The sequence below is a fragment of the Amblyomma mixtum genome, chromosome 9 (assembly GCF_055824585.1).
Source record: "Amblyomma mixtum isolate Tamu chromosome 9, ASM5582458v1, whole genome shotgun sequence".
NCBI classification, from domain to species: Eukaryota; Metazoa; Arthropoda; class Arachnida; order Ixodida; family Ixodidae; genus Amblyomma; species Amblyomma mixtum.
In genome coordinates this window covers 60532053-60653948 of record NC_143020.1, presented here as the reverse complement: position 1 = coordinate 60653948, position 121896 = coordinate 60532053, and the positions used below count along the sequence as shown (strand labels likewise).

The 121896-nt window shown below is 44.2% G+C and overlaps 3 protein-coding genes and 3 long non-coding RNA genes across 6 annotated transcripts; 1 reads left to right on the top strand and 5 right to left on the bottom strand.

Moving 5' to 3' along the window:
• Positions 1-2770: 2770 nt before the first annotated feature.
• Positions 2771-33496, bottom strand: LOC149329238 (uncharacterized). Its single transcript, XM_089559212.1, has 8 exons — positions 33436-33496; positions 33080-33085; positions 28852-28905; positions 26616-27161; positions 14543-14693; positions 11953-11969; positions 6187-6240; positions 2771-4920 (listed from the first exon to the last, which is right to left on the bottom strand). Exons 1-8 carry the CDS (start codon positions 33494-33496, stop codon positions 4361-4363), a joined length of 1449 nt encoding a protein of 482 aa, XP_089415338.1. The 3' UTR covers positions 2771-4360.
• A 10541-nt stretch (positions 33497-44037) lies between these two features.
• Positions 44038-49113, bottom strand: LOC149329237 (uncharacterized). The gene is made up of 2 exons (XR_016285555.1): positions 49007-49113; positions 44038-45716 (listed from the first exon to the last, which is right to left on the bottom strand). It is a non-coding gene; the product is annotated as an uncharacterized LOC149329237 (long non-coding RNA).
• A 1282-nt stretch (positions 49114-50395) lies between these two features.
• Positions 50396-58666, bottom strand: LOC149329236 (uncharacterized). Its single transcript, XM_089559210.1, has 3 exons — positions 58552-58666; positions 55920-55973; positions 50396-54433 (listed from the first exon to the last, which is right to left on the bottom strand). Exons 1-3 carry the CDS (start codon positions 58664-58666, stop codon positions 53874-53876), a joined length of 729 nt encoding a protein of 242 aa, XP_089415336.1. The 3' UTR covers positions 50396-53873.
• A 15599-nt stretch (positions 58667-74265) lies between these two features.
• LOC149329235 (uncharacterized) lies at positions 74266-87845 on the bottom strand. The gene is made up of 4 exons (XM_089559209.1): positions 87816-87845; positions 87692-87770; positions 85421-85474; positions 74266-76517 (listed from the first exon to the last, which is right to left on the bottom strand). Exons 1-4 carry the CDS (start codon positions 87843-87845, stop codon positions 75958-75960), a joined length of 723 nt encoding a protein of 240 aa, XP_089415335.1. The 3' UTR covers positions 74266-75957.
• A 48-nt stretch (positions 87846-87893) lies between these two features.
• Positions 87894-94445, top strand: LOC149329234 (uncharacterized). Its single transcript, XR_016285554.1, has 2 exons — positions 87894-88914; positions 94362-94445. It is a non-coding gene; the product is annotated as an uncharacterized LOC149329234 (long non-coding RNA).
• A 12380-nt stretch (positions 94446-106825) lies between these two features.
• On the bottom strand, positions 106826-116972 carry LOC149329233 (uncharacterized). The gene is made up of 3 exons (XR_016285556.1): positions 116868-116972; positions 115561-115685; positions 106826-112299 (listed from the first exon to the last, which is right to left on the bottom strand). It is a non-coding gene; the product is annotated as an uncharacterized LOC149329233 (long non-coding RNA).
• Between the last annotated feature and the right edge of the window lie 4924 nt (positions 116973-121896).

The window sequence follows — 121896 nt, the reverse complement described above, 5'->3', positions numbered from 1 at the left end:
CCCTGGACAGTGAACACCTTACCTAGTCGCGCTTTAATTAAGCTACGACTGCGCGGCGGCAGTCGACAGGTGTGCGCTGCGTGCTTTGGCATTGACAACGTTGTGGCAGAAACGCGGCACTGAAGCTATAGGTCGTTGGCGTTGACAACGTTCTGTATTCCGATGATTTTGAGGAAAGGAAGCGCGCATAACTGTCTTCCTAGGTCAGTGTACGCCTGAATCCCGCTTTGAGGTACGTGGAGGTGGTGAGAGAGAGATGTAGGCTGCTTACGTTAGCGCTGGCAATGTTGCGGCAGACATGCGGCACTGCTGCAATAGGCCGCAGCATTCAATGGGTGAGCAACCTCTATGCGTGTGCCGTAATAATGTCGCTGCACAGCGATTGTACAACTGTACTCGCACGTTCTACTCATAGACTCACCTGCGCCATGTATGTACTTATAGCTAGCGCTTCACAAAAGGTGGTGAGCATTTAACAGAGTGGACTGTTGGTAAGTATTCCTTGAATGCAATATGGGGGAAGAAATCGCTTGCTGCACACAAGGCAGCCACAGTTTAACTGTAGTTTAACTGCCCCGATGTGAAATGATAATGACCGACTTTTGATTAAGATGAAGTTCCTCCGCAGCATGGCAGTGATGTGTGGCCATAGGGCATCATGAATTTCGCCCAGAACCACCACAGCTAAAGCAACCATTTGTTTTAGTCAACTGATGTTGCAGGGAAGTCGGAAGTGAATTTACCAGCCTTCATCCAAGAGTAGTCATCTGCGAGAATATTTATCCCATTACACTCTGAACAAATGCTTTTGTGGACCCTTTTCATGTCATCATAGCAATCTGTTTTAGCCACTAAATGTAACGCACAATTCACATTAATTCACAAAGCTGCACATTGCAACAGTGCTACCTCTACGATTTTTTTTCTTGTGGGAGCTAATGCCGATGCTACAGGCCTCTCATTGTAGGCAAGAGCAGTGTGACTGCCCCATGTGCTTCCCAGTAGCACATTTTGGTGGACCAACTGGTACATGGTTGGAATGTGACTTGGTTGTACAAACTAACTGAACAAGGACACAGAACAAGGAGCAGGCATGAAGGCGTCATGTTTGTTTTACCCATTTCTTCATCTGTACATTTCTTCGGTTTGAATGAAAAAATCATATTCATGCTTCCCTGTCTGGTGCACTGCAAGCAACAAATGCGCCAACCGTGCCACCACACTTTCTACACTGTTTCCAATTGGTGCCAAATCTTTTTTTTTTGTTTATGCATCAAATGTCCATATGTGTATGTCAGGCTGCCATCGTTATACGTTTCTCTTGCGATGGAGTCCTTCAAATGCCTCACCCTTACTGGAAGTGGCATTTGTCCTAACTTTCTAGTTTCAGTTTAATTTTTCATGCAGTGCAGAGAGCGAAATCCCCTGGAAACTGTGTGCTGTTTCCTCAGCCATCTTGATTCTGTCTTCATCTTTTTAATAACGGATAGTTGCGACTGGCGTGGTCAGATGTATTGCAACGGCTGGTGGCTCACCATTTGGTGCATATATCTGCACTGCTTCTGTTGGTGCAAGGCTGGTGCCATTGCAGTTTTTAAGAATTTTTAACATTTTAGACAGCTTATCTTTAGTCTTATTAATTTTGTTGCAGGTTATGTGCTGTATGCTGCCTCTGCACTTCCTTTTTACATGATGCTGATGCTTCAAGAATAATGCTAGGCTGTAATGTCTAGTTTCGCGTGGAAAGATAGAAGTCGGGGAAATGCTGAATTGTGACTAAGTAGTATAATTTCTTGCCTTCAAAAGCAAAGCAACAGTTGTAGAATTTGAACTGGTTTATCATGGTTTCATCAAAATACAATTTATCATAAAATTACATTGTTAGATTCGGCACCCATAGTAATCAAAAGCAATGTACCCACAGATAAATCACTATTAGGCTGTATTTAGGTATACCACTATTCGAAGAAAAGTGTAGGGCAGGTAGTGAACGCTGATCTGAATCATGAGAGGAAGGGAAATAACTAGAAGAATAAGCATGGGGTGGAGCGCATGTGGTAGGTTCTCTCAGATCATGAATGGCAGTTTACCAATATCCCTCTAGAGGAAAGTATAAAACAGCTGTATCTTACCGGTACTCGCCTATAGGACAGAAACATGGATGCTAACAAAGAGGGTTCACCTTAAGTTGAGGACAACGCAGTGAGCTATGGAAAAGAAAATGATAGGTGTAACATTAAGAGATCAGAACTGGGCACAGTGGGTGAGGGAACAAACGCTGGTAATGACATCCTAGTCGAAATCAAGAGGAAGAAGTAGGCTTGGACAGGGCATGTAATGCGAAGCCAAGACAACCGCTGGTCCTTAAGGGTAACGGAGTGGATTCTAAGAGAAGGCAAGCGTAGCAGGGGGTGGTGGAACAGAAAGTTAGGTAGGCGGATGAGATTAAGAAGTTTGTGGGAACACGGTGGGCGCAGCTGGCTAAGGACAGGGTTAACTGGAGAGGCATAGGAGAGGTCTTTGCCCTGCAGTGGGTGTAGTCAGGCCGATGATGATGTCTTTTATGGATTGCCTTTGAGGTTAGGGATGCAAGCCGTGCCAAAATTTATAGTAGAGTCATGAATTAAAGCACTTTGTGGGAGGAATGTCATGAAAACCATACTTGACACTCATTCCCTGCTGGTGTGGGGAAGAGCGAGAAGCACTCACTGCAATGAGTTGTTTTCAGAGCACATTGTTGTCAAGAATGGATTACTAACTAGCCCAAACCCACACTTTATTGAAAACAACTGAGCATTTGTTTTACTTTTTAATGCAAAATATGCAAGAAGACATCAGTTAGTCAATGAAGATTCATGAAACAGGACTAGGAATAAAGGGCTGGCTAGAAAGGGTTTGAAAAAAACAACATTTGATTAATGTTTTGCTACCACTCTCAAGTGGAGGAAGCATCGTGAATGTTACTTTTCTGCCCTTTATTACAGCTAGAATAACCCAGTTTTCAAAATGAAGTGGTGTGCGAGCATTCAATATTTCTTTTGCAGCTTCCACTCATTCAAACTTCTGCAAGAAAAAAATAATTTTCAAAGCAAAACTGCAAATTTTCCTGAGCTCAGCTGATTCTCCAACCTCTGTACAACAAAAGAAAAAAAGGTCTGTGGTATGTTTTAATGAGCGCTGGCACGCTTTACTCTCTTCTTTACTAGTTAACAGTTTACAGTTAGGCTGTTTGAACTGTCACGTGTTTGCTACCAACAACAGCCCTTGTCATGAGCTGTTTGAAAATTCTGACACTTGGAAGCACGAGAATCACATGATGGAATGAGGCATTCGTGCATAAATATCGGTTGTACACTATGTCGTCTCTGAGCGTACGACAAAGAGGGCCTTCCTACAAATGCACATCTCTAAGCTTCCACCTAAGACATAACAAGTGATGGCAGCACGGTCTGAGTGAATGCTCTGAGTTCATTTGGGATATCATTCACCTGCTAAATTCTGATTTGGTTGCATAAGGCAGGCTAGCTGAGGAAGCTAGCTCAAAATGAAACGATAGAAAACCAGCCGATATTTAGAAAATTAAAGCAGACTTAAAATGGTGTGCTAACACTTCAGAAAATAATAAGCCATTATTATTTGGCACAGAGACAATTCACTGAGAAATGGCAATGCATGTAGTTTAACGCAATTTTTTAATAATTGCCACTGAGACATCAGATAACTAGTAAAACCTCCAAAGTAAGCAGCAAATATCAGTAATATTTCAACACAACAAAGACTCTAGCCAAAAATGCAATGACAGAAAAACAGCTGATATACAGAAAATAAAAATCGAACTAAAAAATGGTATGCACATAATTGCATAGTCAATTCTTCCTATTGTCTGTCAAACAACTTCTATATAAATAAATAAATAAATAAAATAACTAAATAACCTCTATTTTTCTGGCTATTCCCCAATCAAGCCAGAGCTCCCATAACCTTAAGGCCATACTTTGTCCGTACTGATAATTTAAAAGTTTTTTTTCCATGCAGAATTGAACAATGAAATCCCTGGAATAAAAAGATCACTCTTGTTGAAGTCATTTCCCAAAAAGAAATTTCCATTTATCTCATGTTACTCCAACTAGATATTTGGCGTTCTTTTCTCGTCCTCTGCCGTATTTCGTGTCATTCCGAGCTTAAGTGTCTCCTCCAATATTTCTTTATCACAAATTCACCAGCATAAAAGAAAGATTACAAACGTAATACAACACTGATACTGCTTAGCAAGCAGCACTAGTCACATGCTGGTTAGCTAGCATAATTCCAACTGGTAGTAAGTAGCAGGACAGCTAGCTAAACATGTTACCAATCGCTTTCAAGGAACACTACCATCCGTTTCATGTTCCAACTCCTTGTGGTGTTTCAAATTGTGCCTCCTACTGAATCTCTTTTGGCACAAGTCACATTGGAAGGGCTTTTCACCCTTATGGGATCTAATATGACTTGCAAGATTTGCACGTACTGTAAAGGCCATGGGGCACAGCTGGCACTGAAACGGCTTTTCACCCGTGTGGGTACGGATGTGTTGCACCAGGTCACTCCTCCTTGCAAAGCTTCTACCACAGTGGTCGCAACGGTAAGGACGCTCGCCAGTGTGAGTGCACTGGTGTCGCATCAGGTTTCCTTTTTTCGTAAAGCTGCTAACGCAGTGGTCACACTGGTATGGGCGGTCGCCAGTATGGATTCGGAGATGCTCCACTAGCCAGCTCCTCTGCAGGAATCTCTTGTTGCAGTGGCTACACTCGTGCAGCTTCTTTTCCACGCCTTTCTCCTTGCTGGCCTGAGTAGATCTCGTGGAAAGACTCGCAGAGCGACTCTGATGGCGTGAGTCTTGCCCGGGCGGTGCACCATGATCGGGCAGTGTGCTGACCGAACCTGCATTTTAAAGGCGGAGTGTATGAAATTAAAATGCAGGAATCAACAACGCACAGTTCAGTTGGGGCTAGTGATAAAAGATGAATGTGGAAGATGCTTCTGTCAACAGCCATGGACGTTTATTGAAAGTTATATTCAGTAAATTGGCCTTAAAGAGAACTCAGGTCTGAAGGAAGGTACAGTGATGCTACTGGCAAACAGCACTTCGGAGATAATATTTGCCACATTAATGCAATAAGCCATTTTTTTTAACAAGAAACCGAAGATAGTGGAGCACAAAGCCTGGACCAGTTGGTGTTGAATGACCCTTATAAGTGGATTTAAATGTTTATTTACATGTTGCAATGGTGGTGCCCAATTTGGAACAATGTGGAGCAGTTTGGTCCAATGTCTGGTTTGGTGCAAGGCTGACATACATTACTAAAGATACCACTACTGCAAATTCTGCATGCTGTTGAAAAAGCATTTGAGCCCGCAGAGAAATGTCCTGACTACCAACAAAAATAGGGCAGCCTCTGTAACCCAGCCAAAGTCACTGCCTTTGACCCGTTTCATGACAGACACTGCCCTCAGTTCTCCCATGCGGGCTTAAAGGAGTATAGACGCCTAAGTTTTGGGTGCGTTTTCTTCTTTGTAATGAGGCGTGAGACATTATTATACACGGTTACCGCGTGGTATCCTCCAATGACTGCTAAATCATTTATAATTGAGTTTTCATGTCATGCTGTTTCAGTTCTGGCGATGGCTGTGACGTTAAAGAGAGGTTATAGGTGACGTGAGGCATGAAAAAGTGCAGTATAATCGGTGCTTCTACATAAATTGTCATTCCAACTCTTGAGGAAGGCTGCTTCAGCACTGTACTGAATTAAAACGATGAAGCAGTGATTATGTCGCAGTTTTTCCATGCCTCACGTGACCTATAACCTCTCTTTGATGCCACAGCCATCGTTGAGCCGTTGAAACCGAAACAGCGTGACAGAAAAATTCGATTATAAATTATTTAGCAGTTGTGGGTGAATACCACATGGTGATTCATGCATAGTAGAGAATTCTGCATCATTATACATAAGAAAACATGACACCAAAATTAGGTGTCTATAGTCCTTTAATATCTAATGAGCGCCAGTCGGCGGAGTTTAGCAACAGAGCACACTGCCATTTACAGCACTTTTCCTGCAAAAACTACAACTTCTGTTACTTCCATCCTGCTCATTGAATGACGACCTTCAGAAAAGCACTCCTGGGAAAAAAACTGCAGAACCTAACCTGTTGAATTCTGTCCAAGAGGTACACAAGGCTTGCAGTCCCCGATGCTCAAGCCTGCATTTGAAAGCCAGAATGCACCACTAAGACACCAGACTCCACTGCCAGAGCACAACTGGTGTTATATGCATGAAGAAGTGAATGTGGAATACAGTCTCATGCAACAGATATGCCAGTTTGTGTAAAGTAGATTCACTAATATGAACTTAACGATAAATCAGCTAGAAAGCCAAAATTTGACTTTTAATTACTAACTGCATTCAGATGAGGACTATGCTTAAGTTCTCAAAAAAACTAACGAATACCTGCAGAAACTGGAAAGCTATCGCAACCAATCAACGCCTGACCATGGCATATGCACAATTACTGGCTTCATAAAAAGGAGTATAAGTCTGTACAAGCATAAGAACTAATGAGTGTTAAGGTGACCGGCACTTCTAGCACCAAAGATGGCAGTGAAGGTGACCATCTCTTGGAACACACTGATGAAGTGAAGTCATCATACATCAACAGAATCAAAAGCTGTGAATGATAATCAATAAAAGTAATTGTAATGTGTCACCAGCTGTTCCATTATTCTGTGCAGAATTTGCAGCAACGCTCAATCGTTTTTAGACACATTTTACGATGCATACGCTTCCAACTCATGCAACCAGACTCGTAGAAAACTCGAAAAAAGAGCAGGTCTTAGACAACTAAATCTGGTAAATCAGAACTGCCTTGTACAACAGAGTTTACCACCAATAGCACACAGAGCTCTAGAGAAACAGTGGACAAGCGTTTTTTTTTCAAAGAAGCTTCACACTAAAATAAAAAACTGCCTAGCCGAAAGATAAATCAGAGTACACACCATGGCACACACAATTACCATGAGTACACAAAATTAAGACATGGTGATATACGTGGTCAATTCCCAATGGGCACTGAAACTCCCTTGAACGTCTTGCGGATGTTTGGGATGTCCTGCGGACGTCCAGTGGCGTTTCAGTGTTCATTGGGTTACGGATATGGAAAAGATGTTTTCAGTATTGTGAAAGGAACAAAAAAAAATTACAAGAGAGTACTTCAACACCTCGTACAATAAAATGTGACCTGCTATAAAGAGGCCCCAAAAAGTAATCAAAGTTGTCAGGGTGCAGGCTAAATGCACACAGCAATGAATACAGTTTTGACAGTGTCAGTAAATGCTATGCTAATGAAAGGTAGGTCACTTGTGACCAACCACAAGAAATCAGCAACACCAAAAAAATGCCCATAAACTAGTCAACAGCAGCAAAAATACTACAAAACAAAATTAATCACACAGTACTGACAGCACTAGATTTGTGGCGCTGCAGTGTTCAGAAAGCCCTAATCATTAAACGAAGCAAATTATAAAAAAATGCTGAGTGCCAAGGTGGTGGAGCCCAATGAATGATTTAAGCAAGCATGAGCATTAGAATCACAATAAAGAAGGATGCATCAAACACAGAGGCACACAAACGAACATAGAGGCACATTCCAATGAATATAGTTTTCTTATTTGGAGGTTTCCGCTTTTTAATTTACACACTTGTACTAAATGATCACAAAATGTCCAGCACACTTGCACGTTCATGCTCTCTCACATGATACCACACATGAAGACTTTCATAATAAACATCACTTCTGTTTCACAGATCTGGCAGTGATCTTTGAACAGGACGAGGTCTGATTCATCCCATTTTGCACTGAACATTGGGCGCATTTCTTATCCCCGCCATTCTTCTTTTTAATTGACAACAATGTTTTGAAAACAACAGTCCTTTGCCTTTAAGGATGAGAACAAGCAGTCTATTTTTTTTTAATTCCTCCAAGTCACAAAGTGCATAGCACAACAAGAGAACACAGGTGGGAGGTTGCCATTTGATCGAAGTGAGAAGTTTGTTGTGCTCCATATGTGCCGCAACTCAAACATTACGTAATCTCGTTCAGTGCTTAATCTCAACCCTTCAAGAGACAGCCCTTTTACCAGAGTAACACATATAGTTTGAGCTCTGCAGCTCTCGAGCTAGAAAGCAAAAGGAACCCGGTTCCTCCCAAGTAATATCAGTGACAGTCAAAGATACTCCTTCGCTGCCACCCTTTATTCCCTCTCTCCCCTTTTCTGACCTCTCCCAGCTTCCAATCGGACTGCCGGTTGTCATCTCTGAGGAAAGAACGCATCCAGTGTTTCTAAAGTGGGTTCAATAAACAAAATTTCGTTTTTATGACAGTGCCCCCTTTCCTTATTAGTAAATCCCTGCAATTTAAGCAATTCCATCAAAACAATTTCCACCCCAATTTGAGCATGAAGTATTGGAGCCATTGAAGGTTGGTGGATGTGGTCTCGGAGCTTTCTTCCTCTGTCAACTTGTGCAGCTTGGCTTATGAATACTGGCCTGCAAAATGACGGAGAGCAAAGAAGCATCACTACAAGAAAAAAAAAGTCGGCAGAGACACTTACGACTGCTTACATGCGAGAAGGTGCAAGCCAGCCCGCTCACTTTGTGAACACAGTCGATATACGCTGCCGCGTGATGCAACCTGATGCCACACTTTTGGCAATTCTACCTCTGCATGGCTCTAGGGGGCTGCTGCCACACCCCTTTTGATTTGCACGCTGATCTGCCCTAAAAGTATGACTTGATAGCTAATGGGTTAACACCCATATATGCAGAAATGGTCGTTCTTTGCTTTACATTCCTAGATCCCTGGGAGTCCTCATACCACTCCTGGCACAGTGGTGCAGCGGTTAAGTGGTGCACCACTGCCCTGGGATGGCAGGTGCTGCCACTGATGGCATTTGCGCAATCCAGGTTGCTCTTAACCAGCAACCTCGCACGACTAACTTAATTTAACCGCCACCTGCCAGGTTGCATTCCGATGTGCCGACTGTGCACGAGGACGCCATCCTTTATGGGTACCACTGAGTGTTATCACGCATATACGGATTTTCGCTTAATGGGGCAAGTAAGACTTACACCTAGAAAACACAATACCACATGCAGCGGGACTTATGTGCCTTTGTATAAATCACCGTGCACAAAGCACAAAAAGTACATCTAACTACACGTCCTAATGCATTCTTTTGCAGGCCCAAAATTTAAAAGAATGTGGACTGGAAAAGAGAGGTGCGACCAACATTGTGCTACTAAATATCAGTACACGTTTTAGAAAAGAATGTTTCCTCCTGGCAGAAATGCAATGTCACTTGTGTATCTTTTACGCTTCTCTTAATTTCAGCTCGGCTACTCTAGCTAGTTCTCTGGGCACAACCAGATGGGTACTCATGCACCTAACTTTGCATATGCAAATCACTGGACATGCTGTTTTAAAAGATATATGCATGAAGGTGACAGTCTCAACAGGCTGCAGCAGTACGTTGCCTTCGAAGACTTTCCCTCAGGCAAGCTGTACTCTTTGTCCTCATAATACTGGTACTCAGAACTGCGAATTGAAACAAAGCATAGTATTTCATCACACTGACGAATATTTCTTTGCACACTTTCGGATTTCCAAGCCGGAGCTCATGCTACGTCGGAAGTGCCAGGCTCGCAGTCCGAGTAGGATCCCCGTGGATCCACTCACACTCACTGCTTTCATATTCATCTAAAAGTTTAGGGTATTTGCAGTCTGCATCCCCCTCACTGCCAGGAAGCAGTGCATGACTTTTAGCGCCCTTGAAATGTCAGTCTTCCCGCGACACCATGGTCTTGTTCAAAAGAAGCAGCGAGAAAAAAAAATTTTTCCTACAACATATTTTCAACACTGGTGAGCAAATGTCATTTGGCATGAAAGCTACTGTTCAAAAATTAGCAGTTCAGCATATTGTGCCATTTGTTGATGCCTACATAAAGCAATTATTTTCAAGTGAGGACGATGAATCGCCTTCTTTGGAAGCGAATCGCTTAAGGTAATGGAGTAGCACCGTAGCAGGGGACATCAGAAAGTCAAGTGGGCAGATGAGATTAGGAAATTTACGGGCATAAGGTGGCTGCAGCTGATACAAGACAGGGTTAACTTAAGGGACACAGGAGGGGCCTTGTTCTGCAGTGGCTGTAGTTAGACCGATGATGATGATTAATGCAGCAGACAACTGCGTGTTTGGAAGGTATCTGGTCGCGCTCACGGCCTAATACATGTGCATACACCAGACAATACCACTAATGTGTATGCAAATTTATAGGCTTTGAACAGCAAGGCATTCGGAAAGTAAAGGTTGGAAGCCGTTTGAAGGGTTCATTCCTGGCAGCTTGCAGTACCTGGCTTACACCAGCCTGCAAAATCAAGTCAAGCAAGACAATAAGTACATAAAAATATCAAATGCTACTAATGAAGGTGCCTATATACGCTCTGTAGATTCAGCAACCATAATCTGGCAGCTCAGTGTTGAGTTCAAGGGCAGATTAGTTAACCTCAAGAGCCTTGGGTAGTAACGGATATGTTTGCAGAGTAGTAGTGCTTATTAAGGTACAGAAATGCATTGAGACTAGATAGGGACGATTCTGTTGCTAGAGCAGCAATATATTTCATCCCAAATATACTGAACTGGGCAAGTTGGAGAGGATACATGTTTGCAAAAACCAGTGCGAAAGAAGAACGCGTTTGTCCGTGTTTCCTCGCTTGCGTCCCGTTCTTCTAGCTGTTTTTTTTCCAAACATGCATATATTTAATCACAGTATAAATTGGTTTTGAGGTCACAGGGAAGATTTCCATGCATGAAAGTCTGTTTTACTGCCTGTATAAAATCCTTTAAGGCAGCACAGTGGATCAAGAATAGCGTGACACATGCCGCAATGGTTGCCTTTTGACTCCTGTCATAGTAGAGGCGCTCCTGGTGGTAGCAAACACCATGACGAGCTCACTACATCACTCTACGTGAGAATAAGATCAGGAGATAATGTATATAGCCAAAAAAACAAAACTCTTAGGCGATCCTCGGAGGATCGTTTGAATGCGTTCGTATTTTCTGTTGCTGCTGATATATGCAGAATTGGTCATTCTTTAATTTACATTCATAAATAGCCGGAAGTCCTCATTCCACTCCTGGCACAGCAGAGCAGCGGTTAAGCAATGCGCCACTGCCCGGACAGGTGGGGCTTGTGACACCAAGGTTGCTCTTCCCGAGCAACATCTCACGACCGTTCATTAGTTTAGCTGCCACCTGCCATGGTGAACAGGTCGTGAAAATGTCACAAGGTTTGCAACGCACGACGTTGGTCACCATTTACATTGCACAGACGCTTCTAATGAGAACGCATTAAAAGCAAACATAAGTTCTGCCAAGCTGAGAAGATCCCCGGGCTAAATGTCTACTGGCACTTGTCGCTGATTAGGCACTTAGGCAATGTGAGAACAATGTGTTTTTCCCAGCCTTGTATTTATGAAACACTGTTTATTGTAGAAGCAGCCGGAACTTGCTGTAGATGTTGACTGCAGAGAACTCTCAGTCCATGAGTTCATGCAGCTTAACAACACGGCCAAAACTGAAAGCAACGAACATGATCACCAAAATACAAGACAAGGTAGTCAACGCAAGCTTCAAATTTCTCTGCAGTCCATACATGGTTGCTGCGAAACCTAGATCTGCCGTGTTATTGACACAACGTGATGGGTTGTGACATGTGTAGCTTGGCACGCTGTCACCAGAAATTCAGAGCAATAGATGCCCCATTTGAAAGGATACAAGCTTGAGGATATCATCTGCATAGACTTGTAATAGTTATTCAAGAAAGCTCCTCCTCAGGCAACTTGTACTCCATCTCCCACCAATGTGCTTGCTCTGCCTGCAAAATGACACACAGGAAAGCAGAATAAGCAGAAGGAAAAAATCATCAATGCCACAAACGCACTGTTCGGCTACTGTTCCAACAACTGTGCTCTTGGGAAGGCGTAGAATACAGCATGATCAATGGTCGCCAGAGCTCCTTGATATCTCAGCAGCGGCTATTAAAATGTGGGAAGACATTACACCTTGCTTCAAAATCATGACAGCACAGAGGGACGATTTCGGTCATTTTTCTCGTCACTCATCGGGACAACGAACCATTCATGCCTCTGGACACTAGGCGGTAGCCTGTGTACATTTAGCGGTATCCTCAGCCTCTTCCCATTTTCCACAGCTCTTGGTTGTTGGAATAGTATTTTGGCACAGCCTTAGCACCATTTCATCAAAGACCACCAATTTGTAGCAGCGTGTAGCAGGTTTAATGCAATGGCACTCCTTGGCGCGATTCGTGTAGCATTCCCATCACTGTGACCGAAGACTATAATGTCAAAGTGCTTCCATGATAAATTTTAATGGCACGAGGGCACCATTGGCCAAAGAGTGCCATTACACAAGGAGTTTTTCCTCTACACAAGGTGGGGTAAAAGATCCATTTTCCAAGCATGTCACCTCAGGTAAGCCAAGCACCGAGTCAGAGAAAAGCTTGAACCAATTGTGTCACCAGTGGGTACTCGGTGGCACTGGGGATCGAACCCTGCACCTCCCACAAGTCAAGTGGAAGCTCAAACCACAAGGCCACTGCTGCAGTCGAACTGCTTCCAAGCCAACTGTCTTTATAAACTATTACTAGAGAACTTCCAACTCACACAAATTGATAAAGAATCATAACGCAGCTCTGCTGTTAGTGATAAAAAGGCCACCACCATCTGGAAGACGTTGAAGTAGCGAGCGTTAGCTGCTTGGTTTACTAGAATTGATATGAATGAGATGCGAGATGTGTTGTTTTCTAGTTGCTGCCACAGATGGCGCTGTGATCGCAGGGTGGTAGCAGACCCCACGAAATCTCGAAATAACATCATTAAGAGCTAACGCTCTTAAAAGCATCAAAGGCTCTGAAGAATAGGTCTCTGTAAGTGCGCATGAAGGTGCATCATGCTGTCGCTAGCCACACAGTGCAGACTGACATTTGGCCGAGCCAGCTTTGCATACAGCACGGTCAATTCTGCACAGAAAGCAAGCAAATTTTCATCGCGAAAGCTTCACCTAAAGTACAGGAACAGAATAATAATATCTCCACATAAGTTTGGAAACGCGCAAATTATCTTGCGGCAGTATCAAAGGCTTGGCAAATGCCATCAATCAACAACTGGAGCCATGAATTTTGACCTGCTTCTTCACTGATACTGTACTGCCCTAGCTGTACAGCACGCCAATGGCTCTAATATCCCAAGGCACCACCATTTAGAACTTGGGCAGGCTACTAAACTGAAGCTACACGCTTCAACACTAGTCAGCTCCCATGTCATAGCAGGATACTTAAATCTGTCCTAGCTCATGTTTTGTCACTGCTGACACACATCAATCAAATGAATGTGCGGCATTGCTCTGAATAAAAGAACTGACCAGGGACCGTATTCCAACTTGCGACTCTTTCGCCAACACCCAACTGGCCGAAACACTCGTGGCTCATTCACTTCCAGTTTTGGCGAATGACACGTTGCCAAAAGGGAGCCCCAAGTTGAAAAACAGGTCCAGGTAACTGATTATACAATTTTGCTGGCAAAAAGTGATAGTTGCACTTTAATACTTTCCCTTCTTATACCACTGCAGACCACACTAGTCGTAAGAGCCTTGTGTTATTGTAAAGAACCAACATAACAGGAAATGAACGTCTCAGAGGAAGCATAGCACATAGTCCATGTTAAAACTTATAACACAAAAGGTAAACTGGAAAACTGCAGCGCAGCAGTAACAAGGACGAGACGAGAAGGACGCAAACACAAGTGCTGTCAAGAACTGGAGCCATGTCACGAAAGGAATTTAAGGGAGCCGCAAAAGGAATTTAAGGAACCCAAACTCAGGGGAACTCGCCTTACACTGTAGCCAGTGCGAGGGCTGCACCCCTGCCCTTGAAAGAACAGTTATTCTTCGCAAGTGTCCGGACACCACCACAAGGTTGATAGCAGAAGCTCTGGCGATATCAAAATGCGTAGATAAGTGTGTCAGCAACCCCTCTGTGCACCTTAGTGAAAAAGAAATGTCATTTCTGAAGGCCAATGATAGGATGAAAGATTGGCAGAAGGGGAGACAATTTTGATAATCGCGCCTCGAATGCGTGAGATGATGTGTTGGTTTCTGTTTTTTTGTTTTGTACCTAGTTCTTATATAGGCTGGCTCAGAGCAATAAAACACAGTTGTTAGTAAACAGCGCTTGTGTTTGCGTCCTTCTCGTCTCGTCCTTGTTACTGCTGCGCTGCAATTTTCCAGTATGCAGAACCAACTAGCCAGTCACTATGTTTTGAACAAAAGGTAAGCTGTCTAAATTCAATAAAAGAATAAACGAAGTGGCACCATGCCTCGTACCGACAAAAACTGTGAAAATATACACACTAGAGCACTGCAGGGGTTTACCCGAAAGCCCGGGCCCGGCCCATGGGCCGGGCTAGGTACAGCAAGTTGTTGCCAGCCCTGGCCCAGGATTCGGGTTTCAGGCTCAGGCTCGGGCCTGTATACTTATGGGCCTGAGCCAGGCTCAGGCTTGTGTAGTGAACAGGTACTTTCACTGAGTGCCAACTTCTTATGTTCTCATGGGGTTAAGAAACGGCAGGTCAAGACAGTTAGAGCCAGTTTCAACTACTTCCAGAGTACGAACTTGTTAATCTTCAGTAACATGCCATGTGATATGTTGAGCGTGCAAAAAAATTAGAAAAATGCAGAAAACACAGAACAATTCTGGCAAAACAGCATATATACCACTCTTTGCAAAGCTCTGAACTTCTGAAGCACTGTAAGTCTTACCAATTAACACAGTACTGTTGCTTGCCGCCACCTTAGCTTCGCAAAATCGTTATGCATGAAGCATAAGTACGGCATCTGCGCACACATAATGAAGAAACATTTTGCTTCAATCATTCGGATGTAGCTGGAGATGAACAGGAACTCTGAGGCTATCTTCGCTGTTTTGGTGCTCGATTTCCAGCTAATCCAAGCAGTAAAAGAGAAATGCTACGGAAAAGAACAGGTGAAAGCCTACCAAGGAGAATACCAAGGGAAAGAAAACCAGGACATGGACAAACCGATAACAAGAGAAGAAGTTATTCAAGCCATAAGGGCAACGACAAAGAACACGGCAGCGGGGGCGGACAAGATCCAGAACTCGTTGATAAGAAATCTCAGCGATGAAGCGGTAGAACAGCTCACAAAATACTTAAACAAACTCTGGGAAGAGGGAACGGTTCCGAAAGAGTGGAAACACGCGGAAGTCGTTATGATACCCAAACCAGGCAAAAAACTGCAGATAGAAAATCTCAGACCTATCTCGCTAACATCGTGTCTGGGCAAGCTTTTCGAAAGAATCATCACTAAAAGAATACAAAGACACCTAGAAGACGGAGGATGGTACCCCAACACCATGTTCGGCTTCAGGGAACATCTATCGACCCAAGACGTGCTGCTTCAGCTCAAAGAAGAAGTACTAGAAACAATGCCAAGCAAAGGGGAAAACGTAGTCATGGCCGTGGACATCAAAGGGGCCTTCGACAACGTATCCCACGCAGCAATCATGGAAGGCATCAACGCCACCAACTGCGGAAAGAAAACACACGACTACGTGAGAAGCTTCCTCACAAACAGAACTGCAACGGTGGGTTTGGGAGACCTACGAAGCGAGGTCTTTCAAACACCATGCAGGGGAACTCCACAGGGCTCAGTGATATCACCAGTGCTCTTCAACATATCAATGATCATCCTAGCCAAAGAGCTCAGCCAGATACAAGGAATCAGACACGCAATGTATGCGGATGACATCACCATATGGACCAGCGAAGGCTCGCTAGGAAGCAAAGAAGAAAGTCTACAAGCGGCAGCCACCTGCATTGAAGGATACATGAAGAAGAGGGGACTAAGGTGTTCCACCGAAAAGTCCGAACTTCTCAGAGTAGGAAGGCACCCTACAGAGGCTAACCTCGAGGTGAAACTAGAAGGGCAGAACATACCGGAACAAAGAATGATAAGAATACTCGGTATGTGGCTGCAAGGTAGCAGGAAATGCAGCCACACACTCAGCCTGCTACGCAAAGCGGCGGAGCAAGTAGGCCGAATGATAAATAGAGTAGCCAGCAAAAGGCATGGCATGAAGGAAGAAGACACAATCAGACTGGTGAACAGCCTGATAGTCAGTCGAATAACATACTCACTACCATACCACGTAACCATCAAAGCTGAAAGAGAGCAAGCAGAAGCTATCCTTCGCAAAGCGTACAAGATAGCCTTACATCTACCAAGGAACACGTCCAACGAGAAGCTAATGCAACTAGGGCTAAACAACACTTTTGAAGAGCTGAGTGAATGCCAAATAAAGGCACAACTTCAAAGACTCAGCGACACAAGAACCGGACGAGCACTTCTGACTAGGTTGGGTCGGGAGACGAAGAACCATCACAACAACAGGGCAAACATACCAGACGCACTAAGAAGAAACATAAGCGTACAACCCATCCCCCGCAACATGGACCCAAACCTCCATGCCAGCAGGAGGAGAGCCAGAGCAGAATACTATGAAAAAACAATAGGGCACAGGGACAGCACGGTATACACCGACGCTTCCCCGTACTATGGTGAACGAGGACATAAAATGGTGGCGGTAGTCGTCAACCACCAGGGAGAACACATAACGAGCCTCACGGCCAGGGCATCAAATGTAGCAGAGGCGGAGGAGATAGCGATAGCCCTAGCAATGAGGGAGGGGGATAGAAAGGGGAGACCCTTGAATATTTTAACAGACTCACAAGAAGCGTGTCGAAACTACACAAAAGGAAGGGTAGGCAAAACGACACTCAGGATCCTCAGCGAGGGGACACCCTCGGGGAGGAGAGAGAAACATAACATAATTTGGATACCAGGCCACGCGGGGGTCTGGGGCAACGAAAGGGCGGACGAACTAGCTCGAGGGCTTACTATCCGAGCTGGGGGGTCACAAGCCCCGGAGGAGCTCTGGACTAGCCTAGGGGCTGGGTACTCTGCAACACTAAGTTTATACAGGGGGCTAAGATACAAATACCCCCCACCACACAAAGAGCTAAGCAAGGAAGAAGCCGCAAAATGGCGGAAGCTACAGACAGGCTCCTTCCCCAACTTATATATACTAAGCAAGATGTTCCCGACACAATACCGCGCCACATGCCCTTGGTGCGAAGCGAGGCCAACACTATACCACATAACATGGGAATGCGACAGAAACATATCGTTCCACAAACACGACACACCAAGTGCGGAGCAATGGGAGAGCTGGCTCACCAGCTGCGAGCTAGAGGCCCAAAGGGCACTCATAGCACACGCAAGCGAGGTGGCCAGACTCAGTGGAGCCCTGGACTAGGGGACCACCCAAGGCTAAGGAGGCAACCTCAAGACTTGAAGAGAAGACTTGAAGAAGACCTCCACCGCAGGCTAAATCTTATAAATCAATAAAGTTTCTACTCACTCACTCACTCCAGCTCTGAGTGCATCACACTTAACTCCTCCCCAGCACACGCCTTGGCTTTCTAATGTTTCGCGCTAGATATTACAGAGTTGAGTATTTCCTCATAATCGTAGCGTTATTTCTTCTGCTTCAAGGTGGCACTCCCCCGGGCTTCCCGTAGCACAGAGGAGGCTGTACGTCCCGGCAAATCTGGGCCTTGGAGGGTGAATCCAATAAACGCTTAGCACATAGAACCCACGTAGTGTAGTTTCTCTCCTTTCACTATGTGTGTTCGTGCTCAGCAATCTTCATAATGTATGGCACAATATTTACGAGATGTTTCTTTTTTGTATGTCAAGCCTCCCCTTCTTTCTTTTTTTTCAATTTTTGTGCCCATTAGTTCTGGTTTGGTTTATGGGGTTTAACGTCCCAAAGCAACTCAGGCTATGAGGGACGCCGTAGTGGAGGTCTCCGGAATAATTTCGACCACCTGGGGTTCTTTAACGTGCACTGACATCGCACAGTACACGGGCCTCCAGAATTTCGCCTTTATTGAAATTCAGCCCCTGCAGCCGGGATCGAACCCGCGTCTTTCGGCCCAGCAGCTGAGTGACATAACCACTGAGCCCCTGCAGCGGGATAACCCCTTAATTCTACAAAAGCTTCCTAAACTAATTGCCCAAGATACGACTGCATTAACACTCAGTTTCAGCGGAGTATGGGACATCTGCCCACACCACGAGCAAACTACTGGAGGGACTGATTATCATACACAGTCCCCTCTTTGTTAAATTGGCTGGAGCAAGAGTCGTTTGATCCTTTTTGTAATCCGAATTCTAAATTGGTTTTAGACTAGTTTTTGAGGAAAGGAAATAGCACAGTATCTGTCTCACATAACTCAGTGGACACCTGAACCGCGCCTAAGGAAAAAAGAGGTCCCGAATTCTAAGATTAAGTTATTTTTGTCGCCTTTACATGTGTGAAGTGTGCAGTATGTTTTAGGTGTTCGCACATAACTTGTTTTCGGTGAAAGCTGTTTACTCATGTCCCCTCACATTCATTTTTGACACCTGCTGTGTCCTCAATAACTGCTTAAAATGTGTGCAATACGTGTGTGTTCTATTTTTTTTTTGACCTGTGAAACACATGTGCCATAGCCATATATCTGTACAAATGCCAGTTCATAAGGGGGCGGGACCCACGTCAAACCGTTGTCACGGCTTTTTGTCCTGCCTCCTCCTCTGAAGAAAGGAAATAAAAGAATTGAGTTGAAATTGATGTAAAAGCTGGCATCTTAATTGCAAAATATGTCCAAGCCTAGTTGATGTTCCTAAGTACTGCTTTTGCTGGGTGGTAAGAGACAAGCGACAGAGGGAGTAGCTGTTGGAACTGACACAAGCGTACACCTCGCGTGACTTCCTGAGTGTTGGTGGTGAACCGATCGCAACGTTAGAGGCTGTTTGATAAAAGCTTGCGAAAATTAAATCCGAAACCAAGAAGCGAAAAATGAGCTGCAGGTGATTACTTTCAGCAGATTGGTATGTGTGGCATTCAAAGCACCACACTTTGTTCTGGGAAAAAAAAAATTAAAAAGTACCAAATCAACCTGAAGCAGAAACTAGAGAATTTTAGACCTCTCTTCTACCAACGATGGACTATTTTTCACTGAAATTCATAGTAACAACAACATTTGAGCTTCTGTAGCATGCTTACAGCTTTTGTGTTTCAGGCCTGAGCTGGGCCGGGTAGATGAGAGCTTCCTCGGCTCGGGCAGGACATTTATTAGAGAAACTGGGCCAGGCTCAGACGGGTACTGGGCCCGGGCCAATAATTACAGCCTGTGCAGTACTCTTATACACACCAAATGCTGCGTCATCAGTCCGTGCAGCAGGCCACGCCGATAACAGCTATCCACCTTTAACAATGTGAAGATGGTATCAAGATGACAAACGTTTACCTCCAGGGCATCCTTGTCTGCACATTCCAGCTAAAAGTAAGGACAGTGGTAATCAGAAAAATGCGACAAACCTCTACTCCCAGAATGGGTAGGACATGTGAAGGATCCTATTGCAAAAGGAAGGAAAAAAAGGTGTAACGATAGCAGCTGCAGCTCGACGCACACACACAGGTGTCTAATGCATAAGCAAGACAACAAAATTGCACCAATCAAAAACAGCAGAAAATCTGTGGGCCTGCCAGTGACTACCAGGCCGTCTTCCTTATAACTTCCTCAAAAGCAAATGAAGCTTTCAAAACAAGACTTCAAGCCAGCCACTGTCCTTCTTAGGAACCAAAAACAAATCTAATGGCCACAGAGGTAGCACTGTAACACATATCTGTGCAGAGTAATGCGTATCATTTATCAAAGACATTTAACCTAAGCGTTAGAACAGACTCAAGAAAAGGAGCTGCTCAGCCCTTAGGAGCTGCTCAGCCTGTAATGGGATGAACATTCCCACAGCCATCTCGTGCACGCATGACTACTCTCAAATGAAAACTGGCAAATTCGCTTCTAAGACCTCACTGCAGCATCAACTGACAATAGCAAATTATTGTTTTCGTTGTGATGGTCTTGGGCGAAATCCAAGCTCTGCTGAGGAGCTTAATCTTAATCAAAAGTAGATCAGTTTCATTTCACATTGGGACAACATACAGTTAAACTGTAGTTCCATCGTGCGCGCAACAGGTTTTTGGCACCGTACTGCAATACTCCGCTAGGATACATATGTATACGAATGGTCCAATTAAACGATCCCACCTATGGAAGCACAAGGTAGGTGCAGGCGAGATGCATGAAGCCGCGAGAACGGCAATAAGGTCCCACAATAAATGTGCAGCAAGATTTTCACGGCACACACCGAAGACAAGAAGAAGTGATTGTTCCTACCAAAACAGAGGTGGTCGTAAGTAGAAGCGTTCAGGGAAAATAAAAGAAAGATGCTTTCGTGCGAGCCGCCGGCGACCGACCGAAGCAGTGGTAGCAATTAACTATGCGCGACTGTGTTTTTCAGGCGCACGGAAACGGGCTCTCCACGGTACTCCGTGGAAGAATTCGCAAAATATACTCACAGGAAGATGCCGCACAAGTAATCGCAACAAACCGCAAGGGGGTGGGAGAGCGGCGCTGAATGCTCGTTTGGAGTAGGCGGACAAGTACGAAATGTCGCCTTGAGTGCACGACGCCGCTTTTTCGCAGTACTTACCACAGTTCGGACAAGACTGCTGCAGGGAGGGGTGCCGTCAAAACATATTTCGTCGAGCCCGTTTCACCAGCTTGCCTCAAAAAACGCGCGTGATGGCGACGTGAAAAAGGAAAAAAACAAAAACTATCCGAGCAGAGCAAGCAACGTCTGGGTACAGTGAACTAGAAGTATTGGGTAATTGAAAATCATGGACGAATGATAACAGCTTTAACCTTTGTACCGGGCAGTAGCTTTCGCCACCTAGCCTATATTCCCCCCATTGTTAATTTATTTTTATTTTCTCTTTCTTTCACTTTCGCTCTTACAATGTCTAGTCTGGCTATCCTTTTCGCCTCCAAATTTACCCCTCCCTTTATTTCCGCCACCAATCCTCCAACCTCCCTTTCGTCAATTTCACGCTTTTCCCATCCACTCGCCTGTCCTCCCCAGTTAAAATCCCAGCGCTATCTCTATGGCTGTTGCTGCCCCCTCTGGGAGGGCTGGGCGGAGTTCTGCGCACCTCAAAACCAAGTGCTCTATGGTCTCCGTTTCCGTTTTACAAGCAGAGCAAAAATATCCACTTCTTCAAATTTGGACCTATACGTTTTAAGGCGAAAGCCTTTAATGCCTCATACTGTCGTTAGCAGACGCGTCGGCAGCCGTGTCCACAGACCCGTCGGCAGATTCGTCCGCCTTTCGGCGTCACTGCTTAAAAGGCTCAAGGTTCCAGCATGAATAAAGGCGCATCTAGTGAATACACGGGCTTCATAAATAAAATAACAGGAGTAAAGTAAACAAAAGGAAAATAAAAATAATAAAAAGAACACACAAAAAAAACAAAACAAATATAAGATGTGAAAATAAAATAAAAACAATAAATTTATGAAAAGGAGAAAGAAATAACTACAAAAATATGAAAAATAAAAAGTAAATAAAAACAAACAGTGGCCAGAAAACGCTTTCGCCTTGCAGCACTTTAGAGAGCCAAAGTGCCCCCTGAATTTTTTGTTCTCAGAGCCCCTGTCCTAGCCTCAAAAAGCGGTGAACGCGAATAATCGCTCTTTTTTGATGTCCTGTTTTCGTGTCCTATAGCGCCGATTTTTCCTGCATTCTTTCTTTCCACATCTTTCTTTCCGTCTCCTTTACCTCCGCTTTCGTGTCCCATCCCTCACCCGTAAATACTGCGTTCTTAGCTTTCGGGTTCTATTTGTCCATTTTGTGTTAATACTTTTCATGTACAGATACTTGTACACCTTTCTTGCCCACCTTGTTTCTTCCATTTGTGTTAGTCTCTGATCATATTTCAGTTTGCTGATTGCCTCCCGAACCTCGAACGACGCCCAACCCATATCTCCCTGGACTCCCTCATTCGGAGTGTTCCCATGGGCTCCCAAGGCTAGCCTTCCTACACTTCTTTGTCTGACCTCTAGACTTGACTGTACTTCTGATTTCACGCACAGGACTGCATTTCCAAATGTGAGGCCCGGTACCATGATTCCCTTCCATACCCCTCTAACCACCTCATACCTATTATAGCTCCATAGTGCTCTATGTTTCATAATGTCTGAATTCCTTTATCCTTCAGAATCCTCTCATGCTCTTCCAGATATTTTTTTCCTTTTACTTAGCCATACACCTATACTTATGTTCTCACAAGGTCTGTCATAGTGTCCTGTATTTCTAGTGGGTCTCCCTTCTCACCATTATATACCATTATCCCTGACTTCTCTCTACTGAACTGGAGTCCTAGTTTGTTGCCCTCCTCACCACAGATTTTAGTTAGTTCCTCCGCCTTGATATGACAATTTTTCTTTTTAATCTTCAGCGTTGGCGCTCGCGGAAACGCTCGTGGCGCGTTTTTTGAGATCGAAGGCGAAATGTTTTGACGACACCCTTCTCTGCAGCATTCTCCGTGCTCGGCTATCAGTGGTTCAACGTACGCGGGCGGCGTTGCCTGTCATGCGTTGCTGGACAAGTACACTGAACAGGGAGCAAGCATAGAGGCATCATGTTTGTTTTACCCAATCCTTCGTCTGTGCGTTTCTTCAGTTTGCATGAACAAATCATATTCATGTTTTCCTGTCTAGTGCTGCAAGCAACAAATTTGCGCCAACTGTGCCACCACACTTTCTACAGCGTTTCCGATTGATGTCAAATCTTTTTTTATGCGAAGCATACTACTTTAGCTACAACTTCAGCCCTTCACCGTGGTTATGCGCCTCCAAATCACGTGATACATGACATCACACCACGTGACACGATGACGTCACGACAGTAGAGAAACGGGGGCCCACCTCGCGCCGTCGCTGTGGTTGTGCGCCTCCAAATCACGTGATACATGACGTCACACCACGTGACACGATGACGTCACGACAGTGGAGAAACAGGGGCCCACCTCGCGCCGTCGCTGTAGTTGTGCGCCTCCAAATCACGTGATACATGACGTCACACCACGTGACACGATGACGTCACGACAGTGGAGAAAAGGGGGCCCACCTCGCGCCGTCGCTGTGGTTGTGCGCCTCCAAATCACGTGACACATGACGTCACACCACATGACACGATGACGTCACGGGAGTGGAGAAACAGGGGCCCACCTCGCGCCGTCGCTGTGGTTGTGCACCTCCAAATTACGCGACACGATGATGCTTCGCATTCTCCAGGCTTAACCAAGTTAAGCCTCAGCCTTTTTTGTTGTTTATGCATCAGATGACCGCATGTGTATGTCAGGCTGTCATCGTTATAAGTTTCTCTTGCAGTGGGGTCCTTCAAATGCCTCACCATTACTGGAAGTGGGCATTTGTCCTAAATTTCTAGTTTCAGTTTAGTTTTTCATGCAGTGCAGAGAGCGAAATCCCCTGGAAACTGTGTGCTGTTTCCTCAGCCATCTTGTTTCTGTCTTCATCGGATAGTTGCGACTGGCGTGGTCAGATGTATTGCAATGGCTGGTGGCCCACCATTTGGTGCATATATCAGCACTCCTTTTGTTGGTGCGAAGCATGGTGCCATTGCAGTTTTAAGAATTTTTAAAATTTTAGACAGCTTATTTTTAGTCTCACCAAATTTGCTGCAGATTAGGCGCTGTATGCTGCCTCAGCACTTCCTTTTCCCACGATGCTGATGCTTCAAGAATAATGCTAGGCTCTAATGTCTAGTTTCGCAAGATAGAAGTCGGGGAAATGCTGAATTGTAACTGTAAGTAGTATAATTTCTTGCCTTCAAAAGCAAAGCAACAGTTGTAGAATTTTAACTGGTTTATCATGGTTTCACCGAAATACAATTTATCATAAAATTACATTGTTAGATTCGGCACCCATAGTAATCAAAAGCAATGTACCCACAGATAAATCACTATTAGGCCATATTTAGGTATACCACTATTCGAAGAAAAGTGTAGGGCAGGTATTGACCACTGACCTGAATCACGAGAGGGAAATAACAAGAAGAATAAGCATGGGGTGGAGCGCACATCGTAGGTTCTCTCAGATCATGAATGGCAGTTTACCAATATCCCTCAAGACAAAAATATAAAACAGCTGTATCTTACCGGTACTCACCTATAGGGCAGAGTCGTGGAGGCTAACAAAGAGGGTTCACCTTAAGTTGAGGACAACGCATTGAGCTATGGAAAGGAAATTGATAGGTGTAACATTAAGAGATCGGGAGCGGCAGAGTGGGTGAGGGAACAAACGCGGGAAATGAGATCCTAGTTGAAATCAAGAGGAAGAAGTGGGCTTGGACAGGGCATGTAATGCGAAGGCAAGACAACCGCTGGTCCTTAAGGGTAACGGAGTGGATTCCAAGAGAAGGCATGCGTAGCAGGGGGCGGCAGAAAGTTAGGTGGGTGGATGAGATCAAGAAGTTTGTGGGGACACGGTGGGCGCAGCTGACTAAGGACAGGATTAACTGGAGAGGCATGGGAGAGGCCTTTGCCCTGCAGTGGCCGTAGTCAGGCTGATGATGATGTCCTTTATGGACTGCCTTTGAGGCTAGGGATGCAAGTCATGCCAAAATTTATAGTAGAGTCATGGATTGAAGCGCTTTGTGGGAGGAATGTCATGAAAACCATACTTGACACTCATTTCCTGCTGATGTTGAGGAAGAGCAAGAAGCATTCACTGCAATGAGTCGTCGTTTTCTGCGCACGTTGTTGTGAAGAATGGATAACCAACTACCCAAACCCACACTTTATTGGAAACAATTGAGCATTTGTTTTTTTTCAATGCAAAATATACAAGAAGACAGCAGTCAAAATAGTCAAAGAAAATTCATGAAACAGGACTAAGAATAAAGGGCCAGCTAGAAAGGGAAAAAAAAAGAGCATTTGACTTGTGGTTTGCTACCATTCTCAAGTGCAGAAAGCATCGTGAATGTTACTCAGGGACTAGCATGCTTTTCTGCCCTTCAATACAGCCAGAATGGCCCAGTTGCCGAGATGAAGTGGCGTGCGGGCATTCCAGATTTCTTTGCAGCTTCCACTCATTGAAATTTCAGCAATAAAAAAATTAATTTCGAAAGCAAAACTGCAAATTTTTCCGAGCTCAGCTGATCCTCCAACCACTGTACGGCAGAGGAAAAAAGGTCTGTGGTATTTTTAATGAGTGCTGGCATGCTTTACTCTCTTTTCTTCTTTCCTAGTTTGAGGCAAGCAATTGTTCACACTTGCCAGGATATTATAAAATATGCACAAGGCTGTTTGGACCACGTGTTTTCACGTGTTTGCTGCCAACGGCGACCTTTGTCATGAGCTGTTTGAAAACCTCAACACTTGCACGCACAAGAATCACATGATGGAATGAGGGTTTCGTGCATAAATACGCAACCACATCGATTCTCCACTATGTCGTCTCTGAGTGTACGACAAAGGAGGCCTTCCTTGAAATGCACATCTCTAAGCTGCCACCTAAGACATAGCTCTCACAAGTGATGGCAGCATGGAATGAGTGAATGTTCTGAAGGCATTTGGAATATCATCCACATGCTAAATTCTGATATGGTTGCATGAGGCAGGCTAGGTGAGGAAGCTAGCTCAAAATGAAACGATAGAAAAACAGCCGATATTTAGAAAATTAAAGCAGACTTAAAATGGTGTGCTAACACTTCAGACAATAATAAGCCATTATTATTTGGCACAGAGACAACTCACTGAGAAATGACAATGCACGTAGTTTAACGCAATTTTTTAATAATTACCATTGAAACATTAGATAACTAGTAAAACCTCCAAAGTAAGCACCAAATATCAGTAATATTTCAACACAACAAAGACTCTAGCCAAAAATGCAATGACAGAAAAACAGCTGATATACAGAAAATAAAAATCAAACTAAAAAATGGTATGCACATAATTGCATAGTCAATTCTTCCTATTGTCTGTCACACAACCTCTATATAAATAAATAAATAAGCTCTATTTTTCTGGCTATTCCCCAATAGAGCCGGAGCTGCCATAACCTGAAAGACATACTTTGTCCGTACTGATAATTTAAAAGTTTGTTTTCCATGCAGAATTGAACAATGAAATCCTTAGAATAAAAAGATCACTCTCGTTGAAGTCATTCCCCCCAAAAATTTCCATTTATCTCATGTTACTCCAACTAGATATTTGGTGTTCATTTCTCATCCTCTGCCGTATTTCGTGTCATTCCGAGCTTAAGTGTCTCCTCCAATATTTCTTTATCACAAATTCACCAGCATAAAAGAAAGATTACAAACGTAATACAACACTGATAGTGCTTAGCAAGCAGCACTAGTGACAGGCTGGTTAGCTAGCATATTTCCAGCTGGTAGTAAGCAACAGGACAGCTAGCGAAACATGTTACCAATCGGTTTCAAGGAACACTACCATCCGTTCCATGTTCCAACTCCTTGTGGTGTTTCAAACTACGTCTCCAACTGAATCTCTTTTGGCACAAGTCACATTGGAAGGGCTTTTCACCCTTATGGGATCTAATATGATTCGCAAGATTTCCACGTACTGTAAAGGCCATGGGGCACAGCTGGCACTGAAACGGCCTTTCACCCGTGTGGGTACGGATGTGTTCCACCAGGTGACTCCTCCTTGCAAAGCTGCTACCACAGTGGTCGCAACAGTAAGGACGCTCCCCAGTGTGAGTGCACTGGTGTCGCATCAGGTTTCCTTTTTGCGTAAAGCTGCAATCGCAGTGGTCACACTGGTATGGGCGGTCGCCAGTATGGATTCGGAGATGCCGCACTAGCAAGCTCCTCCGCAGGAATCTCTTGTTGCAGTGGCTGCACTCGTGCGGCTTCTTTTCTGCACATTTATCCTTGCTGGCCTGAGTGGATCTCGTGGAAAGACTCGCAGAGCGACTCTGATGGCGTGAGTCTTGCCCAGGCGGTGCACCATGATCGGACAGTGTGCTGACCGAACCTGCGTTTTAAAGGCGGAGTGAATTAAATTAAAATGCAGGAACCAAGAACGCACAGTTCAATTGGAGCTAGTGATAAAAGATGAACGTGAAAGACACTCTCATCAACCGCTGTGGATGTTTATCGAGAGTTATATTCAGTAAATAGGCCTTGAGGAGAATTCAGGTCTAAAGCAAGATATAGTCATGCTACTGGCAAATAGCATTTTGACAGTAGCATCACTGAGTACTTTAAACTAAAATGCAGGAACCGACAATACAAAGCTCAACAGGAGCTAGTGATAAAAGAGGAATGTGAAGACACTCTCATCAACAGCTGTGGAGTTATATTCAGTAAATTGGCCTTAAAGATAATTCAGGTCTGAAGCAAGATATAGTGATTCTACTAGCAAATAGCAGTTTGCCAGTAGCATCACTGTGTTTTAAAGGTAGAGTACTATAGGTTAAAATACAGGAACCAACAATGTACAGTTCAGTTGGAGCTAGTGATAAAGGATGAATGTGGAAGACGCTTTCGTCAACAGCCATGGACGTTTACTGAAAGTTATATTCAGTAAATTGGCCTTAAAGAGAACTCAGGTCTGAAGCAAGATATAGTGATGCTACTGGCAAACAGCACTTCGGAAATAATATTTGCCACATTAACGAAATAGGCCATGACTTTTTAAAAGAAACCGAAGATAGTCAAGCGCAAAGCCTGGAACAGTTGGTGTTGAATGACCCTTATAAGTGGATTTAAACGTTCATTTACATATTGAAACGGTGGTGCCCAATTCTAGAACAATGTGGAGTAGTTTGGTTCAATGTCTGGTTTGGCGCATTTGGCACAAGGGTGACATCACTGAAGATACCACTACTGCGAATTCTGCATGCTGTTGAAAAAGCACTTAAGCCCGCAGAGAAATGCCACGACTACCAACAAAAATAGGGCAGCCTCTGTAACCCAGCCAAAGTCACTGCCTTCGACCCCTCTTTCATGACAGACACTGCCCTCAGTTCTCCCATGCAGGCTTAAAGGAGTATAGGCGCCTAAGTTTTGGGTGCGTGTTTTCTTCTTTGTAATGAGGCGCAAGGCATTGTTATACACGGTTACCGCGTGGTATCCTCCTACGACTGCTAAATAATTTATAATTGAGTTTTCATGTCATACTGTTTCAGTTTTGGCTATGGCTGTGACGTCAAAGAGAGGTTATAGGTCACGTGAGGCATGAAAAACTGCAGTATAATTTATGCTTCTGCATAAATTGTCATTCCAGCTCTTGAGGAAGGCTGCTTCAGCACTGTACTGAATTAAAACAACGAAGCAGTGATTATGTCGCAGTTTTTCCATGCCTCACGTGACCTATAACCTCTCTTTGACGCCACAGCCATCGTTCTGCTGTTGAAACCAAAACAGCATGACAGAAAAATTCGATTATAAATTATATAGCGGTCGTAGGCGAATACTACTTGGTGATTCGTGCAAAGTAGAGAATTCCGCATCATTATAGATAATAAAACACGACGCCAAAATTAGGTGTCTATACTCCTTTAATACCTAATGAGTGCCAGTCGGCGGAGCTTAGCAACAGAGCACACTGCCATTTACAGCACTTTTCCTGCGAAAACTGAACCTTCTGTTACTTTAATCCTGCTCATTGAATGACAACCTTCACAAAAAGCACTCCTGGGAAACAAATTGCAGAACCTAACCTGTTGAATTCTGTCCAAGAGGTACATAAGGCTTGCAGTCCCCGATGCACAAGCCTGCATTTGAAAGCAAAAACACACCTCTAAGACACAAGACTCCACTGCCAGAGCACAAGTGGTCTTATATGCATGAAGAAGTGAATTGTGGAGTACAATTAACATGCAACAGATGTACCAGTTTGTGTAAAGTAGATTCACGATGATGAACTTAAGGATAAATCAGCCAGAAAGCAAAAATTTTAATTTTAATTGCTAATACAGATGAGGACTATGCTTAAGCTATCAAACAACTAACGATTACCTGCAGAAACTGGAAAGCGTTCGCAACCAAGTCAACACTTGACCAGGGCACATGCACAATTACTGGCTTCATAAAAGGGGATACAAGTCAGTCTATACAAGTATAAGAACTGATGCGTGTTAAGGTGACTGCCATTTCCAACGCCAAAGATGGCAGTGAAGGCAACCACCTCTTGGAATTGGCTAGCAAAAGCTGTGAAGAATAATCAATAAAAGTATTTGTAATGTGTCACCAGCTGTTCCATTATTCTGTGCAGAATTTGTAGCAATGCTGCATTGTTTTTACAGGCATTTTACGACACATACACGTCTAACTCATGCAACCACACTTGGACAAAAATCAAGAAAAGTGCAGGTCGTAGATGAGTAAATCTTGTAAATCTGACAATGCTTTGTACAAGACAGTTTACGATCAATAGCACACAGAGCTCTAGAGAAACAGTGGGCAAGCATTTTTTTTGTAAAGCAGCTTCACATTAAAATAAAAAACTGCCCAGCTGAAAGATAATTCAGTCCACATCACAATCCCAGCTTGAAATTAAAACACGGTGATACACACAATGAATTCTCAATGGGCCCTGAAACTACCTTGAACGTCCTGCGGATGTTTGGGACGTCCTACGGACGTTCAGTGGCATTTCAGTGCTCATTGGGTTACGGATATGGAAAAGAGTTTTCAGTACAGTGAAAGGAACAAAAAAAATGACAAGAGAGTACTTCAACACCTCATACAATAAAATGCGACCTGCAATAAAGAAGCCTCAAAAAGTAATCAATGATGTCAGGGTGCAAGCTAAATGCACACAGCAACAAATACTGTTTTGACAATGTCAATAAATGCTATGCGCATGAAAGGTAGGTCACTTGTGACCAACCACAACGAATCACAGTGTACTCTTCAGCAACACCACAGAAATTCCAGTAAACCAGTCAACAGCGGCAAAAACACTACAAAGCAAAATTCATCACACAATATTGACAGAAACAGCTTTGTGCAGCTGCTCTGTTCTCAAAGCCCTGATCATTAAACAAAGCAAGTTATAAAAAAAAGATAACTGCCAAGGTGGTAGAGCCCCATCAGATGATTTAAGCAAACATCAGCAGGAGACGCACAATGAAGAATGATGCGTCAAACACAGAGGCACACAAAGGTTAATTATTCCAATGCATACAGTTTTCTTCTTCGGAGGTTTCTGCTATTTAATTTACACACTTGTACTAAACGATCACATAATATCCAGCACACTTCCACTTATATGCCATCACACATAATGTCACACACGAAGACCTTCATAATAAACATCACTTCTGTTTCGCCAATCCGGCCACGGTCTATGAACAGGACGAGGTCTGATTCATCCCATTTTGCAGTAAACATTGGCCGCATTTCTTATCCCCGCTATTCTTTTCAATTGACAACAATGTTTTGAAAACAACAGTCCTTTGTCTTTAAGGACGAGAACCAGCAGTCCATTTTTTTAATTCCTCCAAGTCACAAATTGCACTGCGCAAGAGAACACAGGTGGGAGGTTGACATTTGATCGATGCATGAAATTCGTTGTGCTCCATGTGTGCCACAACTCAAACGTTACGTAATCTTATTCAGTGCTTAATCTCAAGCCTTCAAGAGACAGCCCTTTTACCAGAGTAACACATAGTTCAAGCTCTGCAGCTCTCGAGCCAAAAAACAAGAACCCAGCACCTCCTAAGTATTTTCAGTGACCGCCGAAAATGCTGCTTCACTGCCACACCCTTTATTCCCTCCCTCCCCTTTTCTGACCTCTGCCTGCCTCCAGTCGGACTGCCGGTTGTCATTACCAAAAAAAAAGAACTCATCAAGTGTTTCTAAAATGGGCTCAATAAACAAAATTTCGTTTTTATGACAGTGCCCCCTTTCCTTATTAGTAAATTCCTGCAATTTAAGCAACTCGATTAAAACAATTTCCACCCCAATTTGTGCATGAAGCACTGAAGCCAGGGCAGGTTGGTGGATGTGGTCTCGGAGCTTTCTTCCTGTGTCAACTTGTGCAGCTTGGCTTATGAATACTGGCCTGCAAAATGACGGAGAGCAAACAAGCATCACTACAAGAAAAATAAGTCTGCAGAGACACTTACGACTGCTTACATGCGAGAAGGTGCAAGCCCGCCCGCTCACTTTGTAAACGCAGTCGACATGCGCTGCCGCGTGATGCAACCTGATGCCGCACTTTTGGCAATTCTACCTCTGCATGGCTCTAGGTGGCTGCCACAGCGATGCTGCCACACCCCTTCTGATCTGTGCGCTGATACGCTTTATGAGTATGAGCTGATAGCTAATGGGTTAACACCCATATATGCAGAATTGGTCGTTCCTTTCTTTACATTCACAGATCCCTGGGAGTCCTCATACCACTTCTGGTGCAGCGGTTAAGTGGTGTGCCACTGCCCTGGAATGGCAGGTGCTGCCATCGATGGCATTTGCGCAATCCAGGTTGCTCTTCCCCAGCAACCTCGCACGACTAATCATTAATTTAACCGCCACCTGCCAGGTTGCATTCGGATGTGCCAACTGTCTACACGAGGACGCCATCCTTTAAGGGTACCACTGAGTATTATCACGTGCGTGCTGATTTTCGCTTAATGGGGTAGGTAAGGCTTACTTACGCCTTAAAAACACAATCCCACATGCAGCGGGGCTTGCGTGCCTTTCTGTAAATGACAGTGCACAGAGCAGAGGTGACAAAGCACAAAAAGTACATCTGACTACGCATCGCAATGCCTTCTTTTGCTGACCCAAAACTTGAAAGAATCTGGACTGGAGAAGGGAGGTGCGACTAACATTGTGCTACTAAATATCAGTACACGTTTTAGAAAAGAATGTCACCTACTGGCAGATATGCAATGTCACTTGTCTATCTTTTACAATGCTCTCAATTTCAGCTCGGCTAGTCTAGCTAGTTCTCTTGGTACAACCAGATGGGTTCTCATGCACCTAACTTTGCATACGCAAATCACTGAACATGCTGTCTTAAAAGATATATGCATGAAGGTGACAGTCTCAACAGGCTGCAACAGTATGTTGCCTTCGAAGGTTTTCCCTCGGGCAAGCTGTACTCTTTGTCCTCATAATACCAGTACTAATAAATACGAATTGAAACAAAGCCCGGTATTTCATCACACTGATGAATATTTCCTTGCACACATTCAGATTTCCAAGCTGAAGCTCATGCTTTGTTGGAAGTTCCAGGCTCACAGTCTGAGCAAATAATCTTCACCCCGTGGATACACTCACACTCACTGCTTTCATATTCATCTAAAAGTTTAGGGTATTTGCATGCATCCCCCTCACTGCCAGGAAGCAGCGCATGACTTTTAGCGCCCTTGAAATGTCAGTCTTCCCGCGACACCATGGTTGTGCTCAAAAGAAGCGGCGAGAAAGAAAAATTTTTTTCCTGCAACATATTTCAAAACTGGTGAGCAACTAGTCATCTGGCACGAAAGCTACTGTCCAAAAATTAGCAGTTAAGCATATAATAGAGCCATTTGCTGATACACATATAAAGCAATTATTTTCAAGCAAGGACGGCCTTCTTTGGAAGTGAATCGGTTAAGGTAACGGAGTAGCAGCATAGCAGGGGACCAGATGAGATTAGGAAGTTTATGGGCATAAGGTGGCTGCAGCTGATACAAGGCAGGGTTAACTAAAGGTATCCAGGAGGTGCCTTGTTGTACAGTGGTCGTAGTTAGACTGATGATGATGATTAATTCAGCAGACAACTGCGTGTTTGAAAGGCATGTGGTCGCACTCATGGTCTTATACGTGTCCACACACGAGACAATACTACTATTGTGTATGTAAATTTATAGGCTTTGAAGAGTGAGGCATTCGGAAAGTAAAGGTTGGAAGCAGTTTGAAGGGTTCATTCTTGGCAGCTTGTTTTACCTGGCTTACACAAACCTGCAAAATCAAGTAAAGCAAGACAATAAGCACTTAAAACACTCAAATTCTCCTTAAGGAGGTGCCTATATGCTCTTTAGATTCAATAGTCATAATCTGGCATCCCAGTGCTGACTTCAAGGGCAGATTAGTACCTCAAGAGGCTTGGGGAGGAACGGATATGTTTGCGGAGAAGTAGTGCTAAGATACATAAATGCATTTGGACCAGATAGGGATGATGCTGTAATGAACCGGGAACATATTTGATCATAGTATACAACAGTTTCATTTCCATGCGTGAAAGTCTGTTTTAGTGCCTCTATAAAATCCTTTAAGGCAGCCCAGTGGATCAAGAATGGCATGATACATGCCACAACGGTTGACTTTTGATTCCTTCATAGTAAAGGTGTTCCTGGTGGTAGCGAACGCCATGACGAGCTCACTACATCACTCTACGTGAGAATAAGATCGGAAGGTAATGCATATAGACAAAAAAATAAGAACTCTTAGGCGAGCCTCGGCAGATTGTTTGAATGCATTCATATTTTCTGTTGCTGCTGATACATGCGGAATTGGTCATCGTTTACTTTACATTCATAGATCATTGGGAGTCCTCATTCCACTCCTGGCACAGTGGAGCAGCAGTTAAGTGGTGCGCCGCTACAACGACAGGTGACTGTTCCAAGCTTAGCCACCGGTGGGGCTTGTGATACCAAGGTTGCTCTTCCCGAGCAACCTCTCATGACCGTTCATTAATTTAACAGCTACATGCCACGGTGGGCAGATTTTGATAATGGCACGAGGTTTGCAACATGTGATGTCAGTCACCAAATACGCTGCACAGACGCTTCTAATGCGAACGCATTAAAAGCAAAAATCAGTTCTGCCAATCTGAGGAGCTCCCCGGGCTAAATGTCTGCTGGCACTCGTCACTGATTAGGTACATAAGGCAATGTGAGAACAATGTGTTCTTCCCAGCCCCGTATTTTTGAAACACTGTTTATTATAATTTATTCACAAATGAAAATTGGGTCACTGACCAAGTCGAAAGAAAGTGTTTATTATAGAAGCAGTTGGCACTTGCTGACGATGTTGGCTGCAGAGAAGTCTCAGTCCATGAGTTCATGCAGCTGAACAACATGGCCAAAACTTAAAGCAATGAACGTGACCGCCAAAATACAAGACAAGGTAGTCAAGGTAAACTTAAAATTGCTCTGCAGTCCATACATGGTTGCTGCCAGACCTAGGCCTGCTGTGTTCCTGGCACAACCAGAAGGGTTGTGACATGTGTAGCTTGGCACGCCGTCACCAGAAATTCAGAGCAATAGATGCCCCATTTGAAAGGATACGAGCTTGAGGATACTATCTGCATAGACTTGTAGTAGTTATTCAAGAAAGCTCTTCCTCAGGCAACTTGTACTCTATCTCCCACCAATGTGCTTGCTCTGCCTGCAAAATGACACACAGGAAAGCAGAATAAGCAGAAGGAAAAAATCATCAATGCCACAAACGCACTGTTCTGCTACTGTTCCAACAACTGTGCTCTCGGGAAGGGAAAGAATATAGCATGATCAATGGTCGCCAGAGCTCCATGATATCTCAGCAGCAGCTATTAAAATGTGGGAAGACATTACAACTTGCTTCAAAATCATGAAAGCACAGAGGGACGATTTCGGTCATCTTTCTCGTCACTTATAAGGACAACGAACCATTCATGCGTCGGTAGCCTGTGCACATTTGCCGGTATCCTTGGCCTCTTCACATTTTCCACAGCTCTTGGTTGTTGGAATAGTATTTTGGCGCAGCCTTAGCACCATTTCATCAAAAACCACCAATTTGTAGCAGCATGCAGCAAATTTAATGCAATGGTATTGCTGTGACCGAAGACTGTAATGGCAGAGTGAATCCATGATGTTCATAAATTTTAACGGCACAAGGGCTCCATAGGCCAAAGAGTGCCATGACGCAAGGTGTTTTTCGTCTACACAAGGTGGGGTCAAAGATCTATTTTCCAAGCACGTCACCCCAAGTAAGCCAAGCACCAGGCCAGGGAAAAGCTTGAACGCATTGTAGTATCAGTGGGCACTCGGTGGCACTGGGGATCGAACCCCGCACCTCCCACATGTCAAGTAGAAACTCAAACCACTAAACCATTGCTGCAGTCAAACTGCTTCCAAGCTAACTGTCGTTGTAAACTATTACTCGAGCACTTCCGACTCATACTTATTAATAAAAAATCATAACGCAGATCTGCTGTTAGTGATAAAAAGGCCACCATCGTATGGAAGACGTTGAAGTAACGAGCATTAGCTGCTTGGTTTACTAGAATTGATATGAATGAGATGCGAGATGTGCTGTTTCCCCCCAGTTGCTCCCACAGATGGCGCTGTGATCTCAGGGTGGTAGCAGACCCCACAAAATCTCAAAACGTGGTGAGTAAGAGCTAACGCTCTTGAAAGCATCAAAGGCTCTGAAACCACCTTTAGCAAGAGCCAGAATAGGTCTCTGCAAGTGTGCATGAAGGTGCATCATGCTGTCGCTAGCCACACAGTGAAGACTGGCATCTGGCCTAGCCAGCCTCGCATACAGCACGGTCAATCTTGCACACAAAGCAAGCAAATTTTCATCGCGAAAGCTTCGCCTAAAACACAGGAACAGAATAAAAATATCTCAAGATAAGTTTGCAAACGCGCAAACTATCCTGCGGCAGTATCAAAGGCTTGGCAAATGTCATCAATCAACAACTGGAGCAATGAATTTTGACTTGCTTCTTCTCTGACACAGTACTATCTTAGCTGTACAGTACGCCTATGGCTCCAACATCCAAAAGCACCAATACCTTGAACTTGGGCGGGCTACTAAACTGAAGCAACAAGCATCAATACTAGCCAGCTCACATGTCACAGAAGGATACTTAAATCTGTCCTAGCTCATGTTTTGTCACTGCTGACACACATCAATCAAATGAAAATGTGGCACTGCTCTGAATGAAAGAACTGACCAGGGACCGTATTCCAACTTGCGACCCTTTCGGCAACACCCAACTGGCCGAAACACTTGTGGCTCATTCACTTTCAGTTTTGGCGAATGACACGTTGCCAAAAGAGACCCCCAAGTTGGAAAACAGGTCCAGGTAACTGATTTACAATTTTGCTGGCAAAAAGTGATAGTTACACTTTAATAGTTCCCCTACTTATACCACTGCAGACCATGCTAGCCTTAAGAGCCTCGTGTTATTGTAAAGAACCAACATAACAGGAAATGAAAGTCTCAGAGGAAGCATAGCACGTAGTCCATGTTAAAACTGATAACACAAAAGGTAAGCTGTCTAAATTCAATAAAAAAAACACGAAGTGGCACCATGCCTCGTACCGACAAAAACTGCGAAAATATACACAGTAGAGCACTGCACGGGTTTATCCGAAAGCCTGAGCCCACAAGCTGGGCTGGGTACAACAAGTTTGTGCCAGGCCTGGGCCCAGGATTTGGGGTTGCAGGCTCAGGCTCGGGCCTGTTTACTTAGGGGCCTGAGCCAGGCTCAGGCATGTGTAGTGAACAGGTACTTTCACTGAGTGCCCACTTCTTATGTTCTCATGGGGTTAAGAAACGGCAGGTCAAGACAGTTAGAGCCAGTTTTCAACTATTTCCAGAGTACGAACTTGTTATCTTCAGAACATGCTATGTGATATATTGAGTGCACAAAAAAATTAGAACAACGCAGGAAACAGAGAACAATTCCAGCAAAGCAGCATATATACCACTCTTTGCAAAGCTCTCAACTTCTGAAGCACTGTAAGTCTTATCAATTAACACAGTACTGTTGCTTGCCACCTTCTTATAGCTTTGCAAAATTGTAATGCATGGAGCATAAGTACGGCATCCGTTCACACGTAATGAAGAAACATTTTGCTTTAATCATTTAGATGTAGCTTGAGATGAACAGGAATTGTGAGGCTATCTTCGCTGTTTTGGTGATAGATTTTGAGCTCTGAGTGCATCACACTTAACTCCTCCCCAGCACACGCCTTGGCTTTGTAATGTTCCGCACTCAATATTACAGAGCTGAGTATTTCCTGATAATCGTAGTGTTATTTCTTGTTTCAAGGTGGTACTTCCCGGGCTTCCCGTAGCACAGAGGAGGCTGTACGTCCCGGCAAATCTGGGCCTTGGAGGGTGCATCGAATAAATGCTTAGCACATAGAACCCATGTAGTGTGGTTTCTTTCCTTTCAGTATATTTGTTCGTGCTAAGCACTCTTCATAATGTATGACACAATATTTATGAGACTTCTCTCCTTTGTCTGTCAAGTCTTCTCTTCTTTTTTTTTTTTCAATTTATGCACCCTTTAATTCTACAAAAGCCACCTATAGTAATTGTCTACGATCCGAGTGCATTAACGCTCCTCAGTTTCAGCGAAGTATGGGCCATGTAAAAGACGACATTTTAACTGCAAAATGTGTCCGAGCCCAGCCGATGTTCCTGCATTTTTTTGTTTTCTTGCTAAATGTTAAGACAAGCGAAAGTGGGAGAAGTAGCTGTTTGAACAGACACAAGCGGACACCTCACTGCCTTTTGGTCTCGCGTGACTTCTTGAGTGTTGGTGGCGAACCGATTGCAATCTTAGAGGCTGTTTGAGATAAGCGCACGAAGATTAAATCCAAAACTAAGAAGCAAATAACAAGCTTCGGTTGATTACTTTCTGCAGATTGCTATGTGTGGCATTCAAAGCACCACACTTTGTTTGGGAAAAAAAAAAAAATTAAGAAATACCAAATCAACCTGAAGCAGAAACTAGAGAATTTTAGACCTCTCTTCTACCAACGATGGACTATTTTTCATTGAAATTCGTAGTAATAACAACATTTGAGCTTCTATAGCATGCTTACAGCTTTTGTGTTTCAGGCCTGAGCTGGACCGGGTAGATGAGAGCTTCCTCGGCTCGGGCAGGACATGTATTAGAGAAACCGGGCCAGGCTCAGACGAGTACTGGGCCCGGGCCAATAATTACAGCCTGTGCAGTACTCTTATACACACCAAATGCTGGGTCATCAGTCCTTGCAGCAGGCCACGCCGATAACAGCTATCCACCTTTAACAATGTGAAGATGGTATCAAGATGACAAGCGTTTACCTCCAGGGCATCCTTGTCTGCACATTCAAGCTAAAAGTAAGGACAGTGGTAATCAGAAAAATGCGACAAACATCTACTCCCAGAATGGGTAGGACATGTGAAGGATCCTATTGCAACAGGAAGGAAAAAAAGGTGTAACGATGGCAGCTGCAGCTCGACGCACACACACAGGTGTCTAATGCATAAGCAAGACAACAAAATTGCACCAATCAAAAACAGCAGAAAATCTGTGGGCCTGCCAGTGACTACCAGCCGTCTTCCTTATAACTTCCTCAAAAGCAAATGAAGCTTTCAAAACAAGACTTCAAGCCAGCCACTGTCTTTGGTTCTTAGGAACCAAAAACAAATCTAATGGCCACAGAGGTAGCACTGTAACACATATCTGTGCAAAGTAATGTGCATCATTTATCCAAGACGTTTAACCTAATCGTCAGAACAAACTCAAGAAAAGGGAGACCCCTGAAGGAGCTGCTCAACTTGTAATGGGATATACATTACCACTACCATCTAGTACATGGATTACTACTCTCAAATGAAAACTGGTAAATTCGCTTCTAAGACCTCACTGCAGCATCAAATGGCAATATATTGTTTTCGTTGCGATCGTCTTGGGCGAAATCCAAGCTCTGCTGAGGAGCTTAATCTTAATCAAAAGTAGATCAGTTTCATTTCACATTGGGACAACATACAGTTAAACTGTAGTTCCCTCGTGCGCGCAACAGGTTTTTGGCACCGTACTGCAATACTCCGCTAGGATACATATGTATACAAATGGTCCAATTAAACGATCCTACCTATGGAAGCACAAGGTATACAGGTGCAGGCGAGATGCATGAAGCCGCGAGAACGGCAATAAGGTCCCACAATAAATGTGCAGCAAGATTTTCACGGCACACACCGAAGACAAGAAGAAGTGATTGTTCCTACCAAAACAGAGGTGGTCGTAAGTAGAAGCGTTCAAGGAAAATAAAAGAAAGATGCTTTCGTGCGAGCCGCCGGCGACCGACAGAAGCAGTGGTAGCAATTAACTACGCGCGACTGTGTTTTTCAGGCGCACGGAAACGGGCTCGCCACGGTACTCCGTGGAAGAATTCGCAAAATAATCTCACAGGAAGATGCCGCACAACTAATCGCAACAAACCGCAAGGGGGTGAGAGAGCGGCGCTGAATGCTCGTTTGGAGTAGGCGGACAAGTACGAAATGTCGCCTTGAGTGCACGACGCCGCTTTTTCGCAGTACTTACCACAGTTCGGACAAGCCTGCTGCAGGGAGGGGTGCCGTCAAAACATATTTCGTCGAGCCCGTTTCACCAGCTTGCCTCAAAAAACGCGCGTGATGGCGACGTGAAAAAGGAAAAAAACAAAAATTATCCGAGCAGAGCAAGCAACGTCTGGGTTTGAGAGTAATTGAAAATCATGGATGAATGATAATAGCTTTACGCTTTGTACCGGGCAGTAGCCTTCGCCACCTAGCCTATACTTCCCCCATTGTTAATTTATTTTTCTTTTCCCTTTCTTTCACTTTCGCTCTTACAATGTCTAGTCTGGCTATCCTTTTCCCATTCAAATTCACCCCTCCCTTGATTTCCGCCACCAATCCTCCAACCTCCCTTTCGTCAATGTCACGCTTTTCCCATCCACTCGTCCGTCATCCCCAGTAAATCCCAGGCTGTTGCTGCCCCCTCTGGGAGGGCTGGCCGGAGTTCTGCGCACCTCAAAACCAAGTGCTCTATGGTCTCCGTTTCCGTTTTACAAGGAGAGCAAAAATATCCTCTTCTTCAAATTTGGACCTATACGTTTTAAGGCGAAAGCCTTTAATGCCTCATACTGTCGTTAGCAGACGCGTCGGCAGATTCGTCCGCCTTTCGGCGTCACTGCTTAAAAGGCTCAAGGTTCCAGCATGAATAAAGGCGCATCTAGTGAATACATGGGCTTCATAAATAAAATAAAAGGAGTAAATTAAACAAGAGCAAAATAAAGATAATAAATAAACAAAAAGAAAAACAAAATAAAAACAAGATGTGAAAATAAAATAAAAACAATAAACTTATGAAAAGGAGCAAAAAATAAATAAAAAAATATGAGAAATAAAAAGTAAATAAAAACAAACAGTGGCCAGAAAACGCTTTCGCCTTGCAGCACTTTAGAGAGCCAAAGTGCCCCCTGAATTTTTTGTTCTCAGGGTGCCTGTCCTAGCCTCAAAAAGCGGTGAACTGCCCCGCGAATAATCGCTCTTTTTTGATGTCCTGTTTTCGTGTCTTATATATGCCTAGCGCCGATTTTTCCTGCATTCTTTCTTTCCACATCTTTCTTTCCGTCTCCTTTACCTCCGCTTTCACGTTAGTATTTTGTTGCGTCTCATCCCTCACCCGTAAATACTTCGTTCTTAGCTTTCGGGTTCTATTTATACTTGTACACCTTTCTTGCCCACCTTGTTTCCTCCATTTGTGTTAGTCTCTGATCATATTTCAGTTTGCTGATTGCCTCCCGAACCTCGAACGACGCCCCCATATCTCCCTGGACTCCCTCATTCGGAGTGTTCCCATGGGCTCCCAAGGCTAGCCTTCCTACACTTCTTTGTCTGACCTCTAGACTTGACTGTACTTCTGATTTCACGCACAGGACTGCATTTCCAAATTATAGTGCCTAGAATATACTGGCACTATATCCAAATGTGAGGCCCGGTATGATTCCCTTCCATACCCCTCTAACCACCTCATACCTATTGTAGCTCCATAGTGCTCTATGTTTCATAATGTCCGAATTCCTTTTTCCTTTATCCTTCAGAATCCTCTCATGCTCTTCCAGATATTTTTTTCCTTTCACTTAGCCATACACCTAGATACTTATGAGTTCTCACATGGTCTGTCATAGTGTCCTGTATTTCTAGTGGGTCTCCCTTCTCACCATTATCCCTGACTTCTCTCTACTGAACTGGAGTCCTAGTTTGTTGCCCTCCTCACCACAGATTTACAATCTTTTTAATTTTCAGCGTTGGCGCTCGCGGAAACGCTCGTGGCGCGTTTTTTGAGATCGGAGGCGAAATGTTTTGACGACACCCTTCTCTGCAGCATTCTCCGTGCTCGGCTATCAGTGGTTCAACGGACGCGGGCGGTGTTGCCTGTCATGCGTTGCTGGACAAGTACACAGAACAGGGAGCAAGCATAGAGGCATCATGTTTGTTTTACCCAATCCTTCGTTTGTGCGTTTCTTCAGTTTGCATGAACAAATCATATTCATGCTTTCCTGTCTAGTGCACTGCAAGCAACAAATGCGCCAACTGTGCCACCCACGTTAAAGAACCCCAGGTGGTCGAAATTTCCGGAGCCCTCCACTAGCCTTAGTCGCTGGGACGTTAAACCCCATAAACCAACCAACACTTTCTACAGCGTTTCCGATTGGTGCCAAATCTTTTTTTTTGTTGTTTATGCATCAGATGACCGCATGTGTATGTCAGGCTGTCATCGTTATAAGTTTCTCTTGCAGTGGGGTCCTTCAAATGCCTCACCCTTACTGGAAGTGGGCATTTTTCCTAACTTTCTAGTTTCAGTTTAGTTTTTCATGCAGTGCAGAGAGCGAAATCCCCTGGAAGCACTGTGTGCTGTTTCCTCAGCCATCTTGATTCTGTCTTTATCTTGTTAACAACGGACAGTTGCGACTGGCGTGGTCAGATGTATTGCAATGGCTGGTGGCCCACCATTTGGTGCATATATCTGCACTGCTTCTGTTGGTGCAAGGCTGGTGCCATTGCAGTTTTTAAGAATGTTTAACATTTTAGACAGCTTATTTTTAGTCTTACCAAATTTGTTGCAGATTAGGCACTGTATGTTGCCTCAGCACTTCCTTTTACCATGATGCTGATGCTTCAAGAATAATGCTAGGCTCTAATGTCTATAGTTTCGCATGGAAAGATAGAAGTTGGGGAAATGCTGAATTGTAACTGTAAGTAGTATAATTTCTTGCCTTCAAAAGCAAAGCAACAGTTGTAGAATTTGAACTGGTTTATCATGGTTTCATCGAAATACAATTTATCATAAAATTACATTGTTAGATTCGGCACCCATAGTAATCAAAAGCAATGTACCCACAGATAAATCACTATTAGGCCGTATTTAGGTATACCACTATTCGAAGAAAAGTGTAGGGCAGGTAGTGACCACTGATCTGAATCACGAGAGGGAAATAATTAGAAGAATAAGCATGGGGTGGAGCGCACATGGTAGGTTCTCTCAGATCATGAATGGCAGTTTACCAATATCCCTCAAGACAAAAATATAAAATAGCTGTATCTTACCGGTACTCACCTATAGGGCAGAAACATGGATGCTAACCAAGAGGGTTCACCTTAAGTTGAGGACAACGCAGTGAGCTATGGAAAGGTAATTGATAGGTGTAACATTAAGAGATCGGAAGCGGCAGAGTGGGTGAGGGAACAAACGCGGGTAATGACATCCTAGTCAAAATCAAGAGGAAGAAGTGGGCTTGGACAGGGCATGTAATGCGAAGGCAAGACAACCGCTGGTCCTTAAGGGTAACGGAGTGGATTCCAAGAGAAGGCATGCGTAGCAAGGGGTGGCAGAAAGTTAGGTGGGTGGATGAGAACAAGAAGTTTGTGGGGACACGGTGGGCGCAGCTGACTAAGGACAGGATTAACTGGAGAGGCATGGGAGAGGCCTTTGTCCTGCAGTGGGCGTAGTCAGGCCGATGATGATGTCCTTTATGGACTGCCTTTGAGGTTAGGGATGCAAGTCCTGCCAAAATTTATAGTAGAGTCATGGATTGAAGCGCTTTGTGGGAGGAATGTCATAAAAACCATACTTGACACTCATTTCCTGCTGATGTTGAGGAAGAGCAAGAAGCATTCACTGCAATGAGTCGTCGTTTTCTGCGCACGTTGTTGTGAAGAATGGATAACCAACTACCCAAACCCACACTTTATTGGAAACAATTGAGCATTTCTTTTATTTTTTAATGCAAAATATACAAGAAGACACCAGTCAAAATAGTCAACGAAAATTCATGAAACAGGACTAGGAATAAAGGGCCAGCTAGAAAAGGGGAAAAAAAAAAAGAACATTTGATTTGTGGTTTGCTACCATTCTCAAGTGCAGAAAGCATCGTGAATGTTACTCAGGGACTAGCATGCTTTTCTGCCCTTTAATATAGCCAGAATGGCCCAGTTTCCGAGATGAAGTGGCGTGCAGGCATTCCAGATTTCTTTGCAGCTTCCACTCATTGAAATTTCAGCAATAAAAAAATGAATTTTGAAAGCAAAACTGCAAATTTTTCTGAGCTCAGCTGATCCTCCAACAACTGTACGACAGAGGAAAAGAGGTCTGTGGCATTTTTAATGAGTGCTGGCATGCTTTACTCTCTTTTCTTCTTTCCTAGTTTGAGGCAAGCAATTGTTCACACTTGCCAGGATATTATAAAATATGCACAAGGCTGTTTGGACCACTTGTTTTCACGTGTTTGCTGCCAACGGCGACCTTTGTCATGAGCTGTTTGAAAACCTCAACACTTGCACGCACAAGAATCACATGATGGAATGAGGCTTTCGTGCATAAATACGCAACCACATCGGTTCTTCACTATATCGTCTCTGAATGTACGCCAAAGGGGGCATTCCTTGAAATGCACATCTCTAAGCTGCCACCTAAGACATAGCTCTCACAAGTGATGGCAGCATGGTCTGAGTGAATGCTCTGAAGGCATTTGGGATATCATTCACCTGCTAAATTCTGATATGGTTGCATAAGGCATGCTAGCTGAGCAAGCTAGTTCAAAATGAAATGATAGAAAAACAGCCGATGTTTAAAAAATTAAAGCAGACTTAACACTTCGCAAAATAATAAGCCTTTAATATTTGGCACAGAGACAACTCACTGCGAAATGACAATGCACATAGCTTAACGCGATTTTTTATTAATTGCCACTGAGACATTAGATAACTAGTAAAACCTCCAAAGTAAGCAGCAGATATCAGTAATATTTCAACACGGCAAAGACTAGCCGAAAGTGAAATGATAGAAAAACCGCCGATATTCAAAAAATAACAACCAAACTAATACAGCTGTGGAATGAACTGCCTACTCATGTTGTACATAGTGTCTGCATGACAGCTTTTGAATAAAACCTTCACCAGTATTTTAATCAGAGCCAACCTGCCTTTTTGTACATACTATTTGTAATTCACATTTTTTTTCCCGTGTTATTAGCTACGTCGTAACAGTATTTGCACTTCAATGTTGTTTTTGCACTACTGACTCGAAATGTTCGTTGATATAATGATTCATATTTGACGTTTTGATATATATTAGTGCTTTGAATGAATTGTTTCTGTCCGCTTCCTGTCACGACCCTCAAATGAGGGTTAACAGTATGAATAAATAAATAATAAAAATGGCATGCACATAACTGCACAGTCAATTCTTATTACAGTCTGCCATATAACCTCTATATCTTTCCGGCTATTCCCCAATCAAGCCGGAGCTGCCTTAACCTTAAGGCCATACTTTGTCCGTACTGATAATTTAAAAGCTCGTTTTCCATGCAGAATTGAACAATGAAATCTCCGGAACAAAAAGATCACTCTCGTTGAAGTCATTCCCAAAAGAAATTTCCATTTATCTCATGTTACCCATACTAGATATTTGGCGTTCATTTCTCGTCCTCTGCCGTATTTCGTGTCATTCCGAGCTTAAGTGTTCCCTCCAATTTTTTTTTATCACAAATTCACCAGCACAAAACAAAGCTTACAAACGTAATACAACACTGATAGTGCTTAGCAAGCAGCACTAGTGACAGGCTGGTTAGCTAGCATAATTACAGCTGGTAGTAAGCAACAGGACAGCTAGCGAAACATGTTACCAATCGGTTTCAAGGAACACTACCATGCGTTTCATGTTCCAACTCCTTGTGGTGTTTCAAACTGTGCCTCTGACTGAATCTCTTTTGGCACAAATCACATTGGAAGGGCTTTTCACCCTTATGGGATCTAATATGATTCGCAAGATATGCACGTACTGTAAAGGCCATGGGGCACAGCTGGCACTGATACGGCTTTTCACCCGTGTGGGTACGGATGTGTTCCACCAGGCTGTTCCTCCTTGCAAAGCTTTTTCCACAGTGGTCGCAACGGTAAGGACGTTCCCCAGTGTGAGTGCGCTGGTGTGCCTCTAGATGGGCCTTTTGTGCAAAGCTGCTACCACATTGGTCACAATGGTAAGGACGCTCGTCATTGTGAGTGCACTGGTGTCGCATCAGGTTGCCTTTTTGCGTAAAGCTGCGATCGCAGTGGTCACACTGGTATGGGCGGTCGCCAGTATGAATTCGGAGATGCAAAACTAGCCAGCTCCTCCGCAGGAATCTCTTGTTGCAGTGGCTGCACTCGTGCAGCTTCTTTTCCACGTCTTTCTCCTTGCTGGCCTGAGTGGATCTCGTGGAAAGACTCGCAGAGCGACTCTGATGGCGTGAGTCTTGCCCGGGCGGTGCACCATGATTGGACAGTGTGCTGACCGAACCTGTGTTTTAAAGGCGGAGTGAATTAAATTAAAATGCAGGAACCAAGAACGCACAGTTCAATTGGAGCTAGTGATAAAAGATGAACGTGAAAGACACTCTCATCAACCGCTGTGGATGTTTATCGAGAGTTATATTCAGTAAATAGGCCTTGAGGAGAATTCAGGTCTAAAGCAAGATATAGTGATGCTACTGGCAAATAGCATTTTGACAGTAGCATCACTGAGTATTTTAAACTAAAATGCAGGAACCGACAATACAAAGCTCAACAGGAGCTAGTGATAAAAGACGAATGTGAAGACCCTCTCATCAACAGCTGTGGAGTTATATTCAGTAAATTGGCCTTAAAGAGAACTCAGGTCTAAAGCAAGATATAGTGATGCTACTGAAAAAGTGCTATTTGCCAGTAGCATCACTGTGGTTTAAAGTCAAAGCTCTTTAAGCTACACAAAATGCAGGAACCGACAATAGAAAGCTCACTTGGAACTAATGATAAAAGATGAACGTGAAAGACACACTCATCAACTGCTGTGGATGTTTATCGAGAGTTATATTCAGTAAATTGGCCTTGAGGAGAATTCAGGTCTAAAGGAAGATATAGTGATGCTACTGGCAAATAGCATTTTGACAGTAGCATCACTGAGTACTTTAAACTAAAATGCAGGAACCGACAATACAAAGCTCAACAGGAGCTAGTGATAAAAGACGAATGTGAAGACACTCTCATCAACAGCTGTGGAGTTATATTCAGTAAATTGGCCTTAAAGATAATTCAGGTCTGAAGCAACACATAGTGATGCTACTGGCAAATAGCAATTTGCCAGTAGCATCACTCTGTTTTAAAGGCGGAGTGTATTAAATTAAAATGCAGGAAACAACAATGTACAGTTCAGTTGGAGCTAGTGATAAAACGCGAATGTGGAAAATGCTTTCGTCAACAGCCGTGGACGTTTATGGAAAGTAATATTCAGTAAATTGGCCTTAAAGAGAACTCAGGTCTGAAGCAAGATATAGTGATGCTACTGGCAGAACAGCACTTTGCCAGTAGCATCACTGTGTTTTAAAGGTAGAGTACTTTAGGTTAAAATGCAGGAACCAACAATGTACAATTCAGTTGGAGCTAGTGATAAAAGATCGATGTGGAAGACGCTTTCGTCAACAGCTGTGGACGTTTATTGAAAGTTATATTCAGTAAATTGGCCTTAAAGAGAACTCAGGTCTGAAGCAAGATATAGTGATGCTACTGGCAAAACAGCACTTTGCCAGTAGCATCACTGTGTTTTAAAGGTAGAGTACTTTAGGTTAAAATGCAGGAACCAACAATGTACAGTTCAGTTGGAGCTAGTGATAAAAGATCGATGTGGAAGACGCTTTCGTCAACAGCTGTGGACGTTTATTGAAAGTTATATTCAGTAAATTGGCCTTAAAGAGAACTCAGGTCTGAAGCAAGATATAGTGATGCTACTGGCAAAACAGCACTTTGCCAGTAGCATCACTGTGTTTTAAAGGTAGAGTACTTTAGGTTAAAATGCAGGAACCAACAATGTACAGTTCATTTGGAGCTATAGTCGGATACAACTTAAGCCTGCAGTGAAGCTCCTCCCACATTCAGCCTCCGCGCACAGAATTCCTCCACGACAAAAAAGTAGTCCGCTGGTTAAGCGTTTCTTGTCACGTAAATAAAAAGCTTACCACTAGAAAAAGATTACGAGCTCTATAATTTTGACACCTAGATTGTTTAATATAGTCAAACATTAAAAAGCTCATTTCGCTTACTGTTGCGATTGGCCAGCAGAGTAATACAGAACGCCCCGGACCGCGGCCCAGTGTTAGCTGCTGCTATTTTTTTAAGTTGTATCCTACTATAGTGATAAAAGATCAATGTGGAAGACTCTTTCGTCAACAGCTGTGGACGTTTATTGAAAGTTATATTCAGTAAATTGGCCTTAAAGAGAACTCAGGTCTGAAGCAAGATATAGTGATGCTACTAGCAAATAGCAGTTTGCCAGTAGCATCACTGTGTTTTAAAGGTAGAGTACTTTAGGTTAAAATGCAGGAACCAACAATGTACAGTTCAGTTGGAGCTGGTGATAAAAGATCAATGTGGAAGACGCTTTCGTCAACAGCCGTGGACGTTTATTGAAAGTTATATTCAGTAAATTGGCCTTAAAGAGAACTCAGGTCTGAAGCAAGATAGAGTGATGCTACTGGCAAACAGCACTTCGGAGATAATATTTGCCATATTAATGCAATAAACCACGATTATGTAACAAGAAACCGAAGATAGTGGAGAACAAAGTATGGACCAGTTGGTGTTGAATGACCCTTATAAGTGGATTTAAATGCTTATTTACATGTTGCAACGGTGGTGCCCAATTCTAGAACAATGTGGAGCAGTTTGGTGCAATGTCTGCTTTGGCGCATTTGGCACAAGGGTGACATCACTGAAGATACCACTACTGCGAATTCTGCATGCTGTTGAAAAAGCACTTAAGCCTGCAGAGAAATGTCGACTACCATCAAAAATAGGGCAGCCTGTGTAACCCAGCCAAAGTCACTGCCTTCGACCCCACTTTCATGACAGACACTGCCCTCAGTTCTCCCATGCAGGCTTAAAGGAGCATAGACGCCTAAGTTTTGGGTGCGTGTTTTCTTCTTTGTAATGAGGCGTAAGCCATTGTTATACACGGTTACTGCGGGGTATCCTCCTACGACTGCTAAATAATTTATAATTGAGTTTTCATGTCATGCTGTTTCAGTTTTGGCTATGGCTGTGATGTCAAAGAGAGGTTATAGGTCACGTGAGGCATGAAGAACTGCAGTATAATCGGTGCTTCTACATTAATGGTCATTCCGGCTCTTGAGGAAAGCTGCGTCAGCACTGTACTGAATTAAAAAAACGCAGCAGTGATTATGTCGCAGTTTTTCCATGCGTCACAAGACCTATAACCTCTCTTTGATGTCACACCCATCGTTGAGCTGTTGAAACCGAAACAGCGTGACAGAAAAATTCGATTATAAATTATTTAGCAGTTGTAGGCGAATACCACATGGTGATTCATGCATAGTAGAGAATTCCGCATCACTATAGATAAGAAAACATCACACCAAAATTAGGTGTCTATACTCCTTTAATACCTAATGAGCGCCAGTCGGCGGAGTTTAGCAACAGAGCGCACTGCCATTTACAGCACTTTTCCTGCGAAAACTACAACTTCTGTTACTTTCATCCTGCTCATTCAATGACAACCTTCAGAAAAGCACTCCTGGGAAAAAAACTGCAGAACCTAACCTGTTGAATTCTGTCCAAGAGGTACACAGGGCTTGCAGTCCCCGATGCTCAAGCCTGCATTTGAAAGCCAGAATACACCACTAAGACACCAGACTCAACTGCTAGAAACACAATTGGTCTTGCATGCATGAAGAAGTGAATGTAGAATACAATCTCATGCAACAGATGTGCCAGTTTGTGTAAAGTAGATTCACTAAGATGAACTTAAGGGAAATCAGCTAGAAAGAAAAAATTTGACTTTTAATTGCTAACTGTATTAAGATGGGGACTGTCCTTAAGCTCTCAAAAAAACTAACGAATACCTGCAGAAACTGGAAAGCTATCGCAACCAATCAACGCCTGACCATGGCATATGCACAATTACTGGCTTCATAAAAAAGAGTATAAGTCTATACAAGCATAAGAACTAATGAGTGTTAAGGTGACTGGCACTTCTAACGCCAAAGATGGCAGTGAAGGTGACCATCTCTTGGAACACACTGATGAAGTGAAGTCATCATACATCAACAGAATCAAAAGCTGTGAATGATAATCAATAAAAGTAATTGTAATGTGTCACCAGCTGTTCCATTATTCTGTGCAGAATTTGCAGCAACGCTGCATTGTTTTTCCGCACATTTTACGACGCATACGCTTCGAACTCATGCAACCACACTCGTAGAAAACTCGAAAAAAGAGCAGGTCTTAGACAACTAAATCTGGTAAATCCGACACTGCCTTGTACAACAGAGTTTACCACCAATAGCACACAGAGCTCTAGAGAAACAGTGGACAAGCATTTTTTTTTTTCAAAGAAGCTTCACACTAAAATAAAAAACTGCCTTGCTGAAAGATAAATCAGAGTACACACCATGGCACACACAATTATCATGAGTACATAAAATTAAGACATGGTGATATACATGGTCAATTCCCAATGGCACTGAAACTCCCTTGAACGTCTTACGGATACTTGGGATGTCCTGCGGACGTCCAGTGGCATTTCAGTGTTCATTGGGTTACGGATATGGAAAAGATGTTTTCATATTGTGAAAGGAACAAAAAAAAAATTACAAGAGAGTACTTCAACACCTCGTACAATAAAATTTGACCAGCTATAAAGAAGCCGCACAAAGTAATCAAAGACGTCAGGGTACAGGCTAAATGCACACAGCAACAAACACTGTTTTGACAGTGTCAGTAAATGCTATGCTAATGAAAGGTAGGTCACTTGTGACCAACCAAAAGAAATCAGCAACACCAAAAAAATGCTCATAAACTAGTCAACAGCAGCAAAAATACTACAACACAAAATTCATCACACAGTACTGACAGCACTAGATTTGTGGCGCTGCAGTGTTCAGAAAGCCCTAACCATTAAACAAAGCAAGTTATAAAAAAAAGCTGAGTGCCAAGGTGGTGAAGCCCCAATGAATGATTTAAGCAAGCATCAGAATCACAATAAAGAAGGATGCATCAAACACAAAGGCACACAAACGAACATAGAGGCACATTCCAATGAATATAGTTTTCTTCTACGGAGGTTTCTGCTTTTTAATTTACACACTTGTACTTAATGAACACAAAATGTCCAGCACACTTGCACTTTTATGCTCTCTCACATGATACCACACATGAAAACGTTCAAAAGAAACACCACATCTGTTTCACAGATCTGGCAGTGATCTTTGAACAGGACGAGGTCTGATTCATCCCATTTTGCACTGAACATTGGGCGCATTTCTTATCCCCGCTATTCTTCTTTTTAATTGACAATGATGTTTTTCACAACAACAGTCCTTTGTCTTTAAGGATGAGAGCAAGCAGTCTATATTTTTTTAATTCCTCCAAGTCACAAAGCGCACAGCACAGGAGAACACAGGTGGGAGGTTGCCATTTGATCGAAGTGAGAAGTTTGTTGTGCTCCATGTCTGCCACAACTCAAACATTAGGTAATCTCGTTCAGTGCTTAATCTCAACCCTTCAAGAGACAGCCCTTTTACCAGAGTAACACATATAGTTTGAGCTCTGCAGCTCTCGATCCAAAAAGCAAAAAGAATCCGGTTCCTCCCAAGTACTATCAGTGACAGCCGAAGATACTGCTTCGCTGCCACCCTTTATTCCCTACCACCTCCCCTTTTCTGACCTCTCCCAGCATCTAATCAGACTGCCAGTTGTCATCTCCAAGGAAAAAACACATCCAGTGTTTTTAAAATGGGTTCAATAAACAAAATTTCGTTTTTATAACCGTGCCCCCTTTCCTTATTAGTAAATCCCTGCAATTTAAGGAGTTCCAGCAAAACAATTTCCACCCCAATTTGTGCACGAAGCAGTGAAGCCAGGGCAGGTTGGTGGATGTGGTATCGGAGCTTTCTTCCTCTGTCAACTTGTACAGCTTGGCTTATGAATACTGGCCTGCAAAATGACGCAGAGCAAAGAAGCATCACTACAAGAAAACAAAATGTTGGCAGAGACACTTACGACTGCTTACTCATTCCCTGCTGGCATTGGGGAAGGGCGAGAAGAATTCACTGCAACGAATTGTCGTTTTCTGTGCACATTGTTGTCAAGAATGGATTACCAACTGGCCCAAACCCACACCTTATTTGAAACAACTGAGCATTTGTTTTATTTTTTAATGCGAAATATACAAGAAGAGAATAGTTAGTCAATGAAAATTCATGAAACAGGACTAGGAATAAAGGGCTGGCTGGAGTTAAAGACGATGCACCAAGCTATGGAAAGAAAAATGTTAGGTGTAACGTTGAGATCGGAAGTGGGCGGAGTGGGTTGGACAACAAACGCTGGTTAATGACAGCCTAGTCGAAATCAAGAGGAAGAAATGGGCTAGGGTAGGGCATGTAATGTGAAGGCAAGACAACCGCTGGTCCTTAAGGTTAGCGGAGTGGATTCCAAGAGAAGGCAAGCGCAGCAGGGGGCGGCAGAAAGTTGGGTGGGCGGATGAGATTAAGAAGTTTGCGGGGACAAGGTGGCCGCAGCTGGCAAAGGACAGGGTTAATTAGAGAGACATGGGAGAGGCCTTTGCCCTGCAGTGGGTGTAGTCATGCTGATGATGATGTCCTTTATGGATTGCCTTTGAGGTTAGGGATGCAAGCCGTGCCAAAATTTATAGTAGAGTCATGAATTAAAGCACTTTGTGGGAGGAATGTCATGAAAACCATACTTGACACTCATTCCCTGCTGATGTTGAGGAAGAGCGAGAAGCATTCACTGCAATGAGTCGTCGTTTTCAGAGCACGTTGTTGTCAAAAATGGATTACTAACTATCCCAAACCCACACTTTATTGAAAACAACTGAGCATTTGTTTTGTTTTTTAATGCAAAATATACAAGAAGACATCAATTAGTCAATGAAGATTCATGAAACAGGACTAGGAATAAAGGGCTGGCTAGAAAGGGTTTGAAAAAAACAACATTTGATTAATGTTTTGCTACCACTCTCAAGTAGAGGAAGCATCGTGAATGTTACTTTTCTGCCCTTTAGTACAGCTAGAATGGCCCAGTTTTCAAAATGAAATGGCGTGCGAGCATTCAAGATTTCTTTGCAGCTTCCACTCTTCAAACTTCTGCAAGAAAAAAATAATTTTGAAAGCAAAACTGCAAATTTTCCTGAGCTCAACTGATTCTCCAACCTCTGTACAAGAAAAGAAAAACGGTCTGTGATATGTTTTAATGAGCGCTGGCATGCTTTACTCTCTTCTTTCCTAGTTGTTCACACTTGCCTGATTATTATAAAATATGCGCAAGGCTGTTTGGACTGTCGTGTGTTTGCTATCAACAACCCTTGTCATGAGCTGTTTGAAAACTCTGACACTTGGAAGCACAAGAATCAGACGATGGAATGAGGCTTTCGTGCATAAATATCGGTTCTCCACTGTGTCGTCTCTGAGTGTACGACAAAGGGGGCCTTCCTATAAATGCACATCTCTAAGCTGCCACCTAAGACATAACAAGTGATGGCAGCACGGTCTGAGTGAATGTTCTGAGGGCATTTGGGATATCATTCACATGCTAAATTCTGATATGGTTGCATGAGGCAGGCTAGCTGAGGAAGCTACCTCAAAATGAAATGATAGAAAAACAGCCGGTATTTAGAAAATTAAAGCAGACTTAAGATGGTGTGTTAACACTTCAGAAAATAATAAGCCATTATTATTTGGCACAGAGACAATTCACTGAGAAATGGCAATGCACATAGTTTAACGCGATTTTTTATTAATTACCATTGAGACATTAGATAACTAGTAAAACCTCCAAAGTAAGCAGCAAGTATCAGTAATATTTCAACACAACAAATACTCTAGCCAAAAATGCAATGGCATAAAAACAGCTGATATTCAGAAAATGAAAATCGAACTAAAAAATGGTATGCATATAATTGCATAGTCAATTCTTCCTCTTGTCTGTCACACAACCTCTATATAAATAAATAAATAAAATAACTAAATAACCTCTATTTTTCTGGCTAGTCCCCAATCAATCTGGAGCTGCCATAACCTTAATGACGTACTTTGTCCGTACTGATAATTTAAAAGCTTTTTTTTCCATGCAGAACTGAATAATGAAATCCCTGGAATAAAAAGATCACTCTCATTAAGTCATTTCCCAAAAGAAATTTCCATTTATCTCATTTTACTCCAACATAGATATTTGGTGCTTATTTCTTGTCCTGTGCCGTATTTCGTGCCAATTCCATTTTTATTCAATTTTCTTCATGACAAGTTCATGAGCATAAAAGAAAGCTTACAAACGTAACACACCACTAATACTGCTTAGCAAGCAGCACTTGTGACAGGCTGGTTAGCTAGCATAATTCCAGCTGGTAGTAAGCAGCAGGACAGCTAGCTAAACATGTTACCAATCGATTTCAAGGAACACTACCATCCGTTTCATGTTTCAACCCCTTGTGGTGTTTCAAACTGTGCCTCTGACTGAATCTCTTTTGGCACAAGTCACATTGGAAGGGCTTTTCACCCTTATGGGATCTAATATGCTTCGCAAGATCTGAATGTCCTACAAAGGCCATGGGGCACAGCTGGCACTGATACGGCTTTTCACCCGTGTGGGTACGGATGTGTACCACCATGTTACTCTTCTCTGCAAAGCTGCTACCACATTGGTCGCAACGGTAAGGACGTTCCCCAGTGTGAGTGCGCTGGTGTCGCATCAGGTTTCCCTTTTGCGTAAAGCTGCGATCACAGTGGTCACACGGGTATGGGCGGTCGCCAGTGTGAATTCGGAGATGCCCCACTAGCCAGCTCCTCCGCACGAATCTCTTGTTGCAGTGGCTGCACTCGTGCAGCTTCTTGTCTGCAGGTTTATCCTTGCTGGCCTGAGTGGATCTCGTGGAAAGACTCGCAGAGCGACTTTGATGGCGTGAGTCTTGCCCGGGCGGTGCACCATGATCGGGCAGTGTGCTGACCGAACCTGCGTTTTAAAGGCGGAGTGTATTAAATTAAAATGCAGGAACCAACAACGCACAGTTCAGTTGGAGCTAGTGATAAAAGATGAATGTGAAGCACACTCTCATCAACAGCTGTGGAGTTATATTCAGTAAATTGGCCTTTAAGAGAATTCAGGTCTGAAGCAAGATATAGTGATGCTACTGGCATATAGCAATTTGCCAGTAGCATCACTCTGTTTTAAAGGTGGAGTGTATTAAATTAAAATGCAGGAACCAACGATGTACAGTTCAGTTGGAGCTAGTGATAAAAGATGAATATGGAAGACGCTTTCGTCAACAGCCGTGGACGTTTATTGAAAGTTATATGCAGTAAATTGGCCTTAAAGAGAACTCAGGTCTGAAGCAAGGTATAGTGATGCTACGGGCAAACAGCACTTCGGAAATAACATTTGCTACATTAACGCAATATGCCATGACTTTTTAAAAGAAACCGAAGATAGTCGAGTGCAAAGGCTGGACCAGTTGGCGTAGAATGACACTTATAAGTGGATTTATACGTTCATTTCCACGTTGATACTGCGCTGCCCGATTCTAGAACAATATGGAGCAGTTTGGCGCATTTGGCACAAGGCTGACATCACTAAAGATACCACTACTGCGAATTCTGCATGGTGTTGAAAAAGCATTTAAGCCTGTAGAGAAATGCCATGACTACCAAAAAAATAGGGCAGCCTCCGTAACCCAGCCAAAGTCACTGCCTTCAACCCATGTTTCATGACAGACACTGCCCTCAGTTTGAGTTGAGTTGTGTGATGCTCCCATGCGGGCTTGAAGGAGTAAGGACGCCTAACTTTTGGGTACGTGTTCTCTTCCGTGTAATGAGGCGTAAGGCATTATTATACATGGATTACCACGTGTTATCCTCCTACGACCGCTAAATAATTTATAATTGAGTTTTCCTGTCATGCTGTTTCAGTTCCGGCGATGGCTGTGATGTCAAAGAGAGGTTATAGGTGACGTGAGGCATGAAAAACTGCAGTATAATCGGTGCTTCTACATAAATTGTCATTCCAGCTCTTGAGGAAGGCTGCTTCAGCACTGTACTGAATTAAAACAACGAAGCAGTGATTATATCGCAGTTTCTCCATGCCTCACGTCACCTATAACCTCTCTTTGATGCCACAGCCATCGTTCTGCTGTTGAAACCGAAACAGCATGACAGAAAAATTCGATGATAAATTATTTAGCGGTCGTACATGAATGCCACATGGTGATTCATGCATAGTAGAGAATTCCGCATCACTATAGATAAGAAAACATCACACCAAAATTAGGTGTCTATACTCCTTTAATACCTAATGAGCGCCAGTCGGCGGAGCTTAGCAACAGAGCACACTGCCATTTACAGCGCTTTTCCTGCGAAAACTACAACTTCTGTTACTTCCATCCTGCTCATTGAATGACAACCTTCAGAAAAGCACTCCTGGGAAAAAAACTGCAGAACCTAACCTGTTGAATTCTGTCCAAGAGGTACACAGGGCTTGCAGTCCCCGATGCTCAAGCCTGCATTTGAAAGCCAGATTACACCACTAAGACACCAGACTCCACTGCCAGAGCACAAGTGGTGTTATATGAATGAAGAAGTGAATGTGGAATACAATCTCATGCAACAAATGCGCCAGTTTGCGTAAAGTAGATTCACTAAGATGAACTTAAGGACAAGTCAGCTAGAAAGCAAAAATTTGACTTTTAATTGCTAACTGCATTCAGATGAGGACTATGCTTAAGCTCTCAAAAAAACTAACGATTACCTGCAGAAACTGGAAAGCAATCACAACCAATCAACACCTCACCATGGCATATGCACAATTGCTGGCTTCATAAAAAGGAGTATAAGTCTGTACAAGCATAACAACTAATGAGTGTTAAGGTGACTGGCACTTCTAGCACCAAAGATGGCAGTTAAGGTGACCATCTCTTGGTACACACTGATGAAGTGAAGTCATCATATAGCAACAGAATCAAAAGCTGTGAATGATAATCAATAAAAGTATTTGCAATGTGTCACCAGCTGTTCCATTATTCTGTGCAGAATTTGCAGCACTGCTGCATCGTTTTTACACACATTTTACGACGCATACACATCCGACTCATGCAAGGCCCACACTCGGACAAAATTCGAAAAAAGTGCAGGTCTTAAATAAGGAAATCTGGTAAACCCGACACTGCCTTGTACAACAGAGATTACGATCAATAGCGCACAGAGCTATAAAGAAACGGTGGGTAAGCATTTTTTTTTTCAAAGCAGCGTCACATTAAAACAAAAAACTGCCCAGCTGAAAGATAATTCAGAGTTCACACTATAATCCCAGCTCGAAATTAAAACATGGTGATATACATGAATTCCCAATGGACACTGAAACTCCCTTGAATGTCCTGGGGATTTTTGGGACGTCCTGTGGACGTCCAGAGGCGTTTCAGTGCCCATTGGGTTATGGATCTGGAAAAGAATTTTCAGTATAGTGAAAGAACCAAAAAAAATGGCCAGAGAGTACTGCAACACCTCGTATAATAAAATGTGACCTGCTAAAGAAGCCTCGAAAAGTAATCAAAGATTTCAGGGTACAGGCTAAATACACACAGCAACAAATACCGTTTTGACAGTGTCAGTAAATGCTATACGCATGAAAGGTAGGTCACTTGTTACCAACCACAAGATCAGAGTGTACTCTTCAGTAACACCAAAGAAATGCTCATAAACCAGTCAACAGAGGCAAAAACACTACAAAACAAAATTACACAAAGCAAGTTATAAAAAAAAGCTGAGTGCCAAGGTGATGGAGCCTCAATGAATGATTTAAGCAAGCATCAGCATGAGAATCGCAATAAAGAAGGATGCGTCAAACACAGAGGCACATAAACGAACCCACAAGCACATTCCAATGCATAGTTTTCTTATTTGGAGGTTCTGCTTTTTAATTTACACACTTGTACTAAATGATCACAAAATGTCCAGCACATTTGCACCTTTATGCCCTCTCACATGATATCACACATGAAAACGTTCATAATAAATATTACTTCTGTTCCAAGATCCAGTTATGATCTTTGAACGGGACGAGATTTGATTCATTCCATATTGCACTAAACACTGGGCACGTTTCTTATCCCCGCTAATCTTCTTTTTAATTGACAATGATGTTTTTGACAACAGCAGTCCTTTGTCTTTAAGGATGAGAACCAGCAGTCCATTTTTTTCAATTCCTCCAAGTCACAAAGTGCAGAGCACAAGAGGACACAGGTGGGAGGTTGCCATTTGATCGATGCGTGAAGTTTGTTGTGCTCCATGTGTGCCACAACTCCAACGTTACGTAATCTCGTTCAGTGCTTAATTTCAACTCTTCAAGAGGCAGCCGTTTTACCAGAGTAACACACATAGTTTGAGCTCTGTAGCTCTCGAGCCAAAAAGCAAAAAGAAGCTGGTACCTCCCAAGTACTATCAGTGACAGCCGAAGATGCTGCTTCGCTGCCACCCTTTATTCCCTACCACCTCCCCTTTTCTGACCTCTCCCTGCCTCCAATAGGACTGTTGATTGTCATGACCAAGGAAGGAACCTATCCAGTGTTACTAAAATGGATTCAATGAACAAAATTTCGTTTTTGTTATAAGGGAGTAATTACTCATTGACATCCACCCAAGCGCAGCCATACAGCTACAAAGAAAAGCTATAAAGCTTTCTAAGAAACTTCATTGTTAAAGAAAAATTCGTCCTAGTCCAGGGTACCGCCGTAGCCGTTTGTAGCCGTATGGCTGCACTTGGTGGATGTCAATGAGTAATTACTCCCTTATTACAAATCTACTCCACCTTAGGGGATTCCCCTATATATTTGACCAAAATTTCGTTTTTATGATGGTGCTGCTTCCCTCATTAGTAAATCCCTTTAATTTCAGCAACTCCATCAAAACAATTTCCACCCCAATTTGTGCATGAAGCATTAAAGTCAGGGAAGGTTGGTAGGTGTGGTATCGGAGGTTTCTTCCTGTCAACTTGTACATCTTGGCTTATGAATACTGACCTGCAAAATGTCGGAGAGCAAAGAAGCATCACTACAAGAAAAAAATATTGGCAGAGACACTTACAACTGCTTACTAGTGAGAATGCGTAAGCCCGCCCGCTCACTTTGTAAACACAGTCGATATACGCTGCCGCGTGATGCAACCTGATGCCGCACTTTTGGCAATTGTACCTCTGCATGGCTCTAGGTGGCAGCTGCCACACCCCTTTTAATTTGCGCACTGATCTGCCCTAAAAGTATGACTTGATTGCTAATGGGTTGACACCCATATATGCAGAAATGGTCGTTCTTTGCTTTACATTCACAGATCCCAGGAAGTCCTTACACCCCTCTTAGTGCAGTGGTGCAGCGGTTAAGTGATGCACCACTGCCCTGGAATGGCAGGTGCTCCCAGCGATAGAACTGTGCGATCGAGGGCGTTCTTCCCTAGCAACCTCGCACGACTAACTATTAATTCAACCGCCACGTGCCAGGTTGCATTCGGATGTGCCAACTGTGCATGAGGACGCCATCCTTTAAGGGTACCACTGAGTATTATCACGTGCGTGCGGATTTTCGCTTAATGGGGCAAGTAAGGCTTACGCCTTAAACGCCCAATTCCACATGCAACGAGGCTTGTGTGCCTTTGTATAAATGACAGTGCACAAAGCAGAGGTGACAAAGCACGAAAAGCACATCTGACTACGCATCGTAATGCCTTCTTTTGCAGACCCAAAACTTAAAAGAATGTGGGCTGAAAAAGAGAAGTGCGACCAACATTGTGCTACTAAATATCAGGACACGTTTTAGAAAAGAATGTTTCCTACTGGCAGAAATGCAATGTCACTTGTGTATCTATTACATTGCTCTCAATTTCAGCTTGGCTAGGCTAGCTAGTTCTCTTGGCACAACCAGATGGGTTCTCATGCATCCAGCTTTGCATACGCAAATCACTGAACATGCTGTTTTAAAAGATATATGCATGAAGGTGACAGTCTCAACAGGCTGCAACAGTATGTTGCCTTCGAAGATTTTCCCTCAGGCAAGCTGTACTCTTTGTCCTCATAATACTGGTACTCAGAACTGCGAACTGAAACAAAGCATAGTATTTCATCACACTGACGAATATTTCTTTGCACACTTTCGGATTTCCAAGCCGGAGCTCATGCTACGTCGGAAGTGCCAGGCTCGCAGTCCGAGTAGGATCCCCGTGGATCCACTCACACTCACTGCTTTCATATTCATCTAAAAGTTTAGGGTATTTGCAGTCTGATCCCCCTCACTGCCAGGAAGCAGCGCATGGCTTTTAGCACCCTCGAAACGTCAGTCTTCCCGCGACGCCAAAGTCTTTTTCAAAAGAAGCGGCGAGATGAAAAATTTTTTCCTACAACATATTTTCAAAACTGGTGAGCAGATGTCATTTGGCATGAAAGCTACTGTCCAAACATTAGCCGTTAAGCATACAGTGCCATTTGTTGATGCATACATAAAGCAATTATTTTCAGGCGAGGACAGTCAATTCCCTTCCTTGGAAGTGAATCGCTTAAGGTAACGGAGTAGCAGCATAGCAGGGGGCCAGATGAGATTAGGAAGTTTACGGGCATAAGGTGGCTGCAGCTGAGACAAGGCAGGGTTAACTGAAGGTATACAGGAGGGGCCTTGCTGTACACTGGTCGTAGTTAGACTGATGATAATGATTAATGCAGCAGACAATTGCGTGTTTGAAAAGGCATGTGGCCGCACTCATGGTTTTATACGTGTCCACACACCAGACAATACTACTAATGTGTATGTAAATTTATAGGCCTTGAAGAGGGAGGCAATCAGAAAGTAAAGGTTGGAAGCAGTTTGAAGGGTTCATTCTTGGCAGCTTGTTGTACCTGGCTTACACCAACCTGCAAAATCAAGTAAAGCAAGACAATAAGCACTTAAAACACTCAAATTCTCCTTAAGGAGGTGCCTATATGCTCTTTAGATTCAACAGTCATAATCTGGCAGCCCAGTGCTGACTTCAAGGGCAGATTAGTACCTCAAGAGGCTTGGGTAGGAACAGATATGCTTGCGGAGAGATAGTGCTAAGTAATATACATAAATGCATAGGCACCAGATAGGGATGATTCTGTTTCTGAAGTGGGAACATATTTTATCATAGTATAAAATGGTTTTATTTCCATGCATGAAAGTCTGTTTTAGTGCCTCTATAAAATCCTTTAAGGCAGCCCAGTGGATCAAGAATGGCATGATACATGCCACAACGGTTGCCTTTTGATTTCTTCATAGTAAAGGTGTTCCTGGTGGTAGCGAACACCATGACGAGCTCACTACATCACTCTACATGAGAATAAGATCGGAAGATAATGTATATAGACAAAAAAATAACTCTCAGGCGAGCCTCGGCAGATCGTTCAAATACATTCATATTTTCTGTTGCTGCTGATACATGTGGAATTGGTCATCCTTTACTTCACATTCATAGATCGCTGGGAGTCCTCATTCCACTCCTGGCACAGTGGAGCAGCAGTTAAGTAGTGCGCCGCTACAACGACAGGTGGCTGTTCCAAGCTTAGCCACCGGTGGGGCTTGTGATACCAAGGTTGCTCTTCCCGAGCAACCTCTCAAGACCGTTCATTAATTTAACAGCTACATGCCACGGTGGGCAGATTTTGATAATGGCACGAGGTTTGCAACATGTGATGTCGGTCACCAAATACGCTGCACAGACGCTTCTAATGCGAACGCATTAAAAGCAAAAATCAGTTCTGCCAAGCTGAGAAGCTCCCCGGGCTAAATGTCTGCTGGCACTCGTCACTGATTAGGTACATAAGGCAATGTGAGAACAATGTGTTCTTCCCAGCCCCGTATTTTGGAAACACTGTTTATTATAGAAGCAGCTGGCACTTGCTGACGATGTTGACTGCAGAGGACTCTCAATCCATGAGTTCACGCAGCTCAACAACACGGCCAAAATTGAAAGCAACGAACATGACCACCAAAATACAAGACAAGGTAGTCAACGTAAGCTTCAAATTTCTCTGCAGTCCATACATGGTTGCTGCCAGACCTAGGCCTGCCGTGTTATTGACACAACCCGATGGGTTGTGACATGTGTAGCTTGGCACACCGTCACCAGAAATTCACAGCAATAGATGCCCCATTTGAAAGGATACAAGCTTGAGGATTATATCTGCATAGACTTGTAGTAGTAGTAATTCAAGAAAGCTCTTCCTCAGGCAACTTGTACTCTATCTCCCACCAATGTGCTTGCTTTGCCTGCAAAATGACACACAGGAAAGCAGAATAAGCAGAAGGAAAAAATCATCAATGCCACAAACGCACTGTTCTGCTACTGTTCCAACAACTGTGCTCTCAGGAAGGCACAGAATATAGCATATCAATGGTCGCCAGAGCGCCTTGATATCTCAGCAGCAGCTATTAAAATGTGGGAAGACATTACAACTTGCTTCAAAATCATGACAGCACAGAGGGACGATTTCGGTCATCTTTCCCGTCACTCATCGGGACAACGAACCATTCATGCCTCTGCACACTAGGCGGTAGCTTGTGCACATTTAGCGGTATCCTCAGCCTCTTCCCATTTTCCACAGCTCTTGGTTGTTGGAATAGTATTTTGGCGCAGCCTTAGCACCATTTCATCAAAAACCACCAATTTGTAGCAGCATGCAGCAAATTTAATGCAATGGTATTGCTGTGACCGAAGACTGTAATGGCAGAGTGAATCCATGATGTTCATAAATTTTAACGGCACAAGGGCTCCATAGGCCAAAGAGTGCCATGACGCAAGGTGTTTTTCGTCTACACAAGGTGGGGTCAAAGATCTATTTTCCAAGCACGTCACCCCAAGTAAGCCAAGCACCAGGCCAGGGAAAAGCTTGAACCTATTGTAGTATCAGTGGGCACTCGGTGGCACTGGGGATCGAACCCCGCACCTCCCACATGTCAAGTAGAAACTCAAACCACTAAACCATTGCTGCAGTCAAACTGCTTCCAAGCTAACTGTCATTGTAAACTATTACTCGAGCACTTCCGACTCATACATATTAATAAAAAATCATAACGCAGATCTGCTCTTAGTGATAAAAAGGCCACCATCGTATGGAAGACGTTGAAGTAACAAGCATTAGCTGCTTGGTTTACTAGAATTGATATGAATGAGATGCGAGATGTGCTGTTTCCCAGTTGCTCCCACAGATGGCGCTGTGATCTCAGGGTGGTAGCAGGCCCCACAAAATCTCAAAACGTGGTGAGTAAGAGCTAACGCTCTTGAAAGCATCAAAGGCTCTGAAACCACCTTTAGCAAGAGCCAGAATAGGTCTCTGCAAGTGTGCATGAAGGTGCATCATGCTGTCGCTAACCGCACAGTGAGGACTGGCATCTGGCCTAGCCAGCCTTGCATACAGCACAGTCAATCCTGTACAGAAGGCAAGCAAATTTTCATCGCGAGAGCTTTGCCTAATATACAGGAACAGAATAATAATATCTCCAGATAAGTTCGCAAATGCGCAAGCTATCCTGTGGCAGTATCAAAGGCTTGGCAAATGCTATCAATCAACAACTGGAGCAATGAATTTTGATTTGCTTCTTCTCTGACACAGTACTATCTTAGTTGTACAGCGTGCCTATGGCCCCAACATTTCAGGGCACCAAGATTTGGAGCTTGGGCACGCTACTGAACTGAAGCAACAAGCATCAATACTAGTGAGCACATGTCACTGCAGGGTACTTAAATCCATCCTAGCTCATGTTTTACGACAGCTGACGCATATCAGTCAAATGAAAATGTGGCACTGCTCTGAATGAAAAAAACTGAACAGAGCCTGTAATCCAAATAGTAACTCTTTCGGCAACACCCGATTGGCCGAACCACTGGCGGCTTATCCACTTCCATTTTCGGCCAAAGACATGTTGCCAAAAGGGATTCCAAGTTGGAAAACGGGCCCAGGTAACTGTGATTATACAATTTTGCTGGCAAAAAAAAAGCTAGTTACACTTTAATACATAACAGGAAAAAAAAGTGTCAGAGTAAGCACAGCACATAGTCCATGTTAAAATTGATAACACTAAAGGTAAGCTGTCTAAATTCAGTTACAAAAGAAATGCAGTGGCAACATGCCTCGTGCCGACAAAAACTGTGAAAATATTGTTACGTGCTTAGCACGCACGGGGGGTTATTCACAGAGGGGATCGGTCGGAGCAGGATGGAAGCAGGAAGCCTACCAGCGTCCTTCAGCTCTTTCTCTTCCTTTCTCTCTGCTCGTCCTTCATCTTCTGCTTCTTCCGTCGAGGTTCTATGGAAGCACGTTACATTTCCCTCCTCGCAGACGAAGCCCGTCGGGCGAGTTAAATAGACCGCCTGGGATGGAATCGCTTGAGGCGGGCTACATGCACCACCTGAGACTGGCGTGACCGTCGACCACTAGCAGTTAGTCGCGATATAACGTAATTAACGTCACTAATGCACTCCAACACAACAAACGGTCCAGTGTAGTGGGATAGCAGTTTCTGACACAGACCACGCTTGCGTAGAGGGGTCCACAACCACACAATGTCACCAGGAACATAAGAAACTTCTTGGTGTTGGACGTCGTAGCGGTTCTTGGAACGCTGTTGCGAAGATAAAATTCGAACGCGGGCAAGCTGGCGAGCTTCTTCAGCTCTGCAGAGTGTGGTCGCAAGAGAAGGTTCGTCGTGGATGAAAAATGGTAGAATGGTGTCAAGGCCACAGCGAGGCGAGCGAGCATAGAGCAGGTAAAAGGGGCTGTAGCCAGTTGTCTCATGTTGCGCTGTGTTGTATGCATGAGTAACGAACGGGAGGACGCCATCCCAGTCTTTATGATCTGCAGCGACGTACATAGCAAGCATGGTGGTGAGCGTCCGATTAGTGCGTTCTACCACACCGTTCGTTTGGGGATGATATGGCGTGGAGTGGCGAAAACTGCAGCTGCTGAGGCGGAGAAGTTCTTCAACAACGTCCGCTGTAAATTGGCGTCCACGGTCGCTAATGAGAACTGCAGGAGGGCCGTGCCGAAGAATGACGAAACGAAGTAAGAAGTTAGATACTTCAGACGCAGTAGCAGCTGGTATCGCGGCTGTCTCACAATAACGGGTTAAGTGGTCTACGCACACAAGAATCCATCGATTTCCTTTCGAGGACCGTGGGAAAGGTCCAAGGAGGTCAATGCCAACTTGCTCAAACGGGGCTGTTGGAGGTGTGATTGGCCGCAGTTTGCCAGGTGGACTTGAAGTCGGCAGCTTAAAGCGCTGGCATTGCACACAGCTGGCTACATAGTGCTGGATGGTTGAACGCATGTTAGGCCAGTAAAATCGTTGCTGTGTGCGGTGGAGTGTGCGTGTCACTCCCAAGTGCCCAGACGTGGCGTCGTCGTGCATCATTTCAAGAACTGTGATGCGTAGGTTTTCGGGTACGACAAGAAGCATGCGTGCTCCTCCAGAAGCGAAATTCTTCTTATAAAGCAAACCGTCGCGAATGCAAAAAGTATTCTTTACAGAATCTTGAGCGGCATCAAACAAAGAGGTTAATGTTAAACAAAGGTTAAACAAAGAGAAAGAGCTGAAGGACGCTGGTAGGCTTCCTGCTGTAGATGGAATGCTCCGTGGTCGATACCCCGCACCTCCACCAAGCTGTTACATGCTTAGCACGCACGGGGGGTTATTCACAGAGGGGATCGGTCGGAGCAGGATGGAAGCAGGAAGCCTACCAGCGTCCTTCAGCTCTTTCTCTTCCTTTCTCTCTGCTCGTCCTTCATCTTCTGCTTCTTCCGTCGAGGTTCTATGGAAGCACGTTACAATATACACACTAGAGCACCGCATGGGCCTACCCAAAAGCATGAGCCCAGCCCACAAGCCGGGCTGGGTACAACAAGTTTTTGCCAGGCCTGAGCCCAGGATTCGGGTTTCAGGCTCAGGCTCGGGCCTGTATACTTATGGGCCTGAGCCAGGCTCAGGCATGTGTAGTGAATGGGTATTTTCACTGAGTGCCCACTTCTTATGTTCTCATGGGGTTAAGAAACGGGAGGTCAAGACAGTTAGAGCCAGTTTTCAACTATTTCCAGAGTACGAACTTGCTAATCTTCAGTAACATGCCATGTGATATGTTGAGCGTACAAAAAAATTAGAACAACGCAGGAAACACAGAACAATTCCAGCAAAGCAGCATATATACCACTCTTTGCAAAGCTCTCAACTTCTGAAGCACTGTAAGTCTTACCAATTAACACAGTACTGTTGCTTGCCGCCACCTTAGCTTCGCAAAATCGTTATGCATGAAGCATAAGTGCGGCATCCGTGCACACGTAATGAAGAAACATTTTGCTTCAATCATTTGGATATAGCTTGAGATGAACAGGAACTGTGAGGCTATCTTCGCTGTTTTGGTGCTTGATTTTGAGCTCTGAGTGCATCACACGTAACTCCTCCCCAGCACACGCCTTGGCTTTCCAATGTTTCGCGCTCGATATTGCAGAGCTGAGTATTTCCTGATAATCGTAGTGTTATTTCTTGTTTAAAGGTGGTACTCCCTGGGCTTCCCGTAGCACAGAGGAGGCTGTACGTCCCGGCAAATCTGGGCCTTGGAGGGTGCATCCAATAAATGCTTAGCTCATAGAACCCACGTAGTGTGGTTTCTCTCCCTTCAGTATATTTGTTCGTGCTAAGCACTCTTCATAATGTACGACACAATATTTATGAGACTTCTCTCCTTTGTCTGTCAAGTCTTCTCTTCTTTTTTTTTTTTCAATTTTTGTGCCGTTTAATTCTACAAAAGCTACCTAAGCTAATTGTCTAAGATCCGAGTGCATTAACGCTCAGTTTCAGCAAAGTATGGGACATGTAAAAGATGACAGCTGAACAGCAAAATATGCCCGAGCCCAGCTGACGTTCCTGCATTTTTTGTTTTCTTGCTAAATGTTAAGACAAGCGAAAGTGGGAGAAGTAGCTGTTTGAACAGATACAAGCGGACACCTCACTGCCTTTTGGTCTCGCGTGACTTCTTGAGTGTTGATGGCGAACCGACTGCAATCTTAGAGGCTGTTTGACATAAGCGCACGAAGATTAAATCCGAAACTAAGAAGCAACTAACGACCTTCGCTTGATTGCTTTCTGCAGATTGGTATGTGTGGCATTCAAAGCACTACACTTTTTTCTGGGCAAAAAACTAAAAACAAGCAACTCAACCTGAAACAGAAACTAGAGAATTTTAGACCTCTGTTCTAACAACAACAGACTATTTTTCACTGAAATTCATAGCAACAGCAACAAATGAACTTCTGTAGCGCGCTTACAGCTTTTGTGTTGTTTTGGGCTTGAGCCGGGCCGGGTAGGTGATAGCTTCCTCGGCTTGGGCAGGACATGTATTCGAGAAACCAGGCCCGGCTCAGACGGGTAGTGGGTACCGGGCCGGGCCAATAATTACAGCCCGTGCAGTACTCTTATACACACCAAATGCTGGGCCATCAGTCCGTGCAGCAGGCCCCGCCAGTAACAGCTATCCACTATTAACAATGTGAAGATGGAACCAGGATGACGAATGTTTACTTCCAGGGCATCCTTGTTACACATTCAGCTAAAAGCGAGGACACTGGTAATCAGAAAAATGCAAACAAATGTCTACTCCCAGAATGCGTAGGACATGTGAAGGATCCTTTTGCAACAGGAAGGGAAAAAAAAGGTATAACTATGACAGCTGCAGTTTGATGCACACACAGGTGTATAATGCATAAGCAAGACAACGAAATTGCACCAATCAAAAACAGTAGAAAACCTGCGCACCTGCAGTCTTCCCTACAACTTCCTCAAAAGCAAATGAAGTAGCTTTCAAAGCAAGACTTCTAGCCATGGCCACTGTCCTTCTTAGAACCAAAAACAAATCTAATGGCCACAGATGTAGCACTGTAACACATATCTGTGCAGAGTAATGAGCATCATTTATCCAAGACGTTTAACATAATCGTTGGAACAGACTCAAGAAAAGGCAGTCCCCTGAAGGAGCTGTTTAGCCTGTAATGGGATGAACATTCGCACAGCATATCTTGCACAAGCATGACTACTCTCAATTGAAAGCTGGTAAATTCGCTTCTAAGACCTCACTGCAGCATCAACTGACAATAGCAAATTACTGTTTTCGTCGCGATGGTCCACGGCAAAATCCAAGCTCTGCCGAGGAGCTTCATTTTAATCAAAAGTAGATCAATTTCAGTTCATATTGGGGCAACCTACAGTTAACCTCATGCGCGCAACAGATTTTTGGCGCCGTACTGCAATACTCCGCAAGGATACATAAGTAAACAAACGGTCCAGTTAAATGCTCCCCACCTTTTGTGAAGCAAGGACCATGAAGCTGAGAGAAAGGAAATAGTTTCCACAGTCGCTGTGCAGCAAGATTTTTACGGCACACACCGAAGACACACAGAAGTGATTGTTCCTACCAAAACAGCAGTGGTCATGGACGAAACAGATGCGTTCAGGAAAAATGAAAGACGAAAAGAAAGGTGATTTCGTGAGAGCCCCCGGCGACCGACCGAAGCAGTGGTAGCAATTAACTATGCGCAACTGTGTTTTTCAGGCGCACGGAAACGGGCTCACCACGGTACTCCGCGGAAGAATTCGCAAAATAAACTCACAGGAAGATGCCGCACAAGTAATCGCAACAAACAGCAAGGGGGTGTGAGAGCAGGGCTGAATGCTCGTTTGGAGTAGGCGGACAAGTACGAAATGTCGCCTTGAGTGCACGACGCCGCTTTTTCGCAGTACTTACCACAGTTCGGACAAGCCTGCTGCAGGGAGGGGTGCCGTCAAAACATATTCCGTCGAGCCCGGTTAACCAGCTTGCCTCAAAAAACGCGCGTGATGGCGACGTGCCAAAGTAAAAAAAAACAAAAACTATCCGAGCAGAGCAAGCAACGTCTGGGTTTGAGAGTAAATGCAAACCGTGGATAAATAATAATGGCTTTACCCTTTGTACCGGGAAGTAGCTTTCGCCACCTAGCCTATACTTCCCCCATCGTTAATTTATTTTTATTTTCCCTTTCTTTCACTTTCGCTCTTAGAATGTCTAGTCTGGCTATCCTTTTCCCCTCCAAATTCACCCCTCTCTTGATTTCCGCCGCCAATCCTCCAACTTCCATTCGTCAATGTCACGCTTTTCCCATCCACTCGCCCATCCTCCGACGACATTTTTTTTTTTTTTAATTTTCAGCGTTGGCGCTCGCGGAAACGCTCGTGGCGCGTTTTTTGAGATCGGAGGCGAAATGTTTTGACGACACCCTTCTCTGCAGCTTTCTCCGTGCTCGGCTATCAGGACCTCAGGCCCAAAAGGTCGTGGTTCAACGGACACGGGCGGCGTTGCCTGTCATGCGTTGCTTGTACGTAAGGCCCGACGCCAATAACCTTTCTGTAAACATTTAATGGACGATAAGTATTTGTCACCACCACCATCGGACTCCAGACCATTTCCTGGACTGTGGACTCTGGTGCTGCCATGTGGGGATCTCTATAATTGGAAAGACATATGGGAGAGGCCTTTGCCCTGCAGTGCGCATAGTCTGCCTGATGATGATGGAATGGGCACGAAAACACAGCGTCGTGCACGCATGGCGGCATTTCGCCGTGCCCGCCGAGCGTATTGTAGTGCAGTGCCTGTTATGCTCACATGCCGTTTTAGTGTCATATTTATGTATCTGAGTGATGTCTTTTTTAGTGTATATGATAGATACTGTATGAAACTTCTTGGGTGCGTCGACCTTCATCAAGCCTTTCTTCTTTTTTTCGGCGTACCCAACATCCGCGAGATTTTGACGAGCGAATTGAACTCTACATAAACGAGCATTCACTGCATTCAGTGCCCCTCCTACCGCCTTGAAAATGTAGTCGCCTGGCATCGCTACCCATGCTACGATCCGACGTCGGTGGCTCGACGCTTGAAATCACCTTCCTTTTAAAGCGAAAGCTTTACACCGTAACAAATTACGGACACCAAATGCTTAATTACCGTCTCCCGCTACTTTTAAACATATTCATTGACTCAAACATTGATGTCCTTCATATTCCGTTTTCCACTGTACGTGATTTTACAATTCAAAGCTTGTAATTATACTAATTCTTATTCATAAGCAGCACTAACACCACTTTTGGAATCAAGCCTTGCATTATGTTATTATTTTTTTTGCTTTACTAAGTATGTTAATGTTGTATTACGTGTTGTTAATTCTTTTGTTGCGCTTTTCTTTTTGTTTTTTTTTTGCTGCATGTGTGCAGTAGTATGTACAGAGCGGAATGTGTCTTGCTGCATGCCACTGCCTGAGGTGGTGAGAACTTAGTCAAGCGTCCTCGCTTTTTTTCTCACCACCTCCATCATATGTTATGATGGAAATAAACATTATTATTATTATTATTATTATTACTGCGCCATATTTTGCGAGTTTCGCCGACCCCGTCGCTTTCACCTTCAGCCACTCCAGAGCTGCGCCGAAACCGATGAAGAGCGGGAGCTTCGAAAGCAAAGGAAACGCGAGCCCTGCGCCTCTGCCTTGGCCTCCCTCAGTCAGTTTCCACCGCAGTTCTGTACCTGGAGGCTCGTATTCCCGACCTTAACTCTCGTTTTCAGCTATTAACTGTCAGGACTTTCTTACAGGCATTTGAGTCTGCTTCTGGTGTGGCTACACCTATTTTTGTTTCCCACCGGGCTCTCTTTTTTAGTCATCATTGGCCAAGGTTTCGCCTCCCTCAGGTCATTTTTACTCAAAACCTTTTATCGGTCATTGGTATAGATCTCAGTTCTGTGTGTAGAGTAGGTTCTGCAACGTCCCCTGTGGATATTGCTTTTGATTATATTTTCCCACCTAATGCAAAGCATCTGCCGTCCAGGACCCTACTTAGTCTCCTCTCAGAACACCTTGACTCTTTCCCCCACCACAGTGTGATTGCTACAGATGCGTCCGGGGCTGTCCAGAATGCAGCCGTTGGCATTTTTTCTGAGGACCTCTCTTGGAGTTATTCACTTCGAGTCCCGGATTACACTCCCATATTTCTAGCGGAGTTTATGGCTCTTGGGCTGGCTGCTTTAAAGATTCCCCCCAGTGTCTCCCAGGTGATCTTCCTGTCAGATTGCCTCTCTGTGTTGTTGGCGCTGGATTCTAAACGGGACGACCTATTGAGCCGCTCATTGAAGTATTTCATTCCTGGATGGGTGAAAGCGGTGCGCTTCGTCTGGATCCCAGGTCACTGCGGTATTTCTCAAAACGATGCAGCAGACTTTTTAGCAAAATCTGCTCTCAATGCACCGGTCGCCTGTAACATCCCTAATCTGATCCTTTTCGGAATGTCTCGCTTTCAGCGCTATCAGCATATTACCACTATGTGCAACGATCCCTTGCTGTCTACTATTGACTACCACCATCTCACGTACCCATGGAAGGTTCGTGCTTGTAAATCCCGGCAGTGTGAGGTTGCAATGACACTCCTGCGGTGCAGAATTCCCCGCTTAAATCTTTATTTATGCAGATGCGGGTTCAGTCCCTCAAACCTTTGTGCGACTTGTGGAGAGGTGGAAACACTGGAGCATTTCCTACTCTATTGCCGGAGGTTTGCACTTCAGAGAAGGACGTATCTCGAAATTCCAATTTCTCGAATGGGACTCACTTTGTCGGTTCCGCTTCTTCTCTCCTTCGGTGCTAGCGCCAGAGGTTTCGCATTGCATCAAGTTTGCGATTTCCTCCACAATTACATAATTGCTACCGGCAGGTTCCCTTGCTAATGGTACCCAAAATGTCCGCATTGCAAAATCATTCAGAATTTTTTCTGGTATTCAATTCTCTAATCTTTATGCCGGTTGTATTTTTTCATTCATTTCTTCCCGTAATTTCTTTAAATTCCATATTTAATTCCTCGCAATACGTACCCAAAGTTAATCATTAGCTTGGCACCAAAAGGTAATCCATTAGCTTGGCACCAATTTGCCATCATTGGGCTCTCCTCACTGAACCCTGGCCAATCCCCCGTCGTGGGTATGTGCCATGCCACCAAGGCAACAACAACAACAACAGCGCGCATAACTGGCCCCCTGGACAGTGAACACCTTACCTAGTCGCGCTTTAATTAAGCTACGGCTACGCGGCGGCAGTCGACAGATGTGCGCTGTGTGCGTTGGCATTGACAATGTTGTGGCAGAAACGCGGCACTGAAGCCGTCGGCGTTGACAACGTTCTGTATTCCGATGATTTTGAGGAAAGGAAGGGCGCATAGCTGGCTCCCTGGGTCAGTGGATGCCTCAGTCGCGCTTTGCGTTACGTGACAGTGGTGAGGGAGAGATGTGGGCTGCATGCGTTAGCACGACAACGTTGTGGCAGACATGCGGCACTGCAGCAATAGGCCGCAGCGTTCAATGGGTGAGCAACCTCTCTCTGTGTGTGCCGCAATAATCTCGCTGCACAGCGATTGTACTCGCACCTTCGGCTCATGGACTCACCTGCGCCATGGGTATACCTAGCTAGCGCTTCACGAAAGGTGGTGAGCATTTAACCGGGTGGACCGTTGGTATGTATTCCTTGAATGCAATATGGGGGAAGAAATGGCTTGCTTCACAGAAGGCAGCCATGCACAGTTTACCCGTAGTTTAGCTGCCCAAATGTGAAATGAAAATTACCTACTTTTGATTAAGATGAAGCTCTTCCGCAGCATGGTAGTGATGTGTGGCCACAGGGCATGAATTTTGCCCAGGACCACCACAGCCAAAGTAATCATTTGTTATAGTCAGCTGATGTTGCAGGGAAGTCGGAAGTTAATTTACCGACCCTCATCCGAAAGTAGTCATCCGTGGGAATATCTATCCCATTACACTCTGAACAAATGCTTTTGTGGACCCTTTTCATATCATCATAGCAATCTGTTTTAGCCACTAAATGTAACGCACAATTCACATTAATTAACAAAGCTGCACATTGCAACAGTGCTACCTCTATGATTTTTTTTTCTAGTGGGAGCTAATGCCGATGGTTCAGGCCTCTCATTGTAGGGAAAAGCAGTGTGACTGCCCCGTATGCTTCCCAGTAGCGCGTTTTGGTGGACCAGCTGGTACACGGTTGGAATGCGACTTGGCTGTACAAACTAACTGCACAAGGACACAGAACAGGGAGCAAGCATAGAGGCGTTATGTTTGTTTTACCCAATCCTTCGTCTGTGCGTTTCTTCAGTTTGCACAAACAAATCATAGTCATGCTTTCCTGTCTGGTGCACTGCAAGCAACAAATGCGCCAACTGTGCCACCACACTTTCTACACCGTTTCACATTGGTGCCAAATCTTTTTTTTTTGTTTATGCATCAGATGTCCGCATGTGCATGTCAGGCTGCCATCGTTATACGTTTCTCTTGCAATGGGGTCCTTCAAATGCCTCACCCTTACTGGAAGTGGGCATTTGTCCTAACTTTCTAGTTTCAGTTTAATTTTTCATGCAGTGCAGAGAGCGAAATCCCATGGAAGCTGCGTGCTGTTTCCTCAGCGATCTTGATTCTGTCTTCATCTTTTTAACAACGGATAGTTGCGACTGGCGTGGTCAGATGTATTGCAATGGCCGATGGCCCACCATTTGGTGCATATATCTGCACTCCTTTTGTTGGTGCAAGGCATGGTGCCATTGCAGTTTTAAGAATTTTTAAAATTTTACACAGCTTATTTTTAGTCTTACCAAATTTGTTGAAGATTATGTGCTGTATGCTGCCTCAGCACTTCCTTTTCCCATGATGCTGATGCTTCAAGAATAATGCTAGGCTCTAATGTCTAGTTTCGAGTGGAAAGATAGAAATAGGGGAAATGATGAATTGTAACTGTAAGTAGTATAATTTCTTGCCTTAAAAAGCAAAGCAACAGTTGTAGAATTTGAACTGGTTTATCATGGTATCATCAAAATACAATTTATGATAAAATTACATTGTTAGATTCGGCACCCATAGTAATCAAAAGCAATGTACCTACAGATATATCACTATTAGGCCGTATTTAGGTATACCACTATTCGAAGAAAAGTGTAGGGCAGGTAGTGACCGCTGATATGAATCATGAGAGGGAAATAACTAGAAGAATAAGCATGAGGTGGAGCGCACATGGCAGGTTCTCTCAGATCACGAATGGCAGTTTACCAATATCCCTGAAGAGAAAAGTATACAACAGCTGTATCTTACCGGTACTCACCTATGGGGCAGAAATCTGGAGGCTAACAAAGAGAGTTCAGCTTAAGTTAAGGACAACGCACCGAGCTATGGAAAGAAAAATGTTAGGAGTAACGTTAAGAGATCGGAAGAGGGCGGAGTGAGTGAGGGAACAAACGCGGGTTGATGACAGCCTAGTTTAAATCAAGAGGAAGAAGTTGGCTTGGACAGGGCATATAATGCGAAGGCAAGACAACCGCTGGTTCTCAAGGGTAACGGAGTGGATTCCAAGAGAAGGCAAGCGTAGCAGAAGGTGGTGGAACAGAAAGTTAGGTGGGTGGATGAGATTAAGAAGTTTGTGGGGACACGGTGGGCGCAGCTGACTAAGGACAGGATTAACTGGAGAGGCATGGGAGAGGCCTTTGCCCTGCAGTGGCCGTAGTCAGGCTGATGATGATGTCCTTTATGGACTGCCTTTGAGGTTAGGGATGCAAGTCATGCCAAAATTTATAGTAGAGTCATGCATTGAAGCGCTTTGTGGGAGGAATGTCATGAAAACCATACTTGACACTCATTTCCTGCTGATGTTGAGGAAGAGCAAGAAGCATTCACTGCAATGAGTCGTCGTTTTCTGCGCACGTTGTTGTGAAGAATGGATAACCAACTACCCAAACCCACACTTTATTGGAAACAATTGAGAATTTGTTTTTTTTCAATGCAAAATATACAAGAAGACAGCAGTCAAAATAGTCAAAGAAAATTCATGAAACAGGACTAAGAATAAAGGGCCAGCTAGAAAGGGAAAAAAAAAAGAGCATTTGACTTGTGGTTTGCTACCATTCTCAAGTGCAGGAGGCATTGTGAATGTTATTCGGGGACTAGCATGCTTTTCTGCCCTTCAATACAGCCAGAATGGCCCAGTTGCCAAGATGAAGTGGCGTGCGGGCATTCCAGATTTCTTTGCAGCTTGCACTCATTGAAATTTCAGCAATAGAGAAATTAATTTTGAAAGCAAAACTGCAAATTTTTCTGAGCTCAGCTGATCCTCCAACCACTGTACGGCAGAGGAAAAAAGGTCTGTGGTATTTTTTAATGAGTGCTGGCACACTTTACTCTCTTTTCTTCTTTCCTAGTTTGAGGCAAGCAATTGTTCACACTTGCCAGGATATTATAAAATATTCACAAGGCTGTTTGGACCACGTGTTTTCACGTGTTTGCTGCCAACGGCGATCTTTGTCATGAGCTGTTTGAAAACCTCAACATTTGCACGCACAAGAATCACATGACGGAATGAGGCTTTCGTGCATAAATACGCAACCACATCGGTTCTTCACTATATCTTCTCTGAGCGTACGCCAAAGGGGGCCTTCCTTGAAATGCACATCTCTAAGCTGCCAGCTAAGACATAACAAGTGAAGGGAGCATGGACTGAGTGAATGTTCTGAAGGCATTTGGGATATCATTCACATGCTAAATTCTGATATGGTTGCATGAGGCAGGCTAGGTGAGAAAGCTAGCTCAAAATGAAATTACAGAAAAACAGCTGGTATTTAGAAAATTAAAGCAGACTTAAAATGGTGTGCTAACACTGCAGAAAATAATAAGCCATTATTATTTGGCACAGAGACAATTCACTGAGAAATGGCAATGCAGGTAGTTTAATGCAATTTTTTAATAACTACCATTGAGACATTAGATAACTAGTAAAACTTCCAAAGTAAGCAGCAAATATCAGTAATATTTCCACACAACAAAGACTCTAGCCAAAAATGTAATGACAGAAAAACAGCTGCTCTTCAGAACATGAAAATCGAACTAAAAATGGTATGCACATAATTTCATAGTCAATTCTTCCTATTGTCTGTCACACAACCACTACATAAATAAATAAAATAAATAACCGCTACTTTTCTGGCTAGTCCCCAATCAACCCGGAGCTGCCATAACCTTAAAGACATACTTTGTCCGTACTGATAATTTAAATGTTTTTTTTTCTATCAAGAATTGAACAATGAAATCCCTGCAATAAAAAGATTGCCCTCATTTAGCTAATCCTAAAAGAATTTTCCATTTATCTCATTTTACTCCAAATGAGATATTTGGTGCTCATTTCTTATCCTCTGCTGTATTTCGTGCCAATTCCATTTTTATTCAATTTTCTTCATGACAAGTTCAAACGCATAAAAGAAAGCTTACAAATGTAACACACCACTAATACTGCTTAGCAAGCAGCACTTGTGACAGGCTGGTTAGGAAGCATAATTCCAGCTGGTAGTAAGCAGCAGGACAGCTAGCTAAACATGTTACCAATCGGTTTCAAGGAACACTACCATCCGTTTCATGTTCCAAATCCTTGTGGTGTTTCAAACTGTGCCTCTTACTGAATCTCTTTTGGCACAAGTCACATCGGTACGGCTTTTCACCCTTATGGGATCTAACATGCCTCGCAAGACTTGTACGTTGTACAAAGGCCATGGGGCACAGCTGGCACTGATACGGCTTTTCACCCGTGTGGGTACGGATGTGTGCCACCATGTTTCTCTTCTCTGCAAAGCTGCTGCTACAGTGGTCACAACGGTAAGGACGTTCCCCAGTGTGAGTGCGCTGGTGTCGCATCAGGTTTCCCTTTTGCGTAAAGCTGCTATCGCAATGGTCACACGGGTATGGCCGGTCGCCAGTATGGATTCGGAGATGCCCCACTAGCAAGCTCCTCCATAGGAATCTCTTGTTGCAGTGGCTGCACTCATGCAGCTTCTTTTCTGGAGGTTTATCCTTGCTGGCCTGAGTGGATCTCGTGGAAAGACTCGCAGAGTGACTCTGATGGCGTGAGTCTTGCCCGGGCGGTGCACCATGATCGGGCAGTGTGCTGACCGAACCTGCATTTTAAAGGCGGAGTGTATTAAATTATTAAAATGCAGAAAGCAACAAAGCGCAGTTCAGTTGGAGCTAGTGATAAAAGATGAATGCGAAAGACACTCTCATCAACAGCTGTGGAGTTATATTCAGTAAATTGGCCTTAAAGAGAATTCCGGTCTGAAGCAAGATACAGTGATGCTACTGGCAAACAGCACTTCAGAAATAATATTTGCCACATTAACGAAATAGGTCATGACTTTCTAAAAGAAACCGGAGATAGTCGAGTGCAAAGCCTGGACCAGTTGGCGTCGAATGACATTTATAAGTGGATTTATACGTTCATTTACATGTTGAAACGGCGCTGCCCGGTTCTAGAACAATGTGGAGCAGTTTGGTGCAATGTCTGATTTGGCGCATTTGGCACAAGGCTGACATCACTAATGATACCACTGCTGCGAATTCTGCATGCTGTTGAAAAAGCATTTAAGCCTGCAGAGAAATGTCATGACTACCAATAAAAATAGGGCAGCCTCCGTAACAAAGCCAAAGTCAATGCCTTCGACCCATGTTTCATGACAGACACTGCCCTCAGTGTGAGTTGAGTTGTGTGATGCTTCCATGCGGGCTTGAAGAAGTAAAGACACCTAACTTTTGGGTACGTGTTCTCTTCTTTGTAATGAGGCGTAAGGCATTATTATACATGGATTACCACGTGTTATCCTCCTACGACCGCTAAATAATTTATAATTGAGTTTTCCTGTCATGCTGTTTCAGTTCCGGCGATGGCTTTGACGCCAAAGAGAGGTTACAGGTGACGTCAGGCATGAAAAACTGCAGTACAATCAGTGCTTCTGCATAAATTGTCATTCCGGGTCTTGAGGAAGGCTGCTTCAGCACTGTACTGAATTAAAACGACGAAGCAGTGATTATATCGCAGTTTTTCCATGCCTCACGTGACCTATAACCTCTCTTTGATGCCACAGCCATCGTTCTGCTGTTGAAACCGAAACAGCATGACAGAAAAATTCGATTATAAATTATATAGCGGTCGAAGGCGAATACCACTTGGTGATTCGTGCAAAGTAGAGAATTCCACATCATTATAGGTAAGAAAACACGATGCCAAAATTAGGTGTCAATACTCCTTTAATACCTAATGAGTGCCAGTCGGCGGAGCTTAGCAACAGAGCAAACTGCCATTTACAGCACTTTTCCTGCGAAAACTAAACCTTCTGTTACTTCCATCCTGCTCATTGAATGACAACCTTCAGAAAAGCACTCCTGGGAAAAAAACTGCAGAACCTAACCTGTTGAATTCTGTCCAAGAGGTACACAGGGCTTGCAGTCCCTGATGCTCAAGCCTGCATTTGAAAGCCAGAATACACCACTAAGACACACGACTCCACTGCTAGAACACAATTGGTGTTATATGCATGAAACTGAATTGTGGAATACAATCTCATGCAACAGATGTGCCAGTTTCTGTAATGTAAATTCATGAAGTTAAACTAACGGAGAAGCCAGCTAGAAAGCAAAAATTTGGCTTTTAATTGCTAACTGCATTCAGAAGAGGACTACGCTTAGGCTCTCAAAAATATAACAATTGCCTGCAGAAACTGGAAAGCTACCGCAACCGAGTCAACTCTTGACCAAGGCACATGCACAATTACTGGCTTCATAAAAACGACTATAAGTCAGCCTATACGAGCATAAAAACTAATGAGTGCTAAGGTGACTGGCATTTCCAATGCCAAAGATGGCAGTTAAGGTGACCATCTCTTGGAACACACTGATGAAGTGAAGTCATCATACAGGAACAGAAGTTGCACATAATAATCAATAAAAGTATTTGTAATGTGTCAGCAGCTGTCCCATTGCTCTGTGCAGAATTTGCAGGAATGCTGCATTGTTTTTACATGCATTTTATGACGCATATACAACGACCCATGCAAGGCCCACACTCGGACAAAACTCTAAAAAAGTGCAGGTCTTAGATGAGTGAATTTGGTAAATCCAGCACTGCCTTGTACAACAGAGTTTACAATCAATAGCACACAGAGCTCTAGAGAAACAATGGGCAAGCATTTTTTTTTTTCAAGGAAGCTTCACATTATTCTAAACTGCCTAGCTGAAAGATAAATCAGAGTACACACCATGGCACACACAATTAAGACATGGTGATATACATGGCGAATTCCCAATGGGCACTGAAACTCCCTTGGACGTCTTGTGGATGTTTGGGATGTGCTACGAACGTCCAGTGGCGCTTCAGTGTTCATGGGGTCACGGATATGAAAAAAACTTTTCAGCATTGTGAAAGAAACAATAAAAAATGACGAGAGTACTTCAAAACCTCGTACAATAAAATGTGACCTGCTATAAAGAAACCGCACAAAGTAATCAAAGATGTCAGGGTACAGGCTAAATGCACACAGCAACAAATACTGTTTTGACAGTGTCAGTAAATGCTATGCTAATGAAAGGTAGGTCACTAGTGACCAACCACAAGAAATCAGCAACACCAAAAAAATGCCCATAAACTAGTCAACAGCGGCAAAAATACTTCAAAACAAAATTCATCACACAGTACTGACAGCACTAGATTTGTGGCGCTGCAGTATTCAGAAAGCTCTAATCATTAAACAAAGCAAGTTATAAAAAAAAAGCTGAGTGCCAAGGTGGTGTAGCCCCACTGAATGATTTAAGCAAGCATCAGCATGAGAATCACAATAAAGAAGCATGCATCAAACACAGAGGCACACAAACAAACATAGAGGCATATTCCGATGTATACAGCTTTCTTATTTGGAGGTTTCTGCTTTTTAATTTACACACTTGTACTAAATGATCACAAAATGTCCAGCACACTTGCACTTTTATGCTCTCTCACATGATGTCACACATGAAAACATTCATAATAAACATCACTTCTGTTTCAAGATCCGGCTATGATCTTTGAATAGGATGAGTTCGGATTCATTCCATGTTCCATTAAACACTGGGCGCATTTCTTATCCTCCTAATCTTCTTTTTAATTGAGAATGATGTTTTTGACAACAACAGTCCTTTGTCTTTAAAGATGAGAAGCAGCAGTCCATTTTTTTAATTCCTCCAAGTCACAGAGTGCACAGCACAAGAAAACAAAGGTAGGAGGTTGCCATTTCATCAATGTGTGAAGTTTGTTGTGCTCCATGTGTGCCACAACTCAAACGTTATGTAATCTCATTCAGTGCTTAATCTCAACCCTTCAAGAGACAGCCCTTTTACCAAAGTAACACATACAGTTTGAGCTCTGCAGCTCTCGAGCCTAAAAGCAAAGAGAACCCGGTTCCTCCTAAGTACTATCAGTGACAGCCGAAGAGACTCCTTCGCTGCCACCCTTTATTCCCTACCCCCTTCCCTTTTCTGACCTCTCCCAGCATCTAATCGGACTGTCGGTTGTCATCTCCAAAAAAAGAACATATCCAGTGTTTCTAAAATGGGTTCAATAAACAAAATTTCGTTTTTATGACAGTGCCCCCTTTCCGTATTAGTAAATTCCTGCAATTTAAACAACACCATTAAAACAATTTCCACCCCAATTTGTGCACTAAGCATTGAAGCCAGGGAAGGTTAGTAGATGTGGTATCAGAGCTTTCTTCCTCTGTCAACTTGTACACCTTGGCAAATGAATAGTGGCCTGCAAAAAATTACGGAAAACAAAGAAGCATCACTACAAGAAAACAAAATGTTGGCAGAGACACTTACGACTGCTTACTCATTTCCTGCTGATGTTGGGGAAAGGCGAGAAGAATTCACTGCAATGAATCGTCGTTTTCTGTGCACGTTGTTGTCAAGAATGGATTAGCAACTAGCCAAACCCACACCTTCTTGGAAACAACTGAGCATTTCTTTTATTTTTTAATGCGAAATATACAAGACATCAGTTAGTCAATGAAAATTCATGAAACAGGACTAAGAATAAAGGGCCAGCTAGAAAGGGAAAAAAAAAAAGAACATAAATTTGTGGTTTGCTACCATTCTCAAGTGCAGAAAGCATCGTGAATGTTACTCGGGGACTAGCATGGTTTTCTGCCCATTATTACACCTAGAATGGCCCAGTTTCCGAGATGAAGTGGCGTGCGGGCATTCCAAATTTCTCTGCAGCTTCCACTCATTCAAATTTCAGTAATAAAAATGTTATTTTGAAAGCAAAACTGCAAATTTTCCTGGGTTCAGCTGATCCTCCAACCAGTGTACGGCAAAGGAAAAAAGGTCTGTGGTATGTTTTAATGAGCGCTGGCATGCTTTACTTTCTTCTTTACTAGATAACAGTTTACAGTTAGGCTGTTTGAACTGTCACGTGTTTGCTACCAACAACAACCCTTGTCATGAGCTGTTTGAAAACTCCGACACTCGGAAGCACGAGAATCACATGATGGAATGAGGCTTTCGTGCATAAATATCGGTTCTCCACCATGTCGTCTCTGAGTGTACGCCAAAGGGGGCCTTCCTTGTAATGCACATCTCTAAGCTGCCACCTAAGACATAACAAGTGAAGGCAGCATGGTCTGAGTGAATGTTCTGAAGGCATTTGGGATATCATTCACATGCTAAATTCTGATATGGTTGCATGAGACAAGCTAGCTGAGGAAGCTAGCTCAAAATAAAATGATAGAAAAAGAGTCGGTATCTAGAAAATTAAAGCAGACAAAATGGTGTGCTAACACTTCAGACAATAATAAGCCATTATTATTTGGCACAGAGACAACTCACTGAGAAATGACAATGCACGTAGTTTAACGCGATTTTTTATTAATTGCCATTGAGACATTAGATACCGTATTTTCCGGTGTATAAGACAAGTTTTTTTTCAAAAATCTTGCTGGTGCGTCTTATATGCGAATTTTCCGGGTTTTTTTTTGCGAGTTCAGAAATTACTCAGGTTCATGTTCAAGCTTTTTCCACCGAAAAAAATATTACTACCAATAAAGCGGTTATAACGTGGTTAATACTTCAATACGGGGACCGCCGTGTGCGACATTTTTAGGTGAACTTTATCATGAAACGGCGGGGTTGACCACTTCTGGGATCTTAAACACGCGGCCGTTTCGGTGGCCCCAAGCAAAGGTAATGTGAAATGACAAAAGATAGCGACAGTCGCGCTTCTCGCCATTGTCAAGACAAGCCAAGAGAAGCCGATATTTTTTTAAGTCACTCTTTGCAAGTACGTAGTGCGAAGAGAATGCTTCAGACGTGTTGCCTTTTCGATAGCGCATCCGGAGATGAACACTTTGAAGGTTTTATGTAAAAATAAATTGTTATGAACATAGAGTTCTTTCGCTTTTTTTTTCTTTTGTGCTAAAACGTGGGCTGGTATGGCGTGAGTGTTGCATTTTTCGATCACTTAGCGTTTCTTAAGAACTTCTCACATGTACGGTGCATTTTGCGATGGTCGCATAAGCATGTTTAATTAAGCCTCACTAGCCTAACTGGGTAAATGGGGGTGCGTCTTATACACGGGTGCGTCTTATATACCAATTTTTTCAATGACACCCTGCATATATGGCGGGTGCATTTTATACACCGGAAAATACGGTAACTAGTAAAACCTCCAAAGTAAGCAGCAAATATCAGTAATATTTCAACACAACAAAGACTCTAGCCAAAAATGTTAACGAGAGAAAAACAGCTGATATTCAGAAAATGAAAATCAAAATACAGCTGTGGAATGAACTGCCTACTCATGTTGTACTTAGTGTCTGCATGACAGCTTTTGAATAAAATCTTGACCAATATTTTAATCAGAGCTAACCTGCTTTTTGCATGTACTATTTGTAATTCGCATTTTTTTTCACGTTATTAGCTCTGTTGTAACAGTATTTGCTTTTGAATGTTGTTTTTGCACTACTGACTCAAAATGTTCATTGATATATTGACTCATACTTGATGTTTTGGTACATATTAGTGCTTTGAATGAATTTTTTCTGTTCCCTCCCTGTCACGACCCTCAAATAAGGGTTAACAGTATGATTAAATAAATAAATAAATAAAAATTGTCATGCATATAACTGCACAGTCAGTTCTTCTTACTGTCTGTCACACAACCGCTGCATTTTTCCGGCCATTCCCTAATCAAGCCGGAGCTGCCTTAACCTTAAGGCTCTACTTTGTCCGTACTGATAATTTAAGTTTTTTTTCCATGCAGAATTGAGCAAAGAAATACCTGGAATAAAAGGATCACTCTCATTGAAGTCATTCCGAAAAAAATTTCCATTAATCTCATGTTACCCCAACAAAATATTTGGCGTTCATTTCTCGTCCTCTGCCGTATTTCGTGTCATTCGGAGCTTAAGTGTCCCCTCCAATTTTTTTTTATCACAAATTCACCAGCACAAAACAAAGCTTACAAACATGATACAACACTGATAGTGCTTAGCAAGCAGCACTAGTGACAGGCTAGTTAGCTAGCATATTTCCAGCTGGTAGTAAGCAACAGGACAGCTAGCGAAACATGTTACCAATCGGTTTCAAGGAACACTACCATCCGTTCCATGTTCCAACTCCTTGTGGTGTTTCAAACTGCGTCTCCTACAGAATCTCTTTTGGCACAAGTGACATTGGAAGGGCTTTTCACCCTTATGGGATCTAAGGTGAGTGACAAGAGTTGAACGTACTGTAAAGGACATGGGGCAAAGCTGGCACTGAAACGGCCTTTCACCCGCGTGGGTACGGATGTGTGCCACCAGGTGACTCCTCTGTGCAAAGCTGCTGCCACAGTGGTCACAACGGTAAGGACGTTCGCCAGTGTGAGTGCGCTGGTGTCGCATCAGGTTTCCTCTTTTTGTAAAGCTGCTATCGCAGTGGTCACACTGGTATGGGCGGCCGCCAGTATGGATTCGGAGATGCTCCACTAGCCAGCTCCTCATCAGGAATCTCTTGTTGCAGTGGCTGCACTCGTGCAGCTTCTTTTCCACGCCTTTCTCCTTGCTGGCCTAGTGGATCTCGTGGAAAGACTCGCTGAGCGACTCTGATGGCGTGAGTCTTGCCCGGGCGGTGCACCATGATCGAGCAGTGTGCTGACCGAACCTGCATTTTAAAGGCGGAGTGTATAAAATTATTCAAATGCAGAAACCAACAATGCACAGTTCAGTTGGAGCTAGTGATAAAAGATGAATGTGAAGCACACTCTCATCAACAGCTGTGGAGTTATATTCATAAATTGGCCTTGAAGAGAATTCAGGTCTGAAGCAAGATATAGTGATGCTGCTGTAAAAGTGCTATTTGACAGTAGAATCACTGTGTGTTAGAGGCAGAGTACTTTAAATTAAAATGCAGTATCCGACAATCCAAAGTTCAACTGGAGCTAGTGATAAAAGACGAATGCGAAAGACACTCTCACCAACAGCTATGGAGTTATATTCAGCAAATTGGCCTTAGAGACAATTCAGGTCTGAAGCAAGATATATTGATGCTACTGGCAAATAGTAGTAGTAGTAAAAGACCTTTATTCGACCATAATTTATAGGCCGAGCATGTCAACCGCCTGGGCGGCAAGAAGTCACTGTTCTTGCTCCCCTTCAGCACCAAGCCAGTTGAGCCAGGTGGTGATGGATAGAGAGGCAAATAGCACGTTGCCAGTAGCATCACTGTGTTTTAAAGGTAGTGTACTATAAATTAAAATGCAGGAACCAACAATGTACAGTTCAGTTGGAGCTAGTGATAAAAGATGAATGTGGAAGACACTTTCATCAACAGCTGTGGACGTTTATTGAAAGTTATATTCAGTAAATTGGCCTTAAAGAGAACTCAGGTCTGAAGCAAGGTACAGTGATGCTACTGGCAAACAGCACTTCGGAACTAATATTTGCTACATTAACGCAATATGCCATGACTTTTTAAAAGAAACCGAAGATAGTCGAGCGCAAAGCCTGAACCAGTTGCGTCGAATGACCCTTATAAGTGGATTTTTATATTAATTTACATGTTGAAACTGCGCTGCCCAATTCTAGAACAATGTGGAGCAGTTTGGTGCAATGTCTGGTTTGGCGCATTTGGCACAAGGCTGACATCACTAAAGATACCACTACTGCGAATTCTGCATGCTGTTGAAAAAGCATTTAAGCCTGCAGAGAAATGTCACGACTACTAATAAAAATAGGGCAGCCTCCGTAACCAAGCCAAAGTCACTGCCTTCAACCCGTTTCATTATAGACACTGCCCTCAGTGTGAGTTGAGTTGTGTGATGCTTCCATGCGGGCTTGAAGGAATAAAGACGCCTAACTTTTGGGTACATGTTTTCTTCTTTGTAATGAGACGTAAGGCATTATTATACATCGATTACCACGTGTCATCCTCCTACGACCGCTAAATAATTTATAATCAAGTTTTCCTGTCATGCTGTTTCACTTCCGGCTATGGCTGTGGCGTCGAAGAGAGGTTATAGGTCACGTGAGGCATGAAAAACTGCAGTATAATCGGTGCTTCTGCATAAATTGTCATTCCAGCTCTTGAGGAAGGCTTGCTTCAGCACTGTACTGAATTAAAACGATGAAGCAGTGATTGTATCGCAGTTTTCCATGCCTCACGTGGCCTATAACCTCTCATTGATGCCACAGCCATCGTTCTGCTGTTGAAACCGAAACAGCATGACAGAAAAATTCGATTATAAATTATATAGCAGTCGTAGGCGAATACCACTTGGTGATTCGTGCAAAGTAGAGAATTCCGCATCATTATAGATAAGAAAACACGATGCCAAAATTAGGTGTCTATACTCCTTTAATACCTAATGAGTGCCAGTCGGCGGAGCTTAGCAACAGAGCGCACTGCCATTTACAGCACTTTTCCTGCGAAAACTAATAAACCTTCTGTTACTTTCATCCTGCTCATTGAATGACAACCTTCAGAAAAGCACTCCTGTGAAAAAACTGCAGAACCTAACCTGTTGAATTCTGTCCAAGAGGTACACAGGGCTTGCAGTCCCCGATGCTCAAGCCTGCATTTGAAAGCAAAAACACACCTCTAAGACACAAGACTCAACTGCCAGAGCACAAGTGGGGTTATATGCATGAAACTGTGAATTGTGGAATACAATATCATGCAACAGATGTGCCAGTTTATGTAAAGTAGATTCACTAAGATGAACTTAAGGATAAGTCAGCTAGAAAGCAAAAATTTAAATTTTAATTGCTAATACAGATGAGGACTATGCTTAAGCTATCAAACAACTAACGATTACCTGCAGAAACTGGAAAGCGTTCGCAACCAAGTCAACACTTGACCAGGGCAAATGCACAATTACTGGCTTCGTAAAAAAGAATATAAGTCAGTCTATACAACCATAAGAACTAATGAGTGTTAAGGTGACTGGCATTTCCAAAGCCAAAGATAAAGGTGACCATCTTTTGGAATGCACCAAAGAGGTGAATTTATCATACAGCGACAGAATCAAAAACTGTGAATAATAATCAATAAAAGTATTTGTAATGTGTCACCAGCTGTTCCATTATTCTGTGCAAAGTTTGCAGGAATGCTGCGTTGTTTTTACAGGCATTTTACGACACATACACGTCTGGCTCATGCAACCACACTTGGACAAAAATAAAAAAAAGTGCAGGTCGTAGATGAGTAAATCTGGTAAATCCGACTCTACCTTGTACAACAAAGTTTACGATCAATAGCACACAGAGCTCTAGAGAAACAGTGGGCAAGCATTTTTTTTTTTACAGCAGCTTCACATTAAAATAAAAAACTGCCCAGCTGAAAGATAATTCAGTCCACATCACAATCCCAGCTTGAAATTAAAACATGGTGATACACACAATGAATTCTCAATGGGCCCTGAAACTGCCTTGAACGTCCTGTGGATGTTTGGGACGTCCTACGGACGTCCAGTGGCATTTCAGTGCTCATTGGGTTACGGATATGGAAAAGAGTTTTCAGTATAGTGAAAGGAACAAAAAAAAATTACAAGAGAGTACTTCAACACTTCATACAATAAAATGCGACCTGCTATAATGAAGCCTCAAAAAGTAATCAATGATGTCAGGGTGCAGGCGAAATGCCCACAGCAACAAATACTGTTTTGACAGTGTCAGTAAATGCTATGCACATGAAAGGTAGGTGACCAACCACAACGAATCACAGTGTACTCCTCAGCAACACCAAAGAAATTCCAGTAAACCAGTCAACAGCAGCAAAAACACTACAAAGCAAAATTCCTCACACAATATTGACAGAAACAGCTTTGTGCAGCTGCTGTGTTCTGAAAGCCCTAATCATTAAACAAAGCAAGTTATAAAAAAAAGACTAGTGCCAAGGTGGTACAGCCCCATCAAATGATTTAAGCAAGCATCAGCATGAGACACACAATAAAGAATGATGCGTCAAACACAGAGGCACACAAATGTTAATTATTCCAATGCATACAGTTTTCTTCTACGGAGGTTGCTGCTTTTTAATTCACACACTTGTACTAAACCATCACATAATTTCCAGCACACTTCCACTTATATGCTCTTGCACATAATGTCACACACGAAGACCTTCATAATAAACATCACTGCTGTTCCGCCAATCCGGCTATGAGCTTTGAACAGGACGAGGTCTGATTCATCCCATTTTGCAGTTAACATTGGCCGCGTTTCTTATCCCCGCTATTCTTCTTTTTAATTGACAATGATGTTTTTGACAACAACAGTCCTTTGTCTTTAAGGATGAGAACCAGCAGTCCATTTTTTTTAATTCCTCCAAGTCACAAAGTACACAGCACAAGACAACACAGGTGGGAGGTTGACATTCGATCGATGCATGAAGTTTGTTGTGCTCCATGTGTGCCACAACTCCAACGTTACGTAATCTCATTCAGTGCTTGATTTCAATTCTTCAAGAGGCAGCCCTTTTACCAGACCGGGATACATGCGACGTTTTTTTCGACGACATTCGCGCGGCAGAAAACATCGCGGCGGCGCGGCGCCCGGCTGGAGATACATGGAGCGTTGAAGCGGCGGCGCGCCGCCGCGTATCCCTCGACGCGAAAGCAAATGTGATCAACAAGTGGCAAACACCACTGTGCAAGGAGGTCTGCGAGAACCGCGACGCTGACCATACTGTTAAAATCAGGAAAGTTTCACTTCGACACCATTGTACAAATTTTAGCACGCGCTTAAGTATCTATAAAGATTTGCGTGCTCGAATGCATTCCGTCACGTACCTTTGGACGGCCGCTCAGCCGCGGACACCAGCGGCCATGGGCGTCCGGAAGGGGGGGCAAGGGTGGGCGGTTGCCCCCCCTTGGAATTACGGATATTATTTGTGCACTAGTAGAAAACAACTACACAGCTGCCGCCTCCCTCATAACCGGCCATCGGGTGCACCCCCCTGGAAAATGTTCTGCGGACGCCCTTGCCAGCGGCTGCGGTTTTCTTCAACACATTCGCTTCAGGGAGGGAGCGCAGGCATTCCGATCCAAGATTCGGCCGTGTTCTCCAAAAAAAGCGACATTTCAAGTCTGATGAAGCGTTTATTTTCACAATAACAACATTTCCGTGCTAAAAACACGGCCTAGCTCGACGGCCAAGGCGGCCATGTTGGCGGCGGCAGGCAGAGGACCGGAAGAGCGGGCTCTCTGCGCTGCTATTGGCTCGCTTCAGCCGCCGCTTCCGGTCTCACCGGACGCCGCGCGTCAAAATCAAGCCGGTCCTGATCGGCGGCGGCGGGCGTTTTTCTCGACGCCGGGCGTCAAATTTGCGCCGTCGGGCGAAAATCGACGACTCGCCGCGGTAAAAACGCTCCATGTATTCCGGCCCTGCAGCTCTCGAGCCAAAAAAACAAGAACCAAGTACCTCCTAAGTATTAGCAGTGACCACCGAAAATGCTGCTTCACTGCCACACCCTTTATTCCCTCCCCTCCCCTTTTCTGACCTCTGCCTGCCTCCAGTCGGACTGCCGGTTGTCATTCCCCCCAAAAAAAAGAACTCATCAAGTGTTTCTAAAATGGGCTCAATAAACAAAATTTCGTTTTTATGACAGTGCCCCCTTTCCTTATTAGTAAATTCCTGCAATTTAAGCAATTCCAGCAAAACAATTTCTGGCCAAATTAATGCACGAAGCAGTGAAGTCAGGGCAGGTTGGTGGATGTGGTATCGGAGCTTTCTTCCTCTGTCAACTTGTCCATCTTGACTTATGAATACTGGCCTGCAAAGTGACGAAGAGCAAAGAAGCATCACTACAAGAAAAAAAAGTTGGCAGAGACACTTACGACTGCTTACATGTGAGAAGGTGCAAGGCCGCTCGCTCATTTTGTAAACGCAGTCAACATGCGCTGCCGCGTGATGCAACCTGATGCCACACTTTTGGCAATTGTACCTCTGCTAGGTGGCTGCCACAGCGACGCTGCCACACCCCTTCTGATCTGTGTGCTGATCTGCCCTAAAGGTATGACTTGATAGCTAACGGGTTAATACCCACGTATGGAGAATTGGTCATTCTTTACTTTAGATTCACAGATCCCTGGGAGTCCTCGTACCACTCCTGGTGCAGTGGTTAAGTAGTGTGCCACTGCCCTGGAATGGCATCGATGGCAGGTGCTGCCATCGATGGCATTTGCGCAATCCAGGTTGCTCTTTCCCAGCAACCTCGCACGACTAATCATTAATGCGACCGGCACCTGCGAGGTTGCATTCGGATGTGCCGACTGTCTGCATGAGGGTGCCATCCGTTATGGGTACCACTGAGTATTATCACGTGCGTGCGGATTTTTGCTTAATGGGGCAAGTAAGGCTCACGCCTAGAAAACACAATACCTCATGCAGCGGGGCTTATGTGCCTTTGTATAAATGACAGTGCACAAAGCACAAAAAGTACATCTAACTACACGTCCTAATGCCTTCTTTTGCAGGCCCAAAATTTAAAAGCATGTGGGCTGGAAAATAGAAGTGCGACCAACATTGTGCTACTAAATTTCAGTACAAGTTTTAGAAAAGAATGTTTCCTACTGGCAGAAATGCAATGTCACTTATGTATCTTTTACGTTTCTCTTAATTTCAGCTCGCCTAGTCTAGCTAGTTCTCTTGGCACAACCGGATGGGTTCTCATGCACCCAACTTTGCATATGCAGATCACTGAACATGCTGTTTTAAAAGATATATGCATGAAGGTGACAGTCTCAACAGGCTGCAGCAGTACGTTGCCTTCGGAGATTTTCCCTCGGGCAAGCTGTACTCTTTGTCCTCATAATACTGGTACCCATAATTACGAACTGAAAGAAAGCACAGTATTTCATCACAATGACGAATATTTCCTTGCACACTTTCGGATTTCCAAGCCGGAGTTCAAGCTATGTCGGAAGTTCCAGGCTCACAGTCTGAGCACATAATCTTCACCCTGTGGATCCAGTCACACTCACTGCTTTCACATTCATCTAAAAGTTTAGGGTATTTGCAGTGTGCATCCCCCTCACTGCCAGGAAGCAGCACATGGCTTTTAGCACCCTTGAAACGTCAGCCTTCCCGCGACACCATGGTTGTGCTCAAAAGAAGCGGCGAGAAAGAAAAAAATTTTTTCCTGCAACATATTTTCAAAACTGGTGAGCAACTAGTCATCTGGCACGAAAGCTACTGTCCAAAAATTAGCAGTTAAGCATATAGAGCCATTTGCTGATACATATATAAAGCAATTATTTTAAGCAAGGACGGTGAATTGCCTTCTTTGGAAGTGAATCGGTTAAGGTAACGGAGTAGCAGCATAGCAGGGGGCCAGATGAGATTAGGAAGTTTATGGGCATAAGGTGGCTGCAGCTGAGACAAGGCAGGGTTAATTGAAGGTATACAGGAGGGGCCTTGTTGTACAGTGGTCGTAGTTAGACTGATGATGATGATTAATGCAGCAGACAACTGCGTGTTTGAAAGGCATGTGGTCGCACTCATGGTCTTATACGTGTCCACACACCAGACAATACTACTATTGTGTATGTAAATTTATAGGCTTTGAAGAGTGAGGCATTTGGAAAGTAAAGGTTGGAAGCAGTTTGAAGGGTTCATTCTTGGCAGCTTGTTGTACCTGGCTTACACCAACCTGCAAAATCAAGTAAAGCAAGACAATAAGCACTTAAAACACTCAAATTCTCCTTAAGGAGGTGCCTATATGCTCTTTAGATTCAACAGTCATAATCTGGCAGCCCAGTGCTGACTTCAAGGACAGATTAGTTAACCTCAAGAGACTTGGGTAGGAACAGATATGTTTGCAGAAAAGTAGTGCTAACTAAGATGCATAAATGCATTGGGACCAGATAGGGATGATTCTGTTAGTGAAGTGGGAACATACTTTATCATAGTATAAAATGGTTTTATTTCCATGCATGAAAGTCTGTTTTAGTGCCTCTATAAAATCCTTTAAGGCAGCCCAGTGGATCAAGAATGGCATGACACATGCCGCAACAGTTGCCTTTTGATTCTTTTATAGTAAAGGTGCTCCTGGTGGTAGCGAACACCATGACGAGCTCACTACATCACTCTACGTGAGAATAAGATCGGAAGGTAATGCATATAGACAAAAAAATAAGAACTCTTAGGCGAGCCTCGGCAGGTCGTTTGAATGCATTCATATTTTCTGTTGCTGCTGGTACATGTGGAATTGGTCATCCTTTACTTTACATTCATAGATCACTGGGAGTCCTCATTCCACTCCTGGCACAGTGGAGCAGCAGTTAAGTGGTGCGCCGCTACAACGACAGGTGGCTGTTCCAAGCTTAGCCACCGGTGGGGCTTGTGATACCAATGTTGCTCTTTCCGAGCAACCTCTCATGACCGTTCATTTATTTAGCTGCCACCTGCCACGGTGGGCAAGTTGTGAAAACATCACAAGGTTTGCAACACGCGCCACCGGTCACCATTTACGCTGCACAGATGCTTCTAATGCGAATGCATTAAAAGCAAACATCAGTTCTGCCAAGCTAAGAAGGTCCCCGGGCTAAATGTCTGCTGGCACTCGTCACTGATTAGGTATATAAGGCAATGTGAGAACAATGTGTTCTTCCCAGCCTCATATTTTTAAAACACTGTTTATTATAGAAGCAGCTGGCACTTGCTGATGATGTTGACTGCAGAGAAGTCTCAATCCGTGAGTTCATGCTGCTGAACAACACGGCCAAAACTGAAAGCAACGAACAGGGCCACCAAAATATAAGACAAGGTAGTCAACGTAAGCTTAAAATTGCTCTGCAGTCCATACATGGTTGCTGCCAGACCTAGAACTGCCGTGTTATTGGCGCAACCCGATGGGTTGTGATATGCGTAACTTAGCACGCCGTCACCAGAAATTCAGAGCACTGGATGTCCCATTTGAAAGGATACAAAAGCTTGAGGATACTATCTGCATAGACTTGTAGTAGTTATCCAAGAAAGCTCTTCCTCAGGCAACTTGTACTCTATCTCCCACCAATGTGCTTGCTCTGCCTGCAATATGACACACAGGAAAGCAGAATAAGCAGAAGGAAAAAAATCATCAATGCCACAAACGCACTGTTCTGCTACTGTTCCAACAACTGTGCTCTCGGGAAGGGAGAGAATATAGCATGATCAATGGTCGCCAGAGCTCCTTGATATCTCAGCAGCGGCTATTAAAATGTGGGAAGACATTACAACTTGCTTCAAAATCATGACAGCACAGAGGGACGATTTCGGTCATCTTTCTCGTCACTCATCGGGACAACGAACCATTCATGCCTCTGCACACTAGGCGGTAGCCTGTGCACATTTGCCGGTCTCCTTGGCCTCTTCACATTTTCCACAGCTCTTGGTTGTTGGAATAGTGTTTTGGCGCAGCCTTGGCACCATTTCATCAAAAGCCACCAATCTGTAGCAGCATGCAGCAAATTTAATGCAATGGTATTGCTGTGACCGAAGACTGTAATGGCAGAGTGAATCGATGATGTTCATAAATTTTAACGGCACAAGGGCACCATGACGCAAGGTGTTTTTCATCCACACAAGGTGGGGTCAAAGATCTATTTTCCAAGCATGTCACCCCAAGTAAGCCAAGCACCAGGCCAGGGGAAAGCTTGAACGCATTGTAGTATCAGTGGGCACTCGGTGGCACTGGGAATCGAACCCTGCACCTCCCACAAGTCAAGTGGAAGCTCAAACCACAAGGCCACCACTGCAGTCAAACTGCTTCCAAGCCAACTCCAAGCCACTAGAGCACTTCCGACTCATACTAATTGATAAAAAATCATAACGCAGCTCTGCTGTTAGTGATAAAAAGGCCACCATCGTCTGGAAGACATTGAAGTAACGAGCGTAAGCTGTTTGGTTTACTAGAAGTGATATGAATGAGATGCGAGATGTGCTGTTTTCTAGTTGCTGCCACAGATGGCGCTGTGATCTCAGGGTGGTAGCAGACCCCATGAAATCCCAAAACGTGATGAGTAAGAACTAACGCTCTTGAAAGCATCAAAGGCTCTGAAACCACCTTTAGCAAGAGCCAGAATAGGTCTCTGCAAGTGTGCATGAAAGTGCATCATGCTGTCGCTAGCCACACAGTGAAGACTGGCATCTGGCCTAGCCAGCCTTGCATACAGCACGGTCAATTTTGCACAGAAGGCAAGCAAATTTTCATCGCGAAAGCTTCGCCTAAAACACAGGAACAGAATAAAAATATCTCAAGATAAGTTTGGAAATGCGCAAACTATCCTGCGGCACTATCAAAGCCTTGGTAAATGCCATCAACCAACAACTGGTGCCATGAATTTTGACCTGCTTCTTCTCTGACACAGAACTATCTTAGCTGTACAGCACGCCTATGGCCCCAATATTCCAGGACACCAAGATTTGGAACTTGGGCAGGCTACTAAACTGATGCAACAAGCATCAATACTAGTCAGCTCACGTCTCAGAAGGATACTCAAACCTGTCCTACCTCATGTTTTGCAACTGTTGACACACATCAATCAGATGAAAATGTGGCACTGCTCTGAATGAAAGAACTGACCAGGGACCGTATTCCAACTTGCAACCCTTTCGGCAACACCCAACTGGCCGAACCACTGGTGGCTTATCCACTTCCATTTTCGGCCAAAGACATGTTGTCAAAAGGGATCCCAAGTTGGAAAACGGGCCCAAGTAACTGTGATTATACAATTTTGCTGGCAAAAAAAAGCTAGTTACACTTTAATACATAACAGGAAAAAAAAGTGTCAGAGTAAGCACAGCACATAGTCCATGTTAAAATTGATAACACTAAAGGTAAGCTGTCTAAATTCAGTTACAAAAGAAACGCAGTGGCAACATGCCTCGTGCCGACAAAAACTGTGAAAATATACACACTAGAGCACCGCATGGGCTTACCCGAAAGCATGAGCCCAGCCCACAAGCCGGGCTGGGTACAACAAGTTTTTGCCGGGCCTGGGCCCAGGATTTGGGGTTGCAGGCTCAGGCTCGGGCCTGTATGCTTATGGGCCTGAGCTAGGCTCAGGCTTGTGTAGTGAACAGGTACTTTCACTGAGTGCCCACTTCTTATGTTCTCATGGGGTTAAGAAACGGCAGGTCAAGATAGTTAGAGCAGTTTTCAACTATTTCCAGACTACGGACACAGTACTGTTGCTTGCCACTTTTTTTATAGCTTTGCAAAATTGTAATGCATGAAGCATAAGTACGGCATCCGTGCACACGTAATGAAGAAACATTTTGCTTCAATCATTTAGATGTAGCTTGAGATGAACAGGAACTGTGAGGCTATCTTCGCTGTTTTGGTGCTCGATTTTCAGCTCTGAGTGCATCACACTTAACTCCTCCCTAGCAAGTGCCTTGGCTTTCTAATGTTCCGCGCTAGATATTACAGAGCTGAGTACTTCCTGATAATCGTAGTGTTATTTCTTCTGTTTCCAGGTTTCCCGCAGCAGAGAGGAGGCTGTACGTGCCAGCAAATCTGGGCCTTGGAGGGTGCATCGAATAAATGCTTAGCACAAAGAACCCATGTAGTGTGATTTCTCTCCTTTCACTATGTGTGTTCGTGCTAAGCACTCTTCATAATGTATGACACAATATTTATGAAACTTCTCTCCTTTGTCTGTCAAGTCTTCTCTTCTTTTTTTTGCAATTTTTGTGCCGTTTAATTCTACAAAAGCTACCTAAACTAATTGTCTAAGATCCGAGTGAATTAACGCTCAGGTTCAGCAAAGTATGGGACATGTAAAAGATGACAGCTGAACAGCAAAATATGCTCGAGCCCAGCTGATGTTCCTGCATTTTTTGTTTTCTTGCTAAATGTTGAGACAAGCGAAAGTGGGAGAAGTAGCTGCTTGAACAGACACAAGCGGACACCTCGCTGTCTTTTGGTCTCGCGTCACTTCTTGAGGGTTGGTGGCAAACCGATTGCAATGTTAGAGGTTGTTTAATAAAACTATGAGGCAGAAAACGAGCTTCAGTTCATTACTTTCAGTAGAGTGGTATGTGTGGCATTCAAAGCACTACACTTTATTCTGGGCAAAAAACTAAAAACAAGCAACTCAACCTGAAACAGAAACTAGAGATTTTTAGACCTCTGTTCTAACAACAACAGTCTATTTTTCACTGAAATTCATAGCAACAGCAATAAATGAGCTTCTGTAGCGTGCTTACAGCTTTTGTGTTGTTTTGGGCCGGGCCGGATAGGTGAGAGCTTCCTCGGCTTGGGCAGGACATGTATTCGAGAAACCAGGCACGGCTCAGATGGGTAGTGGGTACCGGACCGGGCCAATAATTACAGCCTGTGCAGTACTCTTATACACACACCAAATGCTGGGCCATCAGTCCGTGCAGCAGGCCAATAACAGCTATCCACTATTAACAATGTGAAGATGGAACCAAGATGACGAACGTTTACTTCCAGGGCATCCTTGTCTGCACATTCAGCTAAAAGCGAGGACACTGGTAATCAGAAAAATGCAACAAATGTCTACTCCCAGAACGCGTAGGACATGTGAAGGATCCTTTTGCAACAGGAAGGAAAAAAAAAAGGTATAACGATGGCAGCTGCAGTTTGATGCACACACAGGTGTATAATGCATAAGCAAGACAACGAAATTGCACCAATCAAAAACAGTAGAAAATCTGCGCACCTGCAGTCTTCCCTAAAACTTCCTCAAAAGCAAATGAAGTAGCTTTCAAAGCAAGACTTCAAGCCATGGCCACTGTCCTTCTCAGAACCAAAAACAAATCTAATGGCCACATATGTAGCACTGTAACACATATCTGTGCAGAGTAATGAGCATCATTTATCCAAGACGTTTAACATAATCGTTGGAACAGACTCAAGAAAAGGCAGTCCCCTGAAGGAGCTGTTTAGCCTGTAATGGGATGAACATTCGCACAGCATATCTTGTACAAACATGACTAGTCTCAATTGAAAGCTGGTAAATTCGCTTCTAAGACCTCACTGCAGCATCAACTGACAATAGCAAATTACTGTATTCGTCGCGATGGTCCACGGCGAAATCCAAGCTCTGCCGAGGAGCTTCATCTTAATCAAAAGTAGATCAGTTTCAGTTCATATTGGGGCAACCTACAGTTAACCTCGTGCGCGCAACAGATTTTTGGCGCCGTACTGCAATACTCCGCAAGGATACATAAGTATACAAACGGTCCAGTTAAATGCTCCCCACCTTTTGTGAAGCAAAGACCATGAAGCTGAGAGAAAGGAAATAGTTTCCACAGTCGCTGTGCAGCAAGATTTTTACGGCACACACCGAAGACACACAGAAGTGATTGTTCCTACCAAAACAGCAGTGGTCAAGGACGAAATAGATGCGTTCAGGAAAAGTGAAAGACGAAAAGAAAGGTGCTTTCGTGAGAGCCACCGGCGACCGACCGAAGCAGTGGTAGCAATTAACTATGCGCGACTGTGTTTTTCAGGCGCACGGAAACGGGCTCACCACGGTACTCCGTGGAAGAATTCGCAAAATAAACTCACAGGAAGATGCCGCACAAGTAATCGCAACAAACAGCAAGAGGGTGTGAGAGCAGGGCTGAATGCTCGTTTGGAGTAGGCGGACAAGTACGAAATGTCGCCTTGAGTGCACGACGCCGCTTTTTCGCAGTACTTACCACAGTTCGGACAAGCCTGCTGCAGGGAGGGGTGCCGTCAAAAAATATTCCGTTGAGCCCGGTTCACCAGCTTGCCTCAAAAAACGCGCGTGATGGCGACGTGAAAAAGTAAAAAAACAAAACCTATCCAAGCAACTCTATGATCCAAGCAGAGCAAGCAACGTCTGGGTTTGAGAGTAAATGTAAACCATGGATAAATGATAATGGCTTTACCCTTTGTACCGGGAAGTAGCTTTCGCCACCTAGCCTATACTTCCCCCCATTGTTAATTTATTTTTATTTTCCCTTTCTTTCACTTTCGCTCTTAGAATGTCTAGTCTGGCTATCCTTTTCCCCTCCAAATTCACCCCTCCCTTGATTTCCGCCACCAATCCTCCAACTTCCATTCGTCAATGTCACGCTTTTCCCATCCACTCGCCCATCCTCCGACGACATTTTTTTTTTTTTTTAATTTTCAGCGTTGGCGCTCGCGGAAACGCTCGTTGCGCGCTTTTTGAGATCGGAGGCGAAATGTTTTGACGACACCCTTCCCTGCAGCTCTCTCCGTGCTCGGCTATCAGGACCTCAGGCCCAAAAGGTCGTGGTTCAACGGACGCGGGCGGCGTTGCCTGTCATGCGTTGCTAGTCCGACGCCAATAACCTTTCTGCAAACAGTTTATGGATGATAAGTATTTGTCACCACCACCATCGGACTCCAGACCATTTCCTGGACTGTGGACTCTGGTGCTGCCATATGGTGACCTCTATAATTGGAGAGACATATGGGAGAGGCCTTTGCCCTGCAGTGCGCATAGTCTGCCTGATAATGATGGAATGGGCACGAAAACACAGCGTCGTGCACGCATGGCGGCATTTCGCCGTGCCCGCCGAGCGTATTGTAGTGCAGTGCCTGTTATGCTCACATGCCGTTTTAGTGTCATATTTATGTATCTGAGTGATGTCTTTTTTAGAGTATAGGAGGTATTCACTGAGGCCGCGCTACCAGACGGCGCGAGCGTCGTCGCGGCAGGCGCGCCATGTTTGCGGTCGTTTCAGGCCAGCTCGCGCAGTGTCACGGTGCGCCGTAAGGTACCCGGCCTGAACTGTTAGTGATCCGTAACATATTTGTACGTTGTTGAATACGTCAGCGACCACTTATCCTTGTGGAGCGCGTATTGTGCATGAAGTTTGCAGCAGAATTCTTCTGTGCCGTGATATAACCGAGCTGCTTCAACTCGGCAGCAAAACTGGCTGGCTGCACGCAAGAACGTACACGACTTGCAGCTTTTAATATCAATTGATAACTGTCAGCTAGTCATGCAGGGCACATGGTGGATAAACAGCATGATTAATTACCGAAATTCCAGAACTGCCACCGCAGAAATTGATAATTCAAGCGCCTAGCTGTAGTCCGCGAACTGCTGACGCTTCTCAGACGTATGGTCTTTCAGCAAAAAGGCAAAGCGTCATAGCTGCCTTATTTACCCGACAGAACGGCCAAACAAATACTGTCATGCGCTCGCAGCACGAACGGCAGACACAGCGAGAATGTTTTGCAGTTTTGACTGTAGCTACGTAGCGCTGCTTCGTATGCACAAGACCGTTTTCGCAGCAACGCAGTGTGCAGCCATTCCGCTAGATTCAGTTGTAACACGTCACTTTCAGCAGGTAGAGATGACAAGTTAAGCTACAGCTAAGTGAACAGACCCTTCGAATTACTCACCTCTTCAAAAACGGCACTTCGGCCGTCGGCACCGCGGACGTCGGCACCCACAGCACGGCTCTTAGACTCACCCGCTTGTCAAGTAATTGCACCCTCTCATAGGTTTATATCCTTTAATTCCTTGGCCTGCCAGCACACTTAAGCCGTGCACAAGGTGGGCCTCGATGCCGGTGAATTCAACACGCGGCAGCAGTCTTGTATACGTCGCACACCATGCCGGTGCCTCCGCATTCCTGGGGGGGGGTGTCGACCTTTTCACAAAGTAGAACCTTCTGAGCGTGCCCGCTCTTTTCTATTTCGCACAGTTCACGGAGTATTCACTCAGTCACGCGGCGGCACGGGTCGGACAGAAATTACGTGCGGCGAGACGCGAAATACACTCACATTTCACCCATCACCAGCTATTCAAACGCTGCGGCTGGCTGCGGCGGCCGCGCGCGCGACCACCAACATGGCGAATGCCGCGCCGGCCGCTAGCGCCCCTTGCGGATGACGTCATGTGAATACCTCCTATATGATAGATACTTTATGAAACTTCTTGGGTGCGTCGACCTTCATCAAGCCTTTCTTCTTTTTTTCGGCGTACCCAACATCCGCGAGATTTTGACGAGCGAATTGAACTCTACATAAACGAGCATTCACTGCATTCAGTACCCCTCCTACCGCCTTGAAAATGTAGTCGCCTGGCATCGCTACCCATGCTACGATCCGACGTCGGTGGCTCGACGCTTGAAATCCCCTTCCTTTTAAAGCGAAAGCTTTACTGCGCCATATTTTGCGAGTTTCGCCGACCCCGTCGCTTTCACCTTCAGCCACTCCAGAGCTGCGCCGAAACCGATGAAGAGCGGGAGCTTCGAAAGCAAAGGAAACGCGAGCCCTGCGCCTCTGCCTTGGCCTCCCTCAGTCAGTTTCCACCGCAGTTCTGTACCTGGAGGCTCGTATTCCCGACCTTAACTCTCGTTTTCAGCTATTAACTGTCAGGACTTTCTTACGGGCATTTGAGTCTGCTTCTGGTGTGGCTACACCTATTTTTGTTTCCCACCCGGCTCTCTTCTTTAGTCATCATTGGCCAAGGTTTCGCCTCCCTCAGCTCATTTTTACTCAAAACCTTTTATCGGTCATTGGTATAGATCTCAGTTCTGTGTGTAGAGTAGGTTCTGCAACGTCCCCTGTGGATATTGCTTTTGATTATATATTTCCCACCTAATGCAAAGCATCTGCCGTCCAGGACCCTACTTAGTCTCCTCTCAGAACACCTTGACTCTTTCCCCCACCACAGTGTGATTGCTACAGATGCGTCCGGGGCTGGCCAGAACGCAGCCGTTGGCATTTTTTCTGAGGATCTCTCTTGGAGTTATTCACTTCGAGTCCCGGATTACACTCCCGTATTTCTAGCGGAGTTTATGGCTCTTGGGCTGGCTGCTTTAAAGATTCCCCCCAGTGTCTCCCAGGTGATCTTCCTGTCAGATTGCCTCTCTGTGTTGTTGGCGCTGGATTCTGAATGGGACGATCTATTGAGCCGCTCATTGAAGTATTTCATTCCTGGATGGGTGAAAGCGGTGCGCTTCGTCTGGATCCCAGGTCACTGCGGTATTTCTCAAAACGATGCAGCAGACTTTTTAGCAAAATCTGCTCTCAATGCACCGGTCGCCTGTAACGGCCCTAATCTGATCCTTTTCGGAATGTCTCGCTTTAAACGCTATCAGCATATTACCACTATGTGCAACGATCCCTTGCTGTCTACTATTGACTACCACCATCTCACGTACCCATGGAAGGTTCGTGCTTGTATATCCCGGCAGTGTGAGGTTGCAATGACACTCCTGCAGTGCAGAATTCCCCGCTTAAATCTTTATTTATGCAGATGCGGGTTCAGTCCCTCAAACCTTTGTGCGATTTGTGGAGAGGTGGAAACACTGGAGCATTTCCTACTCTATTGCCGGAGGTTTGCACTTCAGAGAAGGACGTATCTCGAAATTCCAATTTCTCGAATGGGACTCACTTTGTCGGTTCCGCTTCCTCTCTCCTTCGGTGCTAGCGCCAGAGGTTCCGCATTGCATCAAGTTTGCGATTTCCTCCACAATTACATAATTGCTACCGGCAGGTTCCCTTGCTAATGGTACCCAAAATGTCCGCATTGCAAAATCATTCAGAATTTTTTCTGGTATTCAATTCTCTAATCTTTATGCCGTTTTTTTTTTCATTCATTTCTTCCCGTTATTTCTTTAAATTCCATATTTAATTCCTTGCAATACGTACCCAAAGTTAATCATTAGCTTGGCACCAAAAGGTAATCCATTAGCTTGGCACCAATTTGCCTTCATTCGGCTCTCCTCACTGAACCCTGGCCAATCCCCCGTCGTGGGTATGTGCCATGCCACCAAGGCAACAACAACAACAGCGCGCATAACTGGCCCCCTGGACACCTTACCTAGTCGTGCTTTAATTAAGCTACGGCTATGCGGCGGCAGTCGACAGATGTGCGCTGCGTGCATTGGCTTTGACAACGTTGTGGCAGAAACGCGGCACTGAAGCCGTCGGCGTTGACAACGTTCTGTATTCCAATGATTTTGAGGAAAGGAAGGGCGCATAACTGGCTCCCTGGGTCAGTGGATGCCTCAGTCGCGCTTTGCGTTACGTGACAGTGATGAGGGAGAGATGTGGGCTGCATGCGTTAGCGCGACAACGTTGTGGCAGACATGCGGCACTGCAGCAATGGGTGAGCAACCTCTCTCTGTGTGTGCCGTAATAATCTCGCTGCACAGCGATTGTACTCGCACCTTCGGCTCATGGACTCACCTACGCCATGGGTATACCTAGCTAGCGCTTCGAGAAAGGTGGTGAGCATTTAACCGGGTGGACCGTTGGTATGTATTCCTTGAATGCAATGTGGGGGAAGAAACCAGTTGCTGCACACAAGGCAGCCATGCATAGTTTAACTGTAGTTTAACTGCCCCAATGTAAAATGAAAATTCCCTACTTTTCATTAAGATGAAGCTCTTTTGCAGCATGGCAGTGATGTGTGGCCACAGCTAAAGCAATCATTTGTTATAGACAACCGATGTTGCACGGAAGTTGGAAGTGAATTTACCAACCTTCATCCAAGAGTAGTCATCCGTGGGAATTTTATCCCATTACACGCTGATCAACTGCTTTAGTGGACTCCCTTTTCATATCATCATATCAGTCTGTTCTGCCACTAAATGTAGAAAATAATTCACATTAATTAACAAAGCTGCACATTGCAACAGTGCTGCCTCTGTGATTTTTTTTCTAGTGGGAGCTAATGCCGATGCTACAGGCCTCTCATTGTAGGCAAGAGCAGTGCGACTGCCCCGTATGCTTTCCAGTAGCACGTTTTGGTGGACCAACTGGTACACGGCTGGAATGTGACCTGGCTGTACAAACTAACTGCACAAGGAGACAGAACAGGGAGCAAGCATAGAGGCATCATGTTTGTTTTACCCAATCCTTCGTCTGTGCGTTTCTTCAGTTTGCATGAACAAATCATATTCATGCTTTCCTGTCTGGTGCCTTGCAAGTAACAAATGCGCCAACTGTGCCACCACACTTTCTACACCGTTTCCCATTGGTGCCAAATCTTTTTTTGTTGTTGTTTATGCATCAGATGTCCGTATGTGTATGTCAGGCTGCCATCGTTACACGTTTCTCTTGCAATGGGGTCCTTCAAATGCCTCACCCTTACTGGAAATGGGCAGTTGTCCTATCTTTCTAGTTTCAGTTTAATTTTTCATGCAGCGCAGAGAGCGAAATCCCCTGGAAGCAGTGTGCTGTTTCCTCAGCCACCTTGATTTTGTCTTCATAGTGTTAACAATGGATAGTTGCCACTGGCGTGGTCAGATGTATTGCAATGGCTGGTGGCCCACCATTTGGTGCATATATCTGCACTGCTTCTGTTGGTGCAAGGTTGGTGCCATTGCAGTTTTTAAGAATTTTTAACATTTTAGACAGCTTATTTTTAGTCTTACCAAATTTGTTGCAGATTAGGCACTGTATGTTGCCTCAGCACTTCCTTTTACCATGATGCTGATGCTTCAAGAATAATGCTAGGCTCTAATGTCTAGTTTCGTGTGGAAAGATAGACGTAGGGGAAATGCTGAATTGTAACTGCAAGTAGTATAATTTCTTGCCTTCAAAAGCAAAGCAACAGTTGTAGAATTTGAACTGGTTTATCATGGTTTCGTCAAAATACAATTTATCATAAAATTACATTGTTAGATTCGGCACCCATAGTAATCAAAAGCAATGTACCCACAGATATATCACTATTAGGCAATATTTAGGTATACCACTATTCGAAGAAAAGTGTAGGGCAGGTAGTGACCGCTGATCTGAATCATGAGAGGGAGGGAAATAACTAGAGGAATAAGCATGGGGCGGAGCGCATATGGCAGGTTCTCTCAGATCATGAATGGCAGTTTACCAATATCCCTCAAGAGAAAAGTACATAACAGCTGTATCTTACCGGTACTCACCTATAGAGCAGAAACGTGGAGGCTAACAAAGAGGGTTCATCTTAAGTTAAGGACAACGCAGCGAGCTATGGAAATAAAAATAATAGGTGTAGCATTAAGAGATCAGAAGCGGGCAGAGTGGGTGAGAGAACAAACATGGGTTAATGACATCCTATTTGAAATCAAGAGGAAGAAGTGGACTTGGGCAGTGCATGTAATGCGAAGAAAAAATAACCGCTGGTCCTTAAGTGTAACGGAGTGGATTCGAAGAGAAGGCAAGCGTAGCTGGGGGCGGCAGAATGTTAGGTGGATGGATGAGACTGAAAAGATAGCGGGCATACGGTGGTCGCAACTGGCAAAGGACAGGGTTATTTGAAGAGACATGGGAGAGGCCTTTGCCCTGCAGTGGGCGTAGTCATGCTGATGATGATGTCCTTTATGGATTGCCTTTGAGGTTAGGGATGCAAGCCGTGCCAAAATTTATAGTAGAGCCATGAATTAAAGCACTTTGTGGGAGGAATGTCATGAAAACCATACTTGACACTCATTCCCTGCTGATGTTGAGGAAGAGCGAGAAGCACTCACTGCAATGAGTTGTTTTTTGCGCACGTTGTTGTCAAGAATGGATTACTAACTAGCCCAAACCCACACTTTATTGAAAACAACTGAGCATTTGTTTTACTTTTTAATGCAAAATATGCAAGAAGACATCAGTTAGTCAATGAAGATTCATGAAACAGGACTAGGAATAAAGGGCTGGCTAGAAAGGGTTTGAAAAAAACAACATTTGATTAATGTTTTGCTACCACTCTCAAGTGGAGGAAGCATCGTGAATGTTACTTTTCTGCCCTTTATTACACCTAGAATGGCCCAGTTTTCAAAATGAAGTGGTGTGCGAGCATTCAAGATTTCTCTGCAGCTTCCACTCATTCAAACTTCTGCAAGAAAAAAATAATTTTGAAAGCAAAACTGCAAATTTTCCTGAGCTCAGCTGATTCTCCAACCTCTGTACAACAAAAGAAAAAAAGGTCTGTGGTATGTTTTAATGAGCGCTGGCACGCTTTACTCTCTTCTTTACTAGTTAACAGTTTACAGTTAGGCTGTTTGAACTGTCACGTGTTTGCTACCAACAACAGCCCTTGTCATGAGCTGTTTGAAAATTCTGACACTTGGAAGCACGAGAATCAGATTATGGAATGAGGCATTCGTGCATAAATATCGGTTCTCCACTATGTCGTCTTTGAGCGCACGCCAATGAGGGCCTTCCTATAAATGCACATCTCTAAGCTGCCACCTAAGACATAACAAGTGATGGCAGCAGGGTCTGAGTGAATGCTCTGAGGGCATTTGGGATATCATTCACCTGCTAAATTCTGATTTGGTTGCATAAGGCAGGCTAGCTGAGGAAGCTAGCTCAAAATGAAACAATAGAAAAACAGCCGATATTTAGAAAATAAAGCAGACTTAAAATTGTGTGCTAACACTTCAGAAAATAATAAGCCATTATTATTTGGCACAGAGACAATTCACTGAGAAATGGCAATGCATGTAGTTTAACGCAATTTTTTAATAATTGCCACTGAGACATCAGATAACTAGTAAAACCTCCAAAGTAAGCAGCAAATATCAGTAATATTTCAACACAACAAAGACTCTAGCCAAAAATGCAATGACAGAAAAACAGCTGATATACAGAAAAAATGGTATGCACATAATTGCATAGTCAATTCTTCCTATTGTCTGTCACACAACCTCTATATAAATAAATAAATAAAATAACTAAATAACCTCTGTTTTCCTGGCTATTCCCCAATCAAGCCAGAGCTGCCTTAACCTTAAGGCTCTACTTTGTCCGTACTGATAATTTAAAAGTTTTTTTTCCATGCAGAATTGAACAATGAAATCCCTGGAATAAAAAGATCACTCTTGTTGAAGTCATTTCCCAAAAAGAAATTTCCATTTATCTCATGTTACTCCAACTTAGATATTTGGCGTTCATGTCTCGTCCTCTGCCGTATTTCGTGTCATTCCGAGCTTAAGTGTCCCCTCCAATATTTCTTTATCACAAATTCACCAGCACAAAACAAAGCTTACAAACATGATACAACACTGACAGTGCTTAGCAAGCAGCACTAGTCACATGCTGGTTAGCTAGCATAATTCCAGCTGGTAGTAAGCAGCAGGACAGCTAGCTAAACATGTTACCAATCGATTTCAAGGAACACTACCATCCGTTTCATGTTCCAACTCCTTGTGGTGTTTCAAATTGCGCCTCCTACTGAATCTCTTTTGGCACAAGTCACATTGGAAGCGCTTTTCACCCTTATGGGATCTAACATGCCTCGCAAGACTTGTACGTGCTGTAAAGGCCATGGGGCACAGCTGGCACTGAAACGGCCTTTCACCCGTGTGGGTACGGATGTGTTGCACCAGGCTGTTCCTCCTTGCAAAGCTGCTACCACAGTGGTCGCAACGATAAGGACGCTCGCCAGTGTGAGTGCACTGGTGTCGCATCAGGTTTCCTTTTTTCGTAAAGCTGCTAACGCAGTGGTCACAATGGTATGGGCGGTCGCCAGTATGGATTCGGAGATGCTCTACTAGCCAGCTCCTCTGCAGGAATCTCTTGTTGCAGTGGCTACACTCGTGCAGCTTCTTTTCCACGCCTTTCTCCTTGCTGGCCTGAGTAGATCTCGTGGAAAGACTCGCAGAGCGACTCTGATGGCGTGAGTCTTGCCCGGGCGGTGCACCATGATCGGGCAGTGTGCTGACCGAACCTGCGTTTTAAAGGCGGAGTGTATGAAATTAAAATGCAGGAATCAACAACGCACAGTTCAGTTGGGGCTAGTGATAAAAGATGAATGTGGAAGATGCTTCTGTCAACAGCCATGGACGTTTATTGAAAGTTATATTCAGTAAATTGGCCTTAAAGAGAACTCAGGTCTGAAGGAAGGTACAGTGATGCTACTGGCAAACAGCACTTCGGAGATAATATTTGCCACATTAATGCAATAAGCCATAATTTTTTAACAAGAAACCGAAGATAGTGGAGCACAAAGCCTGGACCAGTTGGTGTTGAATGACCCTTATAAGTGGATTTAAATGTTTATCTACATGTTGCAACGGTGGTGCCCAATTCTAGAACAATGTGGAGCAGTTTGGTGCAATGTCTGGTTTGGTGCAAGGCTGACATTACTAAAGATACCACTACTGCAAATTCTGCATGCTGTTGAAAAAGCATTTGAGCCTGCAGAGAAATGTCCTGACTACCAACAAAAATAGGGCAGCCTCTGTAACCCAGCCAAAGTCACTGCCTTTGACCCGTTTCATGACAGACACTGCCCTCAGTTCTCCCATGCGGGCTTAAAGGAGTACAGACGCCTAAGTTTTGGGTGCGTGTTTTCTTCTTTATAATGAGGCGTGAGACATTATTATACACGGTTACCGCGTGGTATCCTCCAACGACTGCTAAATAATTTATAACTGAGTTTTCATGTCATGCTGTTTCAGTTCTGGCGATGGCTGTGACGTCAAAGAGAGGTTATAGGTTACGTGAGGCATGAAAAACTGCAGTATAATCGGTGCTTTCACATAAATTGTCATTCCTGCTCTTGAGGAAGGCTGCTTCAGCACTGTACTGAATTAAAACAACGAAGCAGTGATTATATCACAGTTTTTCCATGCCTCACGCGGCCTATAACCTCTCGTTGATGCCACAGCTATCGTTCTGCTGTTGAAACCGAAACAGCATAACAGAAAAATTCGATTATAAATTATTTAGCGGTCGTAGGTGAATGCCACTTGGTGATTCGTGCAAAGTAGAGAATTCCGCATCATTATAGATAATAAAACATCACACCAAAATTAGGTGTCTATACTCCTTTAATACCTAATGAGTGCCAGTCGGCGGAGCATAGCAACAGAGCACACAGCCATTTACAGCACTTTTCCTGCGAAAACTAAGCCTTCTATTACTTCCATCCTGCTCATTGAATGACAACCTTCAGAAAAGCACTCCTGGGAAAAAACTGAAGAACCTAACCTGTTGAATTCTGTCCAAGGGGTACACAGGGCTTGCAGTCCCCGATGCTCAAGCCTGCATTTGAAAGCAAGACAGAATACACCACTAAGACACAAGACTCTACTGCCAGAGCACAAGTGGTGTTATGTGCATGAAGAAGTGAATGTGGAATACAATCTCGTGCAACAGATGTGCCAGTTTGCGTAAAGTAGATTCACGAAGATGAACTTAAGGATAAGTCAGCTAGAAAGCAAAAATTTGACTTTTAATTGCTAACTGCATCCAGAAGAGGACAACGCTTAAGCTCTCAAAAAACTAACGAATACGTGCAGAAACTGGAAAGCTATCGCAACCAATCAATGCCTGACCATGGCACATGCACAATTACTGGCTTCATAAAAAGGGATACAAGTCAGTCTATACAACCATAAGAACTAATGAGTGTTAAGGTGACTCGCATTTCCAACGCCAAAGATGGCAGTGAAGGCGACCATCTCTTGGAATGGGCTAGTAAAAGCTGTGAAGAATAATCAATAAAAGTATTTGTAATGTGTCACCAGCTGTTCCATTATTGTGTGCAGAATTTGTAGCAATGCTGCATTGTTTTTACAGGCATTTTACGACACATACACGTCTGACTGATGCAACCACACTTGGACAAAATTTGAAAAAGTGTAGGTCGTAGATGAGTAAATCTCGTAAATCTGACACTGCTTTGTACAAGACAGTTTACGATCAATAGCCCACAGAGCTCTAGAGAAACAGTGGGCAAGCATTTTTTTTTAAAGCAGCTTCACATTAAAACAAGAAACTGCCCAGCTGAAAGATAATTCAGTCTACATCACAATCCCAGCTTGAAATTAAAACATGGTGATACACACAATGAATTCTCAATGGGCCCTGAAATTGCCTAGAACGTCCTGCGGATGTTTGGGATGTTTGGGAGTACTTCAACACCTCACACAATAAAATGCGACCTGCTATAAAGAAGCCTCAAAAAGTAATCAAAGATGTCAGGGTGCAGGCTAAATGCACACAGCAACAAATACTGTTTTGACAGTGTCAGTAAATGCTATGCGCATGACAGGTAGGTCACTTGTGACCAACCACAACGAATCACAGTGTACTCTTCAGCAACACCACAGAAATTCCAGTAAAAAAGTCAACAGCGGCAAAAACACTACAAAGCAAAATTCATCACACAATATTGACAGAAACAGCTTTGTGCAGCTGCTGTGTTCTGAAAGCCCTAATCATTAAACAAATCAAGTTATAAAAAAGACTAGTTCCGAGGTGGTACAGCCCCATCAAATGATTTAAGCAAGCATCAGCATGAGACACACAATAAAGAATGATGCGTAAACACAGAGGCACACAAAGGTTAATTATTCCAATGCATACAGTTTTCTTCTACGGAGGTTTCTGCTTGTTAATTTACACACTTGTACTGAACGATCACATAATATCCAGCACACTTCCACTTATATGCCATCGCACATAATGTCACACACGAAGACCTTCATAATAAACATCACTTCTGTTTTGCCAATCCGGCCATGGTCTATGAACAGGACGAGGTCTGATTCATCCCATTTTGCAGTAAACATTGGCCTAATTTCTTATCCCCGCTATTCTTCTTTTTAATTGACAACAATGTTTTGAAAACAACAGTCCTTTGTCTTTAAGGATGAGAACCAGCAGTACATTTTTTTAATTCCTCCAAGTCACAAATTGCACTGCGCAAGAGAACACAGGTGGGAGGTTGACATTTGATCGATGCATGAAATTCGTTGTGCTCCACGTGTGCCACAACTCAAACGTTACGTAATCTTATGCAGTGCTTAATCTCAAGCCTTCAAGAGACAGCCCTTTTACCAGAGTAACACACATAGTTTAAGCTCTGCAGCTCTCGAGCCAAAAAACAAGAACCCAGCACCTCCTAAGTATTTTCAGTGACCACCGAAAATGCTGCTTCACTGCCACACCCTTTATTCCCTCCCTCCTCTTTTCTGACCTCTGCCTGCCTCCAGTCGGACTGCCGGTTGTCATTCCCCAAAAAAAAGAACTCATCAAGTGTTTCTAAAATGGGCTCAAATAAACAAAATTTCGTTTTTATGACAGTGCCCCCTTTCCTTATTAGTAAATCCCTGCGATTTAAGCAGTTCCAGCAAAACAATTTCCACCCCAATTTGTGCACGAAACAGTGAAGCCAGGGCAGGTTGGTGGATGTGGTCTCGGAGCTTTTTTCCTCTGTCAACTTGCACAGCTTGGCTTATGAATACTGGCCTGCAAAATGACGTGGAGCAAAGAAGCATCACTACAAGAAAAAAAAGTCGGCAGAGACACTTACGACTGCTTACATGCGAGGAGGTGCAAGCCCGCCCGCTCACTTTCTAAACGCAGTCGACATGCGCTGCCGCGTGATGCAACCTGATGCCACACTTTTGGCAATTCTACCTCTGCATGGCTCTAGGTGGCTGCCACAGCGATGCTGCCACACCCCTTCTGATCTGTGCGCTCATACGCTTTATGAGTATGACTTGATAGCTAATGGGTTAACACCCATATATGCAGAATTGGTCGTTCTTTGCTTTACATTCACAGATCCCTTGGAGTCCTCGTACCACTTCTGGTGCAGCGGTTAAGTGGTGTGCCACTGCCCTGGAATGGCAGGTGCTGCCATCGATGGCATTTGCGCAATCCAGGTTGCTCTTCCCCAGCAACCTCGCACGACTAATCATTAATGCGACCGCCACCTGCCAGGTTGCATTCCAATGTGCCGACTGTCTGCATGAGGACGCCATCCTTTAAGGGTACCACTGAGTATTATCACGCACATGCGGATTTTCACTTAATGGGGCAAGTAAGGCTTACGCCTTAAACGCCCAATCCCACATGCAACGAGGCTTGTGTGTCTTTGTGTAAATGACAGTGCACAAAGCAGAGGTGACAAACCACAAAAAGCACATCTGACTACACATCCTAATGCCTTCTTTTGCAGGCCCAAAATTTAAAAGAATGTGGACTGGAAAAGAGAGGTGCGACCAACATTGTGCTACCAAATTTCTGTACACATTTTAGAAAAGAATATTTCCTCCTGGCAGAAATGCAATGTCACTTGTGTATCTTTGACGTTTCTCTTAATTTCAGCTCGCCTAGTCTGGCTAGTTCTCTTTGCACAACCACATGGGGTCTCATGTACCTAACTTTGCATACGCAAATCACTGAACATGCTGTTTTAAAAGATATATGCACGAAGGTGACAGTCTCAACAGGCTGCAACAGTATGTTGCCTTTGAAGGTTTTCCCTCGGGCAAGCTGTACTCTTTGTCCTCATAATACTGGTAACCATAACTACGAACTGAAACAAAGCATAGTATTTCATCACAATGACGAATATTTCCTTGTACACTTTCGGATTTCCAAGCCGGAGTTCAAGCTATGTCGGAAGTTCCAGCCTCACAGTCTGAGCAAATAATCTTCACCCCGTGGATACACTCACACTCACCGCTTTCATATTCATCTAAAAGTTTAGGGTATTTGCATGCATCCCCCTCACTGCCAGGAAGCAGCACATGACTTTTAGCGCCCTTGAAATGTCAGTCTTCCCGCGACGCCATGGTTGTGCTCAAAAGAAGCGGCGAGAAAGAAAAAAATTTTTGCCTGCAACATATTTTCAACACTGGTGAGCAACTAGTCATCTGGCACGAAAGCTAGTGTCCAAAAATTAGCAGTTAAGCATATAGAGCCATTTGCTGATACATACATAAAGCATTTATTTTTAAGCACGGACGGTGAATTGCCTTCTTTGGAAGTGAATGGGTTAAGGTAACGGAGTAGCAGCATAGCAGGGGCCAGATGAGATTAGGAAGTTTACGGGCATAAGGTGGCTGCAGCTGAGACAAGGCAGGGTTAATTGAAGGTATACAGGAGGAGCCTTGTTGTACAGTGGTCGTAGTTAGACTGATGATGATAATTAATGCAGCAGACAACTGCGTGTTTGAAAGGCATGTGGTCGCACTCATGGCCTTATACGTGTGCACACACCAGACAATACTACTAATGTGTATGTAAATTTATAGGCCTTGAACAGTGAGGCAATCGGAAAGTAAAGGTTGGAAGCAGTTTGAAGGGTTCATTCTTGGCAGCTTGTTGTACCTGGCTTACACCAGCCTGCAAAATCAAGTCAAGCAAGACAATAAGCACTTTGAAAACTCATATTCTCCTAAAGGAGGTGCTTATATGCTCTGTAGATTAAACAGTCATAATCTGGCAGCCCAGTGTTAATTTCAAGGGCAGATTGGCTAACCTCAAGAGCCCTGGGTAGGAACAGATATGCTTGTGGAGAAGTAGTGCTAAGATACATGAATGCATTGGGACCAGATAGGGATGATTCTGTTACTGAAGTGGGAACATATTTTATCATAGTATAAAATGGCTTTATTTCCATGCATGAAAGTCTGTTTTAGTGCCTCTATAAAATCCTTTAAGGCAGCCCAGTGGATCAAGAATGGCATGATACATGCCACAACGGTTGCCTTTTGATTCCTTCATAGTAAAGGTGTTCCTGGTGGTAGCGAACACCATGACGAGCTCACTACATCACTCAACGTGAGAATAAGATCGGAAGGTAATGCATATAGACAAAAAAAATAAGAACTCTCAGGCGAGCCTCGGTAGGTCGTTTGAATGCATTCATATTTTCTGTTGCTGCTGATACATGTGGAATTGGTCATCCTTTACTTTACATTCATAGATCACTGGGAGTCCTCATTCCACTCCTGGCACAGTGGAGCAGCAGTTAAGTGGTGCGCCGCTACAGCGACAGGTGGCTGTTCCAAGCTTAGCCACCGGTGGGGCTTGTGATACCAATGTTGCTCTTCCCGAGCAACCTCTCATGACCATTCATTAATTTAGCTGCCACCTGCCACGGTGGGCAAGTCGTGAAAACATCACAAGGTTTGCAACACGCGCCACCGGTCACCATTTACATAGTACAGACGCTTCCAATGCGAACGCATTAAAAGCAAGCATCGATTCTGCCAAGCTGAGATGATACCCGGGCTAAACATCTGCTGGCACTTGTCACTGATTAGGTACTCAAGGCAATGTGAGAACAATGTGTTTTTCCCAGCCTCGTATTTTTAAAACGCTGTTTATTGTAGAAGCAGCTGGCACTTGCTGACGATGTTGACTGCAGAGAACTCTCAATCCATGAGTTCATGCAGCTGAACAACACGGCCAAAACTGAAAGCAACGAACATGACCACCAAAATACAAGACAAGGTAGTCAACGTAAGCTTAAAATTGCTCTGCAGTCCATACATGGTTGCTGCCAGACCTAGGCCTGCCGTGTTATTGGCACAACCCGATGGGTTGTGATATGCGTAACTTAGCACGCAGTCACCAGAAATTCAGAGCACTGGATGTCCCATTTGAAAGGATACAAGCTTGAGGATACTATATGAATAGTTTTTCAGCAGTTATCCAACAAAACTCTTCCTCTGGCAACTAGTACTTCTTCTCCCTCCAATATGCTTGCTTTGCCTGAAAATAACACAGAAAAGCAGACTCAGCAGAGGGAAAAAAATCTCAATGCCAGAAACACAGTATTCTGCTACTGTTCCAACAACTGTGCTCTCGGGAAGGCAGAGAATACAGCATGATCAATGGTCACCAGAGCCCCTTGATATCTCAGCAGCAGCTATTAAAATGTGGGAAGACATTACACCTTGCTTCAAAATCATGACAGCACAGAAGGACGATTTCGGTCATCTTTCCCGTCACTCATCGGGACAACGAACCATTCATGCCTCTGGACACTAGGCAGTAGCCTGTGCACATTTTAGCGGTATCCTCAGCCTCTTCCCATTTTCCACAGCTCTTGGTTGTTGGAATAGTGTTTTGGCGCAGCCTTAGCACCATTTCATCAAAAACCACCAATTTGTAGCAGCATCCAGCAAATTTAATGCAATGGTATTGCTGCGACCGAAGACTGTAATGGCAGCGTGAATCCATCATGTTCGTAAATTTTAACGGCACAAGGCCACCATTGGCCAAAGAGTGTCATGACGCAAGGTGTTTTTCGTCTACACAAGGTGGGGTCGAAGATCTATTTTCCAAGCACGTCACCCCAAGTAAGCCAAGCACCAGGCCAGGGAAAAGCTTAAACGCATTGTAGTATCAGTGGGCACTCGGTGGCACTGGGAATCGAACCCTGCACCTCTTGCAAGTGGAAGCTCAAACCACAAGGCCACCACTGCATTCAAACTGCTTCCAAGCCAACTAACTGTCTTTGTAAACCATTACTAGAGCACTTCCGACTCGTACTTATTGATAAAAAATCATAACGCAGCTCTGCTGTTAGTGATAAAAGGCCACCATCGTCTGGAAGACATTGAAGTAATGAGCATTAGCTGTTTGGTTTACTAGAATTGATATGAATGAGATGCGAGATGTGCTGTTTTCTAGTTGCTGCCATAGATGGCGCTGTGATCGCAAAGTGGTAGCAGACCCCACGAAATCCCGAAACGTGATGAGTAAGAACTAACACTCTTGAAAGCATCAAAGGCTCTGAAACCACCTTTAGCAAGAGCCAGAATAGGTCTCTGCAAGTGTGCATGAAGGCGCATCATGCTGTCGCTAGCCACACAGTGAAGACTGGCATCTGGCCTAGCCAGCCTTGCATACAGCACGGTCAATCTTGCACAGAAAACAAGCAAATTTTCATCGCGAAAGCTTCGCCTAAAACACAGGAACAGAATAAAAATATCTGAAGATAAGTTTGCAAACGCGCAAACTATCCTGCGGCAGTATCAAAGGCTTGGCAAATGTCATCAATCAACAACTGGAGCAATGAATTTTGACTTGCTTCTTCTCTGACACAGTACTATCTTAGCTGTACAGCACGCCTATGGTTCCAACATCCAAAAGGGCGGGCTACTAAACTGAAGCAACAAGCATCAATACTAGCCAGCTCACATGTCACAGAAGGATACTTAAATCTGTCCTAGCTCATGTTTTGTCACTGTTGACACACATCAATCAAATGAAAATGTGGCACTGCTCTGAATGAAAGAACTGACCAGGGACCGTATTCCAACTTGCGACCCTTTCGGCACCACCCAACTGGCCGAAACACTCGTGGCTCATTCACTTCCAGTTTTGGCGAATGACACGTTGCCAAAAGAGACCCCCCAAGTTGGGAAACATGTCCAGGTAACTGATAATACAATTTTGCTGGCAAAAAGTGATAGTTACACTTTAATAGTTCCCCTACTTATACCACTGCAGACCATGCTAGCCGTAAGAGCCTCGTGTTATTGTAAAGAACCAACATAACACTAAATGAAAGTCTCAGAGGAAGCATAGCACATAGTCCATGTTAAAACTGATAACACTAAAGGTAAGCTGTCTAAATTACCAACAAAAACTGAAAATATACACACTAGAGCACTGCACGGGCTTATCCGAAAGCCTGAGCCGACAAGCTGGGCTGGGTACAACAAATTTTTGCCAGGCCTGGGCCCAGGATTTGGGTTTCAGGCTCAGGCTAGGGCCTGTATACTTGGGGGCCTGAGCCAGGCTCAGGCATGTGCAGTGAACAGGTACATTAACTGAGTGCCCATTTCTTATATTCTTATGGGGTTAACGAACAGCAGGTCACGACATTTAGAGCCAGTGTTTAACTATTTCCACAGTACAAACTTATTTATCTTCAGTAATATGTCATGTGATATGTTGACCGTGCAAAAATTAGAATACAGAAAACCCAACAATTCAGGCAAAACAGCATATATACCACTCTTTGCAAAGCTCTCAACTTCTGAAGCACTGTAAGTCTTACCAATTAACACAGTTGCTTGCCGCCTTCTTACAGCTTCGCAAAATTGTAATGCATGAAGCATAAGTATGGCATCTGCGCACATGTAATCTTGCAAATCTGGGCCTTGGAGGGTGCATCCAATAAATGCTTAGCGCACAGAGCCCACATAGTGTGGTTTCTTTCCTTTCACTATGTGTGTTCGTGCTAAGCACTCTTCATAATGTATGACACAATATTTATGAGACTTCTCTCCTTTGTCTATCAAGTCTTCCCTTCTTTTTTTTTTCAATTTTTGTGCCCTTTAATTCAACAAAAGCTACCTAAACTAATTGTCTAAGGTCCGAGTGCATTAACGCTCAGTTTCAGCAAAGTATGGGACATGTAAAAGATGACAGCTGAACAGCAAAATATGCCCGAGCCCAGCTGACGTTCCTGCATTTTTTGTTTTCTTGCTAAATGTTAAGACAAGCGAAAGTGGGAGAAGTAGCTGCTTGAACAGATACAAGCAGACACCTCGCTTTTTGGTCTCGCGTGACTTCTTGAGTGTTGGTGGCGAACCGATTGCAATCTTAGAGGCTGTTTGACATAAGCGCGGGAAGATTAAATCCGAAACTAAGAAGCAAATAACGAGCTTCGGTTGATTACTTTCTGCAGATTGGTATGTGTGGCATTAAAAGCGCTACACTTCGTTATGGGCCAAAAATATTCAAAAGTACCAAATCAACCTGAGGCAGAAAGAGAATTTTACACCTCTCTTCTAACAACGATAGACTATTTTTCATTGAAATTCATAGTAACAACAACATTTGAGCTTCTGTAGCATGCTTACAGCTTTTGTGTTTCAGGCCTGAGCCGGGCTGGGTAGGTAAGAGCATCCTCGGCTTGGGCAGGACATGTATTCGAGAAAGCAGGCCCGGCTCAGACGGGTAGTGGGTACCGGGCCGGGCCAACAATTACGGCCCGTGAAGTACTCTTATACACACCAAATGCTGGGCCATCAGTCCGTGCAGCAGGCCCCGCCAATAACAGCAGTCCACTATTAACAATGTGAAGATGGAACCAAGATGACGAATGTTTACTTCCAGGGCATCCTTGCCTACACATTCACCTAAAAGCGAGGACACAGGTAATCAGAAAAATGCAACAAATGTCTACTCCCAGAATGGGTAGGACATGTGAAGGATCCTTTTGCAACAAGAAGGAAAAAAAAAAGGTATAACGATGGCAGCTGCAGTTTGATGCACACACAGGTGTATAATGCGTAAGCAAGACAACGAAATTGCACCAATCAAAAACAGTAGAAAATCTGCGGACCTGCAGTCTTCCCTACAACTTCCTCAAAAGCAAATGAAATAGCTTTCAAAGCAAGACTTCAAGCCATGGCCACTGTCCTTCTCAGAACCAAAAACAAATCTAATGGCCACAGAGGTGGCACTGTAACACATCTTTGCAGAGTAATGTGCATCATTTATCACAGGCGCTTAACCAAATCGTTAGAACAGACTAAAGAAAAGGCAGTCCCCTGAAGGTGCTGTTCAGCCTGTAATGGGATGAACATTCCCAGAGCCATCTCGTACTCGCATGACTACTCTCAAATGAAAGCTGGTAAATTCACTTCTAGACTTCCCCGCAGCGTCAAATGACAATAGCAAATTACTGTTTTCGTCGCGATGGTCCACGGCAAAATCCAAGCTCTGCCGAGGAGCTTCATCTTAATCAAAAGTAGATCAGTTTCAGTTCATATTGAGGCAACCTACAGTTAACCTCGTGCGCGCAACAGATTTTTGGCGCCGTACTGCAATACTCCGCAAGGATACATAACAAACGGTCCAGTTAAATGCTCCCCACCTTTTGTGAAGCAAAGACCATGAAGCTGAGAGAAAGGAAATAGTTTCCACAGTCGCTGTGCAGCATGATTTTTACGGCACACACCGAAGGCACACAGAAGTGATTGTTCCTACCAAAACCGCAGTGGTCATGTACGAAATAGATGCGTTCAGGAAAAATGAAAGACGAAAAGAAAGGTGCTTTCGTGAGAGCCACCGGCGACCGACCGAAGCAGTGGTAGCAATTAACTATGAGCGACTGTGTTTTTCGGGCGCACGGAAACGGGCTCACCACGGTACTCCGTGGAAGAATTCGCAAAATAAACTCACAGGAAGATGCCGCACAACTAATCGCAACAAACCACAAGGGGGTGGGAGAGCAGCGCTGAATGCTCGTTTAAAGTAGGCGGACAAGTACGAAATGTCGCCTTGAGTGCACGACGCCGCTTTTTCGCAGTACTTACCACAGTTCGGACAAGCCTGCTGCAGGGAGGGGTGCCGTCAAAAAATAATTCGTCGAGCCCGGTTCACCAGCTTGCCTCAAAAAACGCGCGTGATAGCGATGTGACAAAGTAAAAAAAAACAACAACTATCCGAGTAGAGCAAGCAACGTCTGGGTTTGAGAGTAAATGCAAATCATGGATAAATGATAATGGCTTTACCCTTTGTACCGGGAAGTAGCTTTTGCCACCTAGCCTATTGTTCTCCCATTGTTACTTTATTTTTCTTTTCCCTTTCTTTCACTTTCGCTCTTACAATGTCTAGTCTGGCTATCCTTTTCCCCTTCAAATTCACCCCTCCCTTGATTTCCGCCACCAATCCTCCAACCTCCCTTTCGTCAATGTCACGCTTTTCCCATCCACTCGCCCGTCATCCCCAGTAAATCCCAGGCTGTTGCTGCTCCTCCATGGTTGCTGCCCCCTCTGGGAGGGCTGGGCGGAGTTCTGCGCACCTCAAAACCAAGTGCTCTATGGTCTCCGTTTCCGTTTTACAAGCAGAGCACAAAATAACCACTTCTTCAAATTTGGACCTGTACGTTTTTGTTCTCAGAGCCCCTGTCCTAGCCTCAAAAAGCGGTGAATGCCCCGCGAATTATCGAATAATCGCTCTTTTTTGATGTCCTGTTTTCGTGTCCTATATATGCCTAGCGCCGATTTTTCCTGCATTCATTCTTTCCACATCTTTCTTTCCGTCTCCTTTACCTCCGCTTTCACGTTAGTATTTTGTTGCGTCCCATCCCTCACCCGTAAATACTTCGTTCTTAGCTTTCGGGTTCTATTTGTCCATTTTGTGTTTATACTTTTCATGTACAGATACTTGTACACCTTTTCTGCCCACCATTTGGGTTAGTCTCTGATCATATTTCAGTTTGCTGATTGCCTCCCGAACCTCGAACGACGCCCAACCCATATCTCCCTGGACTCCCTCATTCGGAGTGTTCCCATGAGCTCCCAAGGCTAGCCTTCCTACACTTCTTTGTCTGACCTCCAGCTTTGACTGCAATTCTGATTTCATGCACAGGACTGCATTTTCAAATGTGAAGCCAGGTACCATGATTCCTTCCATACCCCTCTAACCACCTCATACCTATTATAGCTCCATAGTGCTCTATGTTTCATAATGTCTGAATTCCTTTTTCCTATCCCTCAGAATCCTCTCATGCTCTTCCAGATATTTTTTTCCTTTCACTTAGCCATACACCTAGATACTTATAAATTCTCACATGGTCTTTCTAGTGGGTCTCCCTGACTTCTCTCTACTGAACTGGAGTTCTAGTTTGTTGCCCTCCTCACCACAGATTTTAGTTAGTTCCTCCGCCTTGATGACATTTTTTTTTTTTAATTTTCAGCGTTGGCGCTCGCGGAAACGCTCGTGGCGCGTTTTTTGAGATCGGAGGCGAAATGTTTTGACGACACCCTTCGCTGCAGCTTTCTCCGTGCTCGGCTATCAGGACCTCAGGCCCAAAAGGTCGTGGTTCAACGGACGCGGGCGGCGTTGCCTGTCATGCGTTGCTAGTACGTAAGGCCCGACGCCAATAACCTTTCTGTAAACATTTGATGGATGATAAGTATTTGTTACCACCACCATCGGACTCCAGACAATTTCCTGGACTGTGGACTCTGGTGCTGCCATATGGTGACTTCTATATTGGAGAGACATATGGGAGAGGCCTCTGAGGATAATAGAATGGGCACGAAAACACAGTGTCGTGCACACAATTGTAGTGTAGTGCCTGCTATGCTAACATGCCGTTTTCGTGTCATATTTATGTATCTGAGTGATACCTTATACTGTATATGATACATACTGTATGAAACTTCTTGGGTGCGTCGACCTTCATTCCTTCCTTTTTTCGGCATACCCAACATCCGCGAGATCTTAACGAGCGAATTGAACTCTACATAAACGGGCATTCACTGCATCCACAGGTCGGTATATCCTGGACTCCCTGGGAATCAAAATACCGGCCAACGACCCAACCCTCCTCGCCATCCCACAATCCCTTCACCGAGAGCTTCTCATCAGGCCGCTCCCGAGGAATATGCACCCGTCCCACCATGAGCAGCGCCGCAGAGCCCGTGCGAAGGCACTCCATCGAGCGTACGGCCCCCAGCCGGACGCCGTATGGGTGGACACTGCCTGCACGGGTGATGAAGCGACAGCAGCTGCGGTGGACTCCTCTTCATCCACCCTCCTCACACTACCTCTCCCTCCAGACACGTCCCCAGAGGCTGCAGAGGAAGCGGCCATTGCACTTGCTATAACCCGCATGGAACCCCGGTATATTTTAACTGACTCTAAAACTGCGATTCTAAATTTTGCTCGAGGCCGAGTTCATGTCCCTGCTTTTGGCATACTGGACTCGCCCGATGCACCCCCGCCCCTCCAAGTGGAGCTGACATGGGTGCCTGCGCACTCCGGGAATCCCGGAAACGAGGCCGCCAACCTTTTAGTCCGAGGTTCTTTAAACCGGGCTCAGGTGGCCTTGGATCGGGGATTCACGAAGGATCGCATGCACTCATTCAGTGAGCTGACCCAGGCATACAGAGCCTCTCGCCAGCTCTACCTCCCGCCCCACCCCTCCCTAGATAACAGACACGCAACACTCTGGCGCAGATTACAAACACATACTCTCCCCTCGCCCCTTACCCTAACCCACTATCATCCCTCCTTCCCCACTCCTGCTTGCGCCCTATGCCCAGAACCCTTCGCTTCTTCCCTCCACATCCTTTCCCTCTGCCCGGCGGACCCTCCCCCGCGGGACCTAGAGAACCTCAAGACCTGGGAGGACTGGGAGACCCTGCTACGCTCGGAGGACCCGGCCGTGCAGACCATCGCCACCGGGCGTGCTGCCAGTGTTATGGACCTCAGGAACATAAACACTTGAGTGCAGTGGGGTTGTGCGGGGACCCTGGGGCGTGCCCCGAATTCCTTTGTAAATAAAGTTTTCTCTCTCTCTCTCTCTGGCTCAACGCTTGCAAGCCCCTTCCTTTTAAAGCGAAAGCTTTACTACGTCATATTTTGCGAGTTTTGCTGACTCCGTCGCTTTGACCTTCAGCCGCTCCAGAGCTGCGCCGAAACCGGTGAAGAGCGGGAGCAAAGGAAAGGCGCGCATAACTGGCCCCCTGGACAGTGAACACCTTATCTAGTCGCACTTTAATTAAGCTACGGCTACGCGGTGGTAGTCGACAGATGTGCGCTGCGCGCGTTGGCATTGACAACGTTGTGGCAGAAACGCGGCACTGAAGCGTCGGCGTTGACAACGTTCTGTATTCCGATGATTTTGAGGAAAGGAAGGGCGCATAACTGGCCCTGGGTCAGCGGATGCCTCAGTCGCGCCTTGAGGTACATGACAGTGGTGAGGGAGAGATGTGGGCTGCATGCGTTAGCGCTGACAACGTTGTGGCAGACATGTGGCACTGCAGCAATAGACCGCAGCGTTGAATGGGTGAGCAACTTCTCTTTGTGTGTGCGGTAATAATCTCGCTGCACAGCGATTGTACTCGCACCTTCTGCTCGTAGACTCACCTACGCCATGGGTATACCTAGCTAGCGCTTCACGAAAGGTGGTGAGCATTTAACCGGGTGGACCGTTGGTATGTATACCTTGAATGCAATATGGGGAAAGAAACCACTTGCTGCACACAAGGCAGCCATGCACAGTTTAACCGTAGTTTAGCTGCCCAAATGTGAAATTAAAATGATCTACTTTTCATTAAGATGAAGCTCTTTTGCAGCATGGCAGTGATGTGTGGCCACATCTAGAGCAATCATTTGTTATAGACAACTGATGTTGCAGGGAAGTTGGAAGTGAATTTACCAGCCGTCATCCAAGAGTAGTTATCCGTGGGAATTTTATCCCATTACACGCTGATCAACTACTTTAGTGGACTCCCTTTTCATATCATCATATCAGTCTGTTCTGCCGCTAAATGTAGAAAATAATTCACATTAATTAACAAAGCTACACATTGCAACAGTGCTGCCTGTGTGATTTTTTTTCTTCTGGGAGCTAATGCCGATGGTGCAGGCCTTTCATTGTAGGGAAGAGCAGTGTGACTGCCCCACATGCGTTCCAGTAGCACGTTTTGGCGGACCAGCTGGTACACGAATTGGAATGTGACTTGGCTATACAAACTAACTGGACAAGGACACAGAACAGGGAGCAAGCATAGAGGCGTCATGTTTGTTCTACCCAATCCTTCGTCTGTGCGTTTCTTCAGTTTGCACGGACAAATCATATTCATGCTTTCCTGTCTGGTGCCTTGCAAGCAACAACTGCATGAACTGTGCCGCCACACTTTCTACACCGTTTCCGATTGGTGCCAAATCTTTTTTTTTTTTTGCTTATGCATCAGATGTCCGAAAGTGTGTGTCAAGCTGCCATCATTATACATTTCCCTTCCAGCGGGGTCCTTCCGAATGCCTCACCCTTACTGGGAGTGCTCATTTGTCCCATCTTTCTGGTTTCCTGTTTAATTCCCGTGCGGTGCAGAGAGAGGAATCCCCTGGAGGCAGTGTGCTGTCTCCTCTGCCATCTTGATTCTGTCTTCATCTTGTTAACAGTGGTTAGCTGTGTCTGGCGTGGTCAGATGTATTGCAATGGCTGGTGGCCCACCATTTGGTGCATATATCTGCACTGCTTCTGTTGGTGCAAGGCTGGTGCCATTGCAGTTTTTAAGAGTTTTTAACATTTTAGACAGCTTATTTTTAGTCTTATTAATTTTGTTGCAGATTAGGCGCTGTATTCTGGCTCAGCACTTCCTTTTCCCATGATGCTGATGCTTCAAGAATAATGCTAAGCTCTAATGTCTAGTTTCATGTGGAAAGATAGAACTAGGGGAAATGCTGAATTGTAACTGCAAGTAGCATAATTTCTTGTCTTCAAAAGCAACGCAACAGTTGTAGAATTTGAACTGGTTTATCATGGTTTCGTCAAAATACAATTTATCATAAATTTACATTGTTAGATTCGGCACCCATAGTAATCAA

Excerpts from the sequence above, each read along its gene's own strand:
- LOC149329238 (XM_089559212.1), bottom strand. The coding sequence starts at position 33,496 with ATGGCGTTCGCTACCACCAGGAACACCTTTACTATGAAGGAATCAAAA. Across the intron at positions 14,694-26,615 it reads GTTGGAACATGGAACGGATG|TGAAAGTACCTGTTCACTAC; the intron begins GTAGTGTTCCTT and ends GTTGGCACTCAG. Across the intron at positions 4,921-6,186 it reads TCTTGGACAGAATTCAACAG|GTTCGGTCAGCACACTGCCC; the intron begins GTTAGGTTCTGC and ends TTTAAAATGCAG.
- LOC149329236 (XM_089559210.1), bottom strand. The coding sequence starts at position 58,666 with ATGCAGAGGTACAATTGCCAAAAGTGCGGCATCAGGTTGCATCACGCG. Across the intron at positions 55,974-58,551 it reads ATTCTCACTAGTAAGCAGTT|GCTTGAGCATCGGGGACTGC; the intron begins GTAAGTGTCTCT and ends TTTCAAATGCAG. Across the intron at positions 54,434-55,919 it reads TCTTGGACAGAATTCAACAG|GTTCGGTCAGCACACTGCCC; the intron begins GTTAGGTTCTGC and ends TTTAAAACGCAG.
- LOC149329235 (XM_089559209.1), bottom strand. The coding sequence starts at position 87,845 with ATGGCCGGTTATGAGGGAGGCGGCAGCTGT. Across the intron at positions 87,771-87,815 it reads ATGAGGGAGGCGGCAGCTGT|GGGGGGCAACCGCCCACCCT; the intron begins GTAGTTGTTTTC and ends CGTAATTCCAAG. Across the intron at positions 85,475-87,691 it reads GGCTGAGCGGCCGTCCAAAG|GCTTGAGCATCGGGGACTGC; the intron begins GTACGTGACGGA and ends TTTCAAATGCAG.